The 137,795-nt window shown below is 38.5% G+C and overlaps 4 protein-coding genes across 6 annotated transcripts in view; all 4 read right to left on the bottom strand.

Annotated features, from left to right (window-relative positions):
• myo15b (myosin XVB) overlaps positions 1–35,860 on the bottom strand; it is a 53,529-nt gene extending 17,669 nt beyond the window's left edge. Inside the window, exons 1-35 of the mRNA XM_088070483.1 lie at positions 35,760–35,860; positions 35,582–35,645; positions 34,144–34,257; positions 33,865–34,026; positions 33,673–33,786; positions 33,527–33,585; positions 32,689–32,812; positions 32,508–32,603; positions 27,910–28,041; positions 27,112–27,237; positions 26,939–27,016; positions 25,177–25,325; positions 22,531–22,576; positions 22,312–22,436; positions 21,143–21,257; positions 20,851–21,026; positions 17,412–17,548; positions 13,223–13,283; positions 13,119–13,131; positions 12,952–13,014; positions 12,780–12,837; positions 12,572–12,696; positions 11,124–11,219; positions 10,796–11,031; positions 9,744–9,913; positions 9,577–9,649; positions 9,287–9,469; positions 9,086–9,195; positions 6,208–6,275; positions 5,876–5,948; positions 3,899–3,931; positions 3,650–3,739; positions 2,424–2,527; positions 2,017–2,301; positions 848–926 (exon numbers count right to left, since the gene is read on the bottom strand). Of these exons, the coding sequence (XP_087926609.1) occupies positions 848–926; positions 2,017–2,301; positions 2,424–2,527; positions 3,650–3,739; positions 3,899–3,931; positions 5,876–5,948; positions 6,208–6,275; positions 9,086–9,195; positions 9,287–9,469; positions 9,577–9,649; positions 9,744–9,913; positions 10,796–11,031; positions 11,124–11,219; positions 12,572–12,696; positions 12,780–12,837; positions 12,952–13,014; positions 13,119–13,131; positions 13,223–13,283; positions 17,412–17,548; positions 20,851–21,026; positions 21,143–21,257; positions 22,312–22,436; positions 22,531–22,576; positions 25,177–25,325; positions 26,939–27,016; positions 27,112–27,237; positions 27,910–28,041; positions 32,508–32,603; positions 32,689–32,812; positions 33,527–33,585; positions 33,673–33,786; positions 33,865–34,026; positions 34,144–34,257; positions 35,582–35,645; positions 35,760–35,860 (3,838 nt within the window). The remainder of the gene's footprint in view (positions 1–847; positions 927–2,016; positions 2,302–2,423; positions 2,528–3,649; positions 3,740–3,898; positions 3,932–5,875; positions 5,949–6,207; positions 6,276–9,085; positions 9,196–9,286; positions 9,470–9,576; positions 9,650–9,743; positions 9,914–10,795; positions 11,032–11,123; positions 11,220–12,571; positions 12,697–12,779; positions 12,838–12,951; positions 13,015–13,118; positions 13,132–13,222; positions 13,284–17,411; positions 17,549–20,850; positions 21,027–21,142; positions 21,258–22,311; positions 22,437–22,530; positions 22,577–25,176; positions 25,326–26,938; positions 27,017–27,111; positions 27,238–27,909; positions 28,042–32,507; positions 32,604–32,688; positions 32,813–33,526; positions 33,586–33,672; positions 33,787–33,864; positions 34,027–34,143; positions 34,258–35,581; positions 35,646–35,759) is intronic.
• A 22,294-nt stretch (positions 35,861–58,154) lies between these two features.
• llgl2 (LLGL scribble cell polarity complex component 2) lies at positions 58,155–106,716 on the bottom strand. Of its 2 annotated transcripts, XM_042508331.2 has the most exons (27): positions 106,393–106,715; positions 87,152–87,271; positions 85,720–85,817; positions 82,013–82,094; positions 81,712–81,827; positions 80,354–80,512; positions 78,971–79,133; positions 77,629–77,761; positions 77,479–77,533; positions 77,031–77,185; positions 75,722–75,933; positions 74,365–74,432; positions 74,131–74,284; positions 72,791–72,895; positions 71,842–71,937; positions 70,574–70,770; positions 69,327–69,474; positions 67,204–67,351; positions 66,207–66,323; positions 65,952–66,118; positions 65,483–65,747; positions 64,316–64,460; positions 64,194–64,222; positions 63,937–63,984; positions 63,537–63,579; positions 62,399–62,460; positions 58,155–60,495 (listed from the first exon to the last, which is right to left on the bottom strand). In XM_042508331.2, exons 2-26 carry the CDS (start codon positions 87,224–87,226, stop codon positions 62,421–62,423), a joined length of 3,018 nt encoding a protein of 1,005 aa, XP_042364265.2. In that variant the 5' UTR covers positions 87,227–87,271; positions 106,393–106,715; the 3' UTR covers positions 58,155–60,495; positions 62,399–62,420. The 2 variants fall into 2 exon arrangements, with proteins under 2 accessions (XP_042364265.2, XP_042364266.2); XM_042508332.2 differs by lacking the exon at positions 63,937–63,984 and having other exon boundaries at positions 106,393–106,716.
• A 1,579-nt stretch (positions 106,717–108,295) lies between these two features.
• galk1 (galactokinase 1) lies at positions 108,296–132,036 on the bottom strand. Of its 2 annotated transcripts, XM_088070379.1 has the most exons (9): positions 131,964–132,036; positions 125,180–125,423; positions 122,693–122,882; positions 122,347–122,466; positions 121,372–121,507; positions 121,029–121,210; positions 119,390–119,540; positions 118,136–118,298; positions 108,296–109,783 (listed from the first exon to the last, which is right to left on the bottom strand). In XM_088070379.1, exons 2-9 carry the CDS (start codon positions 125,342–125,344, stop codon positions 109,709–109,711), a joined length of 1,182 nt encoding a protein of 393 aa, XP_087926505.1. In that variant the 5' UTR covers positions 125,345–125,423; positions 131,964–132,036; the 3' UTR covers positions 108,296–109,708. The 2 variants fall into 2 exon arrangements, with proteins under 2 accessions (XP_087926505.1, XP_042364074.2); XM_042508140.2 differs by lacking the exon at positions 131,964–132,036 and having other exon boundaries at positions 125,180–125,511.
• On the bottom strand, positions 109,790–115,618 carry LOC121958953 (BTB/POZ domain-containing protein KCTD21-like). The gene is made up of 2 exons (XM_042508141.2): positions 114,808–115,618; positions 109,790–112,500 (listed from the first exon to the last, which is right to left on the bottom strand). Exons 1-2 carry the CDS (start codon positions 115,219–115,221, stop codon positions 112,036–112,038), a joined length of 879 nt encoding a protein of 292 aa, XP_042364075.1. The 5' UTR covers positions 115,222–115,618; the 3' UTR covers positions 109,790–112,035.
• Positions 132,037–137,795: the final 5,759 nt, after the last annotated feature.

Consider the following 137,795-nt stretch of genomic DNA (forward strand, 5'->3'; position numbering starts at 1 on the left):
GTCTCAATATAATTAACCCTGCTTTGTGGAAAATGTATTGTTAACGTATTATTATTATTTTATTATTATTATTATTATTATTTTATTTTTATATATATTTTGTCTTTGTTAGTATTTCATTTTTATTATCATTATTTAATTTTTTTACCTTAAATAATTATTATTATTTAATTATTATCTATTATTTTTATTATAATAGATAATAATTTGTGGAAAATGTATTGTTAAGTTATTATTATTGTTATTATTATTATTTTATTTATTTGTTTTTTATTCAAATCTTCAGGTAATTTTTTTGCACTCTTTATTAATTTTGGAGCCTTCCTTCTAAGTTTTTGAAAAAATGGAACCAGGTTTCAAAGGGTTACATTTTAAAATAATAATTATTGGCATGATAATTTAAATACCTTAACATGTTCACATCAGTGAGCCATTATAACATTTAGTTGAACACATTCAAAAGAGAAGGTTTGTAGCCCCAGCCTCTGCTGCATTTACATTCTACAGTTAAATATAGTGGAAAGTCTCCGAGATTTCTATATGAAACATAATAACATGTGTGCAAAGTTTTAGGGAATTGGAGGATCGGCATAAGTTATCTTTCTTATGTTCTTATAATCTGTTCAAAGTCAAAGATACGAGGAAGGGATGAATCAGTTTGGTTTGTGTTGTGGGAGAAAGTTTGAAAGATTGTTTATAAGGATGAAGAAGAGGGAGATGAAGAATTACAAAAGGAAGAGAAGAAGAAGAAGAAGAAGAAGAAGAAGAAAAGAAGAAGAAAAATAGGAGGAAGAGAAGAAGCAGCAGCTACGTGTATCACTGATGGTTTCCTGCCAGTTCTACTCACCAATCTTCTGGAAGTAATCCCTTTTGTCTCTGAAAGACTGCAGGTCCTCTGGATCTGGTGTGTCCACTCTCCTCTCTGGCTGTAAAATACATGGACACATCACATATGAGCACATGAGGAGGAACCAGACCGGTGATACCAGCGCTTCACATTTATGAAGTTAGAGGATAAAGTTACAGTACTCTATATCTTCTGTATTGTGAATGGGGCTAGCCACAACAGCTAGCATTAGCATCAAACTTGGGTCCATTTGTTTAGTTAAGTTTAGTATTGTGTAGTTATGTTTAGCTCCTTTAGACAATCTGTCTGGACAGGTTTTTATTATGAGGAGTGAATGCAAACACTATTAATTTTTTTGACAAAAATGGAACCCAGCAATGCAGACACTTCACAGCAGACCCAGTGTGTGCAGCTGTCATGAAGGAAATTCACATGCAGACTTTCCGGATTCTGCACTGCATTTTCACTTTGCAGTGAGGAGAAACAACTTTAACAAATCGTTAGCTTTGGTTTTTTCATGTGATTTGATAACAGTAAGAACAAATATTTTGCTGATAATGACTGTCACATGCAGAAAAATCTCTGTAAAAGAAAAAACAACTTGAAAAAACAACTTGAAAGCTAAGTGTTTTGATTTTTTTGTCAAGAAAAAACAGAACATTATCAGAATACGCAGCAGTATCAGTTAAAACAGAGGAGATGTTAGAGATTATGACAACAAAAACAATGACTAAATGTGAGTGTATAAACCTGAACATGAAAAGGGACGGTCTAAATATATGAAAGAAAGCTGTAAAAAAAAAAAAGGATGTGTAAAAAGAAAGTGGCACTGGAATACACTGCACTGCAAAAATACCTACTGTATTGTATGTTTTGTTGTGTGTGTGTGTGTTTACTCATTGATATTTCCTGTTTTGTCTCAACTGTTTTATTCTTGTTGGATTTGATTGAGGTGTGTAGAGTGAATAGTGGGACAAAATTTGAGAGTATTCATGTTGAAAATTCTTATTTTTTATGAAATTTTAAGAAAAGGCAAGTAGGTTTTGACAAGTATTCGCTTCCTACTTCTCCTTTTCTAACACACATAAATGACTGATGTTGTTTACTGAATATGTGCAATCCTCTCATTTTATTTGGCCTGTCTGAAATAACGATCTAAAGCTGTATACCTCTGGCTTGGGCTGCCTGTGGCTGGGGGTGTGTTTAGGTGCAGCAGGTGCTTTGGGCCGGGCAGGTGGGGGTGAAAGGGAAGGAGGGGGAGGGGAAGGGGAGCGTGAGCGTGAGCGTTCCCTGGGCCAACGTCTCCGCTGCCTCTCCTGCTCCTGCTTCCTCTCCTGCTCCTCCTGCTTCCTCTCCTGCTCCTCCTGCTTCCTCTGCTGTTCTTTCTGCTTCCTCTGCTGCTCCTGCGTCTGCTGCTGGGACAGACTCATGGCCTGCAGGGTCATCTGCTGGGCCTGAAGAGGAAAAACAGAGGGGTCAGGAAAGTATAGAGTTGGGGGGGTAGAGGGCCAAATATGATTTAAAAAAACCCCCAATCATATAATGATAATAGTATGCTAAGAGTGCTTGTTGTCACCATGAGGAAGGCCTGCTGGTTGATGAGAGCCTGCTGTGACGCAGCCATCTGCATGGGGTCAGCCACAGACGAGGCCGCCATGTGAGTCTGAGGCATCATCATGGCTGTGGAGGGAGAAATATGATTGTTTGTCAAGTAAAAATCAGCGACACTTAAATCAGTAACACACAACATAAAAATCAAAACGAACGATCCATTTATATACCTGAGCGGGGGAATTCAGGCCATTCTCACCCTGAACTCCTCATATAGCGCTGCTCTGTCAGTGCTTCCGGCATATGAGCTTGACGCCAAAAGCCACCTTCTGCGTCCAACCAGAAAGTGGTTGGACAGCGTCAGCTGAGAATACGCTCCGACAGAGATTGTGGCGTTGTTATTATACGCCTATGGACAGCTGGACAACACCATGTGTGTCTAAATGCGACGCGCACGGGCGGCATCACCTGAGAACGCAGCCAGACAGAACCAGCCACGTGTGCATGATATGCAGAGAGACGGTGTCAGGTAATAATGCTGCCAGAAACGGCGTAATTGAATGAGCGTGAGTACATATAGTGCAGGAGGGCGGTGAGATGGATGGGTCCCACAAACAGCTTTCGTCCACAAGTCCAGAGTTCGCTTTCCGTGTGAATGTGTGTGCTTTTTTCTACACTTTACCATTTGCCTCTTTTACCTAAACCTAATCATCTGTGACTTTGTTTTCTAGTCATAACCATCACGACAGTCTGTGCTGTTGTGTAACCAGAAGGACCATGCTGCTTTGTGCATGCTGTGACATCACAGTAATGGCCTGAGTCATCCCACTATGTGCATGTATTGACACAAACATAACAGCATCCTGCAGTGTAAACAGCTGAGACAAACAGATACTTAAAACATCAAAGGTAGACGCGGGTGGTCATTGACAGAGTGAGGAGTTTGGATTGAGAACGTGTTGGGGATACCTCAAGGTAGTAATAACATACATAATATAAACTGGGGATGGGACATATCTCCCCAATATTAAAAAATGCTCTAAATGTTAATGCTAAATTTCACCTCACAGTCACTGCAACAGTGCATAAAAAAAATTACACAAAAGTTACACTGGCCTTGTACCCTTGTACCTGAGCAAATGGCAAATAAAAGTCTTGAATCTTAAGCAACAGAAAATATATAAACAGCAATATAATAGAAAACACATTGGTTTTTTTGGGGGGGTGGTTCCCCTCATGGCCTTGGAGTACCTGGCATAGTTGGCATAGTTGGCATAGCTGGCATGGTTGGCATCATGGGAGTTGCACCATAGCTGGGCATTGAAGGGTTAACAGCCATTCCTGAGTAGAGGCAATACAGTAACACAAAGATCAGACACCGAAAGAAAGTCACTTTTTCATCTTTTTCGGCCACTTGATATGAAGTATTCAAGACTTGAATATATCTCTCTCAATACAACATTTTATTTCTGGCGTCGCAAATAAACCTCCCCAACTTACCCATAGGATAGCCTGGCATTGTCATGGGCATACCTAAAACAAACAAACAAACAAACAAACAGACAGACAAACAAAAACAGAAAGATCAGTGATAATTACACTTGAGCTTTCATCTTTATATCACATCTTTTTTGCAATCCATGCAGCCTTGCAGAAGTGGATGGATAAAGCAGTTAAAAATTTTAAAGTTCATTGAAGTTGGTTTTTGTAAAATCAGCACTTGCTCAGAATGACACAGTAAGCGTCCTGGCTAACGTAGCTAGAAGTAGTGAGGGGTCTTCCTACAGTTCTGGTGGTGCTGTCTGGAACTCCACTATACAGTGTTTGGTAACTAAAATGGGAAACATTTTGTCTGTAATTAGTACTTGAATATATTGAATAGATGCCCATAATATCTGACTCAACAAACTATCAATAAAGTAATTCAAACTTTGGTTTTGTCTCGCCTAGATTATGCTCAGCATCATGGTCCAGTACCTCATTAGGTAATATAAGAAAATTGCAACTGGTCTTAGAACAAAGTGGTGCGTGTAGCTCTTTCTTATGGGCTGAGAACAAATGTCACTAAGATGCATCAGCAGGCAGGTTTCCATGAACCCTCAAATTGAAAATGCGAATATAAAATACACCTAATAGAAACAAGTCAGTTTAGAAAAAACTCCCATTTATCACAAAAAACGTTTTTACACTTACATGAGGTGGTATTTCAGATGATTCAAAAAAGCCATATTTTTTCAAAACTGCAATGAAAACACTTTTGGCTTTTCTAGGTCACATGATGGTATCGCTATGTGCTTGTCAGTAGGAACTGGCTCCCTCATGATGCAGCAGGAGCTACAAGAGCTGTTACTGCATCATTTAACTCTTCAAAAGTTCATCAAGAAGTTTTGAATCCCCAATTTCTCTGTGAAATCGTGAACTATCACCTGCCAGAAATCCCTCATACGTGGCCGCTCCCACGTATAAGGGGCTCGCCTTTCCATTTTCGCTCCATAACACGCCTACATCATCCTCAACTGGAAATGATGACGGCTAATGTGATGGCTACAATAGAAATAAAGCTGCTAATGTTTTGAACATCCATCACCATGCTTCTTAGAATTTTGAAGATATCGCTTAATATTTGCACAAATCTGTAATGGAAACCCACCTAATGTCTTTCTTGGTTTGAAGTGAAAAAAACACTGCTGTACTCACTGGTTTTCATTTGGGAAATCATTACACCAAATACTGCATTTATTTTATTTTTTATTCCTTTTACAGGAATCTGTCTTTTAGTGCAGATACATATGATTATTTAACAAAGAGGTTGAGGTTGAGGTTGTTTTACTTTACCCAACAGAATTTTCTGATTTATAAATCTATACAAATATTACTTTGTTTGTCAAGACAGTGTTGTTTAGGTTTTTTAGTAGTGATAGCTTGCACCCATGCAGTTCAATATGCATACACTGTGGATTTTGATGCACCCACCATTTGCTCTGGGACCTCCTACTTTACAAATTAAGCAAGCAAGTATGGAATATACCTACAAATCATATTACACAGCTAAATAATATATTTGTTTGTTTGTTTTTTTAAAAACTGCTTAAAGTGTATTACTTAAAAAGACACTCCTAATGAATGAGTATCCTTTGGTGTTTAAATGTTTCCCGGGCATTCTGTTGTATGGTAATGTTGAAATTTATCTTTAGCTGGAGCCGGTCTATTTTCTTTGCATTATGTGAACCATGTCAGCTGTTTCAGTTACAGTAGATGTGTCTTATGGTGTGTTGTGTTAGTGTATTGTGTTGTGTAGTGTGAATATGTATTTTCTACTGTCACCATGTTACTGTGTAGACCCCAGGAGGAATAGCTGCTTCAATGCAAAAGCTAATAGGGATCGTAATATACAAAAAAACAAGCAAACAAAGCGTTTATAATTATCACAGTGTGGACTGTATTGTGGAGATGGACCAGGAGATCCAGTTTTCCTACCAGTTCCATACATGGGTCCAATCCCTCCTCCTCCTTTCATCCTGCGGTTCAGCATAGCTACTCTTTCCATGTCCTACACACACACACACACACACACACACACACACACACACACACACATTGTGAGTGTAGTTACTGGAAAGACGGCATAAAACACAACCACTCAGTAATAAGATACCGCCATAGATACACAATCCACCAGAGACCAATGAGCATGCTCAGTACATCCATGGTGTAAAACTTTAACACTTTCCAGACACAGGTAGATAAAGTCTTTATTTTAACTGGTTATATTTCACATTAAAAATAATAAATCTGATAACATCACTGACTGGAGGTCCGTGGTCCAATACCGGGTCAAACAAGTCATCAACGTAGGCATCTATCTGTCGACGGCGGCCTGCAAACAGGTGGAGACCAACATAAGCATGGACAGAATTACTAAAAAAAAAACAATCAAAAAGCAATCATTTCTCAGAGCGCTATGTATATGTGTCCTGTCATCTCTGACTAAACAAATCAAGAATGCTGATTTCAGAATCTGCACTGAATGAACACACTAAACTTCAAAAAAAAGTTTAGTTTCTTTTTGTTTATTTAGCCTGACATCATGTTCATCTTAACCGATTTCTGACTTTCATCTTTGTAGCGGGCAGTTGTTTTCAGCAAACAAACTCTGATAGCACAAAGTTAGCACTTAGCTAGTGTACAAAGTGGAGCATTTAGCAGTTAAAGACCAGGATCTGTTTACATGTACTTCAAAATTCCAGTCCTAGTTGGACTAACACTACACCTTTTCTAAATGAACTGCACTTAGGTTTGTATAACTGTATAGTGCTTTTCTAGTCTTCCAACCACACAAAATGCTTTAACACTATTAATCTCATTTACTCATTCACACGCACATTCACACACTGGTGGCCGAGGCTGCTGTACAAGGTGCCAACTGCTACTCAGTAGTCATTCACACACACCCACACTCATGTGGTGCAGCTTTGAGAGCAATTTGGGGTTCAGAATCTTGCCCAAGGATACTTCAACGTGTTGACTTGAGGAGCCGGGAATCTAACCGCTGACCTTCCCATCAGAGGACGACCTGCTCTAAATCTGAGCCACAGCCGCCCCGTCATGGTAACAACACGTAAACGTACTGACTGTAAGCTTGTGGCCTTGGAGTTACTCTGAGGGTCTTACACAGTGCTATTCAACTCCTGTCAAACAGAGCTGTCTCCTACAGTACCTGTCTGAAGTCGGTGCCGACTCTTTGTCTCTCCTACACACATACTAATCTTCCAAACAAAAAGACTTGCCTTTACAAACAAACTTTCACCCATTTCCTTCTCCAGCTTAACAAGCTGCTCTCTCTATCAGTCACTCTGGATTTACTTTCACTGGGTTGTGTTCTGAGAGACTGTGCTCACACTGGCTGACCTTCAAGGTACTGTAACTGAAACTGTTCTGACTCAGGCACAAGTGCGTTCAAGTGACTTTGTATTGTCCCAACTGGAGGCTCACTTTCCAACTGGGCAAAACAGACAACTGCTTCCAAGAGGAGACCAGGGATACTCAAGTGTTCACAGGAGCGTTTCTAGGATTTAAGGACATTCAGGGCTTAGCCAGAGCCTCTGTCAGGGGTCCAAAAGATCCTCCCCTGCCAGCCAAAAACATGTTGCTGGTGATAGCTGTTGCCAAAGGCATTTATGTTTTCGGGTTGTCTGTCCATTTGTCACGCGATATCTCACAAACGTCTTGACAGAATTTCTTCAACTTTGGCACAAACATCCAGTTGGACTAAAGGATGAGGTAATTAGATTCTAGAAGTCAAGGTCAAAGGTTACAGACACTGCAAACTGGTCCATCACCTTCTCATGAAAGCAATATCTCAAGAGTACCATGCTGTACAATTTAGACTCAACAATAAACTGATTAGATTTTGGTGGTCAAAGGACACTGTGGCTAAAAAATGTTTTTGGTTATAACTTAAGAATTGATACACTAATTATGATAAAATTTCACATAAATGTCTAGTAGGACATAGTGATGACATTTTATATCCAAGAGGTCAACTTCACTGTGACATCATAATGTTTGACACTAATCTTGGGTGTCCACCTTGAAAGGGTGCTGATAAGGTGGCCTCTCGCTCACTTGGTCGCACTGTGGGCCACAAGGCTTCTTCAGCAGCCCGGGCGCAGTTCTTGTGGCCCTTTGCTGCGTGTCATTCCCTCCTCTTTCTCCCACCGGTCTTATCTTAAGCTGTCCTATCGACAAAGGGAAAAATGCCCCACAAAATAATCTCTAATAAAAAATAAAAAAACAAAGGATACTGATGATGATGATGCCGGACCTTCTGTGCTGCCGAGTTGAAGATGTGTGTAATGCATCAGAATATGTAGCATCTTTTCAACAATATCCATATTTGAAACATTTTCAGCCATCATGGCTACATATGAGTCTTGACAGACATCGATGTCAACTGCATCTTGACAGGCTTAAAGTAAAGAAAATTCCCAGTGTGAATCAATTTATTGTCATTGTGAATTAGAAAATGGTAGGCAAGCCACCCCAAACCCTTTTAGACCTCCAGGACTGTGGATCATAATTAAGTATCACCAGTCTATGGGGTTCATATGCTTCAAAGAACTAGTTTTTAAAATGTTAGCTGAATACCTCTACAGACAAAAGAAGGGCATGACCATTCTCATTTTCTGTTTGATGATCTAAGGGGCCATTTACACGGCAACAGCTCTTGCAAGAAACGTCAAACTTTTGTTGCAAATTGGCCTTTCGTTCACAAGACAACAACATTTTCGAGGACCTAAAAACACAAACTTTTGAAACTGAGTTCCAGAGTGTAATCTTTTGAAAATGCCACCCTCTCTGTCGCTGTGTAAACTGGCAACGCACGAATCCTGTGAGAATGGAGACGTCACGACCACACCTTGCACATAGGTGTGGTGGTCTTCCATGGTGTGTCATTACAAAGTTATACTGCCAACTGGCCTGGCATGAATACTACAGCAGTTTCAGTTGTTTTTGCAGATCTGTGTACACGAGGCTTGCTTTCACAATGTTATCATATGAATGCAGATTTTTTTTTAAAATGCAAAGGAAAGACTTTCCATTTTTTAGTAGGGCTGTTCTCATCTAAATGTGGCCTAAGAGGCATTTTATTTGAAGCAAACTAATGCCTGAACATTTCACACCAACCTTCCTGTGGATAATCTCTTCCCCAGGGGTTTCCCTCAAAAGGAGGCAGCCCAGGAGCTTGCATGGGAGGTGCTGGTGGAATGAAGTCATCCAGTTCTGTGGCCTGCATCCTGGAGGGACAGAGAAATGCACACATATGCTAATTCTTTAAAATAATCCTGAGTTGGGCCCCCAAAACTAGCCACTTGTTCAGCACTCTACCTGTCTCCCTGGTTGCTGAACAGGTAGTCAGAGTTTGTGGAGGAGGGAGTCCCCGGTGGTGGCAGCACTTCAGCTTCAGCTCCAGCCAGAAGATCCATGACAAAGTCGGAGCCGGCCAGATCTGACCAGCCGTCATCGGTCAGAAGAGACACAGACCAGCCCTGCACGGCCTCTGACACACCTCTACAACACAGCAACGCACAGGAGAGGGATGAAAAGTAGCACATGCACTGCAGCAGGATAAAGCGGGGAATGGATATGGATATGGAGAAACCTTCACAAATAATAACCTGAAGTGAAGAAGCCATGATGCCAGCTGCTCTCCAGTGGTCCATGAGTCCACCTGAGTCGTCAGCTTCTCATCTGAGAGAAAAAAAAAATTATTACAGCAGATATTTTTTAGCAAATAACAAAATATGTCCACTTTCATGGTGCTTTTTTAAAGAGTCAGTCTCACCGTTGAAGGTGTGTACATCCAGCACCATGGTGCCCTTCCTCTGGTTGGTGGTCCACTCCAGCTGGGTGGGGGGGTGGATGCGGGCAGTGGGAGCTGGGAGCTGCAGAGATGTCAGCAGTTTGTGTTGGCACAGTGAGCGGTACTCCCCTGGAGCTTGGTCAGACACGTACCTGCATAGGGAGCACTGGAGACTGAGTCATGTACGGACAGATAAAGCAGTTTTAACCCTTTGAAACCTGAGCAAATTGGCTTGATTTTTTCAAAACCATGGGGAGGAGGTAATGAGCTATGACAGATAAAATGACCCAAAAATTAATGAGAAATGTGTAAAAAGTACAAGAAAATTAGTGAAATAAATAAAATACGTTTTTTAAAAAACAAGAAAATTACCTGTGAAAAGTGCTTAAAAGTACAATAATTTTGTAACATAATTTTAAATATGTAGTTATAAATAATATGATATAAGAAGGCAATGAGCATCTAAAGAGGAAATGACCCAAAAATTAGCAAGTGATTAGTAATAAGTACAAGAAAATTACCTGAAAATTGGTACAATAAAATAAAATAAAGTGAATAACTCTCAAAAACCCAGTGTAAGAGAAAGACCGACCACTGAAGAGATTGAAAGCAGATTTTTGAAAAAAAATGCACTGAATTAGACTTAATCTAAGTAAATGTAATATACTTATTAGCAGTGTTCTAAAACTATGCTAATTCTGATCTTCTTACAATGCACTTACTTAGCATGCTAATGGTATATCATTAGTGCAGCTAAAGTTTCATGTAGGAACAATTTTCTTTTTACCAGACTACATCTGCCCACCATATCACCTCGTGGGCTTTTCTTTTTTATTTTTCAAGATGATATATATAAAATCTCAAAATTATCAAAACATCCTGGCTTCAAGTTCTCAAAAATAAATACCTTTACTCAGTACGTACTTCAATAGGACTTCATAACATTAAGATTTAGGTTAGCACATAAAGGTGCACAGTACATCCTCCATCTACTCCTGTTGGTAGTAGTGGGTTAACCAAAGCGTAGCACCTACTTGAGCAGGGGTTTGTCCAGAGTTGGTGAGGGGGTGAAGGCACTAAGGCAGCACGCCAGCAGCAGCCAGCCCCTCAGGCTGTCCTGCTCCCCCTGTGGGCCCCATGTGTGGTACGCCAACTGGGCCAGGATCTCGTCCCTCAAAGCCGGTCGGCTTTGACCCCTTTCCACGATGTAGTTGCCCAGCATCTGCTCCTGCCAGCCACTGAGGTCTGACTCACCTGTAAACCGCAGGATCTGAGGACAAAAGGATTGAAAACCTTAAATGAAACAAACGGGAATAAAACTAATCCACTGTGATCGAATACGATCTAATCAATTCCATTTACCAGTTTGTAGATCTCCAGGGCAGTTCTGGCATCTTCAGGCTCCAGAGGGGTGAGGGATCTCTGGAGTGGGTACCCCTGAGGCTGGCACCATGTGTCCTGAGGAGGACACAACATGAGGACACTCACAAAGACAGGAAATACAGTGCATTGTGTGTATGTGGTGTAGTAAAGTGGGTGTGTCCTGTAGTGAGTGAATGTATCTTGTAGTAAAGTGGGTGGGCTGTGTAGTAAAGTGGTTGTGTTGTGTAGTAAAGCGACTGTATCTTATAGTAATGTGGGTGTGCTGTGTAGTAAAATAGGTGTTGTGTAGTAAGGCGACTGTATCTTATAATAATGTGAGTGTGTTGTGTAGTAAAATGTGTTGTGTAGTAAGCCGACTGTATCTTATAGTAATGTGGGTGTGTTGTGTAGTAAAATGGGTGTGTTGAGTAGTAAAGCAACTGTATCTTATAGTAAAATGGGTGTGTTGTGTAGTAAATTACATTAAATGTTTCTTGAAACCCAATTTTCACATTTTTGCAATTTATAGTTTGATCAGGCATGACATTTACACAATTATAGACAATACTGTTGTTTCTGTTGTTTGTATGTGTTTAATACGTCTAAAATCTTGTTTACATTTAAAAAGTAGTATACTTCACGGAGGGGTAATGTAAAAAAAAAAAAGGCATTATCTGTTACCATCCATATGAGCCTGCATTATATTACCTGCTCTGTGCCCAAGATTATAACCACTCCAGTCCTTTTTACATCCTTTTACCTGTTAAAATACCTTTGAAGAGCAAATACAAAACATAAAAACCTGCCAAAAAGTGATTGCAGCTCCTATCTTGTGACTACAAGGTTGTTTCTGCCTCAAAATGACTTGATTTCATTCATAGTGATTATATTTGACAGACTGTAGCTCACCCAGTCCCTTTTCACCTGTGTAAATACCTGTGTAAAAGACCAATGCAACAAATAAAAGGTCATCCTTGAATATATTTCTTTGGACTATTTGACGCATATCCTGCATTCAAAAGATGATGTGTTCCATAGAACATGGGAGCCCTTTATGTCCTGTATTGGACTGGATATCTCCACTATTCTTATCAGACGGTTTGTTTAGTAGTGGATTAATATGTTTTGTCACTTGTTTTTCTTTCTTTAAGTTTAAATGTGTAATGTCTGAGTCTCTTTCCTTTATAGATGTTAATGTCTGTGATTATTGTTGTTGTTTTATTTCTTTCTGCTGAATGATGTGTATTGTTTTGCCCTGAATAATTAAAATTAATAAATGTATTGTTAAAAAAAAGAAAATAGTTGGGGGCACCTTATCAGGGGCCAGATTTGGCTGTTAATTGAGTATCACTGGTTTAGACCATCATCTGAAGTGTGAGGTGGAGCAGACTTTACAGTGAAATAAACCAGGACTGGATTATGAATATGTGCATGGGTGTGTTGCTCACCTTTAAAATGGACTTGGCATAGCGAGAGAAAGGGTATCTGTCGATATCCGCGGGCAGGGTGAGCCTGTGCTCTGCCTTCACCTGTGGAGGTGCCACCTCTGTGACTCCTGACCCATGCTGCTGTCCTAGTGGACGGAGACGGAACAACAATCACAAACTGACAAAACACTGTGCCAGCAGAGTGTGTGCAGAGTTACATGAATCTGACCTGCTGCACTGCGAAGTCTGGCTGACAGCTCAGCAGGGATCTCCAACAGCCCCACATCCTACCGGGAACATGATACAAACATTAGCACAGGGGATACCCTTCTGAGGTTGATTTCTCTATTTTCTATGAACATGCTTTCTACAGGATACAGGATTACATTTCATTTCCTTACCATTCCTGGAGAGACAGACTTAGTCTTTGTCACCGTCTTTACTTTGCTCTTCTCGTGAAATTCCTGAAATGTATACACATATAGTAAATCACTCTGCTCGACACACTGTGCATGATTTTACCTCACAATCTTTAAGTCATATTCACACTTGATTTAGCACCGTTCACCTGAAACTTGTTGCTGCATCAGTGCGTAACCCTCATGTTATCCAGGTACATGAAACACATAGAAAACTCCCTCATCTGTGCCTTAGGAGTGTGTTCAGTCAGACCTATTCTTAGATACAGGGCCTGTTATATACTCCTGGAACACCCATGGCGCTGTGGCCACGCCTCAAACAACAGGACAAACAGTTCCAAGAGTCCACAGAGTTTGTTTTTTATCAGGAGGTTTACAACTTATAAAGAGGAGTCACCTCGATGCAGCAGGGCAGCGCCACTGCGATATGATTATGATCAAACCCCTCCCCTGCAAATCTGACCCTCTCTGTATTTACTTTACACTTTACACATTTGGGTTCCATAGTTGGTCATTTATTGTGTTGTTGATCTTACTGGATATAAAGAATCACACAAATGCCTAAAGAGTAAACACGTGAAGTATGCAGCTCAGATTAAACATGGGTGTGTGCATGTATTTATGCAGCAAATACTCCTCTTTTATCACAGCCTCACTTCAATAAGCACACTTAGATCAACTCAAATAACTCCAGAGAATGGGCCAAAGACGGGTGGCCGAACCCTTCTCTGCCTCCACATAGGAGGAATTACAGTGACTGATCCTCCCAAACCAAACAAGTGTGTCACAAATCATAAGCAATCCTAAAACACTCCCTCAGGCTCACTGGCTCACTCCAACCTGACCCGCTGACACTATTTATTTATGATCATTTCACCAGATTTTAAACAATCTTTTTATCTTTGCACCTCTTGTCTGCACTTTTGCTATCTTTAATTGTGATTTTTATTTTAAATTTTTAAAAGATCTTATGGTAATTAAGTTTTACTTTTTACATTAAATTAAATTAAATTAAATTCAAAACTTTAAGGACTCAGCTCACATAGAGGTCTGTAGACAATAAACAAGAACTCAGTTCAGGATTGGCTATAGCCAATATAAAGCTGTTTTCGGAGTTTCCCACCCTTTTTGGTAGTGATGCTAAAGATGGGCAGTATACAGAGACATACAGAAAGCTTTAAAAAGAGAGGTTTTCACAGTCTGTGTACACAAATTTCCGAGCCAACATGTTACTTTGTGCGTATAAATTATATACAGAACTGTGTGAGTATATCCCTATCATCTGAGAGATCACAGCTGATGTGGTGGCCCAGGTATTTTATCTCACCACACACCTTGAGAGCAATATCAGACATATCTTTTCTCTTTTCTCTTTTCATGTAAATCTGTTTCCTTTATTAAGTTCTACTTTGTATTGCCCTGTTGTATGAAGTGATGACATTTTTTACTTTTTAATCTCGGCCAGATAGAAATGTTCGGTCCAGAGTGAAGCAGGCAGCTGGGCTGTAACGGCATTTTACTCAAGTTCTGTACATCAGCACAATATTGACAAATGTCTACTTTGAGTATTACCATAATATTCTAATTTAGACTTCTACTTCACAACATGTCAGAGAGAATATTACACTTTTTACTCCATCACATATCACAGCTTTAGTGTCTAGTTACTTTGTATATTATTTACATACAAAGATAAACTTAATATCAACTTTAGCATAAATTTGGTTCACTGTTAAAGCATACCAACTACCAAAGTGCACATTAACCCTTTAACACCTGGAATGGTATCAGTGGTTTGGTTTAATTTCTTTTGAAAACATTACTAAAAGGTGACAAAGAAATGATCTAAAAATTGTTAAATTAATTTTTTTTTTTTTTTACACAACTATAATCATTTTTAAGCATTTTTTTCTGGTAGTTTCTTTGTTTTATTGTTGTTTTACTTTCCCTTTTTTTTGTTTTTGTTTGTTTTATTTGGCACCAGGGGCAAAGCTGACGAATCCTCTTGTTTTCCTCAATGTTGTTATTATAATCATTATCATTATTATTATTATTATTATTATTATTATTATTATTATTATTATTATTATTATTATCATTATCATTATCATTATCATTATTATTATTATAAAATCCAACTTCCCATGCATAAAAATAAACCAAAGTTGCACAGAGGTCTATGCCAAACTTTCTCAAATGCAATCATAAGCTAAAAGCCCTGATGGTGGCACTACAGCGACTGTCAAAATTTCAAAATTTGAAAATTCATAACAAATGAGTGAAATTGAGCCTACATTGCATCAAAATGTTTGACTGTAAACACTGCTGTTAACATATATGTGCAAATTCTTGCTAAATAAATCTTCAAGGTTCAGGAAATAAAAACTGACAACATTTTGCTGCCATGGTAGATTAAGTGTGTCACATTTCAGAATTTCATATCAAAATGCTAAATTTTCAGGTAACTGTCTTGCACTTTACATATTTCTTATACATTTCTGGGTCATTTGTCATTAAGTTGCCTTCTTCTCGTGTTTTTGAAAGAAATCAAGCCAATTTGTTCAGGTTTCAAAGGGTTAACTAATGTCACCATTAGCCCCAAATCCATCTGTTAAACTTCAAATCTTGCTTTTTACTTACATTTCCTATTCTAAAGTAAAGCTCATGATGAGTCCAGCTAGACTCGACCAGCTGACTCAGACATCCTGTCAGCAGGAGCCTGGCAGCTCCACTGTTCATAGTCCAAGCCTCATAAAACAATAACGCCAAATAGATTGACACTGTGATTCATCAGAAGCAAAAGGACTAACAAAAAGAACAAAATGATCAGTTTAGTTTGCAGTGTAGGCAAGAAACGAAAGACAGATGAAAGACAGGAAGCCCCAGCTGACAGAAAAACTGTCTCTCAACTGTTTGGAAACCTGATACAGGCTGTTACACTCCATGTTTTCTGCTATATTCATGACATAAACTATTTTCCAAATAAAAGAAACGATAAGGCTGAAGACATTTTTAACATGTGATGCAGAGAGGCCAAAGAGAGGCAGCCTACCTGTTAGGGCTGAGGAGCAGAAGTCAGATCGACAGGTTTCACAAGGCGGAAGAAGAGATGCAACGCTGCTTCAAATTTCACTCAGAGAGGTTGAAGTCCAACACAGGAGTGTGGCCGAGGGTGTGTGTGTGTGTGTGTGTGTGTGTGTGTGTGTGTGTGTGTGTGTGTGTGTGTGTGTGTGTGTGTGTGTGTGTGTGTGTGTGTGCCAAGTGACATGATTAATGCAAGATAAGAAAACTAGTTAAAGGAAAGGGATGAAGTCTAAAGGAAACAGGTGCGATGCTGAAATATATAGGAGAATGAACACACCCCCAAAAGATTACAGAGGCAAACAGTCATCAGTCATACATTTACTGGACCTTTTAGCTTTCATTTTTTAACATGAGGTTTGTTTGTTTTCACAGTTGAATGCCTTCAGAAGAAAATCTTTAGGAAAAGTTTTAACCCGGATTACTGATATCCTTAGAAATTTAGATGAAAATCTCCCTTAAAAGAAAAAAAAACACAATAAATTGAAATGATATTATTATCATTTTGATAGCATTGTATGCCACTGCCATGATGATCAGTGCAAATGTATTATGCAGGTGAGCTGCCAATAAAATGATTTGTTGGTGTAGTTTGGCTTAATTTTATTTACAGATTTGGTTCTGGGTGAAAAAAATAGACATGTGGACTGAATCTTGGATGTTGGATGATGAATATATTCACATATTTATATAATAATTATAATGATAAAAATAATTAATTTAATTTAATCCTTTGAAACCTGTGGAAAAAACAAGAAACTTAACAAGACACGGCCCAAAATTTTAAAGCTATCAGATAGAAAACTAGAAAACTATCTGAAAATTAAACACATGCACACATGCACACACACACACACACACACTTATATATGTGTCCTTTTATATAGTTTATTTTTTAATTTTTTAAAAACTTTTTGTGCTTATTTTATATATATGTGTGTGTGTGTGTGTGTGTGTGTGTATACACATATATATATGTATGTATTATTATAATATTATATTATATATTATATATTATATTATATTTTTCTTTTTTATCTTATCATAATTCATTTGAAGAAATCAATACTTTTCTATATATACATTTTGATACAGATCACTGACAACAGCACAGGCAGCTCTACACAGGAAGTCATTTGAGAAAAATTGAAAGTAAAAATATCTTCTTGTTGAAAAATAAAATAAATTACACTTTGACCCCAAACATGTAAGTCAGGGCGTTATCACCGCGACAGCGTGGACACATTTTTCCTATTCCAGCTCATGCTGTTGTGTTAAGCTGCTGCTGTTCTGTAAGAGGCACTCGGAGCAAAGATTTATAGCACAATAAAATGTCAGCAAACATCAGGTTGCCAAGAAACTGAGCCAAGGCTTCTGCAAAGGGGATCTATCACTCATATCTACCTTCCTCCAGTGGCGTCTCTTGATGGTGTCCCTGGTTATCATCATCACTGCCCAGAACTGGTTGATGGACTGCCTCAGACGCTTGTAGTACTTTCTAGAGGAAGAGAGAGGGCAGCAGCACACACGCACATAGAGCTGTAGTTAGCACATTACTCTCACACCTCATTTTAACCTGCTGGGTTAAACCTAACTGTGAGTTAACCGGTTTAGCAGCAAATGGAGTCTCTCCATCTCTCAGTCCAAGTAAGTGAATGTGGTAGCATCCAGAGATAACAAACTGGTAGCAGAGGCATTCAGGTATTGTACTTTGTTACTGCTTTAAGGCACAGTGCTTTATTTGAATTTTCCATTCCTTTTGACTCTACTTCTCCTAATGTTAGAGGGACATCCTGTCTCCAGTTATTAGAAACATAGCCCTACATTTTAACATCCACTTTTAAGAAAAAAAAAATCTAACCAATTTGCTCAGAGTCCAAAGGTGTAAATACTTGGGAAAGTAGTCTCAACACAGCACAAAAAAGTGAAGGGGCTGAAGGGACAGTTCAATCCAAAGTCAAAAATACATATTTTTCCTGTTAACTGCAGTGCTGTTTGTTCATATAGATTCGTCTGGTGTGAGTTGCAGAGTGTTGGAGATAACAACCGTAGAAAATGTCTGTCTTCTTTTTAATATAAGCAAAGTAGATGGCATTCGGCTTGTAGTGCTCAAGGTACCGAAAAAATACATTTGAAAACTGAATGGTAATGTCTGTTTTCAGAAATCATGACTTGGTTACTCAAGATAATCCACAGAGCTTGTTGTGAGCAGTTTCAAGGAAGCACTCAGCTAGTTAACGTTACAGTTCAGCTGTGGAGGAAACCAATAATATTTATATCTCCCTCTGTCACAAGTGCAAACCTCTTGACAATGAGAGGATCAGAGATACTCAACTAAGGCCTGCACCCAAATCTGGACACCAACAGGATGCCAGGTGGCCCCCCAACCATTTTCTAATTTACAATAAAAATAGAATGTTTTTTTTTAAAAATATAACATAGTTTTTTTAACTTCTAGTACACATAAGGTTCCAGAGTGCATAACAGCACCAAAATAGAGCTTGTTTATCAAGACACATTGGAGGATCCCCTACACCCCCTGACAGGGTCCTAGGTAAGTTCCTCATGTCATAAAATCCTAGAAATGTCCTTAAATCCTACAAATGTTCTTAAATCCTAAAAATATCCTGAAAATGTCCTAAAATCCTAGAAAGGTCCCAAAATCTTAGTAATGTCCTAAAATCCTAGAAATGTCCCAAAATCTTAGAAATGTCCTAAATTCCTAAAACATCCTAAAATCCTAGAAATGTCCTAATCTCATAGAATGTCCTAAAATCAGAAGAATGTCCTTTAATCTTAGAAATGTCCTAAAATCCTAGAAATGTCCCAAATCTTAGAAATATCCTAAAATCTTAAGAAACATCCTAAAATCCTAAAACGTCCTGTAATCCTAGAAATGTGCTCAAACCCGAGAAATGTCCTAAAATCTTAAATAAATTCTGTAATCCTAAAAATGTCCTAAATTTATAGCATGTCCTAAAATCGGAGTAATGTCCTGTTATCCCAGAAATGTCCTAAAATCTTTTAAACCTCCTATGATTCTAGAAATGTCCGTAAATCCTAGAAACAATCTCAAATCCTAGAAACACGTCCTGCTGGTAGGAAGCCCTGGGGCAGACCCAGAACACGCTGGAGGGGTTACATATCTTGACTGGTCTGGGAACAGCTTGGGGTCCCCCAGGAGGAACTAGAAAGAGTTGCTGGGGAGAGGGGTGCCTGGAGTGCTCTGCCTAGCCTGTTGCCTCCGTAACCCAGCCCCAGATAAGTGAACCAAAATGGATGGATGGAAATCGTAGAAACATCCTATAATCCTACAAATATCCTAAAATCCAAGAAACATCATAATATACTAGAAACATGTATGGAGCTGCTGCGACTGGCCCCTGGCATCCTGTCATTTTACAAAAGTGCCCCCCAAGCGAAGCAAGTTGAGTATGCCTGGAGTAGATGCACACTTCCTTCTGCGAGATGATTGGGTTGTGGGGTGTAGTTCAGTAAAACGAAAAAAGTCCCTTCTTGAAACTGTTCTCAGCAAGGTCTGTAGATTATCTTCAGTTATCTTGTCTGGTCAAAAAATGGATTTTAAAAAGGTATCTTTCATCTGCTGTGTTCTGAGCTGTCCAGACCTCTGAAATCATCTGAAACAGGTCTGTCCAAACTAAACACGTTTCAGTTTCCATGCACAACATGTCTGGGACACATATCACCACATTTTAAACAAGTGGCATTTGCAACATTATTTTCCTGTTAAAATGGAAAGAGACAGCTTTTTTAAACATTTCCTCCGCAACATTTCCAAGTGGTATTGCTGTTGGCGCAACTGTCACAAAGACAATCAGATCGCTTTCACTAACCTCGGAGCCGAGCAACATGTCCACACAAGTCACACTGCATTTTGTTTGCCACAGTTAGTGCAGTTGTTCCACCTTCTGCCATGTCCACTACAGGGGACAGTAACTGCAAATAACTAAAAAAGTGCTGTCCTCTTCCTGTTTTGGTCGCGCAATGTTTGACAAACTTCCGTAACCCTCAGAGCTGCTTTAATATTACAGGCACTGGTATCACTCCATGCATTAAATGTGCTTTTCAAAATCAAGCTTTAAAAAATATTATACATTAGTATTATATTATACTTTCTTTTGCTTTTTTTTTGATTATCACAGCCTGGGATATGTCATATGGTAAAAAGGATGTCATCAGGTGGAAACTAGTACAAATTCCAAGACAAAGGCCAGAGTGCTTTGCATGTTTTTATGCTTTGATGGCTGTGGGATCAAAAATTGCAGTTTGAATGGGTTTCAATAGAGCTTTTTTTTTTACCTTAACAGTGTTAATGTAACAATTTAGTTTCCACAGTGTATTTTAGACTTATTGTAGGAGCTGAGCTAGAAATTCCAGTTGAAACAAAATACACAATCTTGCCAAAATGTATGCCATATGCATGAACACAGCCAAAATAATCAAAAAATGAAGAATGAAAAGCACATAAAATAAGTGAAACACTCCCTAAGGGTTAATGACAAAAAAAAAAACAGCTAAAGAGCTAAAATTAAAATTCTGAAAATGAAAATGAATGAATGTTTGATATTTATGATTAGGACTGATGTTGGTTAAAAAAATCAAATAACTGAAAATAGAAAATATTATTAATGTATGATATTTTTTAAAGCTTGATTTTGAAAATCACATTTTGTGTGCAGAGTGATACAATGTAATATTAAAGCGCGGCGCGCCCTAAGGGTTAAAGAGGTGAAGAGTATAAAGAACAGTACTCCCTACTGATCTTCCTCCTGTCACTACCTGGCCTGGTGTCCTCGGATGTGGCTCTGGATGACGATCGCTTTCTGTTTGAAGAACCTGAAGTTCCTCCTGCAGAGGAAGCCTCTGATGTTCCTCTGGATGGTGATGGCTGCCCACGTCTGTGTGCTGCTCCACTTCTCCTCCAGCTGCTGGTACAGAAGCTCCTTGAGGAACAGCTAACACACACACACACACACACACACACACACACACACACACACACACACATCAGAACATGTTGATATGTACAGTGAAATCTTCTCATCAGTGTCATGAGAGGGCAGTGTGGCACCTTGGTGAGTCCCAGCTGGTACTGTCCCTCCTCTGCACCAATCATGTCAAGCAGAGCCACTGACTGCTCTTTGTCTGACACGCCGGTCAGCCGCTGGCTCAGCAGCACCCCATACCTATTAGACACAACACATGCTTTTCTCAGAAACTCCTGAGTCCGAATTACACAAGAAAATACACAGTCCTTAGCAGTGGTATTCAACTAAGGCCCATGGGCCAAATCTGGCCCCTGATAGGGTGCCGTGTGGCACCCCAGCCATTTTCTAATTTACAATAAAAACTAAAGTCATTCACACTGGGAATCGTTGTTGTATTTTTAGTATACAGAAGGTGCCAGAGTCCACAAAACAGCATCAAAATACAGCATGTTTATCGAAAAAAAGTGCCAGTGGAGGATACCCTGCACCCTGACAGAGGTCCTAGCTAAAACCCTAATGCCTTAAAATCCTAGAAATGACCTAAAATCTTTGAAATGTCCTGAGATTCTAGAAATGTCCAAAAATCATTTAAATGTCCTAAAATCCCAGAAAAATCCTAGAAAATTCCTTGATATATCCTCAAATCTTAGAAATATCCAAAACTCTTAGAAATGTCCTCAAATGCTAGAAACATCCTAAATCCCAGAAAAATTCTAAAATCCTAGAAATGTGCTAAAATCCTTGATACGTATGTCCTTGATTTGTCCTTAAATCCTAGAAATACCCTATAATCGTAGCAGCGTCTAAAAATCCCAGAAACAATCTCAAATTCAAGAAATGCTTCAAAATCCTAGAAACATCCTTTTATGCTAAAAACCTCGAAACATCCTAACATCCTAAACATGTATGGGGCCTCTCAGACTGGCCCCTGGTCTCCTATCATTTTTTAAAAGGATAAAACATTCTGACCACCAACAGATTGGGGGCATGACGCTACATGAGTCTGAATCAATCTGAACAAATTCTGTGTTCGAATTTGCATTTTTTTGATCAAGTCAGGTATCACTTAAATTGCCGCAGCTCAGTACTGAACATCCTTCAGTCATGCAGCAGCTGATAAGAAGCAGTATGCAAAAAAAGGCAAGGTGAGGATACCAGATCAGGAAAGTAAAAATAAGACACTGGTGTCACCTAAAGAAGAGAAAGCATCATGAACATTAAAGCACTGTAGTAGTGTGTATGTGTGCAGTACCTCTCCATGAAGTACGAGTACTGTATCCGAACAGGGAAACCTTCTTTCCTAATGTGGATGGTCTCCAACATCCCAGCATGCCTTAACTGGGCTGACACATAGTCCACATCAAAGATCCCAGGAAGCTGACAGATGACATGTGAGACAGGGTACATGGTCAGACACTGTCAGCTGTTGTCAGGATACCAGTTAACATCAGTTTGAAGTATCTGCCGTTACCTTGACGTAGTTTGGCTTCAGGCAACGAATAAAAGTGGTTTTGCATCTAAGAATGAAAGAAAATGACATTGACAAAGGTTATTCATCAAGAATATTGACAAAACAACAACAACAAAAACCCACTGACTTTGAGATAAGGGAGCCAGAGATGAAAACATGCCGACTCATTTCCAGGTTTTCGGACTAATTCTTTTGGAAACTCTGTGTTTCCTGTATTAGACAGAGATTGGCTTTTGTAACACTGACTTACTTTATCTAGCTGCACTGCGTACATTTGAATCTGAGATTTTAGGGAAGCACACAGACATCTCCCCCTAACTTTGCACAAATATAAGTCAATATAGTCAAGGTCAGACATTTTCGGGTACATAAATAAAGAAAAACATATATTTAAGTAGGTATGCACGAAAATGATCGGGACTGCTAATTATTGGCCCAATAATGGGACTTATGACGTTATACCCATAATTCCGATAATAAAATTTTTGCCCGATAAATAGAACCAATAATAATAAGCATCAATTGCTTTGATTTTGCCCGCGTTGCCATGGTTTCGCTCTGCAAGTACTACACACACTGCATTATGCTGCGTGTCAAACTGCTGTGCTGCTAGATCAGTCAGATCACAGTCAGCAGTGTATGGCACACTGTTACAGAAGTTATGCAATAAAACAACATTTCCATGTTCCATTATGCAATGATAAAAATTGTGATCACGCTGACGCGAAAGGCGGAACAAATGCGTGTGGCATTTGTTTGCAGTCGGATCCCTATGAGCGCTGCCACTTACTGGCTGAAGTACGGATGACTCAAAAAATAGGCTACTACACTGACGAGAGGCAGACGCAAGAATAAAAAAAACGGTTTGCCAGAAATCACCAAAACTGTAGAATACAGTTGCTGTAATGTGAAATCCTATAAAGGAAAATAGACTGGGGTGCAGAGACCCTCTAGAGTAGCCTTATAAAGGCTTTAGCTGATGCTCTTATTGTTTTATTTTGTTTTCATTTTCAGTATTGTTACTGAAACAAATACAAATAATGGTATTTTTGTTGTTATTGTTCTTAATACTGAACTAAAAATGTTGAAGGCTTGAACACTACTTTGTTGCTGAAGCCAATGAGAATGTTTTATTTGTTTGTTTTATTTTTATTTTTTTGCAATAATGTAGAAAATTGTAAATAACATATTCAAACAAAGCTTAACTGTAACTGGAATACTGTTACTGTACGGCAGTATTTTATATTACTTTATTCTTATTTAAACTAAAAATTCTGAATGCTTGAACACTTGTCTTTATCTCTTTTGTCCAGGTTAGATGTGTCCCTTTGACAAAACCCTTGGCCCCAAATTTTAAAGTCTATCTAAAAGAATTAAGTGGTCCATCAGTATCAAAGGCAGCACTTAAGTCAGGTTGGACCAATACAGAAACTTTTTCATGTCCATATTTGATAAAAACAAAGGTTCTGGGGTGTTAAAATTCATAGGCTGGGTTTTACGTAAATTTAATCGGATGGTTTCTATTTTATTGTTGAGGTGGGCTACAAACTCTTCACATATAGTGTCAGTTAGACTTGGTAAAATTAGGGTTGATTAAATGATCAATAGTTGAGAAGATTATTATTGGGTTGTTCTGGTTATCATTTATCGGTTTCGAGAAGTGTGCTTGTCTTGCTTGTTTAAATGCTTTGTTGTAGATAATCAGTTTGTCATGGAAAATCTGATAACTTATTGTTAGTTTATTTTTTCTCTATTTTCTCTCAGCTATATGACAATTTCTCTTTATTTTTTTATTTTCTTCATTCCTCCAGGGAGGTGTTGTCTTAGTAGACTTTTTTTTTTTTCAATTTTAAAGGGGCCACTGTATCAATGGTTGATCTAAGTTTATTGTTAAAATAGGGTTATATATAGGGTTAATAAAATCACAAGAGGAGGGTAACAAGTCTGCAGGAGTGTCACTTAAAAATTTACAGTCATTTCAGCAGTAAGGTAGCATCTCCTGACAGTTTGCTCTGAAATATCCTGTTGTATAAAAGAATTGACAGTAAAAAAGACACAGAAATGACTGGAGATGCCCACATCCACAAGTGAAGATATCTGTGCAGACAGGCTGGAAGTTATTATGGGATCTAACGTGTGGCCTTTTTTATGTGTGGGCTGAGTTACGTGTTGGATAAAATTCATGCAATGAAGCAAAAATCACTCTGTTGTAATTGGTGTGGATAACTGACAGAAGATCTGAAAAATCTAAGATAAAAGAAGAGCATTGTTTTGGTGGCCTGTAGACACACATACACGGTATTGGAGGGCTGCTAAAAAAAAAAAAAATTAAAAAAGAGGAATGAAAAGTGCAAAAAATATACTGTTCTTAAGGGTTAAAGTTGGCCCATTGTATGATGTGTCTGATCTTGCGAATTCTTGCAGAATTTATTTTGCTGATAATTCATGCCAAATGGAAACATTATAAACTCAGACCAACTATCATAATTCTCATATTTCTTTCCATGACATTCAGTAACCCACATTCCACAAACCGCAGCACAGTGAAAGTGTATCCGTTCAAGTGACACTCAGTTGGCTTTACGCTGATCCACAGCTTTGGTGAAGACAGCTCAGCAGCACCCAGCATGCTCAGTGGGTTAGTACCTCTCCAGGCGGGTGGTGAGTTCACTCAGGGACTGAAGGAAGTGTGAAGCGGCAGTAGAAGGCTGCTGACGGAGGCCCCTCCCTCTCCAGCCCAGCTCTCTCTGCTGGATGTAAGCATCCTGAACTTTCCGGAACAACTCCGACACCATCTGACAAACACATTTACAGGTTTTCTGTCAACTTATTTTATGAGTTCACATGTGTACGTGTGTTTTTTAAAGCCTACAAAAATGTTTTAGATGTTTTTTGATATCACGTGCCTCACACTAGTTCAGAACGCAGGAGCTCGGCTTCTGACTGGTTTTATCATTATTCCAATCCTGGCTTCCCGCCATTGGCTCCTTGTTCATTTTAGAATTGAAGATTTTATTGATCACTTTTAAAGCTCGTCTGGGCCTGGCCTCAAGCTACTTAACAGAAATGCTAATCCCTTATGATCCAGTTTGCAGCCTTAGATCCTCTGGTGGGGCCCTTCTGTCCATTGCAAAGTTGAGGCTTAAATCTAAAGGTGCCTTCACAATCAGGATTTGAAACTCCATGTCCAGGGAAATAAGGCTGGCAGAATCACTGACTTCTTATAAATCACTTCTTAAATCCCATTTAGGAAACATTTGCTTTTATGTGATGTCATCTATTTCAATTTTTCTTTTAACTGATTATTTTATTCTGTCCGAGTCATTCTAAATTCATTTTCATTCTTTTTTTTTTTTATTTCTCTTTTTTTTTAAAAATTATTTTTATTATCATTAAAAAAACTATGTAAACACACTACATTCAGCGAAGCAAAAGAAATTTTCTTGTTAGTTGATTTTTTTTCTATCTTGCAACTCTGCAGCCAAGTTGCCAGAATGAAATTGCACATTTCTGCGAACCTCGGATATGTTACATTTGTTCGTTTCAGACCTAGGATGTAGTTCAGGTTAAATGTATATGAGCTGAATTTCTATAAAGGAAGAGGACAGGACGGTGGATATTGTGTTACCTACTGCCAAGCAGCAGATCACTGTTTGAGACCAACAAAAGTGGGTATTTTTTAACCAAAGTCCTGCATGTTTTCAGTTTAGTTTGTTACAACCAAACCAGGTATTTTATGTAAAAATAGGTTATTTTCCTAAACTTAACCCTTAAACCTGGCCAAATTGGCTTTGTCTATTTCTTTATTTATTTCTTTCAAAAACAAGTCAGTAGGAACATAAGAAGGAAGGACCCAAAAATTTGCTGAAGTGTTTGAAAGAAAAAAAAGTTAAAAAAAAAAACAAAACAAACAAAAAAAAATACATTCAACAACAAAACAAGTAAAAAGAAAAGAAAAACAAGAAAATGACCTAAAAAAAATCAATAATGTTAAATATGTAATTATGATAATTAAAAATATTATTTTCTTGACATTTTTCCCTTCCTTCAATTTTTTTTTTTTTTTAGAAAATTCTACTTATTTGCAATTTGCAGGACATTTCTTGCCGAGTTGCTTATTGTCTTTTCCCTGCATTTTTGAAAGAAAATCTAACCAATTAGTTCAATCAGATCAATGGTTAAAGCACTTGTGGAAGGCGGCTGAAGGCAGCACAAAATTGATGAAAAGTGATGTCGATCCAGGTTTCAAAGGGTTAACCACGCAGTTTTGCAGACAGCATAGTCACAAACTAAAACTGAAAATTGAAATGTAAAGTTATATCGTATCTGCATCATACGAAATGTACAAAGGTAACATATCTGTGGTTTGCAGAAACTAACAATGCTGACATTTATTCTGGTGATTCACCTTTAATCGGCTCCTGGCAAAAAGCTCCACCACCTCTGTCCTGAACTGGTCGTGGTTCTTATTCAGGAAATTGTGCACCTGGAAAAAAGAGTATTTTTTTCAGTGCAAGTGTTCCTGCAGCGATGGCTGCTGTATAACGTGTGCTGTTTGTCGCAGAGTGCTGTGCCTGATACCTGATAGGTGACTGCTCCAGCATAGTGATAGACAGTGAAGACTGGCATTGGGTTCTTGGGCTTGGCATAGTAGGGGCTGTTCCCATGGTGGTAGTGGCACTTCTGGAGGAAGGTGTGGTCAGTGGCCTGATGAAACAACACAGAGGAACGGCATCAACAACATATGCATGTTTACCCTTGAATATTTTACAATTCATCAAAGTCAAATGTAGAACAAAATAAAAAAACTTTGCCTTTACACTCATGAACCTGCAAATTGGCTTTATTTCTGTCAAAAACATGGCAAGAATGAGCAATGTAAAAAACATTGGCCAAGAAATGATCAGGGTATTAGTAAAACATACAAGAAAATAAATTCATGAATAAAATAATTGTTCAATTTAAAAAGAAACATTAAAAAAGGAAAAGACCTGGAATTTTTTTAAAAAATTATAATCATTTTGAAACATAATTTTAAATATGTAATTTTGAAAATTTTGAATATAGTTTTTTTCATTTTTGCCCTAGATATTTTCCTGAACTTTTTAGGAATAGTTTCTTATTTCTTACAAAGTTGATTGTTTCCCTCTTTCCTGTGTTTTTGAAAGAATCACATCAGTTTGTTTAGGGTTCAAAGGTTTCAACACTTGTAAAAGGCATCTGAAAGCAGCACAAAGAAAGTAATGCTGCTCCGGGTTTCAAAGGGTTAATGATCACAGTTTACTGACATTGTGGTGACCAGTTTTAGTGTGTCTGCAAACGTGCAGGTGTATGAGCATGTATGTGTGTGTGCGTGTGTGTGTGTGTGTAAGTGTGTACCTGGGGGAGACAGGTCTGATCGTCCAGGATGCGGAGGATGCCATGTGGTCTGGAGGAGATCAGCTCCAGACAGGAGTGGAAATTCTTGACTGGCATTGGATACCACTGGATCTGTTCTGCGCTGTACTCTTCCTGCATGCAACACACACAGACTACACTAAGTTTACACTGATTTTACATTACACAGCTTTCAAAGATCAGATTGCTGTGAGCCTCCTGTTCACACTATCCAAGTTGCTGTCTTGTGATCCCATAGTCTTAAAATCATTGTAGTTTTCACATTACTGTACATGACTGAGTGGTGATAGGGGGTCACACACTACAAGATGAAGTTTTGTGATGAGTAGCAAATATCATGTGCAGGTCAACCATTAACGTGTGGGTATAGTAGGCTTACCAGAGTATTGCACAGGCAGGACAGAAAATGACATAGTGGTTAATAATAACTTATTTACTCCTTTGGTTGAAATAATATACGTTCTTGGTTCTAATTTCTTGATATACTATTGGGTGATTAAAACAGACTACAAAACCAATGGCTTCAGTCCTCCATAATAATATATTAGTATACACTATGACAGGTGTGCATCCATGGATATCTCCATAGAGAAGGTTCTGGGTTTAAACCCACTAGCCAGCTGAGGCCTGCTCTGGCGAACTGTCCAGGGTTTACCCCACCTCTAGCCTAATGCCAGCTGGGATCAACTCCAGCCCTCTGCAACTCCTCAAAGGATAAGTTGTTACAGATAATAATGAATGAATACCATAGCCTGTAAAAATAATGAATATAGCTACTGTGTCATAACCCATTGATTTGTAGACTCTTGTTTTGAAGCTTTTTATTTGTTATTTCACGTTGCCATAAACTATGGAGCTGGAGTTGTTTCATCAACTGCCATACAATATGTCTTTTAAATTATTTTGTCTATTTTTTTTCTAATTATTTAGTGTGATTGTGGTTATTTTTTAACAAATCAACATTCTGAAAGTAGTACCCTTTATTTATTGTAACTACTGTCCTTAGTAGTTGCAAATAAACCATTTATTAATTAATTTATTATAAGGCCCGAATATGGACAACCTTTGGTTTGCCAGGTTGTGAACAACTTCCTATGCAAGTCATTAAAAGTCAAGTCATTAATAAAGCTAAGTCATAAATAGGGTCATTACTTGTTACATTGTACTTCAGTGAAGGGCTGGGCGATAAAATGATAACAATATCAATCTTGAAATAACTTTTCCTCGATTGAAATATGAGACGTAGTAGATAAAATGTTGACAGAACACATTCCAGTCATGTTTTGACAGACAACATGAACAGCCAATGATAACAAGAATAGCTCACATGCAAATCAAATGCAGTGAATTACTTTGACTCTAGAATACAGCTGAGTATGTGCTTCCACAGCGTTTCATTATCACAGTTCCTCCTTGTGGAGCCAAAGTGTCTGAAACAGCCAAATTTGCAGAGGTGGAAAGTGACTTCTTTAGACATCTATAGACCCCTTTGTGTTAGTTTCAGGTTTAATCAAACTTTGGATGGAATTATTTAGAAACACCAGGATGCATTGCTCCGTTCTCATCCAGCCACTCGCACATAGCTCTCGTTAGTATTACCAGGAGCAGCAAGAGGAGAAGTAGGCCTACTCAAAAGTTTTTTTCCTGAGTAAAATTATGAATAGCACAGAAGTTTCAAAGAAGTTCAAGTCAGAGTCCTGTAGTTAGAAGAGGTTGGCCTGTTATCAGCCCAATGTGTTTAAATTTACCTGAGGTTTGTTTAAGATGGAGTTTTTAATTTGTATATAATGCCAGAAAGTTTAATAAATTATAATAAATCATATGTTTATTACAACACATCATGGTCAAATGAAACTGTGTTAGTGAACTAAACTAAGCACAAAAAGCAAGGAAATTTGTGTTTTGTAGATGATTTCTTTGTTATAACAATGCCTCTTGGCAATAAATCTTATACCGTTGGAAAGCCAGTTTATTTTCCTTTTAAAATCGTGCCACGTTTGTAAGGAACATGGATTTGTGGGATGAGCAGCGGAGCTGAGCATGTGGGTTGCACCCATGAAAAATTTGCCAAATCTTCTCTGCCAATGCCAATCAGCTTTTCTTGCTGCTATTGACTCTGGCACCTGATTGTCAGCGCCTGTGAACATCAGCCCTGCCACAGTGGTCAGTTGGTGTCTGTTCCAAGAATTGGCATGCCATGTTTGACTGATCTGGATAGGGCCCGTGCAATAGGGCAGCTTCAAGGTGGTGTTCGGCAAAACCAAGTTGCAGCATTATTTGGATTGAGCCCTAGCACCATCTCCAAACTGAAGGCTGAGTTCCATAAGGTGGGGGATGTCAGAGATGGGCCACAAAGTTGGTGTCCCAAGAAGACAACACCCCAAGAAGACTATTTCCTCACCCTGTCAGGAACCATAGGCAGTCTTCTGCAGATTTGCTGTCAAGGTTTGCAGGACGATATGGCCGATGGCTCTCTGCCCAGACAATCCGGAACAGACTGCAAACAGCCAATCTCCGGTCTAATAGGGCTGCCAGGAGGCCTGCCACGACTGCCCTTCACCATCAGGCCCTTTTGCCCTGGTGTCAGCAACAGGTGCACTGGAACCTGAACATGTGGAGGAACTTTATGTTTAGCAGTGAGTCCAGATTCTGTTTATGGCAGTTGGATCATAGAGTCAAAGTGTGGAGAAGACGCGGAGAAGGCTATGCTGATTGCTGCACCGAGAGAGTAACATCTTTTGGTGGAGGCAGTATGATGGTGTAGGGTGGCATCTCTGGAAGCAATCTAAATGCAGAGAGATATCAATATGAGATTCTGCAACCAGTGGCAATCCCATATCTCCACAGTCTGGGACTGAACTCTATCCTCCAAGATGACAACGCCCGCCCCCACAGAGTGGGATTTATCAGAGACAACCTCCAGAATTTGGGAGTGGAGAAGATGGAATGGCCTGCCCGCAGTCCTGACCTCAACCCCATGGAACACTTGTGGGATCAGCTTGGGCGAGCTGTTCGTGCCAGCGTGACCAAAACAACCATGCTGACTGACTTGCGACAAATGCTGGTTGAAGAATGGGATACCATCCCACAGCAGTGTGTGACCAGGCTGGTGACCAGTGTGAGGAGGAGGTGCCAGGCTGTTGTGGCTGTGTATGGTTCTTCCACACACTGCTGAGGCTCCTGTTTGTTAAATGATTAAATTTTTAAATTGCCAGTATGTCTTGTTTCTTCAGACTTCAATCATCCAATCCACCAAACAACACCAAACAAGAATCAATTGCACAATAAGCCGTTTGGCATTGGCAGAGAAGATTTGGCAAATTTTACATGGGCGCAACCCACATACTCAGCTCTGCTGCTCATCCCAAAAATACATGTTCCTTACAAATGTGGCACCATACCAACTGTATAGGATTTATTGCCAAGAAGCATTGTTACAACAAAGAAATAATCTACCAAACACAAATTTCCTTACTTATTGTGCTATGATTATGAGGGCAAAAATAAAATCACACACATATATATATGTATATATATATGTGTGTGTATATATTTTTATATATATATATATATGTGTGTGTATATATTTTTATATATATATATATTAGTGCTGGGCATAGATTAATTTTTTTAATCTAGATTAATCTCACTGCAATCCTGTAGTTAATCTAGATTAATCTAGATTAAAATTATAGATTTGAATTTTGCCAAAGACATTCAAAATAATATCTATCTATCTAAATTATGAAAATGCATCACAAACTGCTTGAGAAAGCTGTTCTACTATAATATTTGGTAAAGAAAAAAATGTTCCATAAGATTTACTTTGGTGTTTAACTTTTTTTTATTTTGTTAAACACAGACATTTAGGAACACAGGTTCTGTCTCCATGTGGAAAAAGCTTTTTCCTGCTAACTGGAATGAACAGCAGAGGGCGCAGCCTCTGATAACATGACCCTAACTGAACTGTGGGCCTACATTAGAGGTCATGAAGAAGACCATTAACAGTCAGTGGCTTTGTGACACGGCTTGAGCCAATCACTCCAGTCTCTGCTTCTCCTTTTTCCACCAGTCACTCAGGCAGACCAGCTTCCGCCTTGTTCACGCCCCTCCGCGTAATTCAACCAGGTATACATCCGCTTAAACAACAAAGTGAAATTGGTGCCTTGCTCACTGTATAGACCCAACTTAGTGAATAGTTTAACGTGCTGCGTTAATATTCTTTTCGCGATAAGGAAATTATCGCGAAAGAATCTCATGCTAACGCCATTAACGGCCCAGCACTAATATATATATATATATATATATAATAGTTCATTTATTGTAATCGACGTAAAATGTTCAATTAATCATGATATTTATTTTAGGTATGAGGTTTGGACCTTTGCTGGGAGGAAATATTCAATGTCTAGCTTTTTTCCTTGGCTTTGAGTCTTTATACTAATGGGTCATTAGTATTGACTTATCACCTTTTGATAAAGCCATTAGTTACAGCTTATAAACCATAATAGGTGGCTCATTTAAAAGTGGTTTCTTGAAGGTTAGTTCATCTTCATGGATCTAGTATACAGCCCACTGACCTGCTCCTGGGAGATCACTGCCTTGGTAACAAAGTGCTGCAGCTGCTCATTAGCAAAGTTGATGCACAGCTGCTCAAAGCTGTTCACTCCCAGGTCCTTCACATGAACACAGAAGCACTGTCACTGCATATCCATCACACAAGCAATTCTTTCTAAATCACAGTCTAGACAAAATACAAACCTCGAACCCGTATATGTCGACTATGCCCACGGTGCTGTCCATCTCTGTGGGGCTCAGCCAGTCATTGATCTGCTCCAACAACCAGTCAAACAGCACTGAGTATAAGGCTTTGGCAATGGCATCTCTGCAAAAGAGGACAAGGAGCAGACATGTCAAATAGCAAAATGCAGATTCTGTCCTGGTACTGGAACAGTAGACCAGCTCATCTCTCTTGTAAGGACACCGGGAGTCTATATTTGCTTTGTGGAGAAAGCTTAGACTACATTCCTTTGGCCATGGGACTCTGGTGGAAATTTTGTTGCTCAGTTTGGTGCTGAGTTGCTGCGAGATGCGAAAGACTTCCTGAACCTTGAGGTTTTGTTCAAAAGTGACGGTAAGATGAAAGATAACAGACAACTGGTGAAACATTAAAAGTAATGTAGACGCTGTAGCAGAATGTCGTGGTGAAGAGGGAGCAGAGCCTGAAAATGAAGCTTTCCATTTATCTGCATGTAAACTCCTACCTGTAATCATGAACTATAGGTAATGGCCAAACATGTGAATGGGGTGTCTCCTGGATGCCTCCTTGTGTAGGTTGATGAGGCATAAACAGCATACATATACAGTTGGGAGCAACTAAGGATCACCCAGGAAGAGCTAGAGGACTTGTTTTGGTAGAGGGACATTTGGCTACTGTCTATGGTCTATGGACTAAAACCAGGCCCCAGATAAGAAGCACAAATGGGTGGATCAGTATATGTATGGACAAATGGCAGGTGATTCATTTAAATATTGGTTGCAGAGACTTCTGCTATTTGTGCTAATATACAATTTGCATCAATTGAGATAATACTCTTACCTGTATTCTATGGCACTTTCCACAGACAGAGGGCAGTATATCCTGTCGTAGGTCGTCTCCTGTAAACAAGAAAGCTAATCAGTTTAAACACAAGCAGAAAAATGAACCATAGCAAGATACATGACTTGAGATATGAGCTTACTGACTGTGACTCTGTGAGTGATGACGGTCTGAAGGGCCTCAGAGGAAATCTGCAACAAGGAGCCAACCCTCCTGGCCTCAGCCTCACTGAAGATACGAGCCACCTCAAACGACTCGCTCTGTAGCAATAACAATAACTGACGTGATATCAATGTCTGATCTGTTCAATTCTCACACTCTCTGCTACATACACATACCTCATATGAGCTGAAGCAGACGTTGCCGAGCTGCAGGATAGAGGAGAGGATGGCCCAGACAGTGGAAATCTGGTCAGCATGCAGACCAATTGTCTCAAAGCACTGAACCAAAAGCTGAAAGTCCTGCTTGTCCTGCTTTCCCTTCATATCACATGCACCACCCTAGAGAGGGACAGGGAGAAAATAAATGTATAACACATATAACTAGTGAAGGGGAAGGGAAAACATTACAAAAACAGAAATGAAGAATAATTCCATGTTCACTGATGTGTGATGTACTTGGTTAAGGTAGTAATAGGTCTCGGCTCCTTGCAGGTAAAGCTCCTGTTTGTCCCAGTCATTCATACCTGCCAGCAGCTCATAGAACACATGGTAGTTCCTCTCCTCATTGGCCTACAAGCAAAATTAGACAAGCACTAGAAAGCTACATCAACTGATGTCATTACCCATAAACCCAAACAAGCATTGTATATTTCTGCAAACCACAGATGTGTTAAATTTGTGCATTATTATGAAGCGGATCATTGAAACTTTATATTCTCTATATTTCAACAATGTTGTAGTTAACATCTGGTTAAGGTTAGGCTCAAAAACCACTTGGATATGCATCAGAAAATGTTTTAGCCTAAAATACCAGTTTTGGCAGTGCAATCCAGGCCAGAAACACACTGATGTCTCATTAAAAAAAAACAAAAACACTTTTCATGGCACTATCCCTGTTGGACACACAGCAACGGGTTGCTACAAAACATCAATGTTTGGTGGCTACAGTTCCTCAGGAAAGACTGCTATAACTTTGCTTCTTGCCTAGGTGTCATCCAACATGTCCTCCAGCTCCCGGTGACAAAGTCAGCTCATGTATTACGTCATTTTAGAATTGCTGATATGATTCATATGCTGTGTACAAATGTAACGTATCCTTGGTTTGCAGAAGCGTCCAATGCCCACATTTTCCTCTGGTGATAAACTAGATTGCCAGAAACAACATCATGATGCACACATACAAATCTGTGGCTGTATTTTTCACTTAGTTACACAAGGAATGTAGAAATTAAGATTAAAAGTAATCAAGAGGCAAGAGCAATTGGTTATGTATTTAAACTACTGCTCACAAAGATGGTAGTAATAGATTTAGCAACTAATTTTTAACAGTTTATTGAGTTAGTGTAGTACTTTAGCATATCAACATTCTCTTCTAAGCAATCGCAGCTGAGGCTGATGGCAATGTATTTCATTTTTCAGGTGTTTGGTCATTGCCCAATGTATTGGAGAAATAACAATTATGACCTATTATGATGGTGCTAAAGGGAAAGTCAGCGAGTCTTTACAGTTATTTAATAGCAATCCATCCAAAAATTGTCAAGACATTTCACTCAAAAACTGCTAGCTAAAGGAAAAGTCAAGGTATCACAACTGGCATTAAGATTCATCTTCTTGGTACCAAATTAAGTGTCAAGCTAATTACTAGATGTTGAGTGGAGCTTCGTGAGACATCAGCAAATCACCAAGTTCACTAGTACAGATTATTTTGGGACCTTGAATATCTAATTTACACAGTGACAATTTGTCCAACACAATTCACGACGTAGGTGCCAAAGCTTATGTGATATGCTGTTTTTATGTTTCTTGACATTTGCTTCCCTGGTAAATTTGACATCATGGTCTCCTCTATGATGTTTTTCTGAGCACACAGAAAAACCACACTCACTGTCCTCACCTGAAAGACAACCCTGGACTTCTCAAGGAGATATTTGGACAACGAGGTCCCTACTACAACCCCACTGTCAACCAAGATGAGAGACAGTTGACAAATAAAACAGCTGCAACCAATCTTGTAAGTGGAAACAACAAAATTGTCAACATGAAAAGATATTTCTAACATCAGATAGACTCACTGGAGAATATGGATGTGGAGGTACTTGCCGAAGCGGCTGGAGTTGTTGTTGAGGATGGTCTTGGCATTCCCGAAACTCTCCAGGATGGGAAAGACCTCCATGGGCTGGAAAAGAAAGTGGACTGAAATGTACATCAACCAAGGCTTTGCAGTGTTGCTAGGTGATGAAAGCATGCTTTGCTGTAATGCTTTCCATGGTGAATTACCTGTCGCAGGTTGTCGTTTCTGCCCTGATACATGGAGCTGAGGTAGTGGACTATCAGCTTGGTGGCCTCAGTCTTTCCTGAACCACTCTGGCCACTACACAAGAAATACAAATCACCTTATATATGGCACAGTTTTAAACTGAGTTGATTGATTCATTCATTGATGATTTTGTTACTTTCATTGTATTTTTTGGCCATTAGAGAAATACATCTAACATCAGTGGTGCCCTGAGAAATTCTTCACAGGTGAGATGGGGCCACTGAAAATTTTTGGGGTGGGACACCATAAACCAAAAGCCACAACTACAGGAATTCAACATATAACCAAGTTTCATTCTGAAACCTTATGGTAAATTTGGAGTGGTAATTACCCCCCTTCCCAACAAACAATGCCAACATGGTTGGTACCAATGGATGCCTTAGGTTGCCAATAGTTTCCTAAGGTGCCACTACTGCATTACCTTGTAAAATGAGCACCTCAAAGCCTCTTAAAGACTATAATGTCAGCCTCCTATTATTCTTGGTGGAGAAGGGGGTGCATGTGGAAAGGCCAGCAATTGTATTCGTCCCCCACACCGCTGTTGAACATAAGCAACCATATCATTTAAAGCCTGGAAATGTGGCTGGAAATATCAATTTATTTAATTTTATTTAACATTTATTTAACCAGGAGTGGTCCCATTGAGATTCTCTTTTCCAAGGGAAATAGTAAGAATGCACCTGATATGCACCTATAATATCAAAGTTGCGTGACTTGATGTGGTTTGATTAAGTATCTACAAAAATCTGAGTGAAAAGAAATGTTACCAACAATTAGAAAATCAAGTTCAAAACAGCTCATTTTGGGGATAATAGCATTTGTCCAGACTGTGTACGCATGCCAGATCACCTCTGATTAACAACTCCATGGATACCACCTCTGTCAACTGTCTCTCATCTCCATGACGATAGCCATGGACCAAAGCAGAGTTGGCGTGGTACAGCCTCTGTCCCAGCCCTCTGACTCTGGTTGTTTTCCTAAATCCAATCTGATGCTCTACACTAAAATGAGGGAGCCTTTGTTGGAAGCACAGCACAGCAGAATTTACGAATGGTCCAATTTGTGCCAGAGTGCGCTCCAGCACTCAGAGTGAGTGTTTCTCCCTACTGAAAGGAGCATTGAGGGATTTCAATTTGGCATTCAATTAGCATCAACTGACAGCTGACTTTGAATTTCTGATTGGCTTTATCAATATTACATGATATGGATCAGGATCAGGATCAGGAATAACGACGCTCAAATCAACCTAGCTCAGGAATCAGCGAAACAAACTAAAGTGACAATCTTTCAAATTTGGATTGTCTGATCATTTTGATGCTTTTTTATTATGCATGTGAGCTCATATGAGGTATGTGTGTGTGTAGCAGAGAATGTGAGAATTGAACAGATCATACATTGATACCACATGCATGTAGGAGCTTAATTAAGGGTTTTGCACCAAAATAGATTGTACATGATAAAATTGGTGTTGTTGTTAGTACCTTATGATGATGCACTGCTCCTGTGTGGAGATTTGAGACTGACTGAAAGCAGCATCAGCTATGGCATACACATGGCTGAAGCAGAAAACAACAGCAAGTCACACATTAGCATTAAAAATAAGAAAAGAAAAAAGGCAAGGTAGACAGATGTTGTGAAGGGATTAAAACCTTTGGTAAAACACATACTGCCAGTTGTAATTAAAAGTATAATAGGAGAAAACAAAGGTAACATATTTCTGTGTGAGAATGATTTGCTCACGGTGGGTTTCTCTGCTGCTCTTTGCCCTGGTATTTCTGTCTCAGCTCCTCTGTGTAGATGTTGAGGGGCTTGAAGGGGTTAATGGACAGCAGCATGTTTCCAATGTAAGTCTGGGAATCAAGAAAATGACAGACATTCAGTGAATAAGCACACAGACTATTTATATTTTACTTTTGGAAGAAAAAACAAGTCTGAAAATGCAATTAACAGGTCTTACTAGGTGTAGCTGCTGAGATGTGGGAGTGCACTTTTTATCTGTGATTTCATTTTTATCGTTCTTTATTTTCCAAGATGATCACTATGATAAGACTATCATGAATGCATCTCGTGGTCTTTTCTCAATGGATGGAGTCTGCTTACTTTTGCCTTATTTCTTTTTACAGGTTAGTTGTTTCCAAAACATGTTTTAACATAAAATCCCAGTTGCAGCATGGAAGTATTTCATTCAAATGATAGATCATTTTTTGTGCTTTAAAATATCATAGTGTGAGGTTAGTTATGAAACTTACATAAATACAGTCACGCTGGAACCTCTTCTTCAGATTGAGAAGCACGGAGCTCTCGCACACCTCTCTGAGAACATTAAGCAAACAGGTTAAAAAAGTGAATATTTGTGCTGGACTGCAGGTACAACGTATGTGGGGGTGGGAAGTTTTCAAAATGTCACATTGCAAAGTTGCACTGCCAGCTACTGGCCTGGCATGCATACTACAGCGATTTCAGTTGTTTTTGTGGATCCATGTACACGAGGATCATTCTCATAATGTTATCATATGAACACAGATTTTTTTTTCAAAATGCAAAGGAAAGACTTTCAGTTTTAGTAGGGCCGTTCTTGTTGAAACATGGCTTAAGTCTACATCATTTGTCAAAAAATGAACAAAGTAACATGTGTGGACTCACTCCAGCTGCGACAGATCCTCCACCTCATCCACTTCTACAGCTCTTTTGCTGCCAGGCATCACCACCTGAAAAGGGCAGAGAGATAAGCAGCTATGGAGACATAAGTCAACATCACACAACATCCCTTTCAGTCAGGACCATTAACTCCAGAAAACTTTGCCCTTACCTGCTCTGCGCTCTGGCTTCCTTAGAAAGTAAATGTTCCACAGCCCTTCAGGGTTTAAGCTGTGTTTTGTTTCTGCACTTCCCTGCTGCTAATAGTCCACTCCACTCGTAACCTTTACACAGCAGGTAACCAATCCACTTGCAGTGGTGTGATAGCTGATATACTGCAATCTCATAGCAGTGTGCTGCGGTGTGTTGTATGCTCTATTGTATCTGTACAGACCAGGAAATAAATAAACCAGTAAGTCTTTTATTTCCCATTGTCTTGTGTGTGCACTGGCCATAAGTGAGGAAGTAGAATTGATATGCTAATATGCCAGCCCCTAGACCTTAGACAATGATACCTTGACTTTTCTATATTTAAGGTAATGTTTGTCTCTTACTTGGTAATAAAGTAAAATAAAGTGAAGTCAGAGATGAGTGAAATGGCCATCACTAAGGCTCACCAGTAACCGAATGTTGCATAACATAGAGGATGGCCAATGCGCAAAGTGGTCTTTTGCTGCCGATTACAGAGCCAAAGCATGGGGACATACGCAAGTCAGTTGGTCAGTAATATGTACTTGTACATTCTGTCTGTCCAACACTTTGTTCCAGAGCAAGTTATCTGGATAAGTAGTAACCATTTTGCTATGTATGAATACCAATGAAGATGATACTCTGAGTCTAGTGTTGTCATCAGGCCAACATCAAGATCTCCTAATCTGATGCGCCGGATGGTTTGTTGCACAGAATCATCTGTGAAGTCATCCTATGAAACTGTTTGGAAAAGGACAGGCACTTCTAAAAACTATTGGCAGCTGAATAGAGTATCTGTCTATCAGCATCTGTCATGGGCCAGTCAGGTGAAGAGCAAAAACACCTTTTTCATCAAGAAAAGCCTTTGGTGTCATTTTTTGCTCTTATTCCAATGAAGAAATACTCTCCAGTTCTGATATAATTGTTGCTACAGCAGCATCTACATTTACATTTTTAGGAACCACCATTGTTGTTTTAAATGAACAGTCAGAAATCTCTTCATTTTAACCAAATCCATTGTCTTTTTCTTAATCCTAACCATTAAAGGACTTAACAGCAGAAAGCCTTGAGAGCAAACCTCTCTCAACAGCAATGAACTGTAACCTCACTGTGTTACCACACACACCTAAACCATGTAGACATTAGCTGTCAGTCACTCCTCAGAGGATGCTGACTGGCTTAACCACCGCTTGTTCAGACACAAACACATTACTTGAAGCCTAGCAAGATTTTTGTATGATCTTGTGACATTACAAGTATCCATTTTCAGACTTTTTGGTAACACAAGGTGTATCCATTGCCACTGGTTTTGTTATGCTTCCACTGTTCACTGCCTGCTTTGGAGACAGGCTCCTGGAACTACATTTAGGAACTGCTCAGGAGCTGATACTAATTGCAAGTTCCAGGCACTTACAGGGGTTGATGGCAGTGATGTAAATTCTGATTCCTCAAACAGATATATTGTCATGTCACAACAATGTAAACAAAGCAGACACAACTACAAGGATCACTATTTTACTACTGCATCTGTATCAACATCACATTGTCATCCCAAGATGTCACATACTGCTGCTTTGCAGTGGACCTCCATGTCATCGTATTACATTTTAGGTGTCCTTCTGTGTCTGCTATTTACTTTCCAGGATGGCGCAACCATGATGTCAACAAACGCACATGATGGGATGATGTGGCACATGGTTAAGTTTAGACAATGCAAGCACATAGCAACCAACAGCAAGATGTCAACAAACACACATGCTGGTAGTATAAGGAGCATGGGGCCCTCATGCTCCTAATATTACATTTTTACCCACAGTGTTGCAACCTGACACCGTCCTGCTGTGTTTCTATGTGCACACAACAGGTTCCATACGGCTGTGTTTTCAAGTGACACCACCCGTTCACATATCAAACGGATGTGGCAGGTGCCATCCGGCCATCCGCCGGTGTATACTAACACAACGATCACTTCTGCCCTGCCATGTTCTCACCTAACACAATCCAGCGACGTTGCATGCACATGGGTTTTGCCGTTGAGCTCTTACGCCAAAAGCACTGTCAAAGCAGCAGTGTTTTTCGAGTTTGGAATGAGAATGGGTTGGTATCAATTCCGACAACTAATTCTTCAAGTAGCCTGCATAGTCATGCATACCCATAGTCCACACACATTTTTTTTGACCTCATTCGATCTTCTCTGTGGGGGAAAATGCACACTCGTTGATTAGTTTTATTGCCCTTGAAAACCAAATACAGACACCAAGATGCATTGTGATCCAATCACTCACACTAATTTACAAAAATGTGGTCAAATGCATCCCAGACAACCTGAGCCAGTGGTTTAAGTACCAATGCATTCTGAGCTTCCCCAAGAAGGACTTCAATGCAGGACATGGTGGTTGTTTTGATTACATTGCATTAACTTGCCCATTTTACAACAAATTGGACAAAGTGTTGTGTGACTGGCCATCATTTTGCACTATGGAAAGAGACATATTGAATTCTGCTAACAGTGACATCTCCAGATGACTAGCAAACATGCTAGTGAGCAGCTAGTGACAGTGTGGCTATAATAAATATGAGCAGGGTCCTTTGACCTTCTAGCATAAGTGACATAGGTAGTAACAAAATCTGAACTCAAGTGGTCAGTTGGAGACCCATGATAAAAATAGGTATGCACTATGATGTGTCTTGACTCCAATTGTGTTTAGACCATCAAACGCATGTTGATATCAGATGTGAACATTGCTCGCCAGCTACACATTATGTCTGCACAGTCAAGACATTGGCTCTTTGTGGTGAATAAACATGGACTGCACATCAATGCAGTGGCCAAAGGTGATGAGTAAAACTAGGTTGAAATTTTAACCTGAACGTTGATTTCATTGTACCTTAAGAATAGATTAACTGTTGTATGATTTTTCTTGTATCCTCTAGGCTAGGGGCGCTAACAAGGCTTCTTCATGATGCAGTATCGATACCTGTGTGCTGACCAATCGACTCTCCAGCATGTCCTGGGTTGGGTCCTCTGATTCCCAGGGGCCCCTGCCATTGTGTGCAGGAATGGTCCTTGCCTGGCCCTCATCATCATAGACTGTCCACTTGGTTAGTTTCTCCACTGTCTGATGGGGCAGCAAGTTCTCAGCACGCAGCCAGTCCTGATCCCACACACAACAAAGAAAGAATTGTTGAATTACACCAATTTAACAAAAATTCAGCAAATTTTTGTCACACTTCTTGTAGTCAGACTCATTTTACAGCTTTCCTATCAAACAGAAACAGAAGAGGAAATGGCTGCTGATAAGATAAGTCAATTCTAAAACAAATGAAGAAAACCAAAGTTTTAGCGTTACTGCTAACTTTAGCTAACATTAACTGCTAACTGTCAATGCTAACCGTTACCTGTTAACTGAAATCACTCGCAAAAGCTAAAATCAATCTCTGCGAATATCCTTGATAAAAGCTAGAGGCTTTACACTGTGGTTTTCAGTCCTTACCGAGCAAGAGCACAGTTGATATCACTGTCTACAGCCAGTTAACCTTACCTGTTAACATTCATTCATTATATGTCAACTTCCCTAACGTTACCAAAACTCAAAAACATGACTGATACATACTAGTTTCATCTTGTTTTAAGTCCAAAGTTTACGCAGTCCTGTACGGTTGTTAAAAAATGCCTCATTCAGAACACGTAATACCTTAATAGCCTTAACAGTAGATGTCAACTAGCTAGCTAGCTTATTGCTAACTTCCAACTCACCTTAAGGTCGAAACGACCCTCTCAAACTCTTACCTATGTGACTGCTTATCTGAATATGTTCCTACTGCCTGATCTCTCAGGTCCTCTGCTGCTGGTCTGCTTAATGTACCAAAAGTGAATTACAAAAATTATGGTAAAGCAGCGTTTATGTTTTTAATGGCCTGGAACAGTCTGTCCATACAAATTAGAGTAGCAACCTCTGTAGATAGTTTTAAGAAGCAGCTCAAGAACCTCAAGAATTTAATTAATTTATTTATTTATTAATTAACTCCACCTTCTATTTATTTTTTATCACATTATGGTTGTTATTTTTTTACAGACTTGTTATATTCTATGTATGCGATTTTACGTTTTGACTTATGTTGTTTAATATGTCTTATATTCATATTTTTTTTCCACCTCTGGTCTGTCTGCAGCTTATTCCCAGAGTTATTGTATCCATGTGCTATATAATGATTTTGTTTTATTTTATTTTCATATTTATAAATATATATATATATCTATATATTGTTAGGTTTTAATTTAGCATTCTTGCACTTTGAGCTGCATTTTATGTATGAAAGGCAGAACAGCTACACTGACTACCCCTTTGGCCTCGAAAGTATTTAAATCTTTTTAAAAAATGTTTTAAATTGAAGTCTCCCAGGTGTCTCACAGAAAAAAATGCAGTTGACAGAGGGTTTGGACCTGGAAATAGTATTTTCAAAGGGTGTTATGACAGACTTAAAGACCAGATTATTATTTCTCTAAGATTTGTATTAGTGACAATGCAGTTTCATATCAGTGTGTTTTAATATAGCATCTACCGCCAAATATGTAACACATACCTGAGGGTCTCCACTCATCCGTGGGTTCCCAGCCCAGTGCACCTCTGGTTGGGTGATTGCATACATTCCCCCTTCACCCATCAGCTGGGCTACTTCTCTGTCTGCCTCCTCTTCATACTGGGACCTGACACCTGACATCACAGCATTTGCCTCCCCATTTGGAAAGGGCTGAGTGGTGGACCTGGGTATCCCAGCTGCAGCCTCTCTCTCAAGGTCTGGTCTGTTGGCCTGCGTAGGCCCACAGTTTTTTGCTCCCCCTGCAAAGGTCATCTTGGTCAAGTTGATTTTGGAGGGGTCCAGTTTTCCTCTTGCAGCCTGGAGCACACTGGCTCCATCTTGATTGTCAAGGACAGCTCTCTTGTTTCTATCTTCAGTGCTGGATGATCCCTCTGGCGCACCACTGGAACCAGGACTCCTCTCTGCCACATCTGCACCTGTTGTTAACCCTGCTGGCAAGGACTTCTTAATGGACTTCAGTAGGCTGAGATCTGGTTTGACAGGAAGCACAAGCCTGGCACCTGGTTTAGGGGGTTTGGGCTGTGATGTAGTGGGGTCTCCTGGTGGTCCAATGGTACTTGATGGAGGTGAAGGTCCAGGAGCTGCCTGGGGCATCTCGGCAGTCTTTCCCCTCCCCAGTTTGTTCATCCTGGGGAGCACCACAGCATATTTGGCCTCTACCTCTTTCTCCCCAGCTGGGACCATATCCTCCCCTCCCTTTCCCGCCTTGCCCTGGAGGCTAGTGTTCTCTTTACCCATTTTGTCTGCAGTGTTACTTTTACTGGCCATGCTGCTTTTACTGGCAACTCTCATGGCCATCCTCTGTTTGAAGATATTGCCCTTAGATTTTCTGGGGCTTTGCTTCTGTGTAATTGACCGAAGGGAGAGCCAGTGGGAGATCCCAATAGCTTTGGTCCAAGCGGAAAGCTTCTTTCTCATGTTCAACCCCCGTGGCATGTTTTTATTAATCCAACCAGACACTCGGCGAAGAGTGGTCATACCTTTTCTCCGTGCTATCAAACGTTCCTTGGGTTGGCTGGACCCCCCATCGGCAGCCTCACTCACTGATGTTTCCTCATCAGGCTTTGGTAACATCTTATTTGCTTTGTTCCGGAGCGATGCCATCTTCACCTTCCCCAAGAGCAAGCCCTTTGGCCGCCCTTTGACAGCACTTCCCACATCTTGCTGCTCCTGAGGCTCCAGAATGCCCTTGAGATCCTTACCTTTGGCTTTAAGAAGTATAATTCGATTTTGCCCTTTGATGGCTTTGGTTAGTATTGGTTCATCCTCTCTCTCTTCCTCATCTGGATCAACTTCTGGAGGAGCATCTTTCTCATCGATAGTGTCTGCCTTGTTGATGGGAAGACCTTTTGGTGGTTGAATCTCTTCTGCTGGAGAACAGGGTTTGTCCTCTTTTTGTTGTTTCTTTTTGTTCTTTTTTTCTTCTTTTGCTTTTTGTTTGGCTTCCTTTTCTAACCTCTGCTTCTCTGCTTTAGCTCTCTGTTTTTCAGCCTTCTCTGCCTGCTTCTCCGCCTGCTTCTCAGCCTTTGTTTTTTTAAACATCTTGTACTTCGGTCCTTGGGTAGACTTTGTGGAGCGTGGAGTCTCTCTGCGTCTTCTGCAGGCTTTATTGGCTGTTGGCTTTTCAGACGTGTCCTCTTTGGTTATCTCATTTTCTTTGTCTTCATCACTAATGACCGCCTCAGATACTTCCACCTTGTTATCCTCTTCTTCTTCACTGGAAGTGACTTGTTCGCTTCTGGATTTGGCTTCCTCTGAAAGCTCTTTGTCCGATTCTTCACTTGCCGTCTGTTCTGTCTCTCTTTGAGTATCTGATGCCTCAGCGTCCTCCTCACTACTCTCCTCACTCCCTTGTGTCTCAGATGGCTCTGCATTACTGCCCCGCTCCTCCTCTTTCTCATCATTACTAGTTTCCTCCTCCGTCACCTCCGCTGAGCTTCCTGCATCGCTCTCTGATTCCTCCTCCTCACTCTCTGTCACTTTGTCACTTCTCTTGTTTACAGGTTTGCTGGGGAGCTTATTGTTGGTCCTCCCTTGTGTGGTTGAAGCTGCTTTTGGTGGAGTTTTGAGTTTGTTGGTCTTGTTTATGCCCATCTTACTATCTTTGTCATGTTGAGGTGATGATCCACCACTTACAGGTGCTCCATTTCCTCGTGCGATCCCCACTTGTTTCTGTGCTTCTTTTGGTTCTGTACCTCTAATTTTACTTCGATCTGCTCTGTTCCTTCTATGGCTCTTCACCTCACCTGCCCTTCTGTCCTTTGGACTTGATGAGTTTCCTCTACCTTTTTGTTTCCCATTAGGGACTTTAGAGAGCGACTGGGATGCTTTGGAACCATTCTGTCTCACATTTTTTGGTTGATTTCCTTTTTTTTCGGCCTCTGCCCTCTGCTTTGTGGCATTTACTCTACCTTGGGACTTGACTGGTGACATGGCTAACAATTCTTCAGGGATGAAATTACCTAGAGAATAACAACACTCTTTAAGATAATAAAATAAATATCAACAACACATGTTGATAGGGAAGTCAGCCACTCAGTTAATACTTTGAAACCTGAATAAATTGGATTAATTTCTTTCAAAACACGGGAGAAAGGCAAAGATCAACTTAAGAAGAAATCACCCAAAAAATTTAAATCACTATTTTAGTGATTTAAATTACAAGAAGAAGTACAAGAAAATTACCTGAAAACAAGATCAGATCTGCTAAAAATTATAATAAAATTATGGGAAAAAGCGATGAAAGAAGAAATTACCTAAAATTAGCAAGAAATTAGTAAAAAGTACACGAAAATTACCTGAAAATATAATTTAATAAAAAACAAACAAAACAGAACAACCAAGAAAAAAAGAAAGTAAAAAAACAATCAAGCAAGACAAACAGGATTGTGCTTAAGTGCATAAAAATTATAATGATTCTGTAACACTATTTTAAATGTGTTTTTATAAAAATGATATAACATTTTATAAAGTTTTTTTCTGAGACATTTTTCCCTATCTTTAAAAAACAAAATTTTTCTAAATCTACTATTTTCTTGCAATTTATTGAACATTTCTTACTAATTGTCTGGTTACTAATTGCCCTTTTTTGCCATGTTTTTAAATGGAATTGCACCAGGTGCAAAGGTTTGAATGCTTGTGAAAGGCATCTGAAAGCAGCATAAGAAAAGTGAGGTCGCTCCAAGTTTCAAGGGGTTAAATGACTAATTCTGGGCTGTAAATCGAGTAACATGTCTGTCAAACTCAGTGAAACCAGGTCCTTGGCCTAATCAGTCAGCATCTATACCAGGTTTCACGCTTTAAGTCCCTGATCCTTGTTCCAGGCTAAAGACACACTCAGGCCAGACCTCGTTTTGCCACAACTGACCTGGTTTGCTATCTAACAGTTGCTAAGGTTAAGTTTGAGGGCTGCAGTGCATCCATCAAAACAATCAAGCAATATAACAATGCAAAAATGCAGCAAAAATGATGTATTTAAGCTGGATGAAAAGGACTCCTCTTTTCCTGTTGTAACACCTAACTGCTATTATCTGCAGGTCAAATCTAAACAGCAGTAAAAGGCTATCTTTAGATCTGCCTAAATGCAGTTGTATAGCCTGTGCGCCCTGGGGGAGCGCAGTGAGAGCTCATTTCAGTGTAATATAACTTACCAGGCTTCTCAGGTGAAACCCAGGCATGTCTGGGGGGCTGCAAAGTACTCCGGCTTGGTCCTCAAGAGCTGGTGTCACTAATACAAACATGCACCCATTCTTAGAGAACTGAGAGGGATGTTACACACCAATATCCCACCCACTGACATTATACAGGACAGCACATGGCCAAATATGCAACACACACCCACCAAATGTGTGTGTGCACTTTATGCATGAGCACAATGTCCCTGTGGACAAAGGTGAGCTGGCGTGCACCGATGTATGCACCCACAAACACAAGGTGCCTTCTGAATAATACAGCTGGAGCTGGCAGGTCACACAGCTTTGCGGCCGTTCATGTGGCCAGCTGGTGAATGCGCGGGAGGAAAGGTGAGAGGTGCAACTCTGAGTGATCAACAATGCGTGTTGATGGATGAGAGAGGGAGAGGAAGATGGAGGAGAGAGAACAGGGGTTCATTAACTGGCTTTGTCCTCTGGGACAAAGAGATTCCATCAGTGTGTGATGGAATGCTGGACAGGCCTTAAATCCAAAATGTCAATATTTCAGTGCAGATCATATACACAGTCAAATCTGAGAAGATAATTTCACTTAAAACAATTGTGGAAATTGATTGCCTTAAAAAAAAAAGTACATAAAACTATAAGTATTTATTAGGGCTGGGCAATATACACAATACATACAGTTATCGTGATACTGTTTTCTTTTTCTGATTTTAAAGCGGGGGGCTTTTTCCTATCAAGGGTCACTTCAATTCCTCCAACAAGTCCTCCAAGGGCCATATTAAATTTATGAATTTTGATAGTATGAAAAACAATGATTATTACAAGTAAATTACACACTCTCACCAACTCCTTCTGCATGAGGTTTTAGCGTCTTAGCCATTAATTCACTCACCACAAAACTTGTCTGACATTGTCTCTGTCAGTCTGTGCTCTTGTGAAACTGATTGTTGGGCACCTCAACTCCGACAAAGAGTGTTTGATCAAAATGCATTTGTCCTTTCAACTCATCCAGGTTCACGTGTTTCGAGTTGTAATGACAAACAACACAAACTAGGCAAAGAGTAATTGTTTGTCCATTTTAACTGGAAAAACGCAGTATTTTGCATTTTCCTTTTTTTGGAAACACATGAAGAAGAAGATGGCAGAGCATATGAATCGAGCTAGAAAGGAGACATTTGCCATATCACACGCAGTAGCTTCTGCAGTACGAATGCAACACTGTAATCAGCCATTGTTGTTGTTGTTGTTGTTAGCAGGGTTAGTGTGTGCGGGTTAAGGGAGAGGTGGGGAAAAGATGCGTATGGGTTGTAAACACAGAAACACAAGGGTGGCATCTTCAGATTTGTTCACTGTAGGACCTGGTTTCAAAAATAGCGTATTCGGGCTCCCAAAACGCCAGTACCGTGTGGACGAAACGTCCATACCATAGAAAGCTTTGGCGGATACACCTAAACTGGTCTCCGTATGGACATGGCCTGAAAGAAAGTGGCTTTTACTGGCCAGAGGTACTGTTCGCAGCACAGAGCATCATCATCATCAGTGAAGTACCAAGCATTTGCAAATGTGTCCAGAGACAGCAGTCATTGACTGCAGAGAATTTGAAGGCAAATATAACGAAAAGATTATGTGAAAGGTATATTTCAACCTTTTTAGAAATTAATTTTTTAACTTTTTGTCAGAGAATGAGATAAGGTTGATCTCAGTTTTAAATGCGTCTAATTAGCCCAGTGCAAATCTATCTAACACTAAGCTCAACACCAAAGTCCCAGGTATCCAGGCTCCATTTTATAGCTCATTTAACGTCTTCAGGTTGCAAGAGACAAAGACTCAACTTCTAACAGAGCTGCTGCTGTTAGCCGGTCTCAGCCGGGTCCTTAGAGAGCTCAGGTTGCAGCGAAGCCACAGCGGCTCGAGGCAATTAGCGGACAAAGCGCCTCATTCTATAATGGATGATCAAAACTCTTGGCTGTGCATGTATGACAACCGATCCCTCTTTTATCCACTTCACCAGAGATGGCCCGGGCCGCTGCGGCTCACAAAGACCAAGATTATAAACTGGGCTTTAGGAAGAAAGCAGAAACTTTTGGAATACTCATATGGGCCAAAATTATATGTTGTGCTTTTTTGGGGTTTCAATGAAGCACACAAAGACTGTAACTGCATGCAGACATTGTCGGAGATGTCTTTGTGTACACAGTCTTTTTGTGTCACTCCTGCATTCTACAAGCTGGGGAAGGTGCTGACTAACAAGAGGACTCTGAAGGATGTGGCAAAACTGAGTCCCCACCACCAGACATCATCTTTGGAGGCCTTTCACAGCGTCATCCTTCGTTTTGCACCAAAGAAAAGTAGTGTCCCCTTTTCTTGGAATGTTGTGCAGGTAATGAAGCTGTGATTAATTATAACTTGTGAAAATGTAGAAATTTTGTCATTATTTTAATCTTTCATTTTCTGTGACCTAAACCTCAAGGCTCTACCTGGCTGCCATGTATTACAATGAAAATGCAGACCGACCACATACCAGAACAGCTGGTTAAGACCCTCTCTTCAAAGTGCATTTTCCTAAGGCCATGAAGGGAGAATGCAAAGCAAAACCAGTAAAAACTGAGCCGACATTCCGTTAGTATTAGTCTACCACAAAAAATGGTTTAGCTTTTGTATAAAGTTATGTACATGTTATATTGCTCTGTAACAGTTGTTATGGTAACAGTTAAATTTACATCTTCTTGGGGCTGAGTAGATGAAGCAGGTGCCCCATGAGTAAAGGCAGTATCCTTGCTGCAGTGGCCTTGGGTCGACTCCCGCTCAAGGCCCTTTGCTGCAAATCGTCCCCACTCTCTCTCCCTCTTCACACTATTGATCCTTCCTATCTAATAAAGTAAAATATGACCTTAAAAAAATTACAACTTCAATTTAAACTTGTAGTGTGTCAAATGTGCAAAATCTGTAAAGGAAAAGAGTTTCAGTCATAATACACACTGATCTAAAAAAATGTAAATGAGGTATTTTTGTGATATTGCACAGGGTATGTGGCTGACTTGATGTTGTCAATAAATCCTTCACTGTATCAGTAAAAATTGTTTCCTGTGAATTCATGTTTAACATGCACCGTGTATGCTTATTTAGGGGTATGTTACTTCATTAATGGTGTGACAAATGCAGTGTTATGTCCACTGAAGTAATGTAAAGCAAGACATAGAATCTTAAATATTTTTTTTATCATAATAACTATTACATGTAGCTATAAAGATAGAGGTTATGGATATTATATACAGTACCAGTCAAAAGTTTGGACACACCTACTCATCCAATGGTTTTTCTTTATTTTTCTTATTTTCTACATTATAAATTAATACTGAAGACATCAAAACTATGAAAGAACACATATGGGATTAAGTAGAAAACAAAAAAGTGTCAAACAAACCAGAATATGTTTTATATTTTAGATTCTTCAAAGTAGCCACCTTTTGCTCTTATGACAGCTTTGCAAACTTCTGGCATTGTCTCGATCAGACTCATGAGATAGTCACCTGGAATGGTTTTTCAACAGTCTTGAAGGAGTTCCCAGAGGTGCTGAGCACTTGTTGGCTGCTTCGCCGCATCTCAAACCATCTCAATTGGGTTTAGGTTGGGTGATTGTGAAGGCCAGGTCATCTCACGCAGTACTCCATCACTCTCCTTCTTGGTCAAACAGCCCTTACATTGCCTGTAGGTGTGATTCAGGTCATTGTCCTGTTGAAAAACAAATGATGGTCCCACTATGTGGAAACGAGATGGGATGGCAGGTCACTGCAGAATGCTGTGGTAGCCATGCTGGTTAAGTGTGCCTTGAATTTTAAAGAAATCACCAACAGTGTCACCAGCAAAGCACCTCCACACCATCACACTTCCTCCTCCATGCTTCACAGTGGGAACCACATGTGTAGAAACCATCCGCTCACCTTTTCTGCGTCTCACAAAGACATGGCGGGTGGAACCTAAAATCTCAAATTCGGACTCATCAGACCAAATTACATATTTTCAGTGTACTAATGTCCATCCCTTGTGTTTCTTGGCCCAAATCAGTCTCTTCTTGTTGTTGTTCTTCCTCAGTAGTGGCTTCTTTGCAGCAATTTGACCATAAAGGCCAGATTCACGCAGTCTCCTCTGAACAGTTGATGCTGAGATGTGTCTGTTACTTGAACTCTGTGATGCATTGATGTGGGCTCTAATCTGAGGTGCTTATAATTTGCGGTTTCTGAGGCTTGTAACTCTATCATCAACTATCAACTCTATTATCCTCTGCAGCACAGGTAACTCTTGGTCTTCCTTTCCTGGGGCGGTCCTCATGAGAGCCAGTTTCATCATGGTTTGTTGGAGGTTTTCACGACTACACTTGAGGATACATTCAAAGTTCTTGAAATTTTCCAGATTGACTAACCTCCATGTCTTAAAATACTAATGGACTGTCGTTTCTCTTTACTTAGCTGAGTGGTTCTTGCCACAATATGGATTAGAACAGTAGTCAGATAGGACTATTCGCTGTATAGAACTGTGTGCCAACTGTACCTCTGCACAATACAACTGATGGTCTCAAACACATTAAGAAGGCAAGGAATTCCACAAATTAGCTCTTAAGAAGGGACACCTGTCAACTGAAAACCATTCCAGGTGACTACCTCATGAGTCTGATCGAGACAATGCCAGAAGTGTGCAAAGCTCTCATAAGAGCAAAACGTGACTACTTTGAAGAATCTAAAATATAAAACATATTCTGGTTTGTTTGACATTTTTTTGTTCACTACATAATCCCATATGTGTTTTTTCATAGTTTTGATGTCTTCAGTATTAATTTACAATGTAGAAAATGATAAAAATAAAGTAAAACCACTGGATGAGAAGGTGTGTCCAAACTTTTGACTGGTACTGTATATATATATATATATATGAATACTTACTGTTCTATTCATCTGAGCTGTAAAGCTGTAAAGGACCATAGTCAGCTCGGTATACATTGAATACATTCTGGAGGGAGTACACACACAAACTTTTTTTCAACAAAATATGCGAAGGTTATGAGATTAAAAACCTGAGACATCAGACAAGCTGTAAATGAACAATAAGCAATGCCAAATTTCAAAGATATATAATACTGAAACTTTGTAAACACCAACTTGTTGCACTATGTGTGTAAACTGCACTTTTTGTATTTTACGCAACACTGCACTCAGCCCTGAACTGGGAAAACATGATAAAAATAAATCAATAAACTGATGATACTAAAAGACTGTCAAGTTGTTTGTGTACCATAAAACTTATTATTATATGAAAGAACAGGAAAACACAATTTTGCTCAGCATATCTGGGAAAATATGGGAGATCAACCTTGTCTGTGCAGTGATAAATAAAAATGTCCTACCAGACTTAAAAACATTTTGATAATTTATTCATTTATTTTTTTGCCAATTAACATTCTTAGATTGTGGGAGAAGCAGAGCACCTGGAGAAATCCCACATAAAGGTAAAAGAGTACTCCACACAGAAAGGTCTGGCCTGAACCAGAACCTCACTGCGAGGCCTCAGTGGAAAAGAGCAGGATAATGCTGTGTTCGCACCAAATGTGATATGTTTAGTGCATCAAGAACGCAAAGTAAATGTAAAGTCGCAAATATAGCCATGATGCACTGATGTGACAGTTTAAAAGTGTTACTGTCACTGTGGGTTTACGCTGTTTAAGGGTGTGCAGCCTCCTTTTTTTTAACATCTTGCTATCTCTTTTCTTCACTGCAAACTAAATGAGCTGTTAGCCTTCCCCAGTTAGTTAGATTAGTTTGTTAGATTTTGAATTGAATCAATCTTATTTTTATATCCCTGGAGACTTGTTGTCAATTGTATCCCAATCATTTTCTTCAAATGTTATGTTCAGATCCCTCTTCCATAAGGTTTTCAGAGCTGTGTTGGACGGATAACCAGAATTGCTCATAAACATAGAGTAGTAATGGGAGGTCCCATGTCCAATCCCTGCAACCCACAAAATCTCTTTAATGAGGTCCATGTCATGAACTGTGGCACACTCAGACCAGGTAAAGGTAGCGAAACAAGGTTTACTCCAGGCAGAGGTATCCAAAACGAGAGGCAAAAAACAAGGTCGATGGCAAACGAGATTTAAACACAAGAAAGCTATGACGAGGCTGTGAACAAGAGCTGGAGCGTGGGCAAGGAGAATCGATGAACTGGCAACAAGACAAGACACAAAGGGGGAATATATGCAGGACTAATGGGGCATGATTAGGAACAGGTGCGGGAGACACAATCAGGGATCAGGTGCACACCGACGAGGAGGGGGCAGGGCAGACAGGAACCTGGAACAGATACAGAGGTGAGTGACCCCAAAATAAAACAGGAAGACAAGACATGAAACATGAGGGAGAAAATAAAATACTTAACAGACAGCAGATCATGACAGTCCATGTCCTGGGGTGGTGTGTGTATAGAGCCAAAAGTATTGACAAGGAGGTGTCTCAGCTGAAGATATCTCCAAAATAGATTGTTGGCTAACTTGAATTGTTCAAGCAGATTGTCAAATGATTTGAGGACACCATCTTTATACAGATCACCCAGAGTATTTACCCCCTTAATCATCCATTCCGTCCATATAGGTGATGAGTTTTGGGTTGTCCCACAGACCAGAGGATAAACTTAAAAAGGGGTTGATTTTAAATATACAAGACACTTTTTTTTCATTGTCCCTGTAAATGAGAGATAATAGATGGGATCGAGCATTTGGAGGCATTCTGGCCGATATGAATAGCAGTGGAGGTAAGGAAATACACATTGACCACTCTATTGCGTACCAAGGTGGCGCTCTTAGATTTGGGAGTCCTAGGCCACCTTTCACTACAGGCTTCTGCAATTTACCCAGATGTATTCTTGGCATTTTACCATTCCAAAAAAACTTGTTACAAAGTGCATCAAATTGTTTGACGTATTTTATAGGGATATTCAGTGGGAGAGACTGAAGTAGATAACTGACTCTGGCAGAACAGTTCATTTTTATAATATTGACTTTCCCCCATAATGAGAGATAAAGTGAAGACCACCTTTCCAAATCTGTGCTATTTTTTTCCTCAGAGCGGTCAAAATTACATTGCACTATTTTGTCTAATTGCCTAGGGAATAATATTCCAAGATATTTTATTCCGTTAGGGGGCCGCTGGAATGATCCGGCTAGAAATAATGTTTTTGGGCAATACGTCATCAGAGGAAGAGTCTCAGATTTCGTCCAATTCACTCTATAGCCTGAAAAACTAGAGAAAGATTTTACAATTTTAAGCAATGCGGGAACAGATTTGCCGGGGTCCGTAATGAATATTAAAATATCATCAGCATATAGCATAAGTTTATATGTGGTCCCTGCAATAGGGACTCTGGGGATATTAGGGTCTTTACAAATTGCCGCAGCTAAAGGTTCCAATGATAGACAAAACAGTAATGGGGAGAGAGGTGAACCTTGTTGTGTTCCACGACCTAGCTTGAAATATGAATAAATTATACCATTAGTCTGTACAGCTGCTTAAGGTTCATTATATAACAGTTTCACCCACTTTAGAAATGTCTGCCCAAAACCATAAATCTCCAGCACTTTAAAAAGGTATTGCCACTCTACACAGTCGAATGCTTTTTCAGCATCGAGTGAGATGGCTGCAGTAGGTGTATTATTGTTCCTAAAAACCCACATAATATTAATCAGATGACGAATGTTAGGCAAATCTATTACATATAAACCCAACCTGATCTGTATGTATTAGTGTACTGAGACGATTTGCAAGGATTTTGGAAAGTATTTTAGTGTCTATTGATATTTTAAAAATTGGGTAATAGTTTTTACAATCAGTGGGCTCTTTTTGCCATATTTAAGACTAGAGATATTAGAGCCTGAGATAAAGTGGGGGTGACACTCCTCTTTCAAAGCTTCATTATACGTTTGTAACAAAAGCAGAGCGAGCTCATCTGTAAAGCACTTATAAAATTCTGCCGTCAACCTGTCGGGTCCGGGTGATTTCCCAGATCACAACATTCAAATAGCTTCCTTTATTTCTTCTGCCGTGATTGCAGCATCCAGCATCTCATGGTGTTCTATATTCAAAGCTGGGAGATCCAACCCTACCAAAAATGAAAGAATATCTTTATTTTGGCAAGACAACGTGAAGGTGTACAGTTCCATGTAAAAAATTCTAAAGGCCTCATGTATTATTGTTTTTATTTGTTTATTTAATAAATAAAGTGCTGAGGTTAGGCTATAATATTCAAATGTACATTAATGTTCGATAATGTTTAGTTAATTTGTGGTACATTCATTTCCACAGTGTATTTTATTGTATTTTTGTTTCACTTTATTTCAAGTCCCTCATTTAGATAGACAGAAAGATAGAAAGGAGACAGAAGATACTTTATTGATCCCCGCAAGGAAAATCATGTATCCAGCAGCTCAAAAAACACATAACAGTTAATAAATAAATAAAATCAGAGATTAGAAAAAAAAACCCAAGAACAAGTTCAGAGCAGCATTCATACATCATAAAAAGCAGCACAATTATTGCACTCGACCCAGTCCTGATGGGGGTGGGGGGGTTAAGAGGTGTTAAAAAGCCTAATGGCTGTGGGGACAAAGGACCTTATCAGCCTCTCCATCCTGCAGCGCAGTGAGGTGAGCTGCTCACTGTGCCTACTCCTGTGTCCAGGATGTTGTGGAGAGGGTGGTTGTTATTACCCATTATGACTTGCAGTTTCTTTAAAAAGTGTGGCTGCAGCAGCAGCGGAAGTGTAGCTGCATAAAGGAGACAATGGAGAAGATGCAGCAGCCGAACCCGGACGAGGCAGGGCAGACCCCGGCCACTCTGTCAGACCTGGTGTAAAACTGGCTAAAGTCACTGGCTTTGTCAGCATCCCCCTCCACAGCCTGGCAGTTCTTTTTACAGCCAGTGATGTTGCTCATCCCCTTCCACACCTCTCTGATGTTCTTATATAGCACCTTTCTTTCCACTTTGTCTTTATAATCCACCTTTGCCTGCTTTAGTCTCCTCCTTAGCTCGTGTTGAACACATCTGAGCTTCTCCTTGTCTCCATCTCTGAAAGCCTGCTTCTTTTGATTCAGGAGCACCTTGATGTCACTCTTAATCCGTGGTTTATTATTAGGAAAGCAGTGTACGGTCTGTACGGGAATCACAGTGTCCCTACAGAAGTTAATGTGGACAGACATAGTGTCCACCCTCCCATCAGTGTCCATGTTCATACTGCTTCCCTGCAACTCCCACAGCACATCCCGCTCTGTGCATCCAAAACAGTCCCTCAGAGACTCACTGGCCTCCGGTGACCATTTCAACGTACGGGTGGTAACAGGCAGCTTCAGGCAGGCAGGCACAAGGTTTGCATGTGGGCTGTAAAAAAACTTAACTATGATCTGATCTACCAAGTGGTGGTAGAGGTACAGCACTGTAAGCCTCCTTGACATTTGCATAGAACAGATCCAGTGTCTTATTCTCACGTGTGGGACAGTCCACATATTGCACAAAACCAGTCAGATGGGAGGTGAGAGTGACATGATTAAAATCCCCTGTGATTGCAATAAACACCGTAGGATGCTGGGTCTGCGGTCTAGCGACGGTCTTGTAGATAACATCACACACAACTGCGTCACTCACCCTTGGTTGGATGTAAACAATAGTGGCGACTACATGCGAAAACTGCCTTGGTACATAGTATAGTCGAAAACCGACAGCCAACAGTTCAATGTCCTGACAGCAGATCCTCTTTCACTGTCACGTCGGGAGTTACACCATCTGTTGTTAACAAACAGAGCCAGTCCTCCACCCTTGTTCTTTGCACTTGCCTTTGCGTCCCTGTCAGCTTGCACTGCAGAGAAGCCAGGTAGGTCCACACATGAGTCAGGCGCGCTGTTGTTCAGCCGGGTCTCCGTGAAACACATCAAACTGCACTTATTTCTTTTCCCAATGCTTTTGAAAGACATTAAACCAGTTCTCTCAGGGTACCAAGGTTAAAAAACATTTAAAAGGCATCTGAAAGCAGCACAGGGAAGGCGATGTCACTCCAGTTTTCAAAGAATTAAGAAAAGCTGTAAAATCCAGTGCTATCATTAAAGCAATATTAAGCCTGAACAAGTGAAACCATCTTTCCAAGGGAAAAGGCAGTTGTTTTTTTAAATGCTGAAATAGAGTTGGGGTTCCCTTACAGGTACCTTTAATGAATGTGTAAAAACTTCAAGAACAAGTCTCAAAATCTCTTGGTGTGAATGGAAGTGACAGCAAAGCATCAGACAGCTGTGGGAGACAGCTCTTTGTAACACTTTTTAAAAAAGAAATAAGACTTTTTTTACCAACTGTTTTCCTTGAACCTTGGCAACAATTATACCCCAAACTTCATCAAGTAATTGTTATTTTAAAAATGACAGGGATGGTTCCTTCAGATTAACAGAGAGTAAACTGTGTCATGTGTTCTGAATTTCATCAACTCTTATGGGGTCACCCAAACTACAAATTATTATTCAATTTATCTTTCATTTGGGCTTTTTACCCCTGAAAATAAATGTATTTTTTTCTGATTTGAAGGAATGTCTAAAAAACTGGAGAAAATAAGCAGGATGAAGGACTGTGCAAAGATACTGAAGCCGATGCGGTGCATCAAAACTCACATCTACCGGACTGCAGCCGCATCAACCACTGGGCCGGAGGGAGTGGCAAAATGGACCTCCATCCTAAAACATGTTCAAGATAAACACACCCACGAAGACGCCTTTTCCCCCCAGTGCACACATCCACCACGCAAATCAAGGGAAAAAATAAATGGCCGGCACCAGGTGTGTTATTCATATACAGACCAAAACCTTGTACCGACTACTCGTTTTATAATAATTGACAAAAACAAATTCTTTGAAGTTAATCAGAGTTACTGCCTTAATTTATTCGACCTAATTATTAATCACAGATAATTTCATTTTTTGATCTGTACTGTGTACTGTCTTTTTGCTGTGATGTGAAAAACCATTGAAATAAAGACATCCGACAAATTCATTCTTGGGAAAAACGTGTAATAATTATCCACAAGAAATCTGTAGTGTGAAGTTACAAATAAAAACAAAAACAAATTAGGGTTCTTAATCAGTTCACTACAAAAATATATTCTAGGCTGATGCTAAATACCCAGCATTCTGAGACACAGTACCAAAATATTTCCTTGTGCGATCTAAATAGCAGCCAACCCCAGTTACAGGTGTAGAACAGGCCCACAGGTACAGACTGACTCACATACATACTGTATATATTAAAAACATTTCACTACAATAGCTTACAATTACATTCCTAAATTACATTATTCATTGCTGGCATAAAAAAATGGTTTACATAAAAATAATTAAAAACCAAACCCTATAGAAAGCCGTTTCCCCCAAAAAAAGTACAGCACTGTGAGCTCCACAGCAGTGGAGAAGTACCTATGGCCGGTATATGAAGTCTAGAGTGGACGGGAAGGGAGAGGGCTTTGTTAGCAGTATACAGGGGTACATAACTGTTTGTAATTCTATGACTAATTTAATAAACGAAGTCTGAGAAATAAAAAAAACAAGAACAAGTTAACATCAACGTGGTTCACATTACATAAGACAACTTTTGGATTTTTTTTTCTCTTCTTGGGAACCACTTAAAACATCTTCCTTGATAGTTCATCTGAATTGTATGGAAGCTCATTTAACCAAAATAAAAGAAGGGGAAATAAAAAATAAAACTAACGAAAAACTAAAAGCCAAAAATATATATATTTTTTTAAAAAAACATTCATAGTAAGTCTAAGGGGCCATTTACACAGAAATGGTTCTTGCATGAAACGTGAAACTTTTGTTGCGGGTGGGCTTTTCTTGTTTGTTTTAGACATTTTTTTCAGTTGTTTGTGTGGATCAGTGTACGCGAGGACGGTTCTCACAGTATTATTATATAAACATGGATTTTCTTGAAAAAGCAAAGTAAAGAATTTTCTGGGGGTTTTTTTGTGACTAAATCTGGCCAAGTGTTGACCAAAAAAGATGTTATAATTTCATAATCTAGCTTTGTTTTAACTGGCATAAAAAAGCTTTGATTTACCAAGGCAAGACTATGAAATTGTACCATTTTGTCTTACAAGGACTTACTATGTATGTTTTTGTTATAAAAAAACAAAACTATTTAATTTTATTTCCCCTTAACTGAACCTTTTTTTAACATCAAAATTACAAGTCTCAAAAATGGGTTAAATAAAAAAAAATTCAAGTCAAAATTACAGCATACCAGGTAAAAATAATGACTTGCGAGTCAAAATTACAACAGTGAGTCAAATATAGTCAAGTAGTAAGCATGAAATTTACCACATAGAAATATTTAAAAATAATAATGTTTGTAAAACAGTTGAGTCCAAATTGCAAGACGTAAAAAGTATGAGATTCTAAACCATAATTATGACTTAAATTATGGCTCTAAAGTAAAAATAATGATGCTACCTCAAAATTAAGATTAAGACTAATTAGTTGAAAACATCAGATTTTTGACTTACTATCTTACCGTTTCAACAAAATCGACACGTTATAATAATAATTTATGACATAATTTTGATTTACCGCAAGTCAATTATTTCGTTTGTAAATTATCTGGGGGAAGGGGTTTCTGGCAGAAATGGGCTTCCATAGTATAAATCTGAAAATTCTTTAACTTAAATAAAAAGTCAGGCACAAATCAGATGAAATTTAAGGTACAAAACATTTTCGTCAACATTATTCGAACCGTCCCCAGCGTTCCTCGCAGCTGTGTGTCCATGTGGGGAGAGGAAGGCCAGTGAGACTGCACAGCAGAGAGCGTGGTGATTGGACGAGCAGTTTCCGCTGGCAGAGTCCACATGAGAAGGCTGGTGGCGGTGATAAAGGCTCTCAGAGTTAAGTGGGTATGGCTACTTTTTAAGTCGAACAGCTTCCACGAGTGGCGTATATGGCAGATGTGAGATGCTGGTGTGATGCTGGCGTTGATCTGGATGTGATGAATCATGGCGTTGGTCACGTGAGGAATGTGCTTCATGCAGCTTTGGGTTAAATGGTTTGTGACCGTGCTGCGATCGTGTGTGTACAGCGTGTGGTCTTTAGGCACAGGTGGTGTCTCTTCCTTCAGCCTCCGTCTGCACCGTGAGGGAGCCTTCAAACAGCCTCGCGGCGCTCAGAAAGCACGACAGCCGAGAAGCCGCTTGGTGTCTCTGCACGAGGGGTCGTTGTGAGCTGAGAGCGGGGAGGTCAGTCACGCGAGGGGTCGGGGGTCAGTAGTGGTTGTGTCAGCCGAGCAGGAGGCGAGTGCTGCTACAGGACTGCAGTACGCTTCATATACATCAACGTGTCAGTTCACTCTGCGGAGACACAATGAAAAACAATTGGTGTGGTTTTTTTTTGTTGTTTTTTTTAAATAAGACTATGGTCAAGCTACAAATAGAAAAACGTGACGGAATTTATATTTCATTTTCGTTGACAAGATGCGATGAGATGAAAATGTCAACAGCCATTCAAAATGAGATGACAGGAGAGGAGAATTATTTTCTAACGCCATCTGAGCAGCAGTATGAGACAGGGGCGCTGACTGGCTGTCAACTCCAGCAAACAGTTTGGCAACAGGATGTTTCACAAGTCTGCGGAACACAGACCGGCGTCTCCTGTTGGTGTGCGTTGTGGCTGTGGTTGAAATAAGCAGCATGTGTCAGACTGTGCATGGCGGAAATGTCGATGGATCAGAAGAGCGTGTTAGTGGTGGCGGTTTGTTAGCGGAGCGAGCAGCCTTCGGCACCTGTCTGTCCTTCACATCTGTTTCCTGTAGGACTGCACTCAGATACAGCCTGTCCAGAGCAGGGTTATAGTTTGATGCTGTTTGACAGGCAGGTCGGAGCCTCTGATCTGTGACAGGAATTGTGCAGGATGGAAACAGCGTGAAGTCAGCGCAGTTTTCATTTACAGCCTAGAGTTTAGACTGAAACACTGTGAGAGGAGCCGAGTTTCAACCTCCAGTATAATGTGTCGCAGATTCAGCGAGAATTCAAGCTGAAATTGTTATTTTTCTGCTTCTTCACAGCGAGATCAATAAGTCAGAGTTCACAGTGAACCTGGGTACAAACCCCAGTTGTCTCAAATGAGTTACTTGTGGTGTTTGAGATTCTAAATAGAGATATTTTGAGCATTGCAAATAAAATTTTTAAGACCTTTTTTCCCCAAAAAAGTTCTTTAAATGAATTCTATATACCTTCATTCTAATCTCTGGGATCTGTATTAGCCCTAAAAAAACATCTTGACGAAAATGTCATGATTTTTCTTCAGCTGAAGTGTTTCGAGTTTTCATCGACTAAAACTAGACAAAAACTATGAAGGATAAAAATGACTAAAACGTGAGAAAAACTAATAAGCATTTTTGTCTCTAGACTAAGACTAAATCTAAAATCGCTGCCAAAATTAACACTGCCTGGCACACTGATCTGGTACTAAAAGGTGGAGCTAGAAACACTGCAGTCCATTGACTGGTCAGCAAAGAATCAACACTCTGTGGCCGCTTTAACCACTGTTCATACCTCGAAAAGTTTTTTTAGAAATTAGTAAACTGTAAAATGAAAGGATGTTTACTCAATGCATGAGTTGTGAATCCATCAGCACACCTTAAATTTCAATACAACTTTGACCCTTCCATCTGTTTTTATTGTCTCTCTTGAATGACATACACTTCTGGAATTAAGTGGATCTTCAAGCATTTAAAAATGTATATGAGTTTCAACTAGATTATGTAAACTGCATATATTCTACTCCGCACTTGGAGAGAAAAACACTTGGAGCGATGCTCTGGAGTGCTCAGGGAGCACTAAACCCCTGCTCTTGCCTGAAAATGAGTCACTGCACAAATGCGCTATTTTTAAATATCCCACAAAGAGAGACTCACTGCAGCCTGCTCTTTTTTGTTCTGAAAATACTGCCGTGCAGCCCTGTTCTGTGAATAACAAATAGGGTGCAGACACTCTGTATCACTGGTGAACAAGGAAATACAGCACGAGCTGCTGGACAGAGCAGTGAGTGACAACAACTCCACTCATGTGTAAGAGTACCTTCTGCAGTGGAAATGCTGCACAGATCTAGACTCTAAGTACATACGTGTTAGAAAGTGTTCGTTTGGTTCAAAAGCCTTTGATAGAAACGCTGCTAAAAGGTTGATAAAAAACAGTCAATGGCGTGTCAGTTTTTAGTGCCAAAGGTAAAACTCTGCCACTACCGTAGTCTTACCTCAACTGTCCAGAGATGTCTCTCAAGCTACAGCACTCTTCACATTATTCTCCACGAATGACCTGCGGCAAACACACAACAGCTTCCATTAGCATGACTGGTACCAGTTGCAAGGCGGTAAGTTTACCCTCAGATTACAGTATCACCAAAACGTCATGCCGAGACGTTACGCTGCATGCATGTCATATGGGAAATTACATTTTTCATATTTTCTAAAAGTGACATAATACAAGAAAAGTTGTACTTCTAAAAGGATTTATTAGTACATTGGTAATAACTTAATAAAAAAAAGCCTAAATTTCTAAATTTAATTTTTTTTCAAAAATTGAACCCTCTGGGACTATTAGACACATTTTACACACTTTCCATTATTCATTTTTGATCATTTTGGCTGCATTCATGCATATAGTATACATTTTGGCAAAACTGTATTTTTGTTTCATCTGTGAATTTCCAGCTCAGCTCCTAAAATAAGTCTAAAATACACTGTGGAAACTAAATTGTTTCATTCAGACTGTTAAGAGCAAAAAATGCTCCACTGAAACCCATTCAAAATGACATTTTTGATCCCACAGCCATCAAAGCATAAAAACATGCATTGTATTATTTCTGGGTGTCATTCTTGGGTTTTGGCTTGGAATTTGTCAGTTTTACTATTTCCCACCTGATGACATCATTTTGAACCATATTTGACATATGGAGAAAAACATGCTGTTTCCACTAGGTGCACTGTCATAATCAATATTGCTGGTAATCATTGACATATCCCAGGCTTTCATCATCAAAATGAATAAATAAATCAGCATGTAGCATATTGAAAATAATTCTTTTTTTTCATCTAATAACATAGTGGCATCATGACAGAAAACTGGCATTTAAATGGTTAAAATTCCGAAAATAAATGAATATTTGATATTTATGATTAGGACTGATGTTGGTTAAAAAATCTCAATCAAAACTCAATCAAAGTAAAAAATAATGTTAATGTATGAAGTTTTTTTAAAGCTTGATTTTGAAAAGTGCATTTTATGCGCAGAGTCTTATCAGTGTACGTAACATTAAAGCGGCCCAAAAGAGTTAAAATCCAGTGGTAACATTTGTTTTTTTAACTGACTTAATTAGCATGGCTGATACTTACGTCTGGTCTGCTTCTAGTGACTTCTGGATCTCTTGAAGAACTTCTGCAAGACAATAAAACATGGCTGTAACTAACCAACACAACATTAACTATGCGTCATGACTATGCGTCATGGAGCAGCAGCTGAGTCACATCAGGACACGGCTTGCTGGCATCAAAGGGACGTTATACGACTCATGCGTTGGGGTGATGTTGGGTAAACACTGTGATGCTTCAGGTTTCCAACCTGCTGATGAAGGTGTGCCTGAGGACAATGGGACTAGCAAGCTGACATACCAGTTAGCAGGCAGCACACGGTACTATTACAGCTGACTTTAAAGGGTCAAATACGGTTACAGAGGGACTTCCTGGATTACATTTCTACTACAGAGTTCTCCGTCTCTGTTCCTCGAGTACTCACTCTCGTCATTCAGCAAAGCATGCTCCATAACACGTCTAGCTGCGCTTTCTGGAACACACAGGCAGCAGGCAGAGGACACGTCAGTACAGTCAGCCACAAACGAGTGTGTAAAAACAGACAGCACAAGCACAGGGTTTAACAGCATCACACACAACGCTACATTTGGAAATGTGGCGTTCCCTCAGCCAATGGCACATGCATGTTTATGTATGATGCTGGGCTTTTAGCATTTAGAGGTCTCTGACAGACAAACTTACCTGCATCCTCACTGTCCTGTCTGGTGTTTCTAGAGGGACAAAGACGACAAAAACTCATGAAACTGAAATAAATAGTGTGTCTCCACAGTGAAACATGGAAACACAGAGTGGACTGTGTGTACCTGTAAGCAGATGAAGCTCCATCAGTCTGCGGCCTGTGGTGGGTGGGGGAATGAAGAGGAACCTCCACCAGACAGCGAGGCTCCACCAGGTGGCGGGTGGACAGAGAGAAGCGTTCAAACTCAGATGGAGAGATCAGGTAGAAGCCTGAAGGAGGTCAACAGCAAGGAAAGGGTTTCAAAACACAACGATTTGTTAAGAAAACACAGATGCTAATGAAGAGCCATTTTAACCCTAAAGACACAGCAGCAGAAAGTGGACGTGTACAGTAGGACAGATGGTCCATGACTTAAATCGCTGTTTTATGTGGACCTGAAGGTAAAATCAGAACAACAAACTTTCATTTTTGGAAGAATAACCTCTTATTGTTATTGTTTTCGAAGAACAAATTATGGTATATTATGATATTCAACTTACAGCCGGGAATTGTTTTTGTACTTTTAGTATACATAAGGTTCTAGATTACATAAAACAGCATAAAAATAGAGCTTGCTGATCAAAAAAAGTGCCAGTGGAGGATCCCCCACACTCCCCCCAGCAGTCTTAGCTAAGCCCCTTATGTCCGAAAATCGGAGAAATGTCCTGACATCCTAAAAACGTCCTAAAATCCTGGAAATTTCCTAAAATCTTAGAAAGGTCCTAAAACCCCCAAAATGTCCTAAAATCCCTGAAACATGCTAAAATCGTTGAAATGACCCAAAGTTCTAGAAATGGCCTAATATCCTAGAATCGTGCAAAACTCCTAGAAATGTCCTAAAATCCTAGAAATGTCTGACAACCTCCTGGAATCTTAGAACTGTCCTTAAATCCTAAAAACATTCTAAAATCCAAGAAATGTCCTTAAATTCTAGAAACATCCTAAAATACCAGAAATGTCTTTATATCCTAAAAAATGACCTAAAATCCTAGAATTGTGAAAAAAATCCTAGATAGGTCCCAAAATACTATTAAACCTCTTAAAATCCAAGAAAAGTACTAGAAACATGTTCGGAGTTACTGCAACTGGCCCCTGGCAGAACGCACAGCAGCAGTATCGAGACTGTGTCATGTGTCGCTAAGTAAAGACTTGAAATAGATGGAAAAGGCTGAGGGCCAAAGAATGCATTTTTATCCCTGAGGGTCCTCACAGATATAAAAGAATAAACAGGTGTCTGTGTGCACGTCTTTACCCTGGCCATGCTTGGTGAAGACACAGGAAGCGATGCCGCTGACGTCCTCTCGGCGTATGCAGGGGTACTGAACCTGCATCTTGACTGTGGGCAGAGACACCACATGGACGTCGCCCTGATTGGTCAGGACCACCAGGCCGCTCTCGCCGTAGTCCTCCGACCGACTGCTGCCGAACCAGGCCACACCCACCCTCCGGACTCTGGAGCCATCCATGGCCGTCAGCTTCAGCTTCATCTTGGCGCTCACCTTTGGCAGCGTGAAAACCTGGACGCACAGAAACAGGCTCAGCTCAACAACCGTCGGACAGCTCAGCGTAAAGATATTTTATTCCAAAACAAATCACGTGTATTGACATCTTCATTTTTAATAATCAGATTCTCTGAAGTCTAAAATAATATATAAATTTAAGGCATTCATTGCTCTCAAAAAATGGTTCTAGTTATGTGTGCGCGTGTGTGTGATCCTGACCTTAAACTGCTCCTCAGATATAACCAGCAGGTGGTGTGAGCCGTGCATGTCAGGTGAGCGAGCCAGGTCGTGGGCCACCTCGAGAGGCTCCGGGAGAGGGGCCCCGTGACCGTCCAGCACCACAATGCCGACAACAGGAGCCCGATGCATCAGCTGGATCTCCTTAGCTGGAGTAAAGGAGGAGGAGAAAGACGTAAGAAGAGGACATAGATGAGACAGCAGTCCAGCCCAAATGTCAGAAACTGTGTGTCTCACCCTGCTGTGCGGTGACTGGTTCATCTGCTCTGTGCTCGACGGGAGGGAGGCGGAGCATGTACGCAAACACACAGCCGCCATTGGTCCCTGCCCATAGGGAGGGGGTGTTATGTGAACCTGAAAGAAAATGAGGAGAGATGTCAAAAAACAGAGGTACAATAACAGTGTTTCCCCTGTATTATAATTCATCATATTTATATGCAAAAATGGCAAATAAAAAAATATATTTTTAAGCTAAAAAATAACACCAAATTTCAATTCCAATGTCTCTATAATCATTCTGGTGCAGTGAATCGCAGCTTCACACACACATGCACAAATCAGACCTGAGGAGAGACAGGTGCAGTGAAGACAACATATTTGCTTCCAGTTACAAACAGGCTCGGTGTGACGGATAAATATTTAAATCTTTGAAACCTGGCCAAATAGGCCTGAATTCTTTCAAAACCATGGGAAAAAGGCAAAGAGCAACTTGAGAAAAAATGACCAAGAAATTAGTTAAAAGTGCCAGAAAATTACAACAAACAGAAAGTAAAAAAACTGCAATAACAACAACATAAAATCAGGTAGTGACCTGAAAAAAACCTACTTAAAAATTTAAATGATCTGTCAATCTGTATTATTACGGTACTATTTATCTGTTAAATAATTTTAAATATAGAATTATGATAATTAGAAACAACGCTCTGAAAATTTTTCCCAATCTTTGTACTAAATAATTTTCTAAATTTACCGATATCTTGCCATTTGCTGGCCATTGCTTGTCTTGCACCAATTTGCTCCAGCTTCTGAGGTTTAAATACTTGTGAAAGGCATCAGTATGTAGCACGAGAACAGTGTTGTCGCTTCAGGTTTTAAACGGTTAAAGAATCTTTTGAGTGCGGTAAGATGAGTGGCTCTCTCGCTACCCAAAAACCAGTCAACCTAAGAGAAACACTTAGAGTTCAGTAAATGTAAACATATGAAGTAACATTCAGTGTTCAATGATGTAACTCACTGTCTGAGAGGAAGGTGTCGGCAAAGTAGATCGTCCGCACGAGGCCGGTGAACGAGTCGTCTGAGGAGCGAGCCTCGATCTTCCTTTGGACGGGAGCAAGCTCCATCTCAGCCAGTTCAGCCTCCAGGCGAGCGTTCGCCTCCTGGAGCTACTCCCACAGAAAACAGAAATGAATGTTTGAAAGAAATAAAGATTTTAGGAGGTGACAGAGAGGTGAGGAGTATCCCTAGTAGCATTGATATTGACCCTTTTGAACCTCAGCAAATTTGATTTCTTTCAAAAACATAGAAAAGAAGGCAATGACCACCTTGCCAAAACATGGCCCAAAAATTAGCAGCAAATTACAAAATTGCTTTACTAAATTGTTTTACACACACACACACACACACACACACACACACACACACACACACACACACACACACACACACACACACACACATATATACACTTCCGTTCAAAAGTTTGGGGTCACAAATTTCCTTATTTTTGAAAGAAAAGCACTGTTTTTTTCAATGAAGATAACTTTAAACTAATCAGAAATACACTCTATACATTGCTAATGTGGTAAATGACTATTCTAGCTGCAAATGTCTGGTTTTTGGTGCAATATCTACATAGGTGTATAGAGGCCCATTTCCAGCAACTACCACTCCAGTGTTCTAATGGTACAATGTGTTTGCTCATTGCGTCAGAAGGCTAATGGATGATTAGAAAACCCTTCTGCAATCATCTTAGCACAGCTGAAAACAGTTTAGCTGGTTAGAGAAGCTATAAAACTGACCTTCCTTTGAGCCGGTTGAGTATCTGGAGCATCACATTTGTGGGGTCGATTAAACGCTCAAAATGGCCAGAAAAGAGAACTTTCATGTGAAACTCGACAGTCTATTCTTGTTCTTAGAAATGAAGGCTATTGCATGCGAGAAATTGCCAAGAAACTGGATATTTCCTACAACGGTGTGTACTACTCCCTTCAGAGAACAGCACAAACAGGCTCTAACCAGAGTAGAAAGAGAAGTGGGAGGCCCCGCTGCACAACTGAACAAGAAGATAAGTACAATAGAGTCTCTAGTTTGAGAAATAGACGCCTCACAGGTCCTCAACTGGCAGCTTCATTAAATAGTACCCGCAAAACGCCAGTGTCAACATGTCTACAGTGAAGAGGCGTCTCTGGGATGCTGGCCTTCAGGGCAGAATGGCAAAGAAAAAGCCATATCTGAGACTGGCCAATAAAAGAAAAAGATTAATAGGGGAAAAGAACACAGACATTGGACAGAGGAAGATTGGAAAAAAGTGTTATGGACGGACGCATTGAAGTTTGAGGTGTTTGGATCACACAGAAGAACATTTGTGAGACGCAGAACAACTGAAAAGATGCTGGAAGAGTGCCTGACGCCATCTGTCAAGCATGGTGGGGGTAACGTGATGGTCTGGGGTTACTTTGGTGCTGGAAAGGTGGGAGATTTGTTCAGGGTAAAAGGGATTTTGAATAAGGAAGGCTATCACTCCATTTTGCAACACCATGCCATACCCTGTGGACAGTGCTTGATTGGAGCCAATTTCATCCTACAACAGAACAATGACCCAAAGCACACCTCCAAATTGTGCAAGAACTATTTAGAGAAGAAGCAGGCAGCTGGTATTCTATCTGTAATGGAGTGGCCAGCGCAGTCACCAGATCTAAACCCCATTGAGCTGTTGTGGGAGCAGCTTGACTGTACGGTACGCAAGAAGTGCCCATCCAGCCAATCCAACTTGTGGGAGGGGCTTCTAGAAGCGTGGGGTGAAATTTCTCCAGATTACCTCAACAAATTTAACAGCTAGAATGCCAAAGGTCTGCAATGCTGTAACTGCTGCAAATGGAGGATTCTTTGACGAAAGCAAAGTTTGAAGGAAAAAATTATTATTTCAAATACAAATCACATTTTCCCTAGTTTTTGGATATCTTTCTAACATTTCTTACCAAATTGGTCATTTTTTTCCAAAGAAATCAAATCAACTTGGGTTTGAAAGGGTTAAACAGATACTGAAAGGTGAACGCGGCACAAGAAAAGTGATGTATATCTAGGTTTCACAGAGTTAGTTGATACACTTTGTGTCGCCTGCATAATGTCTCAGCTTACCTTGGCGGCGTTGGTGACATGATGTTTCCTTAGCGAGACTCGGCTGCGTCTGATTCTCCTGAAGGACTGTCGGAGGGATTTCTTGATGCTCTTCACCCTGGACAGAGGGCCCTCCATGGCCAGCTGGTCACTGGGGTTTAGGGTGCATCTGCAGTTGGACAAATAGTGAGTTAACACATAAATGCACTGTTTTTGTACAAAATAATAACTACAGACAATAACATAATAATTTTTTTTTTCTTTTAGAGAACATGTATCACTGCTGCTTTCAGACGTCTTTCACGAGTATTTTACCTTTGAACTGAAAAGAAAAAAGCTAGGGAAAAACTATATTTATAAAAGGTAGAAGGTAGATTTATTAGTCATTTTTTTAAACAAAGTTTAAAAAAAGGAAATTATATTTGTCCTTGATCCTGCTACATAATCATGAGTTGATTGAATCATAATTACAAATTAAAATTATGTTACAACATTATCAGCACTTTCCCCCAGGTAACTGTAATTAAAAATGTTATTTTTTTAATTAATTAATTATTTTTTTATTTAAGTATTTTTATTGAACTTTTCACTATTTTTAAATCCTAGAAACATCCAAAAAAAGAAAAGTCCTAAAATCCTAAAAATGTCCTGATATCCTAGAAATTACTTAAAATCCTAGAAACTCCAGAAATCCAAGGAGCTTGGTAAGAAATGTTCTACATATTGTAAGAAGCTAGTAGATTTATACAATGATTTTACTATAGCTAAGAAAATTGTCTATGTAAAAAAAGAGAAGTCAGGGAAAAACTATATCTATAATGATCATAATGACATATATAAAATTATGTTTAAAAAAATCATAAGATTTTTTTTTTTTGTATTTTTCCAGGTCATTTCCCTGTTCTTTTTTTGAAACTTTCTTCTTTTTATTTCATTTATTTTGAGTGTGAGGGATGAAAAGTTCTTTTGCTGACCTGTCTGTCTCACCTCTATAGTGCTATATTTTGACATAGTGCAATCTCTCAGGTCACTTTGCATGTGAAAAATATGAGTTCCTATGTTTAGTCTCAAGGGGACTGTATCATGGAGCAGCTTTAAGGGTCTCAGAGTTGAGGAGAAGGCTTGTGGCCAAAATAGTGAATCCACAAACCACCAAAGAAAACTTGTGGCGGTACAAGGATGCAGTTATGCAACTGCTAAAGTATGAAGCAGAGAATGTCCTTGAGGGTGTAAACTTTCTTTGCAAATTTACAGTTTAAATTTCTTACTTGACAAGGACGTTGTTCTTCTGCTGGTAATCATACAGGCCAAAGCCGTGGCTGGTGCCGAAAGCCACCAGCTTCCACTCTGAGTGTAGGGTGAGGGCGGTGACCACGGCAGGAGGCTGACACTGCACCAGAGCAAAGGGCTGGAAGCCTGGAGGAAACAGCACCGGCTCCTCTCGCACGTCCAGCTGAGTGTGGCCCTGAGAAACAACAGCACCAACAATAAACTTTAACGCTGTGGTGCTGGCATAATTCAAACCAGTTTAAACCTGCCTGTTTGGAAGGGGTCAACGTTTTTTTTTCTGTTAATAAAATACAGATATTCACACAGGGAATTGTTATTGTTCTTTTATTATACATAAGGTCACACAGTGCATAAAACAGCACCAAAATAGAGCTGATAAAAAAAGTGCGAGTGGAGGACCACCACACCTCCAGACAGAGGTCCTAGCTAAGACCCTAATATCCTAAAATCCAAGAATTGTCATGAAATCCCAGAAACATTTTTAAAGCTTAGATGGGTGCTAAAATCTTAGAAACACTCTTAAATCTGAGAATTTTCCTAAAATTCTAGAAAGATTTTGGAAATGTCCTAAAATCTGAGAAATTTCCTAAAATCCTAGAAAGATCCTAAAATCCCATAAATGTCCACAAATCCTCAAAAAAAATCCCCAAAATGTAGTGAAATTGTACAAACGTCCTTAAATCAAAGAAACTGTCCTCAAAGTTGTAGAAACATCCCAAAATCCTAGAAACGTCCTAAAATCTAGAAATTTCCTAAAATCTAGAAATTTCCTAAAAACCTAGAGACATGTATGGGGTTGCTGCAACTGGCCCCTGCCCCCTGTCATATTCCAAAATTGGCTCCCAAGCACACATTCCTGATGGCCAGATCTATGCCGTCCGGATCATGCTGTTAAGCAGTGTAACAGTTAACAGGTCCCCTCTAAATACACTGCACATTGTGTACAGAACACACGACTCAGAAAAATGTCCCGTAGCTCTCAAGAGCTCGCACGACTTTGCATTTCTTTGGCCCTGCAGCAATACACAATGCAAGTGTGAGGTCAATCTGATGAGCACTTGTTCAAAAAATAAACAGAAAGACAGACTCTTTCCACTTAATTAGATGATACAAGGGATTTAACAGTAAAGTAAACAACTGTAACTTGGACCGATATATCTTACAGCTCTCAGGGAGCGATGGGTAAAGCACCGAAACAGTTCGGTCATGAGCAGTGTATTAGTTTTTGCAATAACCAGTTCATTACCTTCCAGCGGAAGCCCTCTTGGCCCTGCAGCAAATCCACAACTTTAGCCTCCACCGTCTGCTCTGCTGCCTCATCGTTCAGCTCCAGCACCAGGATCTGCAGAGACAGACATAAAACACAGCTGAGTACAAGAAAATAAGCAGAACACAGTGTCTTTGAAAACTGCTTAAAAAATTATCGCAACACTTTATTGTCACAGTATAACCCAGTATAAGTCAGTTAACCCTTTGAAACCCGAATAAATTGAATTAATTTCTTTCATAAACATGTAAAGAAGGCAAAGAGCAACGTAAAAAGAAATAACCCAAAAAAATTAACAAGAAATTATTTTTTTCTTAAATGTGCAAGAAAATTCAAAACAAAAAAATTTAGCAAAAATGAAAAACAAAAGAGTTTTATCCAGTGGAGAAGGCACTTAACATGGCCATTCCCATGCTCACTTATGTCTCATAAGTAGTTGCAGCAGTTTTTGGGTAAACCTTTTGAAGCCTGAGCAAATTGGCTTGATTTATTTTGAAAACATGGGAGGAAGGTTATGAGTAAAGGAAGAAGTAATGACCAAAAACTTGACAAGAAATTAGGAAAAGTAAAAGTAAAGAAAAGTAAGTAAAATTACCAGAAAAATAGTAAAAAATTAACATTAACAACAACAACAACAAATAGATGATCTGGAAAAAGTGCTTGAAAAAATACAATTTAGAAAATAAGTAAAATAAATGAATACATACATTTTAAAAGAAAGTTAAAAAAAAAAAAAACAACAACAACAAGAAAATGACCAGGGGAAAATTCTGTAACCTAATTTCAAATATATAACTATGAAAAAAATAATATAGTTTTTCCTATATTTTTCCTTTTTTTCCCCTTGCATTTGAAAATGTAAGAAAATGTAAGCATGTTACCTATGTTTTAATGTTGATGCACAGTTAATGTTCAGTAGTGGTCTCACCTGTCCAGCTGTGCCAGCTACAGTCAGATAACCACTGTATTTACAAAGGTGGATCTTCTGAATGCCGAGCCTCGGGTCATCGCTGTAGGGGTCAAAACAGCCCACCTGAACAACAGAACAAAGTCAAAGTAATAATAGTTAAAAGTCAAAGCAGCATAAGCAGAGATATCTTGACTTTTATGAATCAGGCTCTAAAAGCTTAACCCTTAAGGCCTGCATTAATAGTACACACAGTCATATCATTCTGTGCACAAAACGTACTTTTCAAAATATTATATATATTAATAAGTATACATATTAATATTAATTTCTAGTTTGGTTTTTTAACCAACATCAGGCCTAATCATTAATATAGAATATTCATTAATTTTCAGAATTTAAAACATATAATTGTCAGGTTTGTGTCATGCTGCTACTATGTTTTTAGATGTAAAAAAAAAAGAAAATGTCAATATACTACATGCTAAGTAGATTTTTAGGATTATCGCAGCCCAGCATATGTCAATGATTAGCAGCATTGATTAGCAGCATTGATTTTTAGACAATACTTTTTTTTTTGGCAGTGTCAAATACTCACACTCATACTTGCTTTTCACAATCAGGCTATTAAAAATATTATACATTAATATGCTTTTCTACTTTAATTGATTTTTTTAACCAACATTATTCGTAATCATAAATATCAAATATTCATTAATTGTCAGAAAACACTTTAAATGCCAGGCTTTTGTCACAGTGCCACTATGTTTTTAGATGGAAAAAACAAAAAAAGGGAATTATTTTCAATATACTAATGCAAAGTACTGTTTTTATGATCACAGTCTGGGATATGTCAGTGATTAGCAGCAACATTGATTGTGACAGTGTAACTTGTCGAAAATGATGTCATGACGTTCAAAATGATAAAAATGACAACTTTCAAGGCAAAAGCCCAGAATGACACCCAGAAATAATATAATGCATGTTTTTATGCTTTGATTGCTGTGGGATCAAACATGTCAGTCTGAATGGGTTTAAATGGTGTATATTTTGCCCTTAACAGTATGAATGTAACAGTTTTGTTTCCACTGTGTAATTTAGACTTAATGTAGTAGCTAAGCTGGAAATTCCAAGATTAAACAAAAATACACAATATTTACAAAATTGATGCCGTATGCATGAACACAGCCAAAACTATCAAAGCATGAAGAACAAAAAGTGCATAAAATGCCCCGAACAGTCCCTACTTGAGTTTAATGTGGTCTTTGTGTGGTCATAAAAGGTAGTGTTATCAATACCTTTTCAATGTTGATCCACTTAAAGAGCCACTTTTTTCCAACTGTTGTATAAGAGACACACACCTTTCTGAATGGCGGCCACTCTCCTTCCGTGCCTTGGTTCATGTTATCGTTGGGGTCGGCGTCTGTGTGGAACACTCCAGCTGTGCTTAACTTATACATGGGATACAGACAGACTCCTGATGCATCCCAGAAACGCACGGTCCCATCCTCGTGCCTACACACACAAATAAACATAACACTGTTAATGTGTCAAAGGAATTTTCAGTAGATATTTGTTATGAGTTTTGAACTGACCCTGTGAGCAGCAGGTCTCTCTGTGGAGGGTCTGGGGCCATACTCTGGCCTCCTGTTATTGGCCATGGCTGCACGGAGAGAGGGGAAATGAAAGTTTAATGATAGTCATACCTACATAATGCCTTTGTTCAACCAGAAGTCAACAAATGTGTCCATTTTCAGAACACAGCATACCATCTATAATGAGCAAGTTTAGGGTCTTAGGAGAGTCACATACAGGTATTGCATCTGGGTAAATCCTACAGACAGAGCTCTCTCACCAGAGATACCATTATACTGTTTTGGGCTCGACTGTTCAAACATACTGGTTAAGGTTATTATAGCTTTACACCTAGTTGAAAAAATGTCTTTATATTACACCTATGGTACATGGTACCCATGATTCTCGTCAAAAAGGACTAAACTTAGTGCCAAAGTTTAAAACAAAAAAGTACTAAACTTAGTGTCAAAGTTTAAAACAAAAAAGTACTGAAATTAGTGTCAAAGTTTAAAACAAAAAAGTACTGAAATTAGTGTCAAAGTTTAAAACAAAAAAGTACAAAACTTAGAGTCAAAGTTTAAAACAAAAAACAACTGAAATTAGTGTTAAAGTTTAAGCCTGTGCTTGGGTTTGAATGCAGGACTCCAATAGTGCCACCCTCTTTAGCTCATGATGATAATGCTGATGATGATCATGCTAAAGCTGCTGATTCTGCTGATGATGATTCTGCTGATCATGATGATGAGAATGATCATGATGATCATCATATTGATACTGATAGTGATGCTGATCATCAACATCAGCATCTGCAGCTTCATCATCATGATAGGCATCATTATCATGATCTGCATCATAATCCTGAAGACTCTGAATAGAATGCTGATCATGATGATGCCAGTGATCATGATGATTATGATATTGATGCTGATTATCACCAGCAGCAACATTATGATGATGATCATCAGCTGCAGCAGCATGATCATCATCATCAGCATCATGATAATCATCACGATCAGCATCCACAGCATTATCATCATCATCATAATTATGATCATCCGCAGCATCATGATAATCAGTAGCAGTAGATTCATCATGATCCGCTGTATCATCATCATCATCTACAGGATATACAGGATCATCATTATAATGATCATCATCAAAATTCTCTATGTCATAATGATGATCATGATGATCCTTATGATAACGATAATGATGCTGTCGTCGTCATCATCAGTCATCATAATCATCATTGTGGTGTTATGAATCTGGCAGACCTTTCTTAAGAACAAATTAAAGAGCAAATTTTGGAAGATATTGGCTAATGAGACCTATTAATATTTGAAGAACAGCTTCCGTTGACATCTGCTCAAGGCTCACCTTTTTGGAGTAGTGTGTGTTCTGCAGGTCTCCAGCAGCCATGACCCTCTCCCACAGTTTGAGGGGGATGGCGGAGACGTGGTGGGAGCAGGTGATGGCTGAGCTGTGGAGGGGGACCAGGTATGGTGTCTGAATGACCGGCCAGCCCTCTGTCTGCAGGTCAATCACTACGAGCTCCTCCTCAACCAGAACCACCAGCGCACTGGGATCTCCTGTGCATGGACAGAAAAAAAGCACCTTAGACCTTTCTCTACACTGCTGTACAAGTGTCTGAGAAGATCTGAAAAAGATGTGGGGTGTCAACATTTCTAATAAAATCACACTGAAACAAAGACACAGTTGAAAGAAATAATGTAAGCCACTTTTTTTTTTTTTAAAGCAAAACCAAAACTGAGCGCACGCCTGTTATGAGCAAAACTGGCTGTATGGTCTATGTCAAAGATTATCCACTTTCTTTGCTCAGGGGCCACTTTTGCAAAATAAAATGAGGCCAGGGGCCAGTCGCAGCAGCACCATACATTTCTAGGATTTTAGGACATTTTTAGGATTTTGGGACATTTCTAGGATTTTGAGACATTTTTAGGATTTCAGGAACTTTCTAGTACTTCATAAAGCTAACAGTAATCAGGTTACTTACATGCAAATAAATGCAATGGATCACAGAGTTTCTTTCAAAATTGAGGGAAAAGGTTGGAATACATAGGAAACAAGAGTTTTAAAAGAAAGAAAAGAAAATATGGATCAGACCTCTTTGGAGATATATTGCTCATCCACTTTTTTTTTAACTCCACCTTTTTTCAAACATTTTTTAAAAACATACAAGGAAATTACCTGTAAATTAGCAAGATAAAAAGTTAAGAAAAACAATGGTTTACAAAAATAGTTTTACAAATGTACTTAGTTCTTGCAATTTTTGGAGAACTTCTTTCTAAGTTGCTCATTGCTGTTTCCCCCATGTTTTTGAAAGAAATCACCTAAACTTGATCAGAGTTCAAAGGTTTAAATACTTGTAAAGGACATCTTAAAGCAGCACAAGAAAAGCGATGCTGATCTGGTGTTCAAAGGGTTAAACCTTGATTAGTTTCTTACTTGTGTTTTTATTTTGCTGACTTGTGAATCACATTGTAACACTGTTTTTGAACAGTGCTCTGTAAATAAAGATTCTCATCATTATGACAAAAATTGTACAAAATCCAAATCTAAGAAATTTAGTCTGTCAAGCTTTTCCAAACAGCCTCCTCTGCATCGCTGTGTGTGCAGTGTTTGTATGCCATACTGGGTGGTTTGTGTTGGTGTGTGTGTGGCCTGCCTGTGTGCTGTGGTCCCTCTCTGATGACGAAGAAGTCGATGATCCTGGAGGTGAAGTCCAGAGCCACGTGTGTTTTACCGTGGATTGCTGTGATGCAGTGTCTGTCCCCATAGCTGGCCCTGGGCATGCCACCACTGAACAGAAGGAATGGAGGGCTACACACACACACACAGACACACACACAGACACACACACAGACACACACACACACACACACACACACACAGACACACACACAGACACACACACAGACACACACACACACACACACACAGGTTCAAGTTCAGTTCAGTTTGCACAGTGATTAATATGTAACAGTAGGTCATGTAACATCTAGGAATTTAAGTTAAACATTGGAAAAAGTGAGGCTGTTACAGCCACTTTCACTGAGGGAGGACAGGGAACAGGTGTCACAAATTAAATTCACTGGTGAGAAAAGTGAACTCACCCTTCTTCTGTCGGTAGCTGAACTATTTTAGAAATGGCCTTGCAGGGGAAATGTCCTACAGCAATGAAAAAAAGAGTCATTATTAGCCTATAAAAAAGCATTTTTCATTCAGAAAAGAACAATCAGCAGTTGACATCTCTTCATCCTCACCATAAGGGATGTCTGATTTCTCCTCTTCATCGTTCACGTCCTCGACGCCAACCATCCATCGACAGTAACTTCCATCACTGTGTGAGCTGAGAATGTAGCTTCCATCCTCCGTCCACCATACGCTCTCCAGTTGCTATAGTTACATGAAAAATACAGGGGTTAATACCAAGATTAACCCTTTGAAACCTAGAGCTGCATCACGTTCACTGTGCTGCTTTAAGACATCTTTTTAAAGTATTTAACCCTTTAAACCCTGGGCATATTGGGGCGATCTCTTTCAAAAACATGCAAAAAAGGCAATGAGCAACATGGTAATAAATGTTTCAGAAATGATAAAAAATAGAAGATTTAGAATTTTAAAAAAAAATTTAAAAAGCTAGGGAAAAATGTAAAATGTCATTATGTTATAAAATTATTCAAATTTTTTAACCCCCAGGTTTTTATTTTTATTCATTTTCTAAATAAATAAATAAATTCTTCATTTGTTTTATTCATTTTTAAAAGTTTATTATTATTATTCCATATTCAGCTATTTTTTGAGTAATTCTCTTGAACTTCTTACGAATTAGTGAGATTTCTTTCAAAAATGTGGAAAAAGGGCAATGAGCACCTCAGTAATAAATGCTTCACAAATTATATGAAATTAGTAGATTTTTTTAATGCTAGGGAAAAAAATGTCTGGGGAAAAAAGAAAGATCCTAGGGAAAAAGTATATTATAATTATTATAACTACATATCTAAAATTCTGTTACAAAATTATCTTAATTTTTTTGACACATAGGATTTTTTAAATTCATTTTTAAATCTATTTAATCAATTTTTATTCATTTTATTAAATTTTCAAAAGTTATTTTTTTTAACTCATTTTTTAAAGAATTTTCTTATATTTTTTACTACTTGGTGTAATTACTTTCAAAAACATGGAAAAAACAGCAATGTGCAACTTGGTGATCAATGTTTCACAAAATATAAGAAACGAATAGATTTAATTTTTTTTTTAATCTAGGGGGAAAATGTCTAGGGGAAAAAAGACTAAAGCTAGGGAAAATTATATTTATGATTATCATAGTCACATATTTAGAATTATGTTATAACATTTATTTTATTGTTTAACCCCTACATTTTTATTTTAATTAACCTTTTTAAAATATGTTTTAAATCATTTTATTCTTTTTTGGAAAAATATGATTTGATTTTTTATTTTTACAATTTTCTTTTACTTTTTATTAATTTCTTGCTGATTTTTTGGGTCACTTCTTCTTGAGTATATTGGTTATGGCCACAGCTTATCCAGGACTGGCAGCTATTCTCTTCAGGTCACACTGAGCTGCAGGACAGTCACCTGTGTGGCTGGGATGTGCTGGATGGCACACTGTTTTTCCAGATCCCAGATGACCATGAGACCTCGTCCGTAGCCGATTACAACCTGGTTTGGGTTGACTGGGTTCTCCTGTAAGGCCTCCACGTGTTCCAGATTCCTGCGGCCGATGTAGTCGTCTGGGACACTGGAGGAAACAGGAGAGAGAGGACAGGAGAAAGGAAAGAATGAGTGAGCGAGACACAACAGAAAGAACAGAGACAGTATCAGCCTGGTTATTGATCTGTTGGGTGTGAGCGGCCGTGTACACAGAGCTGCTTTGTTGATGACAGAGATGTATTATATTGTGTGTGTGTGTGTGACAGCAGTTTACTCTGAGCGATCGATACACATTTACGTTGTTTATGGTCAATCCATTTGAAATACGCGGAACTGCTGTGCTGTGTGTTTCCACAGGGAGAAGAAAAAAATCACCAGAGAATCTGAAAAAGGCAAAGTACTGAGTATTTGTGTAAATTTGTGTTCTTGTTTTTTCAAGCCCATGCACTTCTATTGATCCCTGTCTTGTAAGTCAAACAATTTAAAGTCAGGGAGACACCAAGGTTACATTAATAAGGGCCCCAGACACCAAGATGGTCAACACTGCTAAGAGCCCAGCCATTAATCCTCATGGAAAGACAGTCTACATCAGTGATACTCAATTTACAACCCATGGGCCAAATGTGGCCCTAAATAGGACTCTGGGTGACTCCCAACCATTTTTTAATTCACAATAAAAGTAAAGTGATTTGCACTGGGAATTTGTTTTTAGGTGCCAGAGTGCATAAAACAGCATCAAAATAGAGCTTGTTTATCAAAACACTGAAAAGCAAAGATTCTACAGACAAAGACTCTCTGCAACATCATTAAACACGCTTGAGCATAAAAAAACCCAAAATGTACCATCAGAGGATCCCAGACACCCCAGACCGAGGTCCTAACTAAGCCCTTAATGTCCTAAAATCCTAGAAATGTCAAAAATTTCTAGAAATGTCCTAAAATCCTAGAAACATCCTGAAATCCTAGAAGCGTCCTAAAATGCTGGAAATGTCTTAAAATCCTAGAGACGTGCAAATATCCTGGAAACATCGTAAAATCCTAGAAAGGTCCGAAAGTGCTAGAAACATCGTAAAATCCTAGAAATGTCCTAAAATCATGGAAATGAACTGAAATCCTGGAAATGGCCAATAATCCTCGAAATGTCTCAAACCCAAGTAATGTCCTAAAATCCTAGACACACATGTATGGGGCTGGTGAGACTGGCCTCTGGGCTCCTGTCATTCTGCAAAAGTGGCTCCCAAGCAAAGCGAGCAGAGTATCTCTGCTCTACATCATAAGCACTGTGTCAGTTGTGTTGCAGTTACTGACCTGCTGGCCACTTGGTCGAGACTAATGTTCCTCTCTTCCAGCTCTCTGAACCCTGGGACTTCAACTATAAAGACATGTCCTCCTTCTGTCCCCAGGAGCAGCAGCTCTCCTGAGGAGTGAGCCAACACTGCAGTCACTCTGGTCACACTGGGAGGTGCACTGAGGAAGAGGACAAGAGGAAGGTGAGATTTACTGTTCACAATGTAGCATCATCTGGGTGACTACACCTTTTGTCTGACTGGAAATGTTGGTATTGCCAGTGACAGAAGTAGTAGCCCACTGAAATTTTTTTTCAGAATTAAAACTATTAACTAATGATGGAAAAATCATTAGAACAACACAGTAAAAGTCCTGCACTCATTTTTTTTACTGAAAGTGATGAGTGAAAAACAGGCAATATCAACACAACATACTTAATTTTACTTCACTTCCATTTAAGGTGAAGTTTTCATTTCTTATATAATGCTGAACAGTACCATGAATGATAATATCATTGACATTATACATATTTTTTCATTTTACTACTTTTTGTGAGCCATCCTGAATTTGCAGGATAACCGGTAACATGTCTTTGTCAGGTAAATGTAGTGGGCTACACTGGTTTTCTACAAATTACAAGAACACGGTAAATAAGTATACCGCTAAGATTCTTTTGGAGCCTTTTGTTATTTTGCAGTACAAAACAGAATAGCAATATGATTTGTTAGTTTTTACATGTAAACCTCATCATAAATCTATAGCTGTTTGGGCCCTGCGGTATTGCTCGGGAGCCAGGGATCAGCAGTGTTGACTGCAAAGTTGTTTGTATGAAGGTTTCTCTAGAAAACCACAGCCAAGCAATCAGCCCGTTCCTAAAAGGCATATTTGAACAGACACTGCACTAGTACTGCAGATAAAATTCAGACTTAAAGAACTAATCGCACTAAAAGGACTGTGAAAGAGGAAAACGTGTATGTGTATGTAAATGTGTTTATTGATACTTAATTGCACTGTTAAATCTGTATTATTTTTATCCTTGCTTAGCCTTTGGCAAAATTTGTTGATTTTCACAGCAATATAAAAGAGATATTAGTATATTTTATATTACAGTAAAGAGGCTTTTGAAGTTCTTACATGTGAAAAAGTTAATTTAGAGTTGTTTTTTATTAATTAGTATTATTGATTTTGTGCTCATTCAAAGACAGTGCATTGTGCATTGTCTATTGTTTGTTTTTGTTGCTTGCTAGATTTAATGCCCTATTTCACTGCTGCTTTTACCGGCACCTCAGTGCTTAGCTTCACTCCCTCTCATCAACATCATGTTCTGGAATGACAATAAACCTTCTTGAATCTTGAATGAGTGTATCTGCGTGTTTTACCCCGGAGGCCCTGTGAGTGTGAAGCGTCCTATCTCCAGAAGTTCAGAGAGTCCTTTGTGAGCTCTTAAAGTCCACATGTGCAGACTGTTGTCATCCAGCAGAGTCACCAGTTCAACCTGAACACACACCACAATCAATCAATCAATCAATCGTGTTGAAAGGTTTTTAAAAAGGCATCGACTGGTTTCTAGCAGTGATAACAGTTCCACATTATAGACCGTCTCCTCTATGATAACAAGGACAGGACACTTTAAAAAGCAGAACTGCTGCCGGGAGTGTGTTACACTGTGCAGGTACCTACCTGGTGGGGGAGGAAGTGCACCTGTGTGACGGCAGCATTCTCATCATGTAAACCCATGAACTCCACACCTGGAGCTCCATATCTAAACACTGGTCAAGGACAGACTGGATTTGTCATAGACACAGCCCTATTGGACAAACACACTCACAAAATACACCAGTAGTGTGTATGCTGGTGGTTGACTCTAGCTGAGCTCTCCATTGCAAACAACACAACACATTAAAGCAGTGTGACAAAATGATGTGACACTTGCAGTATATACTGAGGTGAAGTATTCACAACTCAAATCCACTGCAGAATGAGAACCTGAAGAAACTGTAGGTGCAATATTTAAATATAACAAGTAAGGCTGTTTGGTGTGCCTTTAAACCCTTAGGGACTGTTAGATGCATTTTACGTACTGTTCCTTCTTTTTTGACATTTTGGCTGTCTTCATGCATATGGCATAGATTTTGGCAAGATTGTGTATTTTTGTTCAATTTTGGAATTTCATTCTTAACTCCTATAGTAAGTCTAAAATACACTGTGGAAACTAAATTGTTACATTCAGACTGCTAAGTGCAAAACAATGCTCCATTGAAACCCATTCAAACTGCAAATTTTGATCCCATAGCCATCAAAGCATTAAAACATGTATTATATTATTTCTGCAATAACAGCTCTAGCAGCGCCTGCTGCATCATGCCCGAGGGAGCCAGTTCATGTGACCTAGAAAAGCCAAAAAAGTGTTTCCACTGCAGTTTTGACAAATATGGCTTTTTAGCATCTCGTGAATCCAAACTCAAGCAAGCATAATAACTTTTTTTTTTTGAGTGTTTTTTTTTTTTTAATCGACATGTTTCATTAGGAATATTTTATATTAACTATTTCAATTTGAGCAATTTGGGGATTAAACACCTGCCTATTTTTTATTTTGGTGTGAAGCACCAACCAGCTCTTATTTTAGTGAGAAATTTTAATTTCTGAAACAGACCACCTTTCGTTCCCACAGTCACCTCCCACTGGATTGTGTCCAGTTAACCAACAAGTCTACATGAAAATGGGAATATAGTTTACCTTTATTTAATACACTGATGCTGATATAACAAAAAACTGTCAACATATGATGTCTTTTATCTTGTGTTTGTAGAGTTATGTGTTTCTGCTGACATATACTGCTGACAGTACTGTTAATATGTCATACTTCAAAAAGGGGGTTTGGTGTAGGTGTAATATTTTCCACCAGGAGCAGGATGGGAAATAATCTTAAAAGGAATCTAGTTGTAGTCTTGGAAATAGTGACTCTGCAAGATCCCCAGTCTTTTTGAAATGTTATAGTTTTTAACAAAACTCCCAGTGTCTCAAGATGTCAGACTTCAGTCTCTGAAATGTTTTCTCATGTCCTCTAATGTACGGACAGCATACCTGTTATCTTAAGCACATCTGGTAGACAGATGCGCTGGAAAATAAAAACATATCAAAGAAAAGCACTGAGTTTCTGCGCACTGTGAGCAGAGTCTATAAGAGACATAACTCTGGTCAAAGACTTTTGCCAGGTAATGTTATCACAGTAAAAAGTAAAGGAAGGCTGCTGTAAGAGCAAAGGAGAAAACTACAGACTCTCAGGCTGAAGAATGGAAATGAAAGTCTGATTAGGTTTATCTGACCTAAATGTTGCATTTACAATATACTGAGGTCACAGGCAGTGTGGACTTTTTAGGATTTAAAGGGTAAGTGGATATGCTTTTGCATGTTTCAAGTCTCTTTTTGTTTTCCTGAGCGGCAGTGTTGAAGGTAATCCTTGGTGTTTCTGATCTCTTGTAGTTCAGAGAAGGTTTTTTTCAATAGTACCTCATTGTGTTTGACTTATGCATGTGTACCCTCGTGCATAAATCAGTTGAGGTAATATGCATCTTTTGTCAATATTTATTGAATGTAAATTACTGATGGTGAGAAGCTTTGTTGTAAAAAGTGGACACACAGCTGTGTGAGAATGTTTTCTTCCATCCTTGCTTTCCATAATAAGTCAAAGTGATTTTATTAAGTTAACAAAAAGGTTTCTGCTGCTCTTTATCTCTTTTGACCTTATTATGACCTCATTAGTTTTGTCCATCTCAGGATGACGGATGACTTCATGCTGATGGATGTAAAGTAAGGCTGACAATTGACTGTTTGTATATCAAAATCACAATTTGAGGCAATTTTCAAATCACAAGAGCTGTGAGTTTAGGTAAAACTTATTACCACCCAACAACAGTATAAATGCTGCCACACAGGTGAAAGTTTGAGCAGGGGACAGGTCATTTCCCCAGTCATTAAGACAACTGTTGCTGGCAGATTTGGCCCACAGCTGGTCAACATAAACGTATTTATTATAAACAAAATGTTTATACTGAATTGTTTATTACACTTAAGTTTTAGCAAAAAGGCAGATATTTGGGGAGAACAGAGCACTATGGCTGGATAAGTAAGACTAGGATTTAATTGCATACATTCTGTGAGATTTTGTAAATAGATGTTTTAGTATAGTCTTGTTAAATGTGGACCCCTAAGACTTCAATTCATTCATAATTTGTGCAGTTTTTGGATTCTTCGCACCCACAGGTATATAAGAAAACAAAGGTAAATTAAATAAAATCTTTTATATTATTTTCTACTTTCATTGAGTTCTTTTTTTACCCAACATCAGTCCTAATCATAATCTTTATTTTAACCCTTTAAATGCCAGGTTTTTGTCATGATGCCACAATGTTTACAGGTGAAACAAAATAACACAAAAAATGAATTATTTTCAATATATTACATGCAAAGTAGATTATTTTTTTGATGATGACAGCCTGGGATATGACGGTGATTAACAGAAACATTGATTGTGAAAGTGCACCTAGTGGAAGTAGCATGTCTGTTCTCCATATGTCAAATATGGTTAAAATTGTCATCATCAGGTGGAAAATAGCAAAAATGACAAATTTCAAGACAAAAGCCCAGAATGACACCCAGAAATAATACAAGTAACAGTTTTGTTTACATAGTGTATTTTAGACTTACTGTAGGTGCAGAGCTGGAAATTCACAGATGAAACAAAAATATACAATCTAGCCAAAATTTACAGCGCGTAAAATGTGCCAAACATTCCCCAAGGGTTAACGTCCCATGCTGCTCAAGTGTCACTGAGCAAACCATTTACCCAGCTGAGCTGCTGCTGTGTATCTGACCCTGACCTCAGTGTGGAGAAACAGCATCATCCCCATGAAGGAATGACATTATGAAAGGAATTGAGTGGCACATAAAAAGAACAGAAGCTGCTCTGTTCTTTGACTCATAATAATCACTCAGAGATTTTCCTTCATCTGTGCCGTCTAGCAGTTTGATCCAGAACAATCTGCTGTATTGTACGAATGGATTACCCTAATGAGAGAAGGTACTGCCGTTATCTAAACCAGTGTGTGTCTCTGTGTCAATGGGGAGAGTGTACTGACTGGCTCCGCAGGGCTCTCAATGAGCAGAATTGTGCTAAAGGCGACACAGACTTCACTGTCTGAGACTGCCAGGCGGCGTTGAGCAACAGCGTGGGAAAAATGAAGCACCTGAAGCAGGTACCCATGTGAACCGCAGACGAGGATTTAGCAGCGTCACAGCCGCTCATTAGCTCTGCCTGCCTCATGTTCAAACTTGATGCTCTGTTTCCTCCCTGACAGCTATGAACACACAGGTGAGGTGAAGGATACAGTTTGATGGCCCCGGAGCGGGTGCCGATGGCCAGCAGCTGCAGGGAGGGACTGTAGCCCAGAGCGCTGGGCTGATGGGGGAATCCATGCTCCACAGTCTGAGGAAGAGACAGAGTGGACAGACGGGGGAGGGTGAGACCAAGCTAAGAGGGCAGAAACAATGTCAGGACAGGATAGAGACAAGAGACTGCAGATAACACCGTGTGGACAAGAAAAAGGAAGGACTGCAGATAACACGGAAATATGAATCCTGCCGTCTCAAACCCACCCTCTGTCACGTCCTCTGTCCTGACTGGAAAATGTGTAGCATCTTGCGGGAGAACTTCTTGTTTAGTTAACTGCTAAATAATAAATCAGGATAAAAATGCCGTAACCCTTTGAAATCTGGATCGACATCACTTTTCTTGTGCTGCTTTCAGATGCTGTTCACAAGTATTTAAACCTTTGAACTTTGAGCAAATAGGTGCACTTTCTTTCAAAAACATGGGTAAAAGGCAATTAGCAATTTGGTTCCACAAACTGGAAGAAATCAGTACATTTAGAAAAAGCTTTTTAAAAGGTAGGGAAAACATCTAAGGAAAAGGGAAAGCTAGGGAAAAAACTGATTCTAATTTTCATAGTTACATAATTAAAATTTTGTTACAGAGTTATTATATATTTTTAATAAGCTTTCACCAGGGCATTTCCTTGTTTTGTTTTGTCTTGAATACATTTTTTCATTCTCTTTTAATTAACTTCTTATTATTATTTTATTTTTCTAGGGAAAAAAAAAAACAATATTTCACATCACAAGCACATCACACTCACAAGCTAGGGAAAAAAAACTATATTTCTAATTCTCAAAGTTACATGTTTGACATTATGGTTACAGAATTATTATACATTTTTACGAACTTTCCCCAGGTCATTTTCTTTTTTTTTTTCATTCTTTAAATAATTTAGTGATTTTTTATTTATTTAGAGAAAATAAAAAAGGCACAAAAAAACAGTTCTAATTGTCATTATGACATATTTAGAATTATGTTACAGAATTACTTTTTTTAAAAAAAAAAAACTTTTTCCTGTTGTTTTTCTTTTTAAATTTGGAGATTTTTTGGACTTTTTACTAGTTTGTACATCTTGGGTTCATTTCTCCTTTTGCCTTCTTCTCATGCCAATTTACTCAGGTTTCAAAGGGTTAAGTGAACACCTGAGTGTGTCTTTTTTTGGAACATCTGAAGTACACTCCTTCTATACATATGGCATTCTCCAGGGACCAGAATGTATTTAACTTTTTGTATACACAACAACAGAAATATGCTTTGTCACCTTTTGTCAGATTCATAAAGCCCTGTATAAATCCACTCCAGCAAAATATCACATATGGATCTACTATACTACTCTCTTGTTGTGTTGTGTCCTGTTCTGTGCTTTGAGTTATGGGTTCACTTGCCTTGTTGAACTGGAAGAGCTCCTGTTTGAGTCGGTCTCTGTGGGACTCCTGGCCGTGTCGCTTGAACCTCTTCATCCTGTCTCAGCACCGGCGTGGAGCCTGCGGGCCCACTGACACACACTGCAGGGAGCACAGACACAGGATGTGAGGACAGTCACTCATTATCATCATTTGCACGGTCAAAAGTTTAAAAACATGTCTGTAAGATGATTGATTGTGACTTCACGTGTGTCTTCTATTAATTTCTCTCTTTATCTGACACACAAACTAAAGGCCCTCAAACACCAAGTCCTGATTTTTGTCCAGAGTTGCTGCAGATTTTAAAAAGAATACAGCCTCATATTTTTTTTGCATTTTTGTTTAATTTTCTGCATTTCTCCACATCAATCAAAAGCCTTCAGAATCTTTTGGACCAAGAACCAGACAAGATGAAAATGTGGTGTAACGTGCAGGACATATACATACACAACAACGAACAAGACAGAGGTGGAAAGGGGGCCAGAACAAAAAAAAGTGAAAATAAATGGAGGTCATGTCCTCCTCTTTCATGACAAAAAGAAAGTAATGTTAGCCTAACCAGAAACACACAGCATACATAATGACGCTTATAGCAGAGTGCACTTTAATTGCTGCACAGTATCATTGCATACTTTAGGTAGCTGTGGTACCAAATGCAAAACAGGCAAAGTCTGGTGACAGCCAGGGAAATATGTCCTATAACATACATCAAAAAAGAAAAATACAGATTTAGTTTGCAAAGTTCTGTCATTTTGCCAGTATGAAGAGAGGGAAAGTGGCTGAGCTGGAAATGTATTGCATGCAATCCTTATTTCATGAAGATGATTTAAGCCCATTTCAGAGATGCATTTCATTACATAAACAAGGTTTCCAACACATAAATTTATTCCTGGCGGCCTGCCACGATTAAAACAACTGCCACAACAAAAAGATTTTGCCATTTTTGGAGCTGGACCATTCATTAGGAGCACTATTGATATATATATTGTTCAGTTAAGTATTGCACCTCTTGGAGCACAGAGTGTACTCTTGGCACAGTTGGAGCAGAAGAATATCAGGCACAATGAAAGTGACACAACAGTTTATTCTGCTAGGTCTGAAATTTTGCATTCACTTGCAGCAGCTGCTCCTCTCGTCTATTAATCCTTACTGATCGGCTCCTCTCATTTATCATTTCTAACTGATTGGCTCTTAGATCAACAGATACATTTTCCACCACACAACTCACAAACTGCTGCAGAGGGGAAAAAAAGCTCCCTAAAGCTGTATAACTTCTGTAACACTTCAAACACAGAGTGAATCTAAATTGAACTGGGCACATTGACACGCGAGTAAATCATTAATGGAGATGTCAGTAAATAAATAAGCTATAATATTTAAGTTTTCTTGATTGGTTAGTAATAGGAGCTGCAGGGAGGGGAAACACACCAAACACAAACATGAACCACAGCCAAGCGTATCACTAGCAGAGCTGACATACTCTCACAATGACATTAGTGCACATTAGAAAAGCTACAGACTTGGCTTGAGTCTGCCTCCAATGTGACCCCAACCAGAGTGAACACGCTTTGTGGATAGCTGTGTGGCCTTTTTCATTGGTTGAGTGTTAGCAGAGTGGTAACTTCAGGAAGAGTTTGTAAACCTTGAAGTGCATATGTGTGTGTCGCAGTTTATGAACGCTACCATTCTAAATATGTACCTTTGAAAATCAAATATAACAGAATTGCTGTCATTCAGAATGAGATTGCAAGCATGCCTGGCAACCTCTTCATGATTAATTGTGCAGCCCTAACACACATACACACACAAACACACACACACACACACACACACACACACATACACACACAAACACACACACACACACCAGAGTGGGTTGGGCTTTCTTCCCCCATCTTAACAAAAAAACAAAACAAAAGATAAGGGCCAGAAGTCAGTCAGGGCACAACTACGAAGCCATTGTTTGGCCACTACACACACACACACACACACACACACACACACACACACACACACACACACACACACACACACACACACACACACACACACACACACACACACACACACACACACACACACACACACACACAGCTGCTGCTGAAAACACCTGTGACACACAAAGGCGGTTTCCACACAGGCCACTTCAGAGAAAGAAGGAACGGAAAGGGGAAGCAGGGAGACAAAAAAAGGAAAAAAATATATATCATCCTTGCATTCTTTCCTGAAGTAACACAGAGGAAAACTGAGCGTTGTAAAAGACCACGTGCATCAGTAGTAAACTGGCGGCAAAAAGCTCCACAATATCTGAGAGAAAGAGAGAGAGAGAGAGAGATTTTAAACTCCATCACGTGAAGGAAAGGTTCAACCACAGAGCAGCATGAGGGCCTCTAAGCCTCACATCTTGTGCTGTGTGGGGCCGGGCCCTCGCCTCTCTGGCTCCTTCACTTACTGACACTCAACTATGCAAAAGAAAGCAGCTCGGGGCAGAATGTTTCTGACAGAGGCAAAGGAAAACCCAGAACTGCGGTCAGACATATGATCCACGGTGTCATAAGTCTGTGACAAAGGCCTGCGCCATGACTCACAGTTTTCCGTCTGAACCAGCTCACTCTCCTCGGTCCAAATTCAGACATAGTTCTGCTAGGCTCATATCAGCGGCTGCCTTGACTCACTGCAGCGCTGTGTCACACATTCCCAGCTTCCTCAAAGAAGTCACCACACCTCTGGTGCAGCAGGCTGACTGGGCTCACTTACTGTGGCAGATTAAATTTCACAACTAGACAAATACTTGCTTTCTCCTGGTGAATATTTGTTGCATCACTCTTGACTGTAACAGTGCTTAGATCAACCAACAGTCCACAACACAAAGATATGTCATTAAATTATGTTTAGACAAGAAAAGCTGCAAATCTTTACATTTGAGAAGCTTAAACTGTAAAAATGTTTGTATTTTTTAAGGAATTCATCTTATATTAAATGAGTTGCAAATTAATTAACTGTAGACTGACATATCAATTATTTAACTTATTATTTTATGTACTGTATGTATATTGTATGCATTATTATTAGACGTAGCAGGATTTAAGATCAGCCTCAATTTCATTTCTTTAACCACATTTAAGAAAAATGACAATAAATCTACCTTGTATCTTGTACCTTATTACAGCAGCATCACTCAGTATGTTTACATGATGTTAGAAAAAGTTGAATTATTGTGTATTATTATGTTAGTCCAACTGAAATCAGACTAAATTGAATGTCTTGAAATCGGACTACCACACCTTATAATGTGATTGGAAGTTATTCAGTCATGTAAACACCGCAGTTGGACTTAAACTGGACTGTGTGTTCTGCGTGTGCTCCTAGTTGCTGCACCAGCCTCCCTCTGTGGTTATGGACAGGGACTGTTACTTACTTAAGAGGGGCAAAGGGGTGCTGTGAAACGGCACTAGTGTTTAAAAAAAATGGATAAACTGAGGAGGGACTTGTGTTTTAAATTTTGGCTTAGGTGGGGGGCATACAATTTTTAAAGGTAGTATTGATATTTATTTTAAATTTAAAAAGTAACATTCCAGCCAACCCCCCCTCCTCTGATAAATAAAGTACAGTCTCACAACACCAGCACGGAAGCTAAGCGATGTCCTGGGACCAGCAGGACAATTTCAGTTTGAGTATTCACTATATTGAGTATTGTCTCCTCTTTAGCTTTTACAACAGCTGATGGAGGCAGCAGTAGAGCAGCAGCTCCGCCGTTCAGTGGAGTAATTTTTTTTTTCAGTGGAATCTGGTGTTTTTGATATTAACGGCTTCAAATCCCTGACGGTAAGCGCTGTCTTATGGCAAGGTAAAGTGGTAAAACTATTCTTAATATAGCATACATTTAAACTGATATAGTTTTTTTTAGGTAGCTTAAAACTAATCAATGAAGGCAGAGTTTGCCCAGCATTGTTGATATTATGCACATGACGCTGTGGTTTTCTACCCCGAAGTTACTGTAAATAAACAGTTGTGATTGTGATTCAATCTATATCATAGAGTGTATAAATAATATAGGTTTATAGCAACTAGCTGAAAGAGGGCATATCTCCACCTGTGGCAGAGTCGGACATACTTCCATCACTGAATCTATTGTCCCCCGGTGCTTGTATACTAGGACAAGGACAGTATTCAAATTAAATGGCCTAATAACTTAGGTGTTTTCAATTTAGTTTGGATTCACTAAAGTCGCACAATCAAAAAACAAACTACTTAGGGAAGTGATAGACTATCAGTGTTCAGCGAGGTAAAATTACTGTTTTTAATAGATGGAGTCTGTTTTTTTTTGTTGTTTTTTTTAAGAGAGAAGAGGGATATGTTTCACTTCAAATTAGGAATATTTTAGCAACAATGAATATGTTGAGGAAATACTGAGCATCCCACTAGATAAATGAAACCTGGTTCATAATGCACATGTTGTGTGGGAGTTTATAAACCGGTGATTTTATAAAGCTTTGCTGTGTTGATAGATGTGGACCCCCCAAATGACATCAGTTCATCAAGGATTTTCTTAGTTTTTAGATTCTTACTTCAGACACATGCAAGCTTATTTTGTGAATTAATTATAAACTTGGTACACAAGTTGTCATAATGGAGGTGCGACTTCTTTTTTAAAAAAACAAAAAAGGATTTACATTTATAACATAATATAAAAAAAGGCAAGAAATCAAAATTTAAAAAAAAAAACAGAAAACTAAATCTATATTATTTGTTTTTTAATTTGATGTCTCTTTTCTCTCTTTGCCTTTTCTTTTAAATAATATAAGGTTTGCTGTGAAAAATATATTTTGTTTAATGTGCTAAACATACATGACAACTTACCCTTTAGGTAACTTATTTTTTTATTGCTCAATAAATATAACAACAAATTTAGTTGAGTTGAGGTAAAACAAACATCTTTGTATTTCCTCATCTCTGTGACAGAGAGAGACTTTAAAGTACGGTATAAATTGGTACAGAGTCAACAAATGTGAGTGCCAGTGGTGCTCCGCATCAACGCACGTTACGTGAAACGAGGCATTCACGTAATCGATTACATCGAATACGTCGACGTGTCGCCCCAGCCCTGATTTTTATTATTTCAAACAACGTTTTCTATACATTAGTGTAAGAAATTCTATGTTCAGTCCATGCCTTTTCCATTTGTATTTTAACTTTGAAAACCAGAATAACAAGATTTGAGAAAAAAATGATTTCAGTTGAACTTAAATGCTGGCATACCCTTCAGGGCTCTGTCGCTCTTGCTACTTCTGAGCTAGCAAAAATATTCAGCTATAATTTAGACTGCTGAGTCTGCAAGTACATCTGAGCAACCACCTAAAACTGTCACTGTCACCTGTTTTCGTGACAAAATTAGAGGTTGATCAACAGCTAATATGCTTGTTGTTACAGCAGGTTACAAGCTTGTAGTCCTTTCAGACACCATTTGTGTGTGTGTGTGTGTGTGTGTGTGTGTGTGTGTGTGTGTGTGTGTGTGTGGACGGTCCCAGGAGAGGCAACGGAGCAGAAAGAGGGAGCTCAAAGCCATAAGCTCTGCTGACAATGGCAGAGTGGGAGGTCTGCTTCACAAACACCACGGCTTCTAAGGGCTACGAGAAGAATCTGCTGATAGAAAACAAGGAGGGACACAACCCTCACACATGCACACATGTAAACAGTGACGCCAACAACCAGTATGGAAAGCTCAGGTTGATGCTGTTAAAACAGCCATCCACACATGCTACATGTCAGCAGGGACTTTCTCTGTGCAGTCTGCAGACATCCTAATCCCACTGTAGTTTCTCTCTGACCAGATTAATTGTGGCCTTTCAACTAACCTGACAGACATTAGAGCACAAATTACCCATTCATTAAAACGCACTCAAGTGTTATTTCTACACCAGCTACTTATCATGGGCCACGGCTGGGAATGAACATCACAATTATGGGAAGTTCAGTTATGTTTAAGGCTGTCGACTCAGACAGTAGATTAACCTCCTCTTCTGCCCTCTCTCTCTCTAGTCAGTCTGGCCGCAACCAGAGAAAACTACAAACAATTTAACAAAATAAACTACTGAGGCAGCACAAATGCACTTTTAAATGATGTAGACTACAGAGATCGCATAACAATTTGCATGGAATGGGTGTTTTTGAGTATCATCTATGAGACACACTTACAACTTAATTTAAGCCTTTGAAACCTGAGCAAATTGGTTTGATTTCTTTCAAAAGCATGGGGAGAAGGCAAAGCGTAACTTAACAAGACATGGCCCAAACACAGCAAGGTCTAGTCAAAAGTTCTAAGTAATTACAAAAAAACAATAATACAAATATATAAAATATAATTTTAAAAAAGCAAACAAGAAAATGATGTGAAAAAATTGCGGGAAAACAAAAAAAAAAACATGACAGGACATGATATCCCTAATTTTTTTGATAATTTTCAAATTTTCTAATAATTCTCCCCCGTTATTAAAAACTAGTTTTCAGGTCAGCTTCTTCTTTACCTGTTACTAATGTTTTGCATTTTGTGGAACATTTCTTAGCAAGTTGGTCAGAGCATTTGTATCCAATGTTTTTGAAAAAAGTCAAACCTGTTTTTACAGGTTAAAAAGCTTGCGAAAGGTGTCTGAATAAAGTACAAAAAAAACTGATGTTTAACCTGGTTATAAAGTAAGTTATAAAGTGCAGATCACAGAGCACTAGGGGCCAGGAGTGATGCCTCTGGAGCAGGAAGTAAACCTGTGTTGTGCTTTTAGGTATATAGACAGGGACAGACACACTTCCTGTGTTACTTTGCTTGCTTTAGGAAATTATCCTCTATTCATCTGACCAGAGTATCCTTACTGCAGTACTTCTGACTGAAGTGCACCTGTGTGTCTGCTACCATCCACAGTCTGAATTTCAGCGCAGACTTGCAGGTATTGCCCATAATTCCATTAATTCCTGCATATCCAGCACTTGCAAAGCAGGAAATTACTGCTCACATTTATAACAATGTTGGAGAAAATTGGCTTGATTTCCTTCACAAACATGGGAAGAAGGCAATAAGAAATGAAAGAGAAAATGACCCAAAAATTTGCAGGAGATTATTAGAAAGTACAAGAAAATGACCTGAAAATTAGTAATGTTTTCATGGTTTAAATACTTATAAACAACATCTGAGAGCGGCACTAGAAAAGTGATGTCGCTCCAGGTTTCAAAGGGTTAATGATGTCCAGTCAACACACAGATGTGACAGTTAAAGATCCTCATATCAACCTCTCAGTGAGAAAACAAAAAGATGTATTTCACAAAATCTCTCTCTTTTCCTTTAAGGATTCACATCTTTGTTGAGAACCAGTGAGGCTTGGCCTGTGAGGCACAGACATGGAAGGGAGGTTAAAAAAAAGTAGGCTGCTGAAAAGCGAACAAACACATTGTTGGTTGTTCACTGGATTTGTTTTTACAATGAGAACTAGAATTACCACGTTGCAGTTGTGCGTCTTCGCCAACCAGTCAAGTTGCAGTTACAGTTCACATCTGTGTCTGTCCAGATTAAAATGTATCCATGATGGCAATGCTGACAGACAATGCTTCAGAAAAGGATGTTGCTGCTAAGACGCTACACCTTCAACCCAACAGCGCAGAAGATCTATACAATCAGACACCCAAGGTCAGTGTAACCTTTTCATTACCTGCCCCAATGTCTTCCCTTCTGTTTCTGAGCTGTTTCACTGTAAAATGGCCCAAATGTGTTTTTGCAGAACATTATGATGTCACAGTGAAGTTGACCTTTGACCTTTTGGATCTAAAAGGTCATCACTACATCACTTTATTCTATTAGATATTTGTATGAAATTCTGTCATAACTGCATTAGAATTATTGAGTTATGGTCAAAAACATGTTTTGTGAGGTCACAGTGACCTTTGACCAGCAAAATCTTATTCAAGGTGGATGTTTGTACTGAATTTGAGGAAATTCCCTCTAGGCATTCTTGAGATATTGTCTTCACAAGAATAAGACGGATGGACGGACAGACAGACAAACAAAAAGCCTCCTGCCCCTGCTGTCACCAGCACTGAGGCATGGAAATATAGCTCTTATTACAATGCCAGATTTATCTTTTTACATGACATGACAATTTGCTTTCTTTTGTAAAATACATAAGGTTATCTGAGAAAAAAAATCTCAGAAACTGACAGCATTGAAACTACAATATGAATGTAAACATAACTATTAGTTTTAAGTTATGTTAGTTTCCATATAATTAAGATACTTTAAAATTGAGTTGTCTATACTAAATTCTGTTAAGTTGTTTAATCTCAAAACGACTTAAACCTGTGCAATTTCAATATCACAATGTGCTATTTAATTATCATAATATGCAATTAATTACAATGTGCAATTATCCATGTGTAAAGGGCGTATTTTATTTTTTTTTAACTGAGGAGTTTAGCGTCTTGTTTATACTGTTTATATTGTTCTTTTTGCTTTATTTATCTTGTACAAACCTTGCTTTGATATCCTCGCTGCTGTAATAATGCAAATGTTCCTGTTGTGGGAGTAATAAATGATTATATTATCTTAAAAATGACAAGTACAATTAACTTTAAGTGTAAACAACTTATGTAAGTCAAGTTACGCCGACTTAACTGAAGAGTTAAGGTTCCTCAGCAGAATTTAAGGAACTGATTTGCTTCGATAAATACGCATGTAAAATAAGTATTTAGTATCATGACAAAGAAGTATTTGCATGTGGTGCAGTAAAGGGTATCTGCACATTCTGATTTATTGATTATTTATTGTTCAAGAACAAATGTGACTGACTAGATTGCAACTATACTGATAAATGGAACAATGTTAATACTTACAGTGCTGTTTTTTTATTACCGTTAAGAGCATATGCATAATATGCATAGTTTGATAGAATTATTTGTGTATTTTACATATACCTTTGGCAATCATTTTGGTCAAATAAGTCAGACTCACTTGGCTTACTTGATTTACTAAAACATATAAAGAACAAGTTAATTGCACTCACCATTTTTACATTTCAACAAGCTTGCAAAATTAAGTACGTTCAACTAAATTTAAGGTAAATTTAACAATTAGATAAAAAGTCAACTTCTCAGATATTAATGTAGCCCACCTCAACAGTTGCTATATGTAAAAAATGTTTTCATTCCAAAATGCTTCATGATTTATATTAGAAAAAAATATTCATAACTACATAAATAATGACACTGTCCTACAAACATAGCCTTTTGCAAGACATTATACATTGCACATTAAAAACAATCCAGAACTGTGTTTTGTTTGCATAAAAAGTCCATCTCCAGCTGCAGTGTTTTTAAAAGGTACCACCTAATCTTATCCTGGGTTTAAAGAAACTTCCTCAAATTATGATTCATTCATTCATTCATGGGTATGTACAGGTTTTCCATTTTGTTAGGGGGAAAACAGTCAGTTTGACAGCAATTTACATCTTTCCAGGGAGACTTGTTTGGCAGCACTCAGTTGATTTTCACACACCATAAACAAAAGGTTCATTTACACTGACTGGGCTGTGGGCAAGGTTGTTTCTGTGACAGGGAAGTACCTGCTAGTTTCAGGTTAATCGGAGGAACAATGGCAGGTCAGAAGTGACAAACACAGAAACACAACACATGAGGCCAGTTCCAGCAGAGCACTGCAGTGATGAGCCCCAGTTTTACCGTCACACAGGGAATTCAACTGGAATTTCACTTGGCACCACGTTAGTTATAAACTTCTGTTGAGAAACAAGCTAACAGTAATTGACAGTGAACAGTGTGTCTTTCTCCACATAGGTATCAGTCTGATCTATAGTGAGCTCATCTCTCAGTAGGATAACAGACAGTATTTACCTTTGATAGCACATTACACTGGCTTATTGACTCTTCTCAGAGCCACATTCAGAGGCACAATCTGCTCTTCTGTCACTCCCAAATGTCCTTCACTTCAAACATGCTCGCTCTCATTTAGCAAGATTCCATTTGTCATCTTCCACCCAACACTTGGATGATGTCATCAAATTCCCAGCATATCAACCGAGGCATCTAAGCCGAGAATGGAGTCAATGGAGGCAAAAAAATGTGAGTAAACATGCCTGGACACGGCAATAACAAGCTGGAGAGAAGGCGACTCAACCAGCAGAGCTGCTACATGGATTGCGTCTGTCAGCGACATAGCTAGCATAGTGCTTTAGAGTAACGAGGAACGGCCAGGAAATGCCTGGCATCCAAAACATTCTTCTTAAGGACTGCAATCAGTAGCTCTGCTTACACTGGCGGCAAGACAGGAAAAAAGGTGCAGATAATCAGCCCTTTTCTGAGTGATATCAAGTCACAAACTTGAGGTTTAGGACTTAAATCAGTACAACAGAGTGTTAGGGCCGCATTGAGGAAAAATTCAAGAATACAGATGTAATATTGTGAAAAAACAGTCATAATATTACAAGAATAAAGTCCTCGTTTTACGAGAACAAAAGTTGTAATTTTATAAGAATAAACTTGTAATATTACAAAATAAAATCATAATTTTACCCAAAAAAAACAACAAAAAAAATCCCTCCAAATTTCATGAGAATAAAGTTGTAATATTACAAGAATAAAGTTTAAATTTTACAAGGATAAAGTCATATTTTTATGAGCAAGGGTATATTATCTGACGGAAATAAACATATTGCTAGCAAACCATAAAACAAGTGAAAGCACAGGTCAGCACCTGCTGACTGTGTGTGGCACAGCACGACACCAGGGACAGTGGTTGTCAAGAAAGCTGCCTGTGCTCTCACCTGTTTTCTAGTTTGCTGGCTATGTGTTTATGTCTGTGATATAATATCCCATTTCTCATAAAAATACAAGTTAATTCTCTTAATTACAACTTTTTTTCTTGTAAAATTATGACATCATTCCCGTAATATTACGATTTCATTCTCATAAAATTGTGACTTTTTCTCGTAAAATTACACCTTTTTTTCAAAAAATTCCACGATTCTCATAATATTACATGCTAATTCTCAAGACTTTTTTCTTGTAAAACTACGACTTCATTCACGTAATATTATGGCTTTTACTCATAATATTGCACCTTTATTCTTGAAATTACCCCTTTATTCTCATAATATTATGACTTCATTCTCAAAATCTAACTTTTTTTCCCTTTGACATGGCCCTAATCTTCCACTGTATATTAGTATACATAGTGCTAAAAAAACATAACCACACAGGTGGAGCAGAACCTGTTTGACAGCTGCAGCCTGAGAGAACTGGCTTGCACACGTGGTCTGTTCACAAAAACCCTCTCCCATGCACGTATGCAGTTGATAAGACACTAAATAAAACACAAAGTGCATGGCCTGACACCTCTCTGTGATTCCCAGCTGGACATCACTGAGCTATTCTTGGTTGTGGTGATGGAAATGAGTCCTCTCCGGTCAGCATTGGCAGCGGGTTAGTGTGTGATTTGTGTCAGGACAGTGTAGAGAGAGAGAGACAGAGAGAGCAGGGAGGGGGTGTGTGAAGAGCGTGAAACTGAAACCATCAGGTGTGTTACTCTGACACTTGGCTGAGAGCGAGGAGCATCGGTGAGTGCATGTGCTTTCCTGTGCATCTAGACACAAGAATGCAGCAGACAGAGCAGTGGGAGGAGTGTGTCGTACAGCAAACATTACAAGAAATGCTTCCTTCCACTGAAATGAAATGAGATCTTATCAATTTTGGGTGTGGCTGGCAGGATATCATATCCCCCCCAACCGACTCAGTCTCTCATTCCTGTAATCAGAACCAGAGGGACAGAGAGAAGACGATCAGGACAACGTTCGTGTTAGTCAAGCTTGGATCGCCACTGACAGCGGGGAAAACTGGGCAATTCCCGCACATAATCCTCATGACAGAGACTTCTCACAGCAAGTTTAAGGTGCTCAATTTCTGTGATTCCAAAACATGTCCATGTGGGCAAATATATAACCTACTTCAAGTGTCGTGTTTAACCCTTTTAAACGTGAGCAAATTCGCTTCACTTCTTTCAAAAACACCAAGAGGAAACCAATGAAAGCAATGAAAATAAATGAATAAATAACTTTTAAAAAGAATGCACAGAATGTTAAATAACAGCAACTACAAGGAAATTACGTGGGGAAAGATCTTAAAGAATAATAATTCTGTAACCTAATTTCAAATATGTAATGGTAAAAATTGATAATTGTGTGTCTTAGGTTTTTTTTCTTTATTTCCCTAGACGTTGTTCCCTATTTTTTAAAAATATTTGTTAGTTCTTACAAAAATATAATAATTCTGTAACCTAATTTCAAATACGTAACTATGATTATTACAGTTTTCCCTAGCTTTTTCCCCATGGACATTTTCCCCAGCTTTTTTTTTTTTTAAAAATCTATTAGTTATTATATAATGTTTCTGTAACCAAATTTCAAATATGTAACTATGAAAAGAGTTCCCTTGCTTTTTTCTTTTTACCTAGACATTTTCCCCTTGACTTTTAATAATATTCTTTAAATCTACTACTTTCTTGTAAAATTTGTGGAACATTTCTTCAGGTGCTCATTGGATTTTCCCCACCATAGTTTGGGGGAAAAAAAATCACACCAAATTGCTCAAGGTTCAAAAGGTTTCAATACTTGTAAAATGTAGCAGACAAACAACACAAACAGCACAATTCACATCATCAACTAGATGTGGTACACTCTAGGTGTGACAAATACGAGTGTAAGAAAATATTGATACACACGACTATAGCGATATTATGTTTTGTCATACAGTATCAATGATCAAAAACACTGTTTTTTGGATTTGCTGCAGTGCTTCATTTTGTGTTGTGTCTAAACCCCTGATCACGAGACTGCAGCTTTGTTATCTATCTTTGGCCATCTGACTCCTCCACTCCAACATAACAACAACATACTGCTAGTGTAAACACAAACAACACACACATAAATCAGCCAGAGTCATCAAGCGGGCACCACTCGCTCCTATGATTAGATTTTAAAACCTGCAATGTATCACCTTGCTAACAGTATCGCAGTACCATAAGATATTGATATCACCAGATTTGTGCCAATATGCAGCCCCACTGAGAGCAATACAGAATAACTGCTGCAGCAGCTAAGAACTGATGATGAGGTGAGAGTCAGAACACTGATAGAACAGATCAGACAGAATCCAAATTAGCTGCTGACTTGTGTCTTAATGTGTCAGTGTTAGCTTATAGAGATGGTCATGTTCAGAGCACAGCCGATGCCAATATTAGGCAGTTAAAAATGCTGATATTGATATATCAGCCGTTATTATACAGTATATGTAAATGCAATCATGCAATGCAAATATCCATCAGATTTTGTTATCAAGTACTTGATATTTTACAGTTTAACAATAAACTTTGTTGTCAAAAATGACATCAGTGCACTGAAACAGTAATAATGATTTAAAACTTGAATTTAATCATTCTAAATTACTCTCAGCATCTTTTCCTGCATTATTTTCTCTCAAGAAATGTATAGGCCGATACAGATATACCTTTAATAGGCCGATAAAACCGTGTGACTGATGCATCAGTTGGGCTCTAGTCATGTTGGAAGCATGAGGGTAATATTTAGCCATATTTCTGATTATTGTTGTCTCTTCTTATCAAAAATATAACTATAATTTTAGTGTGTCCACAAAGAAAAGATTTTGAAAATGGAAAAATACACTTGAAACTATACCATTATCAAAAACAAAATACTAGTCAAAAGTACTAAATATTTTTGCTACCACTAGGACTGGGAAATATATCAATATTATGTAAATATTTTTGCATGAGTTTGAATATCATCTTAGATTTTAAACTTTTTTGGCTGTTCTAGCTATTATTTGTCTGAACCCACAGTCATTATATTAACATTACTAATGGTTATTTCTTAAAAATTTCACTGTGTAAATATATTGTGAAAGCAACAATCGTCAACCATACAATATTGTTGCACTATTAATATGCAGGTACTTGGTCAGAAATACTGTAATATTTAATTTCCTCCACATCACCAACCCCCAGGCTCCATATTTAAGGGCTCGACACATAATTAGCCTGGCTGATTAGTGGGACCGATTATTCATCTGTAAAAGCATTTTATTTTAATGATCGCAGATAAAAATCAATTAATTAAAAAGTGCAAAAAATTCCTGGGAACTTGCTGTAGATTCTACAACAATACAACAATTTCATTTAGCAGACGCTTTTATCCAAAGCGACGTACAACACAAGCAAGAATTTAGACTTAAGGAAAAAACCCTTAGTAAGTGCAAAAAGTGCTTCAGGTGTGATTGGTCACAGGTATTGCCGTCTAGTGGCAGAAGAAGTGCCGCACAGCCCCCTTTTTTTTGGGAAACCAAAGTAATAACCAGTAGCGATCTCAGCATCTGAGATTCAACAATCTCAGTATCACTACTTACGATGACAGTCAACATACAACATCACACAACTTTGTCAGTGCTAGATAATCAATAGGTGCTGGGTTTTGGACATTCTGACTTAATTTACCCCAAAGGGCAAAGAGGAGAAGAGTCAGGTTAAGTGCCTAGGTGTTCTCGGAACAAATGAGTTTTCAATTGTCTCTTAAAAGTAGAAAGATGATGCTGAACATTTCAGTTTTGATTAAATATTTGCTAAAGGCATTTAAACACAGTAAAGTTTTAAGTTTTGTGTTGGAGTTTGTTAAACTCCAAACTCTTAATGTTGACAGATAGATTTTCATTTTTTTTGTAAATGCATATCGGTTCCAAATATCATCGGTTTCATTAACCACTAATAATTGGTATCGCCCTGTAAAACGAATATCGGCCGACTCTACAATATATACAAAACCAAGAGTCCCTATCTTGTAGGAATACAGCCATATTAATTTGAAACATTCAAAAAAGGTGTCTTTGTAATATTTTACTGGCCATTGAAAATGATCCCTGGAATGTGGGAGCAAATCACTGTCATTTAACTTTAGCTCAAGAAGCTACAGTGCACAGCTATCAAAAGTAGCATTAGGTGGCATTAAAACATTGTCTTACATGACTGCCCAACTGTTTGTTCATCATACCATAATGGGTCAGCTATAGTGCTGTTTAGGGATGTCCCTATCAGATTCAAAGAGTCGTAATCGGGCCCAATCAATGCATTTTTAAATTTATCAGGATGGGTTATTTTGATCACACAACCCGCCCAGATCCTTTGTTTACGTTCACCATCACATAGGTGTGGTAAACGGAGAGAACGATTTGCGGCAGATATTCAGGTTTTATTCTAATGCTGCTACTCCATTAAGTAGAGACTGATTATGTATTTCATGCTCAACTGAAGCTGCTACACCACTTAAAGCTGAATTGACATTTTTGCTGTTCATTATAGTGAACTAGTTTTACTATAATGCTGTAATAAGCAGAACTGTGAACATTTCTTATTTGTTGTGACTGGGAATTTTAGAAGTTCAGCTACAACACTACTTTGAAATGGAACTGTGATTATATTACTCATTTATAGTGTTCTGTACTTCTATTACAATATTACACTTAGTAGATTTGAGAGCAATTTCTGAAGACACATTTTAGTATGTTTACTTTGTTATTTTGAAGAGACAAATGCTGCACTGAATGGAATTTAAAGATATTTTTAAGTTTTTTTACTTGATAATTTTCTATATTTTTTAAAAAGCTGTAGTAAGGGGCATTGAGAGCAATTTAAAGACATTTTAGGTTTTTTTTACGTGGTTATTTTATATTTAAAAAAGCTGCACTAAGTGGAATTGTGATAAGAGTCAAATAAATTATTTTTTGTTTTTTTGATTTGTTATTTAGTAAAAATAAAATAAAAACCCTTAAGGAACTGCTTGGATACAGACATGTTTCTTGTATTGCATTGCAGAGCTATTAAAACTGTCACACACACTGGGTTGACACTGGGTTGATTTGAATAACTTGAAAGTACTTTAAGTGTGCATTGTGCACTTGTATTATCCAGGCAAATACTTTTAAATATCATGATTAAGTTTAAATAATATATATAGTCAAGTTCAGAATTTAAACTAATATCAACATGCAAAGACAAAAACATAATAAACTTGAAAGCTTACTCCAATCATATCTTAATATTAAGTAGATTACAAATACACACTTGTTGACTTGTAGATAGGCTACAACTGGTGATTCATTTTATCAATTGAAAATTCATCTAACAGCTATTTTCTCAATGAATTGTTCAATGGTTTTACAATAAAATGTAATATATATATATATATATATATATATATATATATATATATATATTCAACTTACATTCATATGACAAAAAAAAGGTCAAATCCTCACGTGGGAAGCTGGAAGCATCAAATGTTTGGCATCATCCTCTAATCACTGCATCATGAATTAAATATATTAAATAGATGTAACTATGCACTAGGACAATTGGATATTTTCCTCAAATTATTCAGCTATACCTTACATGTACAATGGGGAGAAATAAAGAAAAATCATTGCCAAAGAGAAATACACTGGAAATGCACATGCACATTAGACTCTCTGCAGTCTGTGAGTTTTTAATGTGGACTTTAATATGCGAATCATACTTTCTGTTTTGATTTTTCCTCAGTTGTTGTGGACCTTTTTTCAATTAAACAACTCATCTATTACTTGTCTAAGTCATTTCATGCATAGCACGCATTCTCACAATGAGTTATGTTCCTGGCAAATTTGCTGGAAAGCCTGATGAACAAGACAGCATTTCTGCTTCATATGCCATCCCATTAGCAAACCACAGAAAGTGCTTCATTTCCTGCCAGATAATGTGTTGCACATTGGGAGCGGTAAAACGGGAATTAAGTTAACAGTTAACAGTGCTAAACACAGCGTGACAGCCTGAGCCAAGTGCTCTGTTTGAAGTTTACGAGCAAGGTACACCTCTTGGACATGTCGCCCGTGTGAGGTTAGATAAATAATTTTCCTGTTCAAAGTTGAAAAAACAAAAACCTTTGTATATAACACTGCAACAGTCTACCCTGTTTATCTGCATCATTTTTACGACTAATATAGCTGAAAACTTATTTTTGTTTTTGCTCTGGTCTACTCCTACCTATATTTGGGAGGGGCCCTTTATTTTGCCTCCATGATAGTTACAGGTGGACTTTACCATGCAGGCGGAATCTTGAGTCTACTCAGAACAAAGGCTTTTTGTTTGGCTAGTCTTGGGCCGTTGCAGGTGGAGTTGGAAGGACGCAGCCTGTGTCCTTCAGCAGTATCCTGTCCAGATTACGGAAATTTTGCTGCTTGTGCTCAATAGTCTATACAATTTCTGTCTGTTAAAGTTAACCAAACTATGACTTAATCCTTTGAAACCTGGAGCAACATCACTTTTTTGTGCTACTGTCAGACACCTTTCACTAATATTTAAATACTTGAACCCCATACAAATCTGTGCAATTTGTTTCAAAAACATGGGGGGGAGAAGGCAATTAACAACTAGGTAACAAATGCTCCACAAATTGCAAGAAAGTAGTTGATTTAGGAAATTATTTTTAAAGAATGCAAGGGGAAAAAGAAAAAAACTAATGAAATAAAACATGTATATACTAAATACATATTCCTTGTTTGTTTCTTTTTTGTTTTGTTTTTTTCCATTTGTTTGCTGTATTTTTATTTTTTCATTTTTTGGCATTTTAATTCAGTTATTTATTCATTTGGTGTCACTGCTACCCATAAGTCTTATCATGTTTGTTGTCTTTAGTGTTATTTTCATTATTGCCCTGATTTTTGCTATTGTCTCTCTTTGAGGGTAAAGGGAGACAATGTGAATAAAAATAAAATTATTTTTGTACTTCACTTTTAGCCACTGTTGTGAACCTCAAATCTAATACTTTTTCCTGGTAATTTCCTCTTTGTTGTTTTTAACCTTTTGATGACTTTTTTAAATCTAATTTTCAGATAATGTACATATACATTTACACATTTTATTAATTTTCTGCGAGTTTTTGGTTTTGTCCATCTTTTATCGCTCAGTGCCTTCTTTCTGTGTTTTCAAAAGAAATCAAAGTGTTGAAGAGGCAGGACAAGGTTATATTTATAGATTTTGGACGTAGTTGACACAGGAAGACTCACATGTATCAATCACACAGATAAGCACCACAACAGAGCTAATCAATGGTTAGATTTGTATGGATGGAGGTGAGTAGAGCTGTGTAATGTCATACAATTGATTCTGATGTCATTTTGTTGTGAATCTGACTGAAACTAGCCAAACCGGCTTCTTGCTCTCACACACACCCCCCTCCCCAAACACACCAGTTACTCATGCTTGAAACCAGACCGTTGACTCAAAGGGCTTACTAACATACCTGCTTGAGAGACACGCCTTGCTCAGGTTAGACGTTTCCGTAATTATGCAACACCATCTTCAGCTACAGCACACCTGGCTGCACGGTGAGGTTAACGAGAAACGTCACGGTTTCTTCGGTACGACCGGCATAATAGGTTAAACCACTGATAAATGTCGTGATAATCTTCTGTTCTGGATTCACGTTTTGACAATTAAAGGGCTCCAAGCTGCCATTAATACGCCCAGGTGTGTGCTAACGCCTAATTAAGCTAGGTAGTTTAGCATGGAGGCATTGTTTACTGTTGGTTTACAATGAGCCAGTGGTTTGCAAACAACCAGATTTGATTAAAACTAATTCTTATCTACCTTTGTACAAAAAATTGTACACAGAACTTCTTATTTCACAGAACATGACGAGTTTTTTCCAAGTCACAAGGTACAGTCGGCGTTCAGCAACTATTAAAGCGAAATAAAAGCTCTAAAACATAAAATAGCAATGTCAATAGATAACATTTTTGAGAGATAGCGGGTAACTTAAACCAATTCCTGTTCCTGTCTTTCAACCTTTTGTTGACGGTTAACTTAAAGAGTAATGTAACGAAATGTGTTAATTGGCTGATATATACGGTAAGAACACTATTTTCTGAGGGGAATATCAGCAGCACAGATTAGCCAGCTAGCCAGTGAGCATTTTGAAGAATGATGTCTGGCTAAACTAGCAACTTTGTTAGCTTGAGTTAGAGCCGTACGTCTAGGTGCTGAACAAAAATACCGGTGGCTGTGATGGACACGGTAACTTAGTTCAATTGTTAGCCAACTGCAAGCAAACACCTGTGGGCACCAGCCCCCTACCCACCTGATTCCAAACAGCCGTTGCTCAGCCGATGGTCACCGTGTAGAGCCGCTGGTAAAGATTCCACCTCCGGCCAATGTCTGCTGATTTAGTTGGCTAGGAGCTCAGTCCTCATGTAAAGTCGGGGGAAAATGCGTCCACACAGTAAGCGAGTACTCCCAGGGTCCAAGCGACAGCGTATTTGCCGAGGAAATATAACAACTGAGGCCAGGTTAAAGACTAAAACTGTGACTGCTGCTCTTTCTTTTTCCACCGCTGCGGTGGTAGCCTCGGTGTTTCCTGCTAGGCTAAACTTCACTGTTTGCTAACTCCTCCCTTGTGATGCGTTCAAGAGCACCTCGTTAAAAGTCCCGCCCCACTTCCGCGTTAGCTTCTGTTCAAAAAGCCCTCATGTAGGTCAATGCAGATTTGCAGGAAGGGCCTCTTATATCACCCTTTCTAAAATTAAAAAAAATGTGATACTGTCCGTATTCTTAACAAAATAGGTATCTCATTCTGTATGAGTTAAATTCAACCCCCAAGGCCTGCTTTAATATAATACAAGCGCCATTCAAAATCAAGCTTTAAAAAAAAGTATTATACATTAGGATTTTCTACTTTCATTGAGTTTATTTTTTTAATCAACATCAGTCCTAATTTATCATTGTTAGAAATTGTAATGATACATTCAGAATGCTGCTTTGGTCCAAGGTGGCAAAGTTCCAGTCAACTGTTTGTGTCCTCTGGTATTTCTACATGCAAGGCTCTTTTAAGACATTTGATGTTTAGTTTTATGTGTTGCCTGGATGAATCTGAAAACAGCATCATAGAAGCTTTGACAAATCCCAGAAAGAGCTTCACATGCTACACATCAAGACTTAGGAAACACTGGCAAGATAGCTTGCATTGAAACTGTTATTAATTATTATCTGTGGTGTTTTCTTTTTGTTTGTTTTGTTTCATTTTTTTTCTCTTTTCTTTTTAATGCTATGGACCCTTCTGTGTGTCTGTAATAAAGTTTGAATTGAACTGAATTGCGAAATATGGTTATTTATGGTAGAGGGAGGGTCATGCATTTCCCCCCAGTCACTCAGGGAGGCTCAAGGAAAAATATTTGTTGTTCCTCAGAGGTTCATGACATAATTAAAAAACAAAACAAAACAAAACAAAACAAAACAAAACAAAACAAAACAAAACAAAACAAAACAAAACAAAACAAAACAAAACACAAAGCCACATCCAGCAAACTCATTCTCTAATTAAAAAAGTTGTTATCACTTTGTAGGTAGTCTAACCATCCCCCTGTTTTGGTGTTTTGGACTTTTAACTCTTTGAAATCTGGGGTGACATCTCTTGTGCTGCTTTCAGATTCCTTCACAAGTATTAAACCTTTGAACCCTGAGCAAATTGGTGCAATTTCATTTTTTTTTCTTTTTACTTTTTCTTTCTTTATTAAAAACTTATTTCAGGCAATTTTCTTTCTTTTACTTTCCACTGATTTCCTGCTAATTTGGGGGTAATTTCTTCTTCTGTTGCTCATCATTTTCTTCCTGTGCTTTTGAAAGAAATCAAGCCAATTTGCTCACGTTTCAAAGTGTCAAAGCAGCAAACTGGCAGCATCAACAATGACAGACAACATGCGCTACCTTTACATGCACACACACACACATAAAAATGAAGATATTACATTAAAGTTACATATAAAATACATATTTACAGAACATGTGAGCAAGCAAACTATTGACCAAACACTGTAAAAGTCACATTCATAAAGCCAACAATTTTATTTGACCTTTCCTTTCAGTCAAAAGGAAGGTCTTTGAAAATGTTTATGGATATGAGAACATCTGTAGAGCATCCTTACAGCAGACACAAGACATGGAGCTTGTTTTTTTTTTTTTTAAATCAAGAACCCAAAAGCAAAATATAATTTGAAATGTTGTTTATTCCATCCAAAATACAGCATATCTTTTCATTTTGAACAAGGGCAGGCTGAAATAACAGAATATATTGAAAATAAGACTTCCAGTGTGCATTTTAAAGGAAAAGTGCAAAATTTGTCATGTTATTTAGTTGAAAACAACAAAAAGAGCTTCATTGAAATAAACTTCAGTAAAACTACTTAAAGGCCCCTACATACACATGGCTTATCTCACACGTGTTTTCCCTCATCACTTGGGGCAGGTGGAGCAAGGATACCTTCATTTTAAGCTGCAGCATCACTTTTATTGGTATGTTGAATTTACTGACATCCCACAGTTCTTATATCAAGCAGAGCTCTAATTAGCCTAATAATTAAAGACACCTGTGTGAGCGTGCAGGGCCTTTTAAGCATCAATTTTTACTTCACTTTTAGCCACTGTTGAGAACCTCAAATCAACTACTATTTTATTGCCTTACAAAACCGTTAATACTAATTTGTTCACAGGCATTTACACATCCAGCAGACAATGAACAATGTTATCATCACGTGTTTGTGTCCACCAGAGGAATGTTAGTAAAATATTCCTTTTAGCTTCGTTTTTGGTCTTCACCAACCCCACAGAAATATGTCTGGTTCGTTAGCTGCTTAATACCCCACTATGTTCACTAAATGTGCTAGTCAGAAGACATTAAATGAAAAAAATATTAAGAAATGTCATATTTAAAATGTTTCAAATTTTTTTAAACATGATTTATTTCACAGGAGCCTATATTTTCACTGTATATGTAAGTCCTCATTATGGAAACAGTTGCTGCGAGTTATTTGGGTGATTATTATGGCATTAAATAACTGAAAAAATCAAATAAAGAGAAGGCATTGTTACAGTGAAGGCACTTTTGTTTACCACATTAACCCTTTGAAAACTGGACCGACAAATCTTTTCTTGTGCTGCTTTCAGACGCCTTTTACAAGTATTTAAACCTTTGAACTCCAAGCAAATTGGTGATGAATTACCCAGTTAAAAAAGAAAAAATATAGGGGAAAATGTATTGATAATTATCATAATTACATATTTAAGATTATTTTTACTTTTTTTAAGCACTTGTTTCTAAGTCTTGGTTGCCTTGTTTTTTATATATATATTTTTTACTAATTTTTTGTAGGTAAATTCTTGAACTTTTTACTAATTTCTTGCCATTTTTTTTTATCACTTCTTTTGTCGTTGCTAAGTGCTCTCTTCCTATGTTTATTAAATAAATCAAGCCAATTTGCTCAGGTTTCAAAAAATGTGTTTTAATCAGTCTGCATAACAGCGTATCATTCTATTTTTGTAGTTAAAATTGAGCAGAAAAATCAAATAGAAACGCCTATAAAGAGAAACAAATGCTTTACGTAGCTGAGATGTGTTGACAAAGGTCAGGACAGACTGAGGGCTCGAGCTCCTTCTGACGGAGTTGTGACATAGAAAGTCGGCGTTCCACTGTATCGCTCCTGTTTTGGAAAAAATAAACACACATACAAACACACACAATGAGTACATTAAATCACGGTAACCTTCGATCAATAATGCATCTCAAAGAAAATTGAAAAACTGAGCTAAGCATTACACAGCAGCTATACGCTAGCAGCTATCCACTGTGCATAATGTGAACAATAACACCAGACCGTCCATCCAGAAGGGCTGCAGAGCCATTCATTGCTCCTCACGTCTCTCACAGTCCGAGGAAGGAAGGAAGTTTAAAAAGGGAGCAAGAGGAAAGAACTGCTGGGTTTGTTTTCACAACGAGACACCTTCCCTTTTCAGCCAAGACGCATCCTTTACCCCTCCAGACTACAATCGTGCCCATAACTCATCCAACTGCCCCTGTAAGTCATTGAAAGGGCAAACAGACAAAGCCCTTCCACAAGGAAATACACAGTTTAATTGAAAATAAGCTAATTTTACTGAGTTGGTGCAGGTTGGGTTTTTTTGTAGTTTGCAAAAGAGTAAAAATCTCAAAAACCTATTCAGTAAGTTTACAGGATTTTTTAAAAAAAAGTCAAATTGCTGTATTAGTAAAACTAAAATTGGACTTTTAAAATACATGTAAGCATGTTAATCCGACTGCAATTGTACTAAGTTGAATTTCTCAAAGATGGACTAACACATCTGGATAAAGTTCATCCTCTTGAAAAAAATGTGAGTTTTTGTTACTCTTAATAAAGTCGTCTTTTCCTTGCCCCATGTGCTACCTCAATTTGTGCTATTGTTCACAGACAAATTAAACTGTACAATTACTTCTTCTTGACAACTTAACTGCTCATTTCCTCTCTGCTCCAACTGCCAACGCCTGTCTGCTATGACTGCAGCCACCCTCACTCTCTCTGTGGCGAAACCACACACTAGGCTTGGCTAGTGTATCTGTATCCTGTAATTTTACCACGGTATAGGGTTTATGATGGCTAGTGTGCAGATCTAAGTGCATTACTTAATTTCAGCTTTTCAGACTAATAAATACACAACAGAACCACACAAAATGTTACAATAGGTAATATTTTCACACCTATTTTCCCTATAAAACTGAGAAATACAAATGTACACCGTTTAAATTCAACTTTCTTTCTGTGCCTCATTACCTCATTAAACACCACCACAAAAACAAAATAAAACAAACCATCTTGGTTACTCTTGTTAGTAATCTCGTTAGTTAATCCACTGTTCAAACAATCACCAGCTCAGGTTTGGTCGAAATAAATCCTTAATTCACAGAGTTAGATGTAAAAACATGCCATTGTTCTACACAGTCTCTCTCTCTGTGTGCTGGCCACCAGCTGTTTACAGTCCTGTAACTTCTCCCTGCACTACTAGGTGTCGTTGTTATTTTTCCAGCTCAATTGCCCATTCCACTAATAGAGACCAGAGCCTGAGCTCCGGTGGTGCATGCTGTGCACTACATACAATGAGTTAAATAGAAATAAGAGTGCTTAGCTTTATGATGGTATTGAAAATAATACCTTCAGGATTTTTAAATGACCATGTACCATAATACCGTGATACCACCCAAGCTAAGGAGAACGTGGGCATGGTCGCGGCTGGGCAAAAGAGGCCAACTTGGCATACCAATTTTGCAATGAGAAGTTGAATTAAGTACTTATTAGCATCTACTAGCATTTAGCAGTGTTACACTGGCAAATGTGTCATTTCATGCTGCATTTCTATTGGTTGGTTTGTGGACGTATGTTGTAGCAGCAGTCACACAGTGAGATGCTTATCCAAAAAAACACTATGCACTGAGGCTCAACACTACTCTTATCACTTGATGATAGCCTCCCACTACTTTTTGTAACTGATCCAAACCAGCACGTTTACACACCAGAACCAAACTGAACCGTAGTACAGTTTGATTGAGACCACCTCTTTTGGTCGGATCAAGGTTCAACTGTTTGAAGGTTTCACACCTGTAATGTTGGTTCGGATCCAACTGAAAAGTCCAAAAGTCCAGACCAAAAGAGCTAGGTGTGAAAGGGCCCTTATTTGAACACTGCACTATTACTTACTATTTTGCTAAACTCTATGATTGAAGAACAGATACCAATACCACAGAGACATTTTCAATGACCTCAAAGACACAATTTGCATCCTATCTCCACTTTAAAAGGTTAATCCTAACTCTAACCAGTATAGCTATCATTAAAGATAATGAACCACAGTTCATCAGCTTGGCATCTTCTGGTGCTTTCAGTTCATGTTCTCTGCCCGGAGCTCAGCACTTGACAAGCCGAAGTGAGGTGCAGTTAAGAATTTCCGCCGGGTCGGGAATGACCAAGTCAACCTTGAACCCTTCAGCCAGAGACACCTTCAGCAGCTCCTCCACAAACCCCTGCATGTCTGTGATATCACAAGGGCTGCTGTGCATGTTCATGATGTCATCAAACTGCATGACCTCAGGGTTAGAGATGGTCAGCCCCCGGTAGCACTGCTTGTCATACTGCTCCTGCGGGAGTTCATCAGGCTTCGGCACCCACTCCAGTTTGAGCCTGTTGTACCTCGGGTTGCATGGACGGGGGATTGTGAGACCCTGGGATGTTCTGTAGGAGAAGTGCTCGCAAAGAAGGGTCAGGAAGGCTCTCCAAGTACAAAAGAGGTCAACTGTGAAGGCTCGCACTGAGCATGTGCGAAGCTCATAGTTTTCCGGCCCGTGGCGTAAGTTAAAGTGGAGAACGCGGACCTGGAATGAGAGGGCAGATTATGCTGACGACACATTCTCCAGGGTGTACACAAACAAAGAACCGGTCTGTCCATGTCTCTGAATGTGCAAACACACACATCCTCTACTCGTATACTGTAGATATGGTAAACACAGACTGACTACCAAAAGGTTAATAAAGGCCATTTTTCTATAGTTTTGGAATTCTCCACAAAAAAACAGGCTGATAGACACTAAAACATGCTTATGCATTAAGAAAAAAGAGAGATGACTGGTTGCTTGTATCAAGGTGCTCTTAGAAAATGGGAACCAACAGGATTTAAACAGTCGGAAAATCCATGCACTCCAAAAGTGTGCAAAACATGCAGAACGAGGTGGAATTGCATTAAATAACCTTTACTGTAGTGGCTAAATCATTAAAAACGTCAACATGGTTCTCAGGGCTTCAGATATGTTGGCTTTTTTAATGATTTAGCTCGTGTTTTACATTTTTCACACTTTTGGAGTGCCTGGATTTCCCTCCCGTATAATTCATATGCATTTATCCCTCCTGTATAATTAACATGCATTTGTTTGTTATATCCAATCAAAATTTTAATTCAGGTCAAAGGAAAAGTTTGACATTTTGAGAAATGTACTTATTGACTTTCTCACCAAGACTTAGTTGAGAGGATGGATAGTACTCATGCCCGTACATTTTTTTATGAAGCTACTGTCAGCAGCTAGCTAACTTAGCTAAACACAAAGACTTAAACCAGGGAAAAACAGCTAGCCAGGCTCTGTCCAAAAGTAACAAAAAATAGCCTTTCAAGCCTCAAATCACTGTTGTATGCGACTTCATGTGTTTGACTGTTTCTAACACTTGTTTATAGACTAAAGATACAAGGTGTAAAATATTCATTAGTAAGCATCAGAAATGCTAGAAGGTGGATTTTGTTAGGTTTAAACAGAACCAGGCAAGCCAATTCCAGCTTTGTGCACATTTTGTGTATGGGAGTACAATGTACAAAACTCTCTAAATTTTCCATGACTTTTCAAGGGCTGAATACACTTTTACCCTTGCTCTATTTGTCCAGGGTTTTTCAAACATATTAGATTCAAACTCTATTCAAACATAATTTCAACATCCCCAATGATGTGTTGAAGGACTGACGAAGATTTAAAAATCGAATAATAATTTCTGTTTTTACAGTTTCTGGCTATGATAAGCGGTGTAATTTTGGTGATGTTTAAAGAAGACATCTATTCTAAAGCCATTTTCAAAAAAAAAATCTTTTTTTTTAGTTTTCTATAAAAATTGCTAAATATATATTTCTATAAAAATAACGGGGGAGGTGGGGGGTTTTATATCATATAGAAATAAAAAGTATATCAAACATTTTCAAGAAAACATGCTTTCCAAACCCCTGTTTTTCTATTTAAAAAAAATCAAAAATTGGTAGGAAAATAAATAGAAAATACAGCCAATTGCAGCTGTATGTCCTACCGCTCAGCCAAAAGTCCTTAAAAAATTATTTGAAATGCCTACTGAGCATATATGAAGGGAGATATGGGAACGCAGAGAGAAAATGAAGAAAATTTCATGATAGACAAATAAATAAAAACGACCAATGCGTCACACATCGACACATATTAAACCTACATTACATCGTAAACTATTGAACATACATTCACCAATATAATACATGAATGTTATTCATGTTTGGTTGTTTTTCAAAATTTTTCCAATGACTTTTACTAATTCTATGACTTTTTCATGCCTGTAAATTGTGACTGTGAAATTCCGTGACTTTTCTAGTTTTTCCATGACTGTGAGAAATCTGTATTAAGTGTACTGACATGCAGAAAGAGGCGTCAATCTTCTCATCTAACACACAGCAAGAAAACTAATAAATGTGTTACCCAAAATGTTGAACCGTTCCTTTAAGCTCTCCCGAGTTTCACAAAAACAGACCCAATATGACTCTTAAAAACAATGTCAGCAGTCAGTACTCTGTTGCTTTAGCTTACAGCAGTTCAGAGCCTCCAGATCTCTAACTGATTCTCAGCAATGAGCTGTATGAATAAGCTTCTCTTTAGATATACTACATTTTGTGAAAATTAATTTAGAAACCCATTATTTCCAACAGAAATGCCACTGCTGGTTAGTATGGGCTGGATATAGTATTTACTCAAATTCAATTGAAGGTGCGCTTGGACATTAATGGAGACACAGATGTTCCATGGGATTTTTTAAGTGAAGGCATATCTTAATGATGACAATATACATCGATGCTTTCCATGGGGCCCACTGATTTCATTATCTAAAACAAATTTTGAAAAGCATACCTTGGAGTGAACATTCACCACAATCATGGCTCCTAGGGGCCCTCCTCTCAGGCTGAGAGGCACTGACGCCTCATAGTGGCAAATCTCCTCCAGCAGGGGGCGTATCTGGAAGAAATCCACCTCCCTCCGCAGCAGTGCCAACTCGGAGAAGCCATCAGGCAGGTCCAGGGAGCTGGAGCGCAGGTAGTTCAGAATGTACCTGAACACTTTACCGTCGCGGTCTATGAAAACGTTTCCTCTGTTATCTCGCAACACGGGGATTTGTCCCGTGAACATGGCGCCTAGCATGGAGTCACGGCAGCGTGTCAGGGTGTCCAGGGTCGTTGTGTAAATTTCTCCACCAACGTTTAGTGACACGGGGTCCCGGAGAGAGTTCCTGTTGCTGTTGTCGTCTGGTGAGTTGAGATTCAGCATTTTGGAGGCAAAGCTGTCGTTTTTTCTCTGAATTTTGCGATGTTGTTTTTGGGAAGACAAGAATCCTTGTGCTCCAGGCAGGAATGCTGAGGACTGAGGGATGTAGAAGTTTCAAGTGCTTCCTTTGTGTCCAAGAAAGACTTCTGTCCTTTGACAGTCAGCGCGCCACAGTAGTAGCCAGGATACGAGTCAGGAAAGATGCGAGGGAATCTGCCAAGTCTGTTTCCAAAGCCGGAAAAAATGTACAAAACCCCAGATTCAGACACGTAAAAGTCTGCAGCTCTTTTCCTTCATTGCTTTTTCAAAGAAGCATGCTATAAATGCAGGTGTTGCCCTGATTTTCTGCAGTTAAATGTGTGTCTTTGTTGATCTCCTTTGTGTCTCCTGTAGGATTGTGGGTGGTGTCAGCTAACAGCGGGCCCTCAGTCTGACTGGGCTCCAGCAGAAAGGCGGCAGGGCCACAGTGACCAGACCAGCATGCTAATAACTGGACACTTCTGGCTCCACGAAGCTCGCTTTTATTCTCAGCTCATACCCCCGGATCTCTCTCTCCCTCTCTCAAACACACACACACACACTGGAGCTGTCTGAGCAAGACACGGGGGACTGGACAATTTGTCTGAAATGCACCCCTTAAAGTGACAGACTGAAAGTGCTTTTATCTCTTGTGAACAAATGAGCAATGTCCTCCTCAGACACTTTTCTATTTCAAACACCTTTCAGAATGCAAAGATTTCCAAAATATAGAATCACAATAGAAAAAAGTTAAATTTCCAATCTGATTAACAGCAAGAATGACTTTGGTGCAGCCCTGTATTTTGTTGGGATGGATGAAAATAATGAAGCAAGAAACAAGACAAACACAGAGTTTGGGAGGATGTCACCTGGTGAATACTCCCAGAGAGCTTCTAGCCTAAAAATTGTTATTTAGGAGACCAAGCTTAGGAATGATTTAGGAAAGGTCACAGAGCAACTCTGAGCAGGAAGAGACAGAAACTTTTATCTTAGTGAAGAGCTGTGGTTGACCTCCACTGCTAAGAATGACACTCAGATGTCACTGGCTAACTTTCTAACTAGAAGACAACATGCAGAAAAGGAGGAGAAGAAGCTAGTTTCCTTTTAGTAGTGTGTGTGCAGTCCTGGAACGGTTTTCCAACTGAATACATATAGATGAAGTTTGTATTCTTTGTTTAGGATGAAGGTGATGAGTATTTGCTGCTGCAAAATCTCGAATAAGCTTTGGTTTTGCATCCTTTCTGGTTTATTTCACAACCTTAAATTACATTTTGACTGAAGCACATTAAGGCCAGCATGGAGTTCAGATATTCTGAAGCCCTTTGTTAAAGGCCAGATATGAGTGAAAACTCGCCCTGATCAGCCCTGAACTGCTGACATGATGGCATGACATGGTTTGTACCAATTTATGCCTTAGTTAGTGTGCCGATCACACCAAGACACATTGCTAAAGAAGCATTGCAAGCAAAACCATTGTTTCCCTATGGTGCAGCGTGCCTGTTAGGCGTATTTCTCTTTCTGTTGCAGAACTCATTTTTTGGGCGGTTTTTGGGCGCACGTAAAAGTTTTGAACTTTTTCGCTCAAGGTGTGGAGTTGCACCACTCATTAATGTCACTGTTGGTGACAAAGCAGCCCCACTCCACAGGCATTCCCAGCTGTTTTTCCAGATGCATTTCGGTGTGAAAGCTGAGAAAGTTGTCTACTTTTGGATAATAACACTATCTTTATGCATCTTGAAAAACTACCCACGTAAAAAAGTGTACTAAAGTTTACTTAATTTAAGGGCAATTAGTATCCCTCCATTACTAATGTACTAGAAGTGTGCAATTTTCAACTTTACTAATAATATACTTAATATACTAAATACATGTTATAGTGCTAACATGTATATACATTTCTAAAAAAGCAAGATTAAAGTGCATTTTAATAATTTATACTAATAGGTACAAATGACTTGCAAAAGGTGTACTTCTCACAAGTACTCAAAATTATTACTTCAAGTTTTTGTACTCTAATTATACTTTTTTAGAGTAAACTGATATAAAACTTAAAATGAGCTTACATTTTAAGTGTGGGCTGCACCTAACGATTATTTTTTTATCGATTAATCTAGCGATTATTTTTTCGATTAATCTATCGATTATTTTTTTAATTGATCTAACTATTATTTTTTTATTACTCAATAAATATAACAACAAATTTACTGAAAATAACATTTTAAAACTTGACATACACTGCAGGGCGTTATTTCCCAACAAAAAATAGCCCAGTCTTAACTGCTAATCTGTGTTTTACAGTCTGATATAAAGTCTCTCCAAAATGCATCAAAACAGTCCAGCCTTAACTGGGCCTTATGGCATACCGCTTCCTGCTGATATGAGTGCTGTATTTTCATATTTATAAGCACATAATTCACTCATTTATGAAGTTATACAAGCTCCTGCACAGCTGACAACCCCATCCTGTAATTGTTTCAAAATAAAATGCATTGTATCAGCAACTGATGGCATTCTGTCCACAGAGACACAGTCAGATAGCTTTTGTTTTGAAAGGGAAGCAAGGAAGTTGAAGTAAAACAAACACCTTCTGTGGCAAAGGAGACTTTAAACTACGGTATAAATTGGTTGGTCCATGGTATAGAGTCAACAAATGCAAGCGTCACACGTAAAAAAAACAGTGCGCCACCGTTTCTCTAGATGTGCTGCGGCTGACACGCAGCTCAGACGCGCCTGACAGGCACTGCTCAGGCTATCAACCCGTTTCTATCCACCAACTTTCCACATATGGATTCAAAACAAAAATCATTTGTTGATAACAATTCTGATCATTTACATATAGTATAAATGTATACAGTGTATGCATGTATCAAAGTTTGTGTGTGTGTGTGTGTGTCCTAACCTGTATGTGGAGTATAGTCCTGTCAATGGCGTGGGCCTGCAGCAAAGTCACGGTGCATCCACCAAATCCTCCGCCAGTCATCCGACTGCCAAACACGCCGTCCACCTCCATGGCTGCAGACACCAACTCATCCAGCTGCCTGCAGCTCACCTTATACAGGTCCCTGACACAGGAACGACACGTTACCACACACCTCCCTGAAATCCTACAAATGTCCTAAAGGTCTAGAAAACGTCCTAAAAGAGAAATGTCCTAAAATTCGAAAAATGTTCTAAAATCCGAGAAATGTCCTTAAATCCTTGAAACATCCCGAAATCTTACGCATAGCCTTAAGTTCTAGAAATGTCCTAAAATCTAAAATGTACTGAAATCCAAGCTACATCATAAAATCTGAGATTTCCTATTATCTGAAAAACTTCCTAAAATCCTCAAATCCTTGAAAGGTACTGAAACCTGAGCACTGTCCTGAAATCTTAGAAACGTCCAAAAATCCTACAAATGTCCTAAAGTTCTAGAAAGAGTCCTAAAATTCCAGAAATGTCAAAAAATTAGAGATTTACTTGAATCTGAAAAATGTCCTAAAATCCTAGAAATGTTGTAAAATTCTAGAAACATCTTAAAATCCTTTAAACTTCCTAAAATCCCAGAAATGTCCTTAAACCATAGAAAAAACATCCTAAAATCCTATAAATGTCGTAAAGTTCTAAAAACGACCTAAAATCCTACAGATGTCCTAAAGTTCTAGAAAAAGTCCTAAAATTCCAGAAATTTCCAAAAATTCGAGATTTACTTGAATCTGAAAAAATGTCCAAAAATTCTAGAAACGTCCTCAAATCCTTGACATGTCCTAAAATCCTTGAAACTTCCTAATATCCTAGAAGTATCCTTAAACCATGGAAAAAACAAACCCCAAATCCTACAAATGTCCTAAAGTTCTAAAAACGTCCTAAAATCCGAGATGTACTTATATCCAAGAAAATCCCAGAAATCCTTGAAACATCTTAAATGCTAAAAAAAACTCTAGAAACGCCCAAAATTCCTAATAATGTCCCAAAATTCTTGAAAAATTCTAAAATTCTAGAAACATCCTAAATTACAAGAAATGTCCTTAAATCCTTGAAATGTCCAAAAATCCTAGAAACACACTGCAACAGGCCCCTGGCGTCCTGTCATTTTGTAAAAGTGGCCCCCAAGCAAAGCCAGTTAAGTATCCCTGCTCTATACATTGATGGGATACAGCTGCTGTCAGTGTACCTGAGGGAGTTGTGGCTCTCCACCATCAGCTTGCCAAACTCTTTGTAGACTCCTCTCTTCAGGGCTTCAGCAGCTCGGGCAGTTCTCTCTATTTCCTCGATCACATGCCGAGCTCTTCGATAGGTTACATCATCCAGTCTGTCCTTTGCCTCTGAAATGATCCGGAAGGCCAAAACATCACACCACATCAGGCCAAGTGTGCTCAGGAAGTGTAGAATGTGTAAGGGAAAGTTTGGTATTTTCTAACCTGGACCATATTTTCCCATGTTTTTCTGTCTAAGTTACTAATGGGAACAACGATTTTTGAAATTGGTCCAGTATTAAGCCTTAGACAAAAAGCACCCCTTAAAACTAGAAAACCAACTGGTGAGTGTTTAGAAGAAGTGCCTGTTACTATAGCAGCTAATAAAACAACTGCAAGAGTCGTATGGATCAGGGACCATATTCACAGAATACTCTCACAGAGCTCCTAACTTTCTAGTTAGTTTCTAGCAAGTCGGAGTTATGTGAGGATGTGTGGTTGACCCCGCTGCCAGGTGTGATATTCCTGTAAACGGTGTGATTGGTTGTCACAGACACATTCTTGTAAAATGTGTGATTGGTTGTCACAGACACACCCTTTTGTGAGCCTGTGTGGCGTAGACATCCAGGGGAAATGAAATGAACTGCTGTACACTGTAACTGTTTGCCAATGGAAGGTTCAAGTCACCACTGCAGCACTGTTTTCCAGTTGCCAAATATCTTAGTGGTGTGATCACTTTCATGATGTGTTAAAGTCTTATTGCACAGGTTTGGAGATAGGAGAGTATCTCTATTAAAATTGCCCATAAACATCTAACCTGTGGTCATTCAGCGTTACCTCTCCTACCTCTTTGCTATGCCTAAAGAAGAACTTCACTGCTGTAAAGATGGTCTTTTCACAAAACTGGGCTGTCTATGCAGCAGAAAGATCCCAATACTGTTAAAATTGGTGCTACATGAACAGAGGGAAAAAAGAGAGAAAGGGCTTTTGCTGCTGCCACTTTGCAGACTGTAGCTCAACTAAGCAGCTTAAAATGTTCCTGGAAATGTCAATTTAAATGAAGGTAAGGTCTTTTTTTAATTTCTATTAAAGAGCTAGGGATTTATAATTATCACACATTTACACATATTTAACATTATGCTAAAATCATTACAATATTTAAGCACTCTTTCCAGGTAATTTCCTTATTTTTTTAAAAAAGTTTATTTTCTTTTCTTGTACTTTTTATTTATTTATTCAGCATTTTTTGGGTAATTTCTTGTTACGCTACTCATTGCCTTCTCTCCATGTTTTTGAAAGACATCAAGCGGATTTGCTCAGGTTTTAAAGGGTTGAAGGGGAACTTTTGGCTGCAAATCAAAAATCATTAAAAAGTTTTTAATCAGGTGTTTCTGGGTGTGTTTTTGAACTTTGAACAGGGCCAGGCTCACACCACATCACTGGGAAAGAACAGGCAGCACGAGAGACAGGGAGACAGGGCAGTGGAAGAAAGGACAAGACAGAATCACATCAACAGAATGGAAAAGTCGAAGAATTCGGACAGCAACATAGCTGTGGATAAAGCTAGACAGAATGTAATAAAGTAAGGGACAGAAAGAATCAAAATGTACTTCACACCCTCCAGGTCCTTCATGGTAGCGTCTCTGAGACTGTCCTTTCCCAGGACGGAGGCAGCCTCCTCACACTGTCTGCGTCTCGTGGGGTACTCGCTGCCGGTCAGAGAGTGCTTCACATTGGAGTTGGTGATGAGAATGACCAAACCTGGATCTGCCAGGGGGACAGGAGTGGCCTCCAGGGACCTAAGCCAAACCACAAACAAGTACATGTGTGACAGTGCTGGATGCAGATGTGATGTTTTTCTCAGCCTCTGAAAGCATTTGGCTGCAACATAAGAAGATACACACCCGGATGTTACCTAAAATGTTGTACTGTTCTACCCTCACTGGGAGTTTACACTGACCTGCAGTCAATGAGCAAAGCGTGGCCCTCCCTGCCCAGGACAGACACAAACTGATCCATGATGCCACAGGGGACACCAGCATGAGTGTGTTCTGCCTTCTGACAGGCCAATGCTTTGGACACTTTGTCTCCATCATCTGAAAGATAAACAAAGATATAGAACAGTGATACAAATCTGGCCCCCAACAAGGTGCCAGGTGCCCCCCCAACTATTTTCTCATTTAATAAAAATAAAGTGATTTACACTAGGAATTGTTTTTGTAAGTGTGTTATACATAAAGTGCCAGAGTGCATAAAACAGCATCAAAATAGAGCTTGTTGATCACTACTTTCCTAAAAACCAGGAAAAATCCTAAAATCCTTGAAATGCCCTAGAATCCTAGAAATGTGCTAAAATCCGTAAAATGTACTAGAGTCCTAGAAATGTCCTAAAATACTTGAAACATCCTAAAATCCTAGAATTGCCTCCAATGCTAGAAATTTCTAAAAAAAAAAAAAAATCTAGAAATTTTCTTAAAAATGTTTTGAAAAGGCTATAAATAAGGAGGGGAAGATGTGTTAATCGCTGGTCTTTGCAACTGAAAAAAACGATACAATCCTCACTCTTCAATGTCCCTGAACAATATTCTAGCCTGCTAACAAACATACTTGTTGGCATAGTCTACCTAGTTAGTTAACCCTGTCGTACCTCAGAGGGTTTTAGTTCAGTATTACTGAGGATTTTGTTAAATATCTCCAACTTCAATTTGAAAAACCTAGTTTAGCTCTGCAGATGCACAAAGGAATTATGAAAGAAGCACTGTTGCAGCACACTGATGATGTCAGAGGGCTGTGATTGGTTAATTGCATGTTGGTCCAGGATTGCAATGTGGGATGTTGATCCAGGAACATGTCCTGCTTGGTATAATCCACTTGTTTCTACCTTACGCCTGAACATCACAGTGACACTGGTATGAGGGTGTGATCAGACTCTGACCTGGCTTGAGCTGCTGCAGGAATGTGTAGACAGCCACCTCCAGAGAGGCAGAGCTGGACAGACCTCCTCCAAGGGGGACACTGCTGGCTATCACGGCCCTGAAACCTGGGACAGGAGCAGCTGATGTGCACACGCATGCACGCACACAGACACACACACACAGAAAGAACACAGTCAGTATACGTCCTGTGCTGTCCAACCGAGACAGGAGGAGATGACATGTGAGATTAACAAGCTTCTACTGTGTTTCTGCTCTCATTCACTCAGCCTAATGATGATACCCAATAATGATAAATCCCAAGTGATGTTTCTGCAGCAGTGGACCAGTCATCGCTCATGTGTTTACCCCTGTAATGCTGGATGACACCCTTCACATAGTTTGCCCAGCTGGGTGACCCTGGAGACAGCGGCGATCCATCACTGGGCAGGCTGAAGTCCACCCTCCAAGGCTCATCGGCGTCCTCAGTCGCTGTTACCACGGTAACATCCCTGCTAGAGGTTTGACTCCCCACCACCACCGTCACCAGGGGCAGCGCCTGGCTCACCAAACACACACAAACATAGCGGGGTGCTCATCTTCTTCTTTGTCAGAGGGGAAATATCATGCCAGACTCCATTTAAAAAATGAGGAAATATAACGTTTCCTGCTTATTACTGATAGACATGCGGAACTAGTCTGTGTGCCAAATTTTTCTGGAGGCTCAGCCCTTTTGTTAATCTCTTGAAACCTGAGCAAAGTGGCTTTTTTTTCTCTTCAAAAAAATGGGAAGAGGGCAATGAGCAACAAAAGAAGAAATTACCCAAAAATCTTCAAGAAATTAGTCAAAAGTACAAGAAAATTACCTGAAAATAATTATGATTTAAAAAAAATGCAGAACAAAGCGAAAAATAAATAACAAATGAAAATAAAGAGAAAGTAAAAAAACAAAACAAAAAAACAAAGCAAAAAATATTCGGAGAAAGTGCTTTAAAATTATAAAACTTCTGTAACACAATTTCAAATATGTAATAAGGATAATTATAAATAATTGTTTTTTTGCTAGATATTTTTCTCTACCTTTTTTAAAAATATAAATGAAGAAATGACCAAAAATTTAGCAATAAATTGGTGAAAAAAACAAGAATTATACCACAAAAATGTATTAAAAGAAATTAATATAAAATAAATAAACAGAATGAATAAAATAAAAAAAAGAATAATTAAAATAAAATAACAAATAAATAATGTTAATGGAAAATAATTGTAGCAAAATTATTAATAATATTAATAAAACTAATTAAAAACAGGAATACAAATTAAACCTGGAGTTAAAATATGTGACTATGAAAATTATACATATAATTTTTCCCTAGTTTTCTTTTTTATTTAATTATAAATTTACAAATTTCTTGCAATATGTAGAACATTTCTTACCAAGTTGCTCATGCCTTTTTTAATGTTTTTGAAAGAAAGTGCACCAATTTGCTGAGAGTTCAAAGGTTAAATACTTGATAAAGGTGTCTGAAAGCAGCTCAAGAAAAGTGATGGTGCACCTTTAACCTTTGAAACCTTGAATGACATCACTTTGTGCTGCTTTCAGGGGCCCTGAACAAGTATTTCAACCTTTGAACTTTGAGCAAATTGGTGCAATTTCTTTCAAAAAACATACAAAGGAAACACACTCAGCAACTTGGTAAAAAAAAAAAAAAAAGTTCCATGAATTGCCAGATACTGGTTTATTTAGAATTTATTTATTTTTTTAAACTTAGAATAAACATCCAGGGAAAAGAAAAAAATTGGGAAAAAATTCATTTTTCTAATTATCATAATGACATGTTTAAAATTATGTAATCGACTTATAATTATTATAATTACTTAATAATGTTAGCATTTTGGGTTTTTTTTAAAAATAATGTTCAGGTAATTTTCTAGATTTAGAAAATTATTCTTAAAAGCTAGGCAAAACAATTTTAAATGACGATAATTACGTATTAAAAATGTTTTTAAAATTATTACATGTTAAGGCAATTTTTCAGGCCTTTTAATTCATTTTCAGGTAATTTTTATGTACTGTTTTACTACTTACTTGCTAATTTTTGGGTCATTTCTTTTTTTTGCTGTTAATTGCCTTCTTCCTATATTTTTGAAAGAGATCAAGGTTTCAAACTGTTAAATTCAATATGCAAGTGACACACCAAACAGGACATAAAATTTTGATACTTTGAACCACAATAATGCTGTGCTCATGCACACTGGTTTTATTCCTCTCAAAAACATGGGCAGAAGGCCACGAGCAACTTAAAAAGCAATGGCCCAAAAATTTTTACCAAAAAAATTTGGTAAAAATTAATCTGAAAATAAGCATAAAAAGTGAAAAAAAACCATAACAAAACGGGGGGGTTGGGGGTAATATTCTAGTAATCCTCCCCTTAAAAATATATATATAAAGAAAAAAAATTCAGGTAATTTTCTTGTCACCTTTTGCGTATTTCTTGCAATTGGTAAGACATTTCTTGCCATTGCCTTTTTCTGCCATGTTTTAGAAACCAATTTGCTCAGGTTTTAAGAGCTGATGTCAACCAAAGTTTCAAAGAGCTGACACATTACCACAGAGCAGGTCAGTCAGTGAATTGTTGTTGGGTACACAGCAGCATGCCGAACAGCAGAATGACTCTTTAAAATTGTTATTTTAAGAGGCACGGTTATGTCAGGATTACACGTGTCCGCCAATCACCACTCAAACATTAATTTGTCAGATTATTAAATGACATTTGGTGTGACAGGAGCAGTGTGTCACTAACTAAATCGCAGGGGTCTGCTGTTTGCCACCGAGTGAATGAGTCATGATTTTACCATCGGAAGCACAAATCCCTGGTTGTAGTCGGTGTGCTCGCCGATCAGGTTGACTCTTCCGGGAGCACACGCCGCGATCTGAGGAGCCTCTCCCCCGAACTCCTGAGCGAAGAGCCGGCGGGCAGCCGCCAGCAGCTCCGGCACACCGGGACACGAGCCGTCCATCTCCGCCGCGACTTCAAACACCGATTATATCACCGGAACAAGCTTACACACTGACAGGATGCTACGTGGCGGTGATGGTCTATGCAAACAGAAACATGTATGTGTTTGACATGGAAAAATCTTCATGTGCTCTTTACTTCCTGGTGGTGTGACCAAACAGTTGATTGTGAGGCTGTGAATGGTGGGAAAAAGTCACATGACACAGAAAAAAAGTTTTAAAAACAGAAAGAAAAAGAAAGAAAGAAATAATAATAATAAAAATAAAAACAAAAATAAAAATAATAATAATGATGATGATGATGATGATGATTTGACATATATTATTTAATCATTTTAAATAAGCTGTATCCTTTTGACATTTTTGCCGAGGTTCCTTTAAAATCATTTTCCAAATCTACTAATTTCCTTCTTCCGCTGCTTCTTGCATCGTGTTATTTAAAAAATAGTCAAATAGCCTACGAATGACACACGCCACTGATTCATCTTTAAGTGTAAAATATTCATGCTTCTAGTTAACTGTATGGCTGTCCTGCCATCGTGAGGGCAATGTAAAAAATGTAAGGTGAGTTTGCCTGATTAACTCATATTGTGTTAATACAGCAAAGGGAGAATTAACTTGCTTTGCATGGGGGTCACTTTTGCAAAATTTGGCCAGGGGCCAGTAGCAGCAGCCTCAAAGGGATTTTTGGACATTTCTAGGACTTGGGGACATTTCTACTGTTTAATGATAGAACTTGAAATTTTAGCACATTTCTCGGATTTTCTGACATTTCTCTGATTTTAGAATGTTTTCTGTAATTTTAGGATGTTTCTAGGATTTGGGAACATTTCTTTGATTTTAGGAAATTTCAAATATTTAGGACATTTCTCTGATTGTAGGACATTACCCTGATTTTAGGATGTTTCTAGGATTTAAGGACATTTACAGATTTTAGGACATTTCTCAGATTTTAGGATGTTTCTAGGATTTTAGGACATTTCTCAGATTTTAGGATGTTTCTAGAATTTTAGGACATTTCTCAGATTTTAGGATTTTTTTCAGATTCCATCACATTTCTTAGATTTTAGGATCTTTCTGGGAATTAAACATGTTTCTAGGATTGTTAAAATGTTTATATTTGTTGTCAACAAGCTCTATTTTGATGCTGTTTTTTATTAGCACTTTGGCACCTTATGTATACCAAAAGTACAAAAACAATTCCCAGTGTGAATCGCTTTATTTTAATTGTAAATTAGAAAATGATTGGGCGGCCAGATTTGTAGGTTGAGTATCACTAATAGAGTATATTTGAAATGCAAGCTGTAATATTCAGTCTGAGGGCCACAATTAGTCACCAGGCTGGACTTTGGACAGGACTGTTATAGGCTGAGACAAATTGTGGGGCAGAAGCAGAAAAGTAGATGCTGCCACCAGGTGGTAACAAGCTGCTCAGCCATGGATTGGGTCTGTTGGGTCTACGTGTTTCACTTTAAGGCATTTTGTAGAGCGGATAAAACAACCAGCCACAGACAGTGGAGACTCTTCTGCAAACAACAGCAACAATTTAGGGACTGTTCATTATTTATTAAAGTAGGGGTGTGGCTGGGGTGTGATGACCCTTCATTGAGCTGAGTGACCATATTTCACAGTTTATGGCTGTGATAAATGGTGGGATTTTAATTTTTTTTTTTAAGTAACCATGCCTTTAAAAACCCTGTGAGTTTTGGGACTCTGGGGGTGTTTACCATAAATAAAAACAGCCATTTAGATTTTAAAGTTCCTCCCCTGAGCCAAATTTAAAAAACATAACTTCCTCCCTCATTCTTAAAAAAATATATGAAGTGCCTCAACCATTTTGCACCGCTCCCTTCTCTCTTATGAATAATTAAGAATCCCCTATCCAATCATACAGATACATTTAGGCTGAAATCAACATTTCACCTTAGACAAGAAGCATAAGCGAAACATCCAGAGGGCCCATTGGTCACAATTGGGCCCCCAAAGGAAATTATAATTGTATTTATTCATCAGTGAGGAATGTTCAATCATCAGCAGCTGTCCATGAAGTCAGTCAGAACTGAAGCCAGTGAAAAGCCAAAATCATTTCTATAATCACTTTGTGTCAAGTTGGTTTTGAGTTCCAAAATTCTCAGTCAATCTGAATTCTTTCCTTAATAGTCACAGTGCAGCTCATGCACATGAAGGTAAGAGACATTAAGTTTTCATGCAAACAGTTTTGGATATTCTCTTTGCTATAACATTCAATCTGACCACTTCAGAGCAGCACCAGAATACGTTCCTCAGCAAGATCCCACATTAACATGGCCGGCTGCTTCAAAGCGTCAGAAAGGAGCACACTGACATTTGTCTGCTTTGGTGTGACAGTGTTATTCCATTGGAAAAATATTTGACGTCATTAAATAGGCAAATAAGCTGCAGTTAACTGCCAAAAAAATACTCAAACCTATTCAAACTGACATTTTTGATTCCTCAGCCATTAACGCATAAAAACATGGACTGTATTATTTCTGGGTGTTATTCACGCTTGCCTTGGAATTTTACAATATTTGTCATGCAGAGAAAATACATGCTATTTCAACTAGGTGCACTGTCGCAATCAATGTTGCTACTAATCAATGACATATCTCAGTCTGTAATTATTTTAAAAATCTACTTAACATGGAATATATTGAACATAATTCTTTATGTCTTTATGTATTGTGTTGTTGTTTTTTTTTAAACACTGAAAATTAAAGAGTATTTGATATTTATGGTTAGGATTGATGTTGGTTAAAAAAATAAACTCAATGGAAATGGAAAAGAAACTGAGAAACTGGTGATGGAGATAGTACTTCATACTTAATATTTTTAAATTAATTTTACAAAAGCTGTGATGTATTAAAGGGAACTAAGAATGATCAGATTGTACACTAATGTCAACATGTTTAATTAAAAAAAAAATAAAAAGATCAGATCTGACTGAATTTAATGATTCTATACCAAACAGACAACTGTCAATTTAATTTCCCAGAAGACATTTTGACATGTTTAAGTGTAAATTGTAACATATTGATGGCTAAATTCCATTTAGCTGCTTAAGTTTCAGGGTCCTGGGATGGTAACTGTTGGCTAACTGTCTAACCATCAAGGTTTACTGGGACACTTAAATAGAATTACACCAGACAAGTTGAAGTAACTTTAAAATTCAAGGCAGCCTGGACACTATCTTTTTAAAGTTAAAACAAATAGTTAATTTTTACAGTGTAGTAAGACTTCTGCTTTTCCCTCTGTGATAAGTCAAAATGTCTGCCCGTTGACCGCCACAGGGGCTGATGGGAGGTGTGAGGGGCTGTCTGCTCTGATGTCACAGCTCATCCTTATTCTTTCCATCCTTGGATCTTGAAAGGCAAGCCCCTCATACGTAGGAGCGGCCACGTATGAGGGTTATCTGGGAGGTGATAGTTCACGATTTCACAGAGAAATTGTGGATTCAAAACTTCCAGATGATCCACTCAACTTTTGAAGAGTTATGTGATGCAGTAACAGCTCCTGTAGCTCCTGCTGCATCATGAGGGAGACAGTTCCTACCATAGATGTATTAAGAAAGTCTGGGTACAGCCATGGAGGTGGGTCCCCATTTATTCCTATGAGAATTGCTCATTAGCATGAAGCAAAAAAACTCTTTTCGCGGGAACAGAATGCCCAGATCTACAGGCCATGGAGGCTTGTGCACTAAGAGACTTTCGGCAGCCAAGCACAGCTGTGCCCGAGCAGGTAACTTCCGCCAGCAGAGCGGCTGACTTCCGGGTTAGCGCTTTGCTTGATTAAATAGCGGTCTAAAAAAAAATCTTTTTAAACTTAAACTGGATGGCTTAAATCTAGACAGTGAAATAAGTATTTCGTGGGCATTTTGATGCTTAAAAAAGTAAAATTTCCTATTATACAATACTGTGTAAAAGTCTCAGGCCACCTTAAACTTTATTTTGCAATCTTACAACAGTCATAAATATTGATTTCCCAGTAGTCTTGTTACAAAAATATAACCACAACATACAGGAAATCTGTATTCAGCATTAAAAACACAAACATTTCAGAATAAAACAGCTTCAATAGGTTGAAGTTGTAGTGTGAGCTCCTTTTCCAGTCTTGAACTTCTTGGGCAGACGATTTGAGATTTACAATTCTAAACTTCTGGTTTATTCACATCAGGTTGCATTCAAGACATGTCCAAAGCTTAATGTTGATTGTTTTGGCTATCTTTTGCTAAGGTTGTACGATTTCATGATTCACACTAAATATTGACTTTAGTCCAAAGACTCCAATGTGTTCTGACTTTTTTGGTGTTTGGAATTTGTCTGTATTCTTTGTTTATATCTTAATATAGAGACCGAGTAAAGTATAGATATATATCCACATTACATCTTTGCTAAAACAACAAATCTATGTTGGTCCTAAGACTTTTGCACAGTACTGTAATTCAATGGGGAAAAAAATTTGGGGGGCCATCCCATGACAGACCCGGACGGTGTAATTCCACTTTTGGCCCAAAATTTGCACCAGAGCCTGGCAAACTTCTTGATGGCTTAGTTCCTTCTGAAAAGGACATAGCCATAGCATCAAACGCAGTAAAAGTGTTTCCATTGCAGTCTTGCAAAACATAGCTTTTTCGAATTGCCTAAAATACCACCTCATGCCAGTGTAAAAACTTTTTTTTTTAATTGACGTGTTTCCATTAGGCCCATTTCATATTCACATATTTGAGGGTTAATGGAAACCCACCTACTGACGCATGAAATATTTCACCTTTTTTTCTGTTTCAGAGCATCCAGCTTCAGCAGCCCCCTGTCCTCCAGAGAGAGAACCAGCAGACCTGCCGGCTCTGCAGTGAGATAACTGTAAGATCACCTGCTGTCTCTCCTTCAGTGCCAGTCTGACCTCTTCACTTCAATACTTAAACTCCCTGTCCTGACTCCAGACCTAAAAAGCTCTCAGGGCCCTGACTTGTTGTATTTAATAAGGGCCTTTGAGCTTTGTTGCGGCCCCCAGAAAGGCTCCTGGTAAGAGGTCTGACATAATAAAAAGAGCCAGGAGTAGCCGAAATCAACATTCAATTTATCTACAAAAAGCAGCCATTAAACAAACCAACTTGCACCAACTAAAAATAAGACTGAGACATAAGACATAAGACTGGTGGGGCGGCCAAAAAGAACAAAAAGAAAGGAAGACATCCAAACCAACCCACAAAGGGTTGTAGGATCTGCACTCTTCCCTCTAACCGAAAACACCAAAATCACAGAACATAACCCTTAGGTCCTGTTCAGGCGCATTTTACAATTTTTTCAATCTTCATTTTTAATCATTTTGGCTGTGTTTATGTATATGACATACGTTTTGGAAATACTGTGTATTTTTGTTTAATCAGTGAATTTCCAGCTCAGCTCCTACAATAAGTCTAAAATACACTGTGGAAACTAAAGTGTTACATTCAGACTGTTAAAAACCATTCAAACTGACATTTTTGATCCCATCAAAGCATAAAAACATGCATCATATTATTTTTGGGTGTCATACTGGGATTTTGTCATTTTTACTATTTTCCACCTGATGATGTTATTTTTACCATATTTGGCATATGGAGAAAATACATGCTATTTGCACTAGGTGCTCTGTCACAATCAGTGTTGCTGCTAATCATCGACATATCCCAGGCTGTCATCATCAAAAAAGAAAAGAAATCTACTTTGCATGTAGTATATTTAATCTAAAAACATCGTGATATATGATAAAAAACCTTGCATTTGAAGGGTTAAAATTCTGAAAATAAATGAATATTTGATATTTGCTGATAATCATTGACATATCCTTGGTAGTATACTGTATTGAAAATAATTATTTTTTCTTTTTTTTTTTCATTTGAAAACATAGTGGCATTATGACAAAAACCTGGCATTGAAGGAGTTAAAATTCAGAAAATTTATGAAAACGTTAAAATTATGATTAGGACTGATGTTGGTTTAAAAACAGAAACTGAATGAAAGTATAAAATCATATTCATGTATGATATTTCTTTTTATAGCCTGATGTTGAAAAGCGCATTTTGTGTGCAGAGGGTGTGAATGTGAATATTTTACACTGCACAAGAAATAATGTATAAAAGTCAGTGTTGCTGCTAATCATTGATGTATCCCAGGCTGTGATTTTTTTTAACAAAATGTACTTAGCATGTAGTTTACTGAAAATATAGAGTGTGTATATATATATATATATATATATATATATATATATATATATATATATGTATGTATGTATACACATATGTTATTTTGTCTTCTAAAAACACATTGGCATCATGACAAAAACCTGGCATTTAAAAGGTTTAAAATTCTAAAAAAAAAAAAATGAATATTAGATAAATATGATCAGGACTGATGTTGGTTAAAAAATTAACTCAATGAAATTAGAAAATAACATTAATATATAACATTTTTTAAAGCTTGCCTTTGAAAAGCACATTTTGTGCGCAGAGTGATATGTGTGTGTGATATTAAAGCGGGCTCTAAACAATGCCATGAACAGCCATGAAAACAGGACTATTGGTCCCACTGAAACAGGATAAAAAATCTAAATCATCAGAGTCACCATGCTACTGCTGCTGCTGCCAGGCTGGATGATTAGAGAAAGAGAGCAGATCTCCCAGCCTCCTCTTTAACAGTTCCCCTCAATCAGGATAAGCAGCTGCGTCTGAGAGAGGAAACACACACACATACGTCAGTCAGAGTCATGCAACGCTCAACATCAGGGGAACATGTAACAAGCTTTCAGACTGTAGCCAACCCTTGGAAAGCTGGATGTCCTGTGGAAAAGTCTGAAAAAGTCCAAATTGTACTGATGAAAGTCAATGTATGTGTGTGTGTTTGTGTTTGTGTTTGTGTTTGTGTTTGTGTGTGTGTGTGTGTGACCGTCCACCAGCTGCACATTTGCTCACTGACTGTTTTCTGCTCAACCTTTCTCCTCAATTCATCTCATTTATGACTTTGATAAGTGTTGATATTTTGGGACAGCAGTCAGCCTTTGATACACACACAGGACTTGTTAGCAAAACACATTCAGCGATTTTGTTGATGCAAAATAAAAGGATGAAATAAAACCAATATTATCTTTAAGTACATTTTAAATGACAACATCTTCATAATGTAATTATCTGGAAAGAACAGATGATAATACAGATAGAATTTAAGAAAACTGTTGCTTTCATACAAAAGAAATCTACAGATTAGACTTAATCTGATATGATCAGAAGATAACAAGCTTACTAGTACCTGTTTTCATATAATGCTTTTTTTGCTTCTTTTTTTGTCAGCAGTGTTATGGTTTTTAGGACCGCATAAATGGGAGGACCCAGGAGTGACACTCAGAAAGTTTAAAGTGAACTAAAGGTGAGTGAATGCCAGGAGGTAGGAATGGGAATGGGGGGGGGGGGGGCTCTGGGGAGTCCAGAGTGGAGGAGGAGGAGGCAAGTGACTGGGCAATGAGTGACTGGGCAATGAGTGACTGGGCAATGAGTGACTGGGCAATGAGGCGAGAGGCTGGGAATTGAGGCGCTGGCGCTCGATAGAGGGAGGCACTGGAAAAACACAAAAACCACAAATAAGTACGCGAAACACTTTCAGAAAGAGCAAGGAATGCACACATGAAGAAACTCAGAAGAGTCGGCCGATCTACCACGTGTGAGGCACAAAACAATCTGGCACCAAAGAAGAGTGAAACCGGGGTATATATGCAGCAGAGGGATGATTGCAAATGATCAACAGTGAGGAAGTGTGCTGTGAGCTCCAGCACCCAGAAGCCACACCCAGCCCCTGCAACAAAGTGGCACAGAGGGAGACACACAAAAAGGCATGCAGGCAGAGACAGCCCCAAAAGTCACATAAAATTCCAAGTAAGACATAACCACAAGTAGTAGCAATAGTAACGCTTCTATATTTTCATGATTGTCTTTTTGTGTTATTCTTTGACTCCATGCCCAGTTTTTGACTATTTTTGAATAGAGTATTCCACATAAAGCAAAGTGTACATCATTTCATTGAACATATTTGATTTAGTGTTTTTTAAAAGGGGAAGAAAAATGTTTTTTGTCTTCAAAATTTCACTTGAATCCACGTGTTTATTTTTCGTTTGTCTACAGAGTGACATTTCAAAACATTTAAGATTGTGTCATGTCCTATGTTCAAAAAAAAAATGTAAACATAATCAAGAGTGCACGAGGAGCCCCCCCCACTTTAGTTTGTTATGTTAGTTTGGGTTGAAGGTTTCCGGTGGTTCAGTTTTCGGTCTTTGTTTCACTTTATTAGTGCCTTCCTTTTTTTTTCTTTTAGGGAGTCAGGGGAAAGGCGTTGAGTCTGACGCCCTCTCTCAGCTGGCTCAGCGGCTTTCCACCTTTTTGTTCCTTTTGGCAGGAACCTCCATCTCTTTTGATTTGTTCTGTTGATTGTTTCTTATAATTTGTTTCTTCTTCTTAACAGAAAGCCACCATGAAGGGGTTTTAAATCAAGTGATTTGACAGTATTTAATAAAGTTTTGCTTTTACACGTTTCTCAACTGTCTGGCGTCCTTCGTACAGTATGTGGCAGTCTCAGTTGAACCTTTTGTTAGTTTTGTTTAGAGGCCTTAACATGCATATAAAATTTTAAGAGGAAATTATTATTACATTTAATATTTAATTCATGATGTTTAATTAATTCTGGATATCTATCTATCTATGTACATATACACACATGCATATATATATATATATATATTAGGGCTGCACCTAACGATTATTTTTTTATTGATTATTTTTTTGATTGATAGATTAATCTATTGATTATTTTTTTAATTGATCTAACAATTATTTTTTTTATTATTCAATAAATATAACGATGAATTTACTGAAAATAACATTTCAAAACTTGTCATACACTGCAGGGCATTATTCTCCTACAAAAAATAGCCCAGTCTTAACTGGTAATCTGTGTTTTACAGTCTGATCTAAAGTCTCTCCAAAATAAAATTAATGCAAAAGCTTTTCGCTCAAGTTTAAGGAATGTAGTGCAATCCACATTTAGCAATCCAACAGCAAAATAAATAAAACAATGTAGAATTCAAGTCACTTTCAGGAGGAGTAACAAAACAGATATTCTTTGTTACAGTAACAAACCTCAAATCTAGCAGTCCAACAAACATATTTCAGTAAAATTAGTGCAATTTGAATAACGCTATAACTTTTCTTCAACAGAAATAATTCTAACTAGTCCATTCTCTCTGTATAATAATAGTCCAACCTTAACTGGACCATAAGGCATACCGCTTCCTGCTGATATGAGTGTTGTATTTTCATATTTATAAGAACATATTCCACTCATTTATGAAGTTATACAAGGTCCTGCACAGCTGACAACCCCGTCCTGTAAATGTTTCAAAATAAAATGCATTGTATCACCAACTGATGGCATTCTGTTCACAGAGACACAGCCAGATAGCTTTTGTTTTGAAAGGGAAGCAAGGAAGTTAAGGTAAAACAAACATCTTTGTGTTTCCTCATCTCTGTGACAGAGAGACACTTTAAACTGCAGTATAAAGTGGTATAGAGTTAACAAACGCGAGCGTCACGCGTAAAAACAAGGCGAGCCACCATTTCTCTAGATGTGCTGCAGCTGACACTCAGCTCAGACGCGCCTGACGAGCGCTGCTCAGGCGAGCAGTGTGCATGCGCTAATGTGCAAAAGAAACAAAAAACAACACGCCCCGCGCTGCTCACGCTCTCATTAGGCGCGCTGTGCGAAACGGTGCGAAGCGTCGACGCACGTTACGTGAATGGACGTATTCATGTAATCGATTTTCGTCGCCCCAGCCCTAATATATATATATATATATATATATATATATATATATATATATATATATATATATGCAGTTTTTAATTGTGTGCAAACAAACTAAAGTTAACCTAGCTAAATTAGCCCAAATACACATTTTTAGATAAAGTGCACTAAACATCTGGGTTGATTTTAGTTTTCAGTCTGTTAATATGTCTCAGTTTGCTGCACAGTAACAAACAGAAAAGCTGACTCAGTAATCAGCATGCTGTCAATATCAACACCAAGTGTAAAGTGCACCTTTGATAGCTCAGATCCCGATAAATAAACTCCATGGACGTGAGCTCCAGGTGTTGCTCTTTGGGCTCAGTTCAGCTGTGTGGGTAGAGTGTTTGCAGCAGCAGATATGAATCTCCTCTCTGCGGTTATTAAGACTCATAAAAAATGTTTACAGCAAACCAACACTTCCTTTCCTGCAGCAGAGTGGCTGTGTGGGTTTCTGCTCTGCAGCCTTTCTCACAGTGAGAACTCAGTGACACTTACAACCCAATAAGTCAAAAGTCCCTCCTGGAACTGCACTCACTCACTACAGTGTTCACATGGGGATAAGAACTAAACTCTGCTTCAAAACAGCAGCATGTTGAGAATCACAGCGCACAAAATAATTAACATCAAAATATCCTGGATCATACAGATGCAAATATTGAGTCAAAGCAGCTAAAAACTGATGCACCTCACATGGCTCCCTCAATCTGTTTTTGAAAGCAGACAATAATAATAATAATAATAATAATAATAATAATAATAATAATAATAATAATAATAATTATTATTATTATTATTATTATTATTATTATTATTATTATTATTATTATTATTATTATTATTATTGCTGTTAGTATTATAAAAAGAAGAATTTCTTTATTCACAGAAAAGGCAGATAAAAATGCAAAATTGTGTTCTAGAAAAAATATTTTACTAGTACTACTACCACTAACTAAATTCTCTGTAAAGCTGGAAATAAACTAACAGCTCTTCTGTTCATATAATAATAGTATGTGCAAATCGCAGTAGTTCTTCGTGGTCACAAATGTGACTAAATACTCACCGTCTGAAGCTCAGCTCTGCTGTGTGTGTGTGTGTGAGTGTGTATGTGTGTGTGTGTGTGTGTGTGTGAGAGAGGGAGAGAGAGGGAGAGAGAGAGAGAGAGGCCAACCAGGAAGTTGGCATGGTACTGGTTCAAAAAACTTATTATTATTATTACTATTATTATTTTTGAATGGGATTTGCGATTATTGCCAAAAAATAAGCTCTCTGATGAACGCAAGTTTATGACACTTTCACGTTTTGTTTAGCATGATAATCTTCATACATGAACACAGTTTTTGTGTGTTCTGAAGCATAAATGAAATCGCCAGAAGCAAAAAGCTGCATCACATAAATCTAAAAGTCCGAGAGCGACTCTGTTAAGCTGATGATGCTGATGTTTAATCATTTTGTAGCACTTATAGCTTTAAAGCAGCTTGCTTTGCTGTGTGTTCATATGTCTAAACAGTGTCATCAGCGTAGAGTTTTACGTCCACACTGACACAATTATAAAAGGGGCTCAGCACTGAACCTGATGGAACACCTATACATTTGTATATAACAGCTGTCTGTGTATATTTGTTTATCTGTTTAGCTCTATGCTTATATTCATATCTTCCTGGTGATGTTTAAAGTACACGTCATATTGTGATGTATTAGTAATAATGTTGAGCAAACACTGTGGAGGGCTCTGGCTCATTGTGATGAACATTTCCCATTATTTTCACTGTTTTTACAAAGCAAACATTGAGTCGTTGAATGAAGAAACTAATTAGCAGATTAATATGGTGTGGTCACACCAACTAGTCAGAAACCCTTCAAGATCCAAGGATGGAAAGAACAATCTTATTCAATTTACATTTGCCTAAAGTAACTGGACATATGGAGATATCATAACCCATCTGATCTACATGGAACAAGAAGTAAAAGTTTCACCTTGCATAGAAAAGATATTCTCAATTAATGTACAAATACCTCAAATTTGTATTGAAGTACTTGAGTAAAGTAACTTTCAACCACTGTAACTTACTAATGCTCACAAGTACCACTTATAGCCATGATAAGAAGCACATGGAGTGTGGCTCCCCCTGATGGCCACTGTTCCACCATGCTCCTCTGGTGGTCAGTGACAGCAGCTTTGAAACTTTAAAATCAGACCAAATGGGTGTGATATCTTTCAAAAACATGAGAAGAAAAAATTAGATTTAAAAAAGCTATAAAAAAATGTTTATAAAGACCTCAATAGTGCATTTAAAATATTTAATAATTAATTAATAATTAAAATAGTTGCAAAATGATCAGAATTCTGAAAACACTCTTCCAGATCATATCTTTGTATATTTAAACATTTTATTTATTTATTTATTTATTTTAACTTTTTAAAATTTTGTTTTTTGTTTAGTTAAAATTAATTTTCAGGTAATTTTCTTTTACTTTTCACAAATTTTTTGGTCATTTCTTCTTTCATTCTTCAATATGTTCTTCCCATCTTTTTGAAAGAAATCAAGACAATTTGCTTTGGTTTCAAAGG

The sequence above is a fragment of the Plectropomus leopardus genome, chromosome 19 (genome assembly GCF_026936395.1).
Source record: "Plectropomus leopardus strain MGB_pleo_1.0 chromosome 19, ASM2693639v1, whole genome shotgun sequence".
Taxonomy (NCBI): Eukaryota; Metazoa; Chordata; class Actinopteri; order Perciformes; family Serranidae; genus Plectropomus; species Plectropomus leopardus.

What these genes read in the sequence shown, in the direction of transcription:
- llgl2 (XM_042508331.2), bottom strand. Translation starts at nt 87,226, where the DNA reads ATGAAGAGGTTCAAGCGACACGGCCAGGAGTCCCACAGAGACCGACTC. An exon ending in AGCTCTTCCAGTTCAACAAG is followed by an intron (nt 85,818 to 87,151) that starts GCAAGTGAACCC and finishes TCTCTTCCTCAG; the next exon opens with ACTGTGGAGCATGGATTCCC. An exon ending in TGCTTTGCTGAATGACGAGA is followed by an intron (nt 63,580 to 63,936) that starts GTGAGTACTCGA and finishes ATTGTCTTGCAG; the next exon opens with AAGTTCTTCAAGAGATCCAG.
- LOC121958953 (XM_042508141.2), bottom strand. Translation starts at nt 115,221, where the DNA reads ATGCTGAATCTCAACTCACCAGACGACAACAGCAACAGGAACTCTCTC. An exon ending in TGGTGAATGTTCACTCCAAG is followed by an intron (nt 112,501 to 114,807) that starts GTATGCTTTTCA and finishes CTCTCATTCCAG; the next exon opens with GTCCGCGTTCTCCACTTTAA.
- galk1 (XM_088070379.1), bottom strand. Translation starts at nt 125,344, where the DNA reads ATGGACGGCTCGTGTCCCGGTGTGCCGGAGCTGCTGGCGGCTGCCCGC. An exon ending in GCTTTGCTCATTGACTGCAG is followed by an intron (nt 121,211 to 121,371) that starts GTCAGTGTAAAC and finishes GGTTTGGCTTAG; the next exon opens with GTCCCTGGAGGCCACTCCTG. An exon ending in GGACTATACTCCACATACAG is followed by an intron (nt 109,784 to 118,135) that starts GTTAGGACACAC and finishes TTTCCAAAACAG; the next exon opens with GAGCGATACAGTGGAACGCC.